Genomic DNA, 144,179 nt, shown 5'->3' with positions numbered 1-144,179 from the left:
AAATCCTCACCTTTCCTCAATAAACAATTGTAATGTTCCTACTTCATTCCCTAATTCCTGATCCAAGCAAACATGTTATTTTTGAACATCAAGCCCATCTCAGAAGCTATCTTTTTACTCTTCGAATTTTCTGTGTATTACAATGTTATGTGATAATATCACTCTTTATAGTCAGTGATGTTGGGAGCGTGTACAATGTGCTACAGACAATGTCACATGTTTTCCTAACCCTCAAGTTAGCCCTATAGTGTTGGCATTATAATTTCCATTTTACAAGGAGGGAACTGAGATTCACATGCAGAACACAAGGTTATACAATCAGATTTTACATCCAGAGTTTTCTAAATGCAAAAACTGTGTTTTTCATAACCACACTATACTACTTTATTAGTAAACTTGTTGAAAACAGTGTTTGCATCTTACTCATATTTGATTCCTAAAACATCGCATATGGTAGTCATCACGCATCCTTTTCTTCCTTCTTTGCCTTTTTTAAGCAATTTCTTTGCGAATTGGTTTAAACTGAATTCTGTCTCAGAGCATAATCTTTCATAAAGTTACACAATTGCTCCAAACAATGTAACCTGAAACTTTGTCTTTGTTCATTGTTGATGAGTGTTTGCTTGTTCTTCTGGTTAAGCTACTCTTTTATTCAATCTTTGCTTTAAACTGGCTTTCATGTTCTTGCTGCTGAACTGACAATCCCTCATTTCAGCTGTTTGACAGCTTGCACGCCCTGCCTGCCAGCATCAATATTTACTAATGGGCCCTTTCTCTTACAAAAGCTGTTTGCAATAAGGAAAGATAATGAAGAAATTACTTGACCCCAGACACACAGCTAGCGGTAATGATGGCCCATGTCATTGGGCCTTTCTGCCATCTGTGCCCAAGCAAGGGGGCAGGGCAGAGAAAGGATGGAGGTGCGGAAATGGAGGAGAACTCCAAGGAGAGAGAAGGTTGATGATTCAGAAGCAGGAAGGGAATAACCTTTTGTAAGCCTGCTTCCGTGGCCCAAGCATTTTATATGCATGATCCCATTTAATTCTCAAAACAATATGCTCAGATAACTGTGGCTGATCCTATTGACTTGGTCTTAAATGAAAAAAACTGAGGGCCAAAGAAGGTAAATAAATAGGTCAAAGGAAAAGAGCCAGAAAGAAAGGAAAACTATGTATCATACTCCATCAAGTCCCTGAAATTTGGAATCTTACAAGAGTGGATTTGAATCCAGTCTTCTGCCAGAGAATTGTTTTGTGACCTTGAACAAGCTATGTGTCCGTGTGTGTGTCCATGTGTGTGCATGTACACTTGCCTGTCAAATTCTCAACACTCATTTTTTCCCATGTGTAAAGTGAAAAATAATAAGAGGATCAATTTTGATACATCGCTCTGAAGATTAAATAAGATAATGAGCGTCAAGCTCTTAACCTAGTTGTGGACACAAAATGACTCTGTACTACACACATGACAGGCATTCTGCTTTGTTTTTTCTTATCAGTACTTCTGTTAAATGATACATCCCAAGCTCAAATGCAAGCCTTCTTCCTTCTGAATTCCATACTATTTCCATTCCTTGACAAAATCTCAACAAGTCAATAAGTTAAAGGAATCCAAAGGGGTGAAAATGAAGTACTTTGTCATTTTAATACACCCGGTGATGCTGATACACCTAGAGCTCCCTCTGGCCCAGATTTGTATTTCAAATTTTCAGAACCTACCAGAAATGGCAGCATAATGGTAACTTATTGTGAAGCTTAAGTAGATTCCTTTGCTGAGGAGCAAGAATTTGTGTGCCTTCAAAGTTCCTTCTAGCTGGACTAAGAATCAAATGGACATGAGACATGGGACATGTGGCTGGCTCGGTTGGTGGAGCATGTGAACTCAAGAGTTGTGAGCTCAAGTCCCAGGTTGGGTGTAGAGATTACTTAAAAATAAGATATTTTTAAAACATTGATGTAAGACAGATTAACAGAAGAAAATCAAATGTAATAGTGTATGTATGGGGAATCCACATAGGCATGGAAATTCCAAGGACAGTCAGGCAAAATGAGGTATTTATGTATCCTACACTAAGGAGAAGGGAGGGATGCAATTCACAGGGCAATATGAAGGGCAGGTGTTTGAAATTGGATGTTTGCCCTGTTATACAGATGGGTCACTAGATAAAATGTATCTCTACTAATAACCTTTATTCTGGGAAAGACCCCCAATTTAGATTCTTCTATGTAGTTAAGGGAGGGGCAGAAGCTTCTCTTGATCCCCTAGGGTCTTGATTGCCTTCAGGTCAGAATAATCTTCATGCCAAGGTGGCCCATCTTGGGGTTACCTGCTTTTAGCTCCTATACCTTTATAGTCATACCAAAGTTTTGTAGTAAAATTAACTCTATCCATACACAAAATATAATTGTCCAAGTGGCAGATGATAGCATATTTGAGGGACAGAAAGGAAGCTCTTTAGGTATACTAAATCCATAACTCTATGAATTTATGGATTCCTCTGTTTTTATAGACAACATATGAATGTTTTCCCTAAATTTTGTCCTTTGAAGATGAAAGAATGTAAGACAACAAAAAATATATGTAATCCTAAAATCCTGGGGATCTGGATTCCAGTTTTAATTTTGCCTCGTACTATACAGTCTTGATCAAATTGCTCAACATCTCTGGTGGTGGTTCCAAAGCTATGGAAATGGAGAAAATGAGCTCTCATATATATTTTTTTTATAGTCAGCTGTGATAATATGTATCAAGTGCTCTGTATAGCTATAATTTGTATATTTGATGAATATAAACTCTCTTTCCTTTCTACTTATTTATGAACATGACTAGATTTATTACTCAAACTTGGTCTTAGCACATAAAAGGTGGAAGTTTTATGATAAGTTTTTCATTTATTAGGCATGTTAATGTCACTGATCTCCGGAAAATTTGACAAAAGACCCAAACCATCACCCCCCCAACACACACACACACACACACACACACACACACACACACACACACACACTTTTTACAAAAATTCACATGGATACATGCTCATAAAATCAGGCCTGAACTTCTGTGGAGTCACACAACCCCTAGAGCCCACCTGGGTATGGACCCTGATGACTAGGACTTAGGACTCAGTCTCTCTCCACCTTCCTAGACCACACACCCACTGTGAGCCTAATATGGCAGTATTGTTCTGCAATAGGTGTGCCAGCCCCTTTTTCTGACATCAGCTTTATAAAGAATTGGTACTTTGTGAGTCTTTGAAAGAGAGTGGGTGTGATTTGGCTGAGAAGCTGGAAGAAAGCAAATAAGGTAGGAGAGCCTCAGTGGGTTGGTCATGAGAGGTCACAGCACAGTGGAAAGCTCTCTGCACCACTGTTGCTAATGGCAGAGTTCTGTGACCTCGCTAGTCGCTTACTGTGCCGAGTTCTGCCTCAAGAGCCAAGTGTGCTATTCTCAGTCCTCTACCGGCAACTTCCCCAGAAATACCACCTCCCAATCCTCCCTCCGTGTCATGTACTTTCATGGAGCACAGAGACTCTGAACCTGGGCACTGGCCCTTTCTTTGACTATGTGGGATTTCAGGATCTTTTTCATGACCTCTGCCCCACATGAGGTGGTTTCACAGATGAGATGGCATCTCCGAATTGCCGTAGAGGCTGGTTAAGAGTCATAGAGTCATTGGTGAAAAAAAAAGTTCATTTTCTTCTGAGTCTTCTCCCTACCATCCCCTAGGAATGATTTTCCACCCTCTTATGAATTGCTTCATGACTCCCACCAGACTTCATGACCTTTATTCTTTAACACAGCTGCCTCCTCAGATCTACAAGGAGTTTCTTGACCAAATGGACAGTCTTCTAAGACTGTATACATTTGTATACAAACCATGATGTTATAGGTCTGGGATATGGTTGCTACAAAATAAATGAAGAGTAAATAAAGGAAAGGATGCAAAACTAAATGAATAAACACATAATGTATACAAATATGACTTATACCATGCTTAGCTTATAGAAAACTAGGGATAAATGTCCCTTCCACAGAGAGGTCTACGTTGACCATATAATGTAGTATTTATAGGGTTTTTATGTTTTTGTGTTTATTCAGTTATTTAATATTTTTCCCTCTTACGAACTTCACACAGGGGGTCATTGCTGGAACAAGTGCAGTACTTGGAACAAATGTCAGTGCTTAATCTACATGAATGGAACAAAGTCAAACCTCCCTCCTTCCTTTCTTCTCTCCTTCCTTTTTTTCTCTACATTTTTTCTTTCTTTCTTTTTTTTTTTTGTGCTTCTTAGTCCTTTTATTTGGGTTCCCATACTTATTTTCACCTGTTCTCTCTCTTCTTCATTTTTTTTTCTTTTTATACTGCCTTTCTTCTTTCTGGCAAAAAAAAAAAATGCACTTAATGGTGATGATATTAATGGTAACCGCTTATTTGGGTGTGGTGTGCTATTTGCCAAACACCGTACTAAGCATTTTACTAAAATTAACTTTCTCAGAGGTTCCCCAAATCCTATGAAATAGGTATTGCTCGAAACCCCACTTTACAGAAGTGGAAGCTAGATATTGGAGGAGTTAACTTGCTTTCTCTGGTTATGGAGCCAGTAAGTGGCAGAGAAGGATGAGATGAGGGCATCTGACTCCAGGAGTCATGGTCTTTAACCACTAAGATGCACTGAATAGCCTCGGATTTAAGGATTGAAATAGGATCAGATAGGTTTTGTATTTTCTGTTACTCTTTCACCAGTTTTTTAAGGAAATTCACTTCAAATTACCAGCCTGAAAATGGATTTGACTGGATTGAAAGTCCGAACCTCTCTGGCCTCCCCTGCTGTCACAGACAACCTGACAGCCTCCATGGTTCTTGATCTGGGGAGTTATGGGAGAATCTTGAACCTGTCAGTATGCTTGACCAGGCCCTAGTCCTGTGGGTGAATGACAGCAGCACCGTTCCCATCTCTACTTGATTTTCTGTCTGGAAGCAGCCAATTCTCAGAGCTCTATGTAGAATATCTGCAAGTGAGGCCCCCACTATAATACTGGCAGTGTGGAAGAAAGTGGGCGTAGGGTCAGAAAGAGCATGGCTGAAAGTCAGCATACCTCAGTTACAACCCTTCTTCAAGATTCCCAGCTGCTAGGGAGCAGGTCACTTGACCTTTCCAGATCCCCATTTTCCTAATTGTTTCTAGGGAGATTTGGCTAATACATCATAAAAGGTCCCGTTCACCTATAAAATTCTCTGAAATTCACTTAGAAAAACACAGAAAGGAAGAAAAGCAAAATAGTGAATTATCAGCTCAGGCAGTTTCACTCCAAGGTGGACAACTGCATCTCTGAAGCTTGTTTTTTTTTAATATATAAAGAGAGATCATAAGCAGTGAGAGGGACAGAGGGGGAGGGAGAAGCAGGCTCCCACTGAGCCGGGAGCCCCAACACAGGGCAATTCCCAGGGCTCAATCCCTGGACTCTGGGATCATGACCTGAGCTGAAGGCAGTTGCTCAACCAACTGAGCTACCCAGGGACCCCCTCTGAAACTTCCTAAATCAGACCCCATGTAAGACTATCTCCTCCCCTTCTCCAAAGCATGTCCCTACTGAGTATTAGAATATGAAAAAGAGTGATAAGCTATGGCTTATTCAGGGCAGTAAAACAAATGAAAATCAGCTGTGAAGAAGGTGAGTGAGGTGCTGTGAGGTGGTAGAGATCTGTAGGGAGTGAACATTTAAGTAAGAACAATGAAGAGGGAAAAAAACGGGCCTGATGTGATCTGAGAGTGGGAGCCAGTCTTTATGTAGAAAGCTGGTAGTAAGTGCAGCAGAACTCACTCAAGTCTGAGGCTGCATGTGCTGTTGCAGGTGGCTTTTAGTAACAGCAAACTCTCCTCCAACTGATTCAAATGATGAAGGGGATTTATGAGCTCATAAGGTGGAAATCCAGAGTAGGAAGCTCTTCAGGTGGGTTTGATTCAGTGGCTCAGTGACTTCTGAAAGCAAGTTCTTCCGTCTTTCTGCTCTGCCTTCTTTTGTGACAGTTTCAGCTTCCTTATAAGACTGGCTTCACTCACAGGGTGGAAATTATTAAGCTGTTTCTCATCCCACATTGCCCGGGAAGAGCTAGCAGGATGGCTTTGGGTAGCTCTCCCAGAAGATCAAGGGGACTCTTTCTCAAAAGTCCTTAGAAAATCTCTTTTCATGACTTATTGATCCAGCTTCAGTCACATGTCCATTCCTTAATCAATGCTGTTGGCCACGGGCATGGAATTTCTCTGTTACCCAAACAAGTCACTCTAGAGATAGGCTAGGTAAATTGTGAATAGCACAAAAGCTGGAGTGCTTAATCTTCTGTAAGCTCATGGCTTCTCAAAAATGGAGAGAAAACTTGGGTATAGGGAGGCAGCTGCAATGCCCACACTGTGAAAAGGAAAGCATAAGAAGAGAGGACAACACATTCTATCTTGAGACTCAGCCCCAATTGATTGGTAGTGGTCTCTTGGAAAGGTGTGTTGAAGTCTTCCAGGACCTCATGAGAACATTCTGTATTTGACTATCTGATATAACAACTGAAAGAGGTAGTCTGCATGGCATGTTTTACCACTCTTGACTTAACAGGAGTCTGTTTAAGTATAACTTAAATTATATTTAAAAGAAGAAATACTCCTTGCCTGTTTTCTGAAATGTGGCTCATTCAGAATCAAAAAAAGACGAAGGTATTGCCAAGTAGCATTTAGTCCAATATCTTGCACCATGGACCCTGTCACTGCTAAAAGTTAGGTTCACTAAATGGGTTTTTCAAATTCTGAATACCTTTGCCTATAGACACACTGGAATGAGTGAAAATGAAATATATTTAACACAGCAAATGAGGTGAGACAGAACTAAATTTTACGCATAAAATCTTTATTACATCTAGAAAGTAACAATATTACAGAGGAAGCTGCTTAAAAATGAGCTACAGCCCACGATCAACACAGGTTTCTCTCCTGGTCATTGCTACCGAGATGACCAGATACCATCAGAGAATAGACAAAGGAGACATCCAAGGGGACGTTGCCCACCCAGCATTCTGGGCTTAGATCTAATGCCCAGAGTAAGACGATGCACTTGATCATAGGGACAGGCAGAATTTGCTAAGTCACTGTGTTCAAAATAGTACATCCAAGGAACATGTGTCTAGTACTAGCTGAATATATAATTTTCTATGAGGAAATCTAGAAGACACAGACATAATCTCTATTTACAATAAATGTACAGTCTACTTGAGATGTGGGTGGGGTGGGCTGTACCAGTCCTGGTCTAGCCAGGGAAGCAGAAATCACTTTGAAAGGAAATGTGGTACAGAAAACTTACTACTCTGGGCAGCCCTGGTGGCTCCGTCGTTTAGCGCTGCCTTCAGCCCACGGCATGATCCTGGAGACCTGGAATCGAGTCCCACATCAGGCTCCCGGCATGGAGCCTGGTCCTCCCTCTGCCTGTGTCTCTGCCTCTGTGTGTGTGTATGTGTGTGTGTGTGTGTGTGTGTGTGTGTGTGTCAAAAATAAATAAAATTAAAAAAAAAAGAAAATTTAGTATTCAGATGATGGAAGAGTTTAGAAGCCAAAAAGGGACAGCGAGGCAACCCAAGATTAGCAACAGCTGAAATCCACCACCATCCCTATAAGCTTTTGTGAGAAAGGAGAAAGGAAATCATGTTATCAGAACCCTGGGCCATGATCTCAGCAAGTCTTCCCAGAGGACAGAGAACAGAGGAAGAACTGGAGGAAAAGGGGAAACGCAGTCACTAATGTAGGCACCATGTGAGGTAGAGGTGGAGTTGAGGGCTACGGGGGGGGGGGGGGAGATATACCTTGCTCTCTCCCTTCTTCTCGCTCTCCTATCTTATTTCAATATTCCTGTTGGCTGAATGCATCTGTAGGTCAGTTCATTGGGAATCTGGAGTGTGCAGCCCACAGGGCTTTGTCCACAAGAGGACAAAAATAGATCTCAGGGAAAACAGGTCAGGACTGGCACAGGCAATGCCACAATAGCTACAGTTTATTACTTACTATGTGCCAAAGTGGGTGCTAAATGTTTTATATTCTCTGTTGTCTGATCGTACCAACACACCCCTGAAGTAAGTTCCATTATCATCCCCATTGTTTAAAATGAGGAAACCAGGTTGGAGCAATTAAGGAACTTTCTCAACTCAAATGGTTCCTGAGATGCCAAGGTAAGACTCAAACCCATGTTGATCTGTCTTTCCAGTCTGAGTTCTCTACCCAAAGTTGATAGGACATGAGTACCATGAAGCAGGATGTCATCTGAGTTATAAAGTGCCCACACCATTCTAGGCATCGGGCCTATCCAAGAAATAATCAGAAGCTTTGGCACTAGAGCTATTCCTTTAAAGACAAAAGCACAAAAATTGAAACTGGCCAAAAGAGATATGGGGATGGCAGATGGAAGGAGGTAGTTACTAGAGATTACTGATTCAGAAGGGGGGCAGGGTAAGAACTAATAATGACAGGACGATACACGGCATGTTTAAGGAGAGGGTGTGTGTATAATCCAGCTCGGCTGTTGTATGGAATAACACCCAAAATATGGCTTAGAACCTGAGGTTACAGGGCCTCTGAATTAGACCAGACATCCGTTTTACAAGAATTAGTTAATTAATTTGTAAGATTCATTTATTTATTTGAGAGAGAGAGAGAGAGCATGCGAGTGGGAGAAGGGGCAGAGGGAGAGAACCTCGAGGCAGACCCCTCGCCAAGCATGGAGTCCAATGTGGGGTTCAGTCCCATGATCCATGAGATCATGACCTGAGCTGAAACCAAGAGCCAGACCCATGGAGCCACCCTGGGGCCCCCAGAAGAAATAATTTAAATATACATTTTTCATAATAATCTTTTTCATTTCATAATTCATAAAACTCTTCTAAATCCGTGATTCCCAGCTAGCCTCTGAGGGAGCTCGGGTTATTTTTGCTCATTGTAAGTGATGGAATTGAGGCTCACAAAGGGTAAGCAACTGAAACAATGGTTTCATAGTATCATCGCATGTGGGTTGAGGCTGAGTGCTCATGCTGCTTGACTCCTAACCTCAGGTCTCCTTTCACACAATCATTGTGAATTTTTGAAGAAATTACATAGTTGATTTTAGACCACATCAACTACCTTTATGCAATTTAAAATAAAAAGAAACCTTATTATAAACACAAGAGAGGGATTCATGGATCCTTGAGGCAAAGACGCAATCAGAGCCTTGGCTTAATGGTGGGATTTAGATGGAGGTAACCACCTTAATTCTTTCTTGGTCTGTTTTGTCTTCTCCCAACCTAAAAGCTTCCTTTACTTTTCTGTTCTTCCCAGAAAGTGAAAGAAAGAGAAAAACGCCTACATCATAGAAAGAGGTTGGGCTTGCACGTCTAGTCACTCAGATACCCTCGCGCAATCTCTCTCTCCTCTGAACCCTCAGGAAGGAATTATGATTGGTCCATTTTGATCAGATGCTTCTGTTTAGTCAAGTCAGCAGTGAGACATACATGGGATAAGGTCACGATAGTCAGATGGTTGGCAGAGACTCTCACTCTACATTGAGAGCACAGGGTTCAGGACAACATCCTTCCAGACGGCATATATCACCAGACAACAACCAGTGTTGGTGTAAGAATTGCTGTGCTGCGTGTTGGAAGAAAAGACTATGCTTCCACTTATCCATAAGGCTTAAGGCCAGCACGGAAGGAAAGCAAGATGGTTGATGGCTCCATTTACTTGTGGAACAAACCCAAGCCTCCTCTGGGGCAAGGCCCTTCAAGTAGAGTAAATAGAGGAAGTGATGGAGGACTCCCCATTAGTTCACATCCTGACCTGGAGACTTAACCCTCCAGAGACTGTTGCTCAGGTAAGAGGAGGGCCACCACAGGAAGAGACTGACTACCCATTCAGGGTTTGCTATTTCATTCAGAGACCTGAGAGCGGGGCTCTCTGGGACATACTGCTCTACAATCACCTTAGGACCACCACTGTTTCAGTCATCAGGGAATGATGTTTTATAATAAAAATGTCGCTTATGTGTGTACAGTTCACACAACGCTCGCATTGTCCTTCTATCATTTGATTCTCACAGTGACTTTTTGTAACGAGAGGAGTGTACAAAAGGCTATTTGTTTCCCTGTTTGAACATGTCTATCTGCGGAGGTCTGTAGAGGCTTACGGCCTCACAAGGCAGTTTGGTAGTATTTTGATTGTGGTGTGCCAGACCTCTTTGTTCCCAGTCCAGGGTTCCTGCCCATTTTACTACAATTTTCACCTTACAAAATCTCTCTTCTACTTCCTTCTTTTCCTAAATTTCATTGACTGCCCCACTTTGGCTTCCCATTATTATTTTTTTGAGATTTTTTTTCCTTCTAGAATGTAAGATATATGTGTTATAATCAAATCTCTCCGTTTACTGTCATGTCCTCCTCTTCATTGCTCACTGTTCCCCACCACAGACATATTTGGGGATGTGGTATCCACATTACGACAGGTATTTACCTTTAATATGTGAGAAGAACCTCACCTGATAAAAATCACAAATTTCCAGTTTAAAGGGACAACTGAATAAAATATATACAAAAGAAAGACAACCCTGCCCACATCCCAACACTGGGTTATTTTGGGTCCTTATTAGAGTGTTATTTCCAAAACTCTTTGTTTTCCTTGTTTTCCTCTTTATCTCCAATTTTATCTCTTTCAGATTATTTTTTCTTACTTCAGATCTTAAGAAGTGGTACCCAATATTTTCCTTTTTAAAATTTGATGGTTTGGCATCAGAGGGAGACTTTAATTCACCCTGTCATGCAACTGGGGTTACTATTTCCCATCCTCAGGAAGGTGTTTTTTTCCCCCACAGCCCTCTTTAAACATGTATGGTTTTGGTATTTGCATATCATGATCTGTGGAAGCAGGACAAGGGTGGTGGCAATTTTCCAAAAAGTTATACTATTAGCCATGTGTTGGATACATGAAGTGGAAATAAAGGCTCTGCAGATATCTATCTTTATTAACCAGAATAAACATTGGGATTTTGAATACTAGAGCCAGAAGCAACTGCAAGGATCCCTTGGCATTGAACCATTGAGGGAACTGAGGGAAAGTACACCAACGAGTTGGCAGGAGCCAACTTGGAGAAGACTAAGTCCAGCATCGCAGGTTGACAGGGCATCCGGTAAACCTCACTATCTCCCTTTGGTGCCCAGGCCAGCCACCCCCTTTCACTGAAATGAAGTATTTAGGAGAACTCAGTGAAATCATCTTTGGAAATTTCCAGCTGGGTTGCACCCTCGTAATACCAGGGTTAAAAGCACAGGGTGGGTGTAAAGAGCATTTCCAAAGGGCAGGCATCGGGGGTGGTAAAATTGGGGGTGGAGAGGAGAGAGATGGAAAGAAAAGGTTTTTGTGACAAGGCTCACTGGGAGCCGAACTCATCCAGTGGGGGGAGTTTGTTTGATGTATATTTAATTGTGGATATCTATTTAAACTGAGAGTGGTGAATTCATGGGGTGGGTTGCTTCTCTTGGGAGGTGGTTCAACCTTTTCCTCCTCTTTCCTCCAGCAGGAACCAAGAGGAAGGGAGGGTGTGGGGCTGGGTAGATGAGGTTGAATGCTGGTGTGAAGTCAGCCAAGATATAAATCTTGTTGCTGAGTAAACCCTGGCCTTTCCCAGGCATCAATCTGGGAGAGGTGGCCTGAATAAGGAGGGTTGTGCAGTGCAAGGAGCATCTGTCTAGAGCGATAATTTGAGGCAGAGAGTATATAATCCAAGAAGGCCGTTCTCAACCTATAATGAGAGAAGACTGGAGCAATCTACTAAAATATTAATTAACAAGCCAGCACACACCGATAGAGCCTGACCGTGTGCCAGGCACTGTACCTGGCACTGGGCTTCAATGATCTCCGTTTGTCTTAACATCAACCTTGTCATGAGAGTAGTGTTATCTCTGTGATAAAGATGAATGAGACCAGCGAAGTCATTACATTGCCAAGGTCACAGAGCTGGTAAGAGGAGAAATGGGATTGTAGGCCAAGCAAATCTAGTCCAAAGCCTGTGCTGGATAATAGGAAGAGGTAACTGTATAGCGAGCGCTCTTGCATAACAGAAACACTTTGAGTCCTCAGAGCCAGGTTTCCAGTGCATTCTGACTCCTGAATCTGTGCTTCTAACCACTGTGCTGTGTGGTTTCTTTCTGAACCCTTGGCCAGCCCAGAGTGCCCGAGAAGATAAACCAGCAAATGGGAATCAGACGGGGTTGGGTAAATAGCAAAGTCTGGTGAGAAGAGAAGGATCAAACAAAATGGTTAGGAGAGAACAGAACAGTGTTGAGAAGCCAAGCTGGCAAGCTGAGATCATAAAACGTGTGGTTATGACAAAGAATTCACTTTAACAGGCTTGTTTTTCCATTTTCTCCCCCCAGCTGATCTGATGACAATCTCATTCCAACTAAATTCTCTTGTGTCGTACATCTCTGCTTTTCCATCTCATTTTCTCTCACCTATTTTATTTCCATTCCATTAAACACTGCTTCCTCTTCCTTCCTGACCACTCCATTTTCTGCCTGGCCTCGAGATGCTCCCCAAGCACCACACTCCCTCAGACAACTGTCTTCTTCCTCTACTGGGTGACTAATAGCTTTTGCTGATGTGCTGGTCATCCACGGGGCAGGGCAGCCTCTACCGCACACAGGACCTGGGGAGGGGATCCAGCCTCCGTGGCCTAGAGGGCAGAGAGGCGAAGGAGGAGGAAAAAGGAGAGACCAGGGATGTAACAGGGAGATGATGACAGAAATGAGGATGGAAATAATGAAAATATAAAAGACAGAAGAGGTTTTCATCCAGGAAGTGAAGGAAGGGATAAAGGACCAAAAAAGAAGAAGAATGTTAGAATAACAATAAATCAGAAGGGAGAAAACATAAAGACAAGAGAAGGCAGAGGAGAGAGGGCGAATATGAGTAAAGAGTGAAGGCAGGGGGCTGGGGCTGGGGCTGGGGTGTGAAGGTAGGCCGAGGAGGAAGAGCAAAGTCATCAGGCAGGTGCGGGAAGCAGCGGGGGACAGAGAGAGCCCTGGGAAAGGAAGGGAGAGAAGAGGGAAACGAGCCCAGCAGGAAGAAGGTAGACATAAGCAAAATGAGACTGACAGAGATTCTTATGTAAAAAGGAAAGAGTACTTCGGGCCAGCCTGTCTCGTGCCTCGTCTCCACAAACACGCGATTCTATTTAACACATGAGCACATTAAAATAGCTAAAGAACAAGTGACGCCAGGCAGCTGTGTGTGTAGGGCATATTGTTTGGTCAGTGATGTCTCCCAGGAGACCCCCCAAGGCTTCCTCTGAGCTTTGGGGATCGCACATCGTCATCCTAATAGCGGATGTTAACTGAAAGCGTCGGGAGCGCTTGCTGTGGGCTTAGCTCCTTGCGTGCACTGTCACATGCGAGTCTCACAACAAGCCTGGCAGTTACTGTTGTTCTCCTTGGTTCTTAGGTGAGGACACAGGGGCCCAGAGGCTTAGGGTGACTCCAGGGCTGCACAGCTTTACGCACCAGACCCGGCATCGAACATCAGAGCCCACATTCTTAACCACCACGTTCCAGAAAAGGATGTAGGGCTTGAAACTGGGGAACTTCAAACAACGTGGCCTGAGCCCCGTTTGTGTTCTTGGCACCATCCTGGTGGCCGGGGGATAATCAGAGATGAGTAAGACATAGTGTCCACTCCCAAGGAGGGGGTGGGGTAGCAGAGGGGAGAAGGTATATAAATGCACAGTTCCTACTGGGTGGGGATCATGCTTTCCTAGAGGTGAGAACTTAGTTTTATGGGGACAGAGATGTGGAAATGTCCCTTCATCGACAAACAGGGTTTGAAGAAAGGACAGATGTAGCCTGCAAATGTTTTCTTTTTTTTTAAATTTTTTATGATAGTCACAGAGAGAGAGAGAGAGAGAGAGAGAGAGGCAGAGACACAGGCAGAGGGAGAAGCAGGCTCCATGCACCGGGAGCCCGATGTGGGATTCGATCCCAGGTCGCCAGGATTGCACCCTGGGCCAAAGGCAGGCGCTAAACCGCTGCGCCACCCAGGGATCCCATGTAAAAAAGACAGGTAACGAATGCTTTATGCTTCACGAGCTGCAGGTCTCTGACAACTCAACTCTGCCTTGATAGCCCCAAACTAGCCCTCGACAACGTGTAAATGAATAAGCAAGGATGGATGTTCCAGAAAGACTTATTCATGGCAATGAAATTTGAGTCTCGTTTAATTTTCGTGTGTCACAAACTATTATTATCTTTAGGAATTGTTTTCAATCATTTGAAAATATACATAAAAACACATTCTTTGCTCATGTGTGGTAGCTCATTGAGGGCTGTGGACAACCAGCTTCTGCTCTACGTAAAAATGAGGGAGAGCCTTCCCAGTAGAGAGAGGCTTGGACTCAAGCCACGTGGCATGAAAGGCCTTGGGGTTTCCTTGGTATTTCTGTTGTCCGCCTCCGTTGTCTGTCTACACTGCAAGGTGTAAAATGAGGCATGATGGAAGCAGGGTAGAAATGCATGTTGGGGCTGGTGTATGAGAATTCCTTGTAACGAGCTTAGACTTTATGACAACAGGGAGTCCTTGAAGTAAGTTTTGAGCAGGATTATACTACATCCTTGTTTAATCGGAGGTATAAACAACAAATGGGAGAGATTGGAGGTTCTAGCAAAGTCTGGGGCACGTGCTGGTAAAAGCCTCAACTAAAGCAGGGGCAGCAGATGTAGAAGCAGGGGCAGTTCGGAATATTGTTAGAAGGCGGAGTTGACTGCCGTTGGTGGCTGAATAGTTGAGAAAGAAATGCAGGAAGACTCGGAGATGCCCACCAGGGATGTCTCACTTCACAGTTGGGCTTTCAATGTGAGTCAAGAGGTAAGTGTCATAAGGACACTAGGGTATTTGATAGAACCAGACAAAAACATGTGTGTGTGTGTCTTTCTGATTACAACATGTTTTTTTTTTTAATTATAATATGTTTATTCTAGTTAAGACCAGGTTAGATAGTGTACTACGTCAGCCACACATTTTCAGTCACTGCCAAGCACCTGTTGTGCACCTGTTCCAATCCTTTGGACCTCACCACTCATTCTAGCCATGTCGGTGGAGAATGGCCTGGTGCAGGCGTGACCTAGCAGTATCTTGCCTCAGACATTCATCAGGTACCTCTAGCTTTTTGCTCCAGGGCTTCTCTGACTACACATCAAGAGACTCCTACGTGAAATGTTCTGTATGCAAACCTGCAGCCCGAAGGCCAGCAGGGGTTGGGAGCAGATACACAGATGCCTTCTCTTCCTCTGCTGCAGGTAGATTGTTCTGAGATGAATGCATTAGCCTCCTCCGAAGTCCTGGTGGGATCAAGCACCTGCTGTCTGCATGTTGGTCAACTCAGTGGGTCCTTGTAATCCCTGTTCCTCCTTCTTTGACTCACTTCACTGACTTTCACTCTCGCTCCTGAGTCAACTCCCTAAAAAAAATGCCTATCTAAAAACATTTTTTTTTTCCCGAAGTCTCTTTTTCTTATGAAAACTCAGGAGAAGGAAGTTGATTAAAACAGAAGCTTATTTATTGCTGATTAAAGCAGAACCTTATTTTAGGGAACAATATAGATGTTCCCTGTTTGGCCGTAGGTCCCAAGTGGCAATTCAGATAAGTGGGTTCTTTCCATTGTGTGGCTCTGACATCTTTTAGGATCTCAGAGTCCTCTCTGAGGGAAACGGTAGTTATAAAAGGCACAGCTGCTTCTTTACCTTGTCATGTGACACGCATCCTATCCTTTTGTATTCCATAGGCAAGCATGGAGTCACATGGCCTTGCCCAGACATGTGGGGGCTGGGAATGTAGTTCCTGCTCAGGAGGCTTTTCTTAGCAAACTCTACACTGTAGAAGGGAAGCATGTGTCGTGAACAGCTAGCCCTTTCCACCTCAGAGTTCAATGTATAAAATTTATAAAAAGGTAAAAAAATAAGTTGGAATCCCTATAATGCCACCATCTAGAGATAGCCGCCGTTTCATTTTGAAGTATTTCAGTTGGCCTTCTTCCCATACAGCTAACCATATTTTAGAAATATATATATTTATAGAAATTTAGAATACTATAGTAATTATAGGTTTATATCCTGCTCCATCCACTATTAATTAATATTATTTTAGCATCAATGTTATGATATTTGATTAAAGTTTTCTCACCTCATTTATATTTTTCTTGAGATGTCAGAGAGCCTGAATTAGAATTAAGTGATCATGTGTAAAGTGAAGGCAAATCTCAACAGCCACAGTTGCGGTACATAGTCTGGGGTAAGGAAAGAACTGGATGCAAATAAACATATTCTTTTGTGTTAAGATTCAACATATGAATTGGTGGGTTGCTGAAATGAGGCCATTAAAGACTTGACATGCCCTAATCTAGCCAGTTAATTTTTTTTTTTTTTAGATTTTTTTCTTTGAGAGCTTAGTGAAAATAATAAAACCATTTGTCGATACTGGATGTTATAGAAATGAAAAATTGATTTTTAACGAATAAATATGACGATTGTTATTGCTACTAGCACCAAGTCTATAATGTAGTCCCACAGAGCATAGGAAAAGGGAATGGGAGTCAAGGGTACTGTCCCCATTAAATACGATGGAGCCATCTGAAGTCAAGTATTCAGGCAGTCATGGGATTTAGGAGGATAAAGGGGTTGTTCCCCATGCCTAGGGATAGGATACAGAGAATATATCACTAACTAGCAATGATCAATTCTCTAAAGGTGAATAAACTATCTTCCTTGGGGAATTCATTTCTTCTTCCTTCTTACACTCTTACTACCTATGCTGTTCATTTATTATTTTTTTAGGGAGAGAGATTGGGGGAGAGAACCTGAGAGTGGGCATGAGGGGACAGTAGAGGCAGAGGGAAAAGGAGAGGGAGAATCTTAAGCAGGCTCCATACCCACCTTGGAGCCCAATGTAGGGCTCAGTCTCACAACCCTAAGATCATAACCTGAGCCAAAATCAAGTGTCAGACACTTAACCAACTGAGCCACCCAGGCGCCCTTACCTATGCTGCTTAAACATTAATATCCATCCTACTGAATTACACGTCAAATTCATGCAGAGCTAACCCAACTCTGGGGAGGGGAGATGCATGTTATCTCTTGTGTTTATCCCAAAGCTGTGACGCAAGTAAATATTCCCAATCTCCGTGCTATGGACATGTGGCCCCAGAGAGATTTTCTACTTTTATTCCATGAGAGAGCAGTACAAAAAGTCGTGGGAGTTACAAGGAGGAACCTATAACTTCTCTTCGGGATCAAAGAATATAGACGTACGATGACTAGCTTCCTGGAGGAAACGAAACCTACTCTACAGAGTCTCAAGGCCCAAATTGTGTTTAATACCTAAAAAAATAACCTATCCTAAGAATTTGCTTGAGAGTCAAACTGACTGAGTTGAATCCCAAGTGTGATGCTTTCTAAGAAAGTAACCTTGGCAAAGTCCCTTACGTTTTCTGCATGTCCTTTATAAAATAGGACTAATAACATGCAGTCACCATGGAGTTTTTGTGAGAAATGCACGCCCTAAAACATGTGAAGCATTTGGCACTATGTCAGGCCCATGGCAAGTATTATCCAGCTTTGCCAAACACTTAGGAGACGCTGAATGGCATTCAAAAAATTGTCTACAATTCCAAAACACCTGGGAAGTTTAACATTTACTTTAATACATTTGAAGACTTGGAAACATTTTCTAAAATGTACATAGAAAAATAACATTTTCACAAAGACCTAAGTGAATTTTAGAAAAGAAGAACAAAGAGGGAGAGGATTTTTCCTATCAGACAGGAAGACAAAACCACAGTAATAAAAAGGGATGGATTTATCAAACTGAGCAGTAAAGGGAAAGAATTTAAAGATTCTTGATAAAGAGTATAATGACCTTAAAACCTAACCCATTTGTATGTAGCAACTTAGTATATGATGGAGATAGTACTAGTGACCAGGGGGCAAAGGACAAAAATTGTTTAATAGTGATGCTGGGGAAACAGGATCACTGCATGGAGACAAAAAATGTTAAGCCTCTGCCTTATACAAGGTAGATCAGAGACCTATAAAAAAGAACACAAAAATACTATGTAGCCAATAGGTCACAATATTGGAGAATTATGACCTTGTGGTAGAGACATTCTTGTTATATATGACCTCAAAGGTATAAACTATAAGGTTTGAGAAAAGGTATGGAGTTTTATGTAAAACTTACAGATTTTCATTCAAAATTGATACTGCAGACAAGGCTAACAGATGAACCTATTTTGGAATATTGCAGTGACAAATATGGCAATATTTTTATCTTGTTCTGATATAAGGGAAAGTGCCTTTTTTATCATTTACTATGATTTGAACTATAGCAATTTTTTCTTTAGTATTTTGTTTTTGTTTTTGTTTTTTCTTTAGTATTCTTTATCAGGGGACATCTTGGTGGCTCAGTGGTTGAGCTTCTGCCTTCGGCTCAAGGCGTTACCCCAGGGTCCTGGGATCAAGTCCCACATCGGGCTCCCTGCATGGAGCCTGCTTCTCCCTCTGCCTGTGTCTCTGCCTCTCTCTGTGTCTCTCATGAATAAATAAATAAATAAAGTCTTTAAGAAAAGCTATTCTTTATCAAGTGGAAGAGTTTCTCCTGTATTCTTAGTTTTCTGAGAGTTTTTATCATGACGAAGTATTGGGTTTTGTCAAATGCTTTTCCTCATCAATGGATGTAATCATGTGCTTTTGCTTTTTTTGACTTGCTAATTAGTAAGTTCCACTACTTGGTTTTGGGACCAGCCTTGCACACCTGGTATAAATACTATTTGGTGGTCTTTTTTAGTTCTTTAACTACATTGCTAAGTCAGGTTTGGTAATGTTTTACTGAGGAATTTTTTATCAATGTTCATGAGCAAGACAGGTGGCCTGTAGTTTCCTTGTAATGTCTGTATCTGGTTTTCTTATTAGGGTAATGGAAACCTCATAAAATGGGTTAGGAAATGTTCCCTCTGTGTCTGGTTTCTGGAAGAGATTGTGGAGACTTGCTAGCACTGTTTTGTTAAATGTTTAGTAGAATTCACCTGTAAAACCAGCTTGGACCGGTGATTTTTTTGGAGGTTTATTAATTTTTTTATTCATTTTAAAACATATGTAGTTATATTCAGATTATTTTTGAGAGGATTTTGGTACTTTGAGTCCTTTGAAGGTTTTTCCAATTTTATCTAGGTTATCAAAATAGTGGGCATATAATTTTTCATCCTTTTATCATCTTTTTAATGTCCAAGGTATCAGTAGTGATGACCCTACCTACATTTCTAATATTTTAAATTTGTGTCTCCTTTTTCTCAGGGCTATCCTGGCCAGATGTGTATCAATTTTATTGATTTTTTTAAAAATAAGTAGTTTTTGGTTGCATTGATTTTTTTCTATTGTTTTCCTGTTTCTAAATTCATAGATTTTTGCTCTGATTTTTATCAATTGCTTTATAATGCTTACTTTAAGCTTAATTTACTTTTACTTCTCTATCTTCCTGAGGTAGAATCTTCTGTTAATTGATTTTAGGTGTTCCTTCTTTTTCTAAAATATATATTTGGCGCTATAAATGTTATTTTTAACACTGCTTTCACTGCATCTCACAAATTTTAATCAGTTATATTTCCATTTTTATTTAGTTCAAAATATGCTTTAAAATTTCTCTTGTGACCTCATCTTTGACTGTTGTGCTATTTAGAAGGATGCTGTTTAATCTCAAAATACGTGGGAATTCCTCATTTATGTTTTAGTTATAAATTTCTTGTTTGATTCTGTTGCAGTATGAGAGCATGCTTTGTATGATTTATATTCTAATTTTTTAATGTGTGTTTTATGGCCAGAATGCGAGCTATCTTGGTGAGTGTTCCTTCTGAGCTTGAAAAGAACATGTATTCTGCTGTTGTTAATGGAATATTCTATAAATGTCAGTATATAAGTTGATTGGTAGTGCCATCCAGGTCAACTATATCCTTACCAATTTTCTACTACTTTATCTACCAACTATTAAAGAAAGCAATATTGAAATTTTCAATTATAGTAGTGCATGTATGGCTTAGGCTTCTTAAAACTGTATGTATGTATGTATGTATGTATGTATGTATGAGAATGGGGTGGGGAGGGACAGAGGGAGAGCCGAAATCTCAAGCAGACTCCTAGCTGAGTGCAGAGCCTGATGTGAGGCTTGATCTCACCACTCTGAGATCATGACCTGAGCCAACATGGAGTCAGATACTTCATCATCTGAGCCACCTACATGCCTCTCTTACTCTTTTTAATTCTATCAGTTTTGCCTCATGTATTTTGACCCTTATTTGTACTCGGCTCTACCGTGAGGTACACACACGTTGAAGATGGTTATTTCTTCTTAGGGATAAATCAACCTCTTTATCATTATGTAATAATCCCCCTTTTATCCATGGTCATTTTCATTGTTTTGAAATACACACAAATCGGTATTTTCATTAATCAGATGATCAGAATGTTTTGAAATGATGCCATAGGGCTCTGGTATCTTACTCCTGAATCCGACCTCTGTTCCTTGTATGCTGTTGCCCTCTGCTCTGCTGCTGAGCTGAGTTTCTCCTGGACTTTGTGAGCTCCTCTTTCTTTCTCTAGTAACCAGAGCCAGCCACTGGCTGTGCTTCATTTCCTACAGAAACTCAGCTGCTTGGGTACTTATCAGGAGCAGCTGTTAGACAATCTGGAGGGGAAGCCAACCAAGCTTTACTTGGTGGAAGGCTGCTGACGAGGGAGAAAGAAGAGGCATTGAAGGCATCAGAGGCTTCAGGTGGAGGGGCCCAAGGGGAAATCAGAGAAGAGTCATGACCAGAAGTCTTGCTGCCTGGTGCTTTCATCTTGGATAGGGGCTGTACGGGCTGTAGGGTGCAGTGGCAGTGAGGGTCAGTGACTTGGCAGCAGATGCCAGCCACTGGAGTCACCCCTGTGAAGGCTACTTCCCTCTAGGAAGAGACAAGCCACTTTCTCCCGAGCTGGGCCACATTCCCACTCACTGAATCTACCATTTTTTTTCGCACTGAGAATGACCTCTGGGTCCCAGGAGTGAGATGAAATAAGAATTTAAAGTCGTTGAAGCAATCCCTGGGATGTACAGTGTGAGAAACAGCAAACTTGGCTGAAAGCAGCAGTGATCTGGGAGATGGGCAGTCTGTTCTCCTGGCCTTGAACCTTGGCCCGACCTTGACCGTAACCTTGGGCAAATAACAGACTCTCTCTTGGCCTTTGTTTCTTTATGGAGTTGGATTTGATGAAATGTGTTTTTATAACAGAAGTTAAAGAGCAAAGAAAAGAAAACTGTGGGGGATTAGTTGACTGTAACTTAGTATTAATCCGCAGCATGGCGTGACTTTAATGACAGTAACTTGATGTTCAGCTACTTCAGGTGGAAGATGTCTGTTCTCTTTTGTTCTGTATTCAGGTCACATGGCCTGAAATACAAAGAATAATTCTGAATCACACTTTTAGAGGGTATATTCAGAGAACAGAATCTGGGAGAGTGAATGAGAAAACTAAAAATCAGGGAGATAGGCAATCTGGGACAAAGGAGACCAGGGAAGAAGATTAGATTTATTTTATTATAATGGTTAGAACATGGCTACAACTTAGTAAAAAACTTGTTTTGTGCTAAGTACTGTCCTAGGGATTTTGAACGTACTATTTCATTGATTTTTACCACTTGGTCTGAGGAAATCTGTGTGTGTGTGTGTGTGTGTGTGTGTGTGTGTCCCTGTAGTAAAACTGAGGAAATTGAGATTTAATGAGTTACATAGCTGTTTTTAACATCACATAGCTAGAGAGTAGAGGATGCCTTGGTTTTAACCCACATGTGTCAGACCAAAATCTTAGTCCCTAATGCACAACCACCACAGGATAGGATAGTCTTCAAGTGCTTACATCGTGCTCAGAGGTGCTGTGTTTGTATGTAGCAGCAGAACCAGGACCTATGAACGAAAATCACATGAAGACAGACTTGACCTGATGTAATTATGAACTTCTTAACAAAGGAAGCTTCAAGACAATTGCATGGGCTGCCTCACAAGAGTGAGTGTCCCCTGGTTTGATCAGAGGCTTTGAAACTGAGTCAAAGCAAATATTTGTCTGAAATATCTTTAGAGTTATCCATGCACCATGCAGAGTGGCCTATATGATCACCAAGATCTTTTTCAACTATGAATTTATGACTGCTGACTGCCAAGTTCTGGGTATTTTAACAATTGATGCTCTAAGTGTCCACAAAGCATGCAGTATTCCTCCTGATGATTAAGATTGGTTGGTACCAATACCCCTCACACTCTAAGAAAAACATGATAAATACAATAAATAAATAAAATTTTCTTTTTACTGAATTCCTTACATAGTTTCAGGTGCTAAGTACTTTACATGCTTTAATCGCCACTACTTCTTGGGAAGTCTGTCTTATAATCATTTTGTAAAGCTGAGGAGGAACTGGCACTCACAGAGGCTATGTAGTTTCCTCCAGTTCCCAAAGAGTAGGTAGCAGAAGAGGAATTGGAATCCAAGTCTGTCTGCTGTGAAAGCCTTGCTCCCTCCTGTTCTGGTATACCAGTTCCCTCCAAATAGTAAAATTTCCCTAGTACTGCTGAGAAATGTGAAGCTTAGATTAAAAGGGATTTCTGGCCGACTAACAGTTTCCTAGGTGCCTTTGTACTTTTATTACACCTAAAACACCTCATTTACTATTCACAAAGGTCTTCTTAAATAGTTATATTACTCTTATTTTATAAATGCAAAACTGAGAAGCAAAGTGATTGAATACGTTTCTCTTTGATCATTCACGCAATAATAACTAGCTATGTTAGTTAATGTGTTAACACTCCTGAGTGCCTTTGCAACGAGCCACTCTGGGTTGGTCCATTGGACTAGCCATGTCCACAACAATAAGGCTAAATGGCTTATTTGGAACCTCAATGCTTGGCAAATATGAACCTAGAATCCATTTTTTTTTTCAAGCTGAGTTAATTCTCTGTCTCTCTACAACAACAATGTTGATCGTAAAAAGTCGATAAGCTTACGTGGCTCTGTTTATTACGACAAACAGTTTAAATTCCATTTTCTCATTAACTCCTACTGTTTATACAAACTAGTAGTATTTGCTGTGTGTTACACAAGTTGCTCACCTACAGCAGCTTTGGGCAAATCTATCTAAGGGTGAAAAGAACCTGTGCCTGGGCTGATACACGAAACAGGCCCAGACAAGTTCCCATCCCACCAACAGAGAAAGTGATCACAAAAGTTGCCTGTCTTAAAACAGAGGATCATAGAGGAAGAGAGGAAAAAATAAAACAAGATGAAATCAGAAACGGAGACAAACCATAAGAGACTCTTAATCATAGGAAACAAACTGAGGGTCCCTGGAGGGGGTGGGGATGGGGTAACTGGGTGATGGACATTAAAAAGGACACATGATGTAATGAGCACTGGGTGCTATATAAGACATGAATCACTGACCTCTACTTTTGAAACTAATAATACATTATATGTTAATTAATTGAATTTAAATAAAATTTAAAAAAATCAAAAAACATGGTCAAAATAAAATCTTCAAAAGAAAAAAAAAGTTGACTATCTTCTGTTGAGTTCAGATTCAGCTCTTTAACTCAGCAAAAGAAAACAAGGGAATTAATTTATTTCTGGAGCACATTTTGAAAGGGGAGCAGTATTTATCTCTCTGGATTTTTTTTAAGCATTGAAAGATTTCTTAGACATATCAGGGTGATAGGATCAATCAGTTGGACTCCCATGGTTTGCACATCTCTTGGGGAAAAGGCATTTCTCTCAGGAACTAGAATAGAATGCAGAGTGAGGTCAGCTATCCAGTGAGCTGTCATTACAGGGAGTTAGCTGCATCCTTCTGGGCCAGAGACTGGGCCAGCTGTTTTCCTTATCACAATGTTTTGAGGATACAGAGGCTTAGGACATCTGGGGGATTTTCATATTCTGCAGTGTTTCCCAAAAAGTGAGTTTGTACCCTTGGCGTCATCTAAATGTTTGTATGTACTTGTGATGATTGAAAAGGTTCTCAAAATAATTGTAGGTGGGACACAAAGCCAGTAAGAAAAAGTGAATCACATGGTCAGAAAATTATTTTCATTTTAATTTTATTCTAATCCTTCAGATTAAATCAAGAGGGAACTCTTAGTCTGGGGCTAATAAAGTCTTCGACGCCTAATTTCACCCTCCTTTTTTAAAAAAGAAAAAAAAAAACATGCCTCATACTGGGAAATTAGGACCAGCAAGAATATCCAGGTAGGATTTAATCACTTGTAATTATTTATTTACAATTAAATCCAAGTGATTGTAAAGCGATAGTCAATCTTCATTCTGTGCGGAAGTTGTATTTTTCAAAATCACCTGTTCACTAAAAGTTATTTGTAATTGCAGTATCAATGCTTGCAGCTATTTTGCAGACATGTACAGTGTAGTGAAAAGATTGAGTCACCCCACACATACACTCCCAGCTGAGGCTAAGCAAGGTGACACGGTGCCTTCCTGTTTCAGATCTCGGGCTGGATACGTGTCCGTGACGTGGTCTGTTTGATGCCACATTTTTCACATTTTTGTGGAGATTTTTTGTTAGTGGTTTTATGGTTTAAAATGGCCCCCAAGCATCTTGTTGAAGTGCAAGCGAGTGCAAGTACAAGGATGTACCTTAACGAGAAATCACGTTAGATGAGGCTTCATTCAGGCATGAGTTACAGTGTTGCTGGCTGTGAACAGAATTTTAATGAATTAACAATATACATTAAATCAATGATATGTGTTAAATCAATAATACATATTAATTAAGTTGTCTAATAAAGAAACACATTTGAAAAGGTCACCTATTGATTGGTTGATGAAAATGCTGTGACCAGAGGCTTGCAGGAACCTAGCCCTGTATTTCCTGTAGGTGCAACAGTTCAGTATTTGTGGAGACTTTATAGAACATAACTACCATGAATAATGAGAATTGACTGTACTTTTAGTTTCAACTCTTGATTTGAACCTTCCTTTTGTGATGGTGCCGCGTAAAGTACCCTTTAAAATAAATACAAGTAAAAATGTAAGTTGTTTTAAATTAAAAAAAAAAGCCATGCAGATAAAGATAAACAGTACAGGTTGTTTGCTATTATAGCCAAATTTTGAAATCAGTAAGGTAAAGTCTGAAGTTCTGAGGTCACTGCTTTGCAAAAAACATTTGATCAAATATCAAGCCTCAGTATCCTCACCTGTAAAATGACTATCCCTTCTCACGCAGTGAGGTGCTCCTGAAGAAATAAATGCAGTAGCACCTTGAGGCCTATGAACCACCTTACCGGTACGAGTGAGGAATCGCCACAAGCTTTGTTATTGCCGCTTGCTAACAAATTGCGAGGATTACCAGCTACTCTGAGCATCTCTGCTACTGCAGTTCCATCTGTCAGGAAGAAAAAAACCCCACACATTTGAATAAAAAGCCCCCCACCCTCATTACCCACTAATAATGAAAAAATAATGACCTTTTTTTTCCCATGTTGGTGACTATTTTCCCTGTCAACTCTGATGTGCTTCTAATGTGGGCAGACAGATTATTTATGACCAGGGAAATTAAATATTATTTCATTTCTCCTAATACAATCTGTGGCGTCTCCCAGCTCCCAATTCCTTCCCATTAAGGTTATTGTCTTTTCTGCTCCAATTGGCCGCGTGCTGTTGGGTTGTAACAGCAGTGGCAGGATGCTCGGAGCATAATGGAGGTGGGAGAAATGGTGTAATTTGCAAGGCTGCCTTTCCCGTCTCTTCTAAATGAAGACATTTGGTCCCTGCGAGTCAAAACCCATTTTGATGAGTCTAGATGCATTTGGACTAATGGAAGAGGACAGCTACGGCTGTAATGGGTTTCCTGAACTGGGTTTTCTTACTAGGAATCACAGAATTTCAGAGTAGGGAGGGTCATTGAAGGCCATCTGGTTGAAGTCTCTAATTCTGCATATGGGGGAAACTGAGTTATAGGGAAAGGGCCTCATTTAAGGAAGTCCCTGGTGAGAGAGCACTTTCTCCACTGCCAAGTCCCATCCCAATAATCATCCTGGTTTTTGACTCGCATTCTTTTCAGAAGCCGGTGCCTTTCCTAAACACTCAGAGATACACATGATGTAAGGTCCAGAGAGGGGGATGTCTCCCAAACATGGAGTGTCCTTCACGACCCTGTCCCTTTGCTTATTCTGCTCCTGCAGGCAGCTGAGGTCACAGTGCTTCTCAAGAAATGGGCTGGGTTTTGTTGGGCTCATATGGCTTTTCAACTTCTCCTTTTGTGCAATTCTGCTTTCCACCTCCCCCCCTTTCTGTGGGTGGTGACTGCTAATTCTCCCTGCATGGGAGACCCCACCTCAGGGTCTGCTCAACCTGTGGCACAGAGGAGGAGAGAAGTGAGTTTCTTCCTTCCCTATTCTAAAACGTATTTCACACCTCCAATGCCCCCAAACTGATAAAGGTATAATATGTAAGATATAGTCCCTGCCAGCTCAGAGATCCTTGCTTGGTACCAGCAATGCCAAGTTAACAGTTGTGTTAAGCCACTACTTCATCAAGACCACTGATGCCTCCTGACCAGACTCTCCCAATATGGCTCTTGCTTCTATCACCTTCCCACTTCGCTCCTGGGGATCCACCCAAGAAAAACCCCAAATGTGATGCTGTCATTCCTTGGCTTAAAGTCTCTCAGTAAAGCACCATTGCAGTTTAAATTAAGCCACACTTTTTATTTAGGGCTCTCCTCCTTTCCCAATACTGTTTCTCGCTGATTTATTAGGCCGTAGTAACACTGGCCTGTTTTCAGTTTCTCAAAACCATGTGTTTCCCCACCTCAAAGTCTCCATACTTGCTTATTCTTTAATCCAGAATGTTCTTCCCCCAGAAGAAGCCTTCTCTGAGTGGCTGACACATTTTCATCCTCGACAACTTGTTTTGTTAGTCATCCCAAGGCCTCCACATACAGTTCTGTAGACTCTCTGCTACAGATCCTAGGGGAGTACTGTTCACATTGCTAGTCGTCATTGGTTTGTATATTTATTATAATTTGTTGGTCAATAAAGAACCTTGAGCAAAGGATGAATTCTTCCCACTTGCACAAAGGCCCCAAGTAGGCATGACAAGGGGGGAAGGGGTTCATCTCCTTCGCCACCTGCTTTGACCACCAGCTGAAATTTATTCCCAGGTCGTATATATTGTCATTCTAAGCATATATTCACTTGCTTGCTTATTGTTTGTCTACTCCCTTAGATTATAAGTTACCAGATGATTAGAAATGTGATTTTTTCTTCACCCACGAACATACCATCTGCCTCACACGGCGCTTGATATATAAAAAGTGCTCAATAAATATTTACGGAAAACTTATTATTGTTGAGTAAGTTAGGGAAAGTGAATGGGATGGGTGACAATTTGAGCTGAGCTGTGAAGCAAGCATTGGATTTAAGTACTGCTCCGTGACAGAGAGGCATTTTTGTCAGTGGTGGGGAACAACTCCTTATCTGTGAGACGGAACAAAAAAACACGTACCTTAAAGTCATATGCTCACAGATGGAAAATGCTAGCACAATGCTCAACATGGCGATACCAAAGAACATTTCTGTTAGCATCATCATTACTCTTTTACTATGGTTAATGTATAACAGAGACATTACTCTCATCCATTGATTAAAAAGTACAGTCTTGTAAAAAATACAAAATCAAGGTTTATAATTAGCTTGTATGGTTTGGAGAATTCTCTGGGGGAATTTGGATTTTATAACGTTTGAAGTACCTTCCAGCCTTGTAATTTACATTGAAATAGTGAAAAAATAGACTTCACAGAAAATTAAGCTCATCATTTAGCCCGAGATGCTGAGACAGTGATTGAACAGAGTACCCGTGTCTCCCTTTCTTGTGGAGTTTTGCTCTGCCCGCCGTTGCCATGATCTGCTCAACGAATGCCCTTGGAAGGCCACAGTAAGTGGGAGAAAGCTTACATCACCAACGTTAGCAGCTCTCTCTAAACTAATATACCAAAGGAAGAGCATTCAACACCAAGTTTTCAGCAATCCCCCTTTATATCTCCAGACCTAGGAAGTCATTGGTACCTCAGACACACTTTGAAACATCCTCTGCTTTAAGAAGAAAAACATTACCAGCTTCAAAATTCCTAAGTTCATGATGAGGACTCAAAGTTGAGGTCACTTGCTATTTTCTTCTAAGTAGCTGATCACCCTCCCATTTCTCACTTTTTTTTTTTCAGATAAGTGTTTTTTTTTTTCATATCGAATATATCCTGTTACTACATTGTATTTTCCAAAAAGAAAAAAGAGAACAGCCAACTGAGATCTTAACAACTTCCATCTTTCCACAAGAAAATAAAGTACTATTGGCAAAGCTTTGGGTTGCTAAATGATTTGGGTATTAGAGCAAATGTGGGTGGCATAATGAAAAACAAACAAAAATCTAAAAGTTATTAAATCACCCTCCCTTGTGTTAGATTGTGTTTAGCTATTTATTTTCCTATGATTAGACTAAGTCTCATTTTAAATGCTTAAAACATTACAATTGTACCTTTTCACTAAGGCCAAATTCTGTAGCATGGTTGGATAAGCTTTTGCTTATAGGCAAGGTAGCTTTCTATCTTTGTTTCCTGGCAGTTCTTCAGGACCCTAACAAGAAATCATCCTACCTGGAAGCACAGTGCTATCTGTAACAACACTGGTTCTGCTAGGTCATAAGTGCCAATTAGGATGCTATTCTCGTTATGGCCCAAATCATCCTTCTCTTCTTCCAGAGACCACATAAAGTGAGCCTAATTCACCTAGTAAATGAGTCAGAGAAGCGTAGATAAAATCGGTCTATTTTTTACTTCAAAATCCTAAGAGCTCAATGAAGCATCCTGCCCTTTTTTTTTTTTTTCTTTAATGGTACAAAGCACAAGGAATCCTAACAGGGACTTTACTCTGTTGGGTCTCTAGAAACAACACCGAGGTCCATGTATATCTTAGAGCTTGTGGTGCACCCTCTCATATGCACATCTCTTACCATGTCAGTGTGGTACCTACTACTTCCTCCTCTGCTAAGCTTATCAGTAATATGTCACCAATGTGGGAACAACAACAGTGGCCGCTGTAGCTCTAGCTACTGTCTATTCAGTGGTTACTATGTTCCAGGCAGTGTTCTCATAACATTACTTGGTTTAACTAGTTTAAACTTCACAGGAACTCCATGAGGTAGATGTTATTGCCATTCCCACTTTATACATAAGTAAATCGAGGCAACAGGATGCTCACTAACTGACGGCTACCGTCATAGGGTAGAATGGAGATATGAAGGCAGGTTTTCTGGTTGGCTCCAAAGCCTTTATTCCTGACCATGACATTGTCTGACTTGCCCAAGGTAAGAGAACAGATAACAGAGACCCTTTGAAACAAATCAATGCCTGATTTTCACATCAAAGAAATACAAAGATTTTAATTCTACTGATGTTATAATTTGACATCCCATCCATCATCGACTTTAGTTTTGTGGCTACCGAAGAGAAAGATTTCTTTGTTTTGTTTCGTCGTGGTTTTGTTTTCTGTATTTCTTAATTCGTAGAAAGTCCCTAGATTTTAGTCCATGTTTTGAGCTAAGAACTTAGGGATTTGTGCTCTTCATTATTTTTCTTTATGGTTTTAAAGTGCTATTAGGAGTAGATGCCTCACCCTGCTGCTCCTGTCCTTCATACTATTTTATGGTCATGATGGTGCAGTTCTCAAAGCTTTGATGTTAATGGGTACTTCATTCAGGGCACACATAGATGATGCTTTAATTAGCTGTACCACTGTTTCCTGCCATCGGCATCCAAATTCCCTTCCCTGAATTCTAACAGAATTACTACTGCCTTCAGCTCTAACTCAGTCAGGTAATCTATCACAAATTCCCTCTTTCTTCTTGGGGACCATTGCCTGTAACCCACTCGCTGGTACTAATCTCTGTATCAGTCATGGTTTTTGGTTGCAAACAACGGAATGAATACTTTGGTGATAAAAGCAATTTATTGCAAGGATATTGGGTAGCTTACAAAATCAACCGTAGACTCATCAATCAGACTCCTAAAACATGCAAAAACTAAGAGAGGCTAAGCATAAGGAAATGCATCTGTGGTCTGCACACACTGGAAACTAACTCAGTGCTGCAGCTGCTAGAGGGACTCTGGATGTTGCCATTTGCCACTGGACCCTTACCACCACTGCTATTACAAGACTCTTGATGCTGCTGCCCGCATGAATAATTCTTTACCATCATTGCATCTCTGCACCTCTGCATCTCTGCATCAAACCCTCAGGAGTCAAAGTCATGGATGGGGCCCTCTGAGTGGCCAGTTCTAGACCATGTGCTTGTACCCATACTCTAGCTTCCAACAATACTTACCCAGTAGGGGAAGCTTCCTATATTTTCCAAAGTCAGAGCAATGTTTAAATATGGGAGACTTAAATAAATGGGAAATTTCAGTGGCAGAAAGTAAGTAATAATTAGTTTTCAAAAACTTGTCCACATGTTTTAATCAAGTCCTTTATCATAAAGAAAAATGAGAGTTGAGCAAAGAGAGAGGCTCTTTCAGGAGATGAAGTAGATGAAGATAATAAGGTAACCATCCCACAAAACTTCACACAATAACCTCTCATAATCCATCACAAACCATAGTCCTATCCAAGATAGAACTTTTTTTTTTCCTTCATGACTAAAACACTTATTAAGGGCCTATTATCTAAGCAATGCTGTATTAGACACTATGGATACAGTACATATGCTCAAGTAATTTATTTACTAGATAGTTCATTGACTTTGGTGACTCAAAGGAATGAAATCAGTGAATGCTTTTAGTTGTATGTACATGGAATTAAAACTCACTATGTCTTTTTCTACTATGATGCTGAAGAGAAATGTATTCATCTGTTTGTATGAATACCAGTAGGAAAGGCCTTGAGCAAGAATGGCAGGCAGAAAAAAAAAAAAGTGATTGGAAGATTGGTATCACTTGTAAGGGTAGAGATTTGGGTTTCAGCCTGTAGATCTGTTATTAAACCACTGTGTGTCCTCTGGCATAGCAGTGAGCCTCTGTTTCAGTTTCTTGACATGTTAAATGGGGTAACACGTGAGTCTACTTGTCTCACTTGTTTTGTCAAGATAAGGAGGGACATTCTACATGGGTTGGGCTTAATTTTGATTCTTCATAATAGACAAAGAAACATACTTTTAAGGACATCGAGTGATAGATATTGATTGACAAAGTATTTTACAATCACACTTCATTCTCTACTCCAGTCCATCAGAAAACATCTTGATATCACACAAGCTTCAGCCCATTTCTTTCAAGTGGTTTCTTCATTTTACTAATATTTATTATTATTATTATTATTAAAAACCCTAATTTTAAAGTCATTCTTACTATCCACATATGCATTTCTTGGAAGTATAAAGTGTTGAGTCCCAAAGGGTTCTCTGTTGCAATTGGATAATGACTTAAAAGTTGAGAAGTTTTCTTCTGATTTTATTAACTCTTTTTAAGACAATGAACAGTAAATTCTGATTAGAGCTCATTTTAATTTTCTTTGCTAAGGAAGAACATAGATTTCCCATTCCTCATATTCCCACAGATGAGAAAAAATTTCCCTTTCATTTCCACAGTTTGGAAATGTTTCTGATTTCTCGGGGCTTTTCCTCTCCCATTAACAAGAGGGAATTAAATTCCCTGATTGGTAGATTCAAGAGGAGGAGTTCAGCATGACCAGTTCAGGACCTTTTCAGGTCTCTCTTAGAGTGTCACGACAGAGCCTTCTTTGTTCTTTATGTCTAACTTATAGGAGATTGGGTGATAGAACAGACCTAGAACTTCTAAGGGGCTGGCATACTTTTAGAGAGTAAATTCCCAGAAAACCCAATTGTGGTTCCAAATGAGGTTACCTATTCTAAAAAAAAAAAAAAAAAACAAACAAACAAACAAAAAAAAAAACAAAAAAACTTTATTTCTAATAATGGACACTGATGTCTATTTCTCAATGGGGCCACACTCAGGAAAATCATGGGATGTTATTATGGGATCCTTGAAAAGACCAGCTTATACTTTCTGTAGCACTATTTTCATTAAGTCCCTTTCTACATTCTGACAGCCACATTGTCAGCATACACTAAGCATAATTTCTAGAAAGACAGTTCTCACAGGAACATGGTAAGCATTACATATTCTTTAAAAAAAATGCATGCAACTTTTTAAAGGGCAAGACACTTTCTGCTTTCTTCTTAGTAAGTACACTTTGCTCATCCCATCTCATTTTTCTCCTTCTTTTTTTGGTCGTCCAAAGAGAGGAAATAAACTCTAATTGTACAAGTATCAGTGAGCTCTTTTAAGGGAGACATTAGTTAAAGTTACCCCGGGTCCTTATGTTTAGGTTTGTTTGAGGAGTAAATTGGTCATAGTAAAGCACCAGATTGTGTTGATAGGGATCCCCAGGACAATTCCCCTTCTGTGGTCTGGAGCATCCAATCAAATAATACCTTGAAATGAGATTTTCTTCTCCCTGTGGTCATTAGAGCATTCCCTAAAATAGATTTAGCCCATAGACACTAGGTATTATATGCATATGATGTGATTTTGCTATCATGTCATAGTTTGGATTCAAGCATACACTATGCTTGAATAATAAGAGGGAAATTGGCTTTAGTGGTGTTACTTAAGAAGATTGATGGGTTACTTGTACATGGGCAGACTAGCCCTCTAATGCCAGGTTGTTATTTTGAAGAGCCCAAACTACAACAAATTAACGTCATTTGTTCATTTATCATCCATTCATTCAATTACAAAATTATTAACAGTTGACTAGGTTCAGGCATTTTTCTAAGTACTGGCAATACACAAGTCAACAAAACAGACAGGATTCTTAAATTCTGGTTAGGAGAGACTGGCAACAAACAAAATTCATAGGTAAATAATATCGTACTTTAAAAGCAATAAGTTCCAGAGGGGGAGAAAATAAAACAAGAAAGACATATGTGGATTATGAAAGGCAAAAAAAAAGGGGGGGGTTAAATTTTTAAACAGTGGTCAGGCAAGGCCACATTGAAAATAAAACTTCTGAACAAAGCCTTCAGAAGGAGGGAGCCGTGCACATATACAGGAAAAGGCATCACAAGAAGCAGGAACCACAGCCTCAATGGTTTTGCCAGAAACCTGTCTGGAATGTTTCAGGTGTCTGTGAGACACTGCTGTGATTGGAACTGAGCGAGTAGGGAGAAGGCTAATAAGAAATAAAGTCAGGGAAAGAATGAGAGGCCAGAGTATGTGTGACTCTAGGGCTGACAAAGGCTGAGATGGGAAGTCACTGCAGGAGTCTGCACTTCACTCTGGTTAATGTGAGACAGTAGAAAGAGTGAGTGGTTCCATCGAGGATAGAAGTAGGGAGATCACTTAGGAGGATAATATAGTAATGCAAATGTGTTGGCTTGGACCAGATTGCTACCAGTGAATATATTCAGTCTGGATATATTTGGGAGATGAAGACAACAGAGTTCACTGAAAGAGTAAAATAGGAGCATGTTTGGACAAGAAGACCAGGACCTTGGTTTAGATATGACAAATTGGAGATATCTAATATTCAGGTGACCACTGAAAGCTAGATTTCAGGAAAAAGTTAAAGGTTATCTACATGCATTTGAGATTATCCAGCCTGCAGGGAGTTTTGAAACCAAAGTACTGGATGTGATCACAACATAAGAGAGTTTGGATAGAGAGGAGTAGAGAGCCATCGATCTTGCCCTAGGGTACTGGAAGACAAGGAAGCACTCGCAAATGAAACTAAGAAGAAAAAGCCCGTAGTACAGGAGAAAAACCAGAGGAATGCACTCACCTGGGATGAAAGTAGAGTGGTTGAGAGAAATCGATGTTATACAGTGCTCATAGATCAAGCAGGATGGGGACTGAGACTGGCCATTGGATTTAGGGATGTGGAAGTGGTTGGTGACTTGGATGAGAGCAGTTTTGCTAGAGTTGGTAGTAAAAGTCTTATCAGCAGGACACAAAAGAAAATAGTGGTGGATCCCTCGGAGACCATGACTGCAGCGGTCCCTCCGCCCCCATTCTGGGGAGCCTAATATCTCTGGCACAGTGGACAATAGTGCTACTTACCAGCAATTCTGATGAAATCTCCCTTCAGGCACTCAAGAGGATCACCTCTCCTGTCTGTCTTTGAAATTAGGAATGTCTCACTTGTCTTTCTTTGGCAAATGGATTGTCAGCAGAAGTGACCTGTATCACTTCCAAGTAGAAGCATAAATATCCATCTCTTTCTTCTTCTTTGGGCTGCCAGCAATGTTCAGTCAGGTTGGAACTTCAGTCAACCTTGGTCTAGTATGAAGAGAGATCCTCCACAAAGGTGTGATACTCACACAGCGTGAGTGAAGAATAAACGTTGTGGTTCCAAACCACTGAACTTTTAGGATAAATAGTTCCTGCAGCCTCATCTAACTTAATCTGACTAATAAAACAGCATGAGCCCCTGCTCTGTCTCTGTTGTGGCTGCCAGAGCCCTAGTATTTGTACTGAGTGACGGACCAGAACCTGCTCAACACTCATTGGGACTCACAAGATCCCTGAAAGAGGATAGTATCTGCTTCCCTCGTTAACAGTAGCAAACTTGGAATGGTAAGAAGGAGCCCTTGTTCTAACCCTAGACATGGGGCCCTCTTTCTCCTCAACAAAGTGGTGGGAGGTAGCAAAAAAAAAAAAAAAAAAAAAAAAAAGAAAAAGAAAAAAAGGTGTGCTTTAATTTAACATACCTGTGGGAAGGATACGATGTGTGCATTCAGTGCAAGAGTCCACTGGATTAGAAAGAAAGCACCTGATCTCACTTCACTTCTGCAATTAGGAAGTTAGTTTTATGCAGAAAAACCCCATCCACAAACAATAAGTGTTTGGTAATTATTAACCTTTATTTTTGTTGCAATGATTATTCTATTGTCCTTACGGTTATTGCTTTTATTATCATATCTAAATGGTCATGATGACATTTGATGTCAAAGTAAAATTTTACTTTGCACCAAAATTTTATTTTCAACCATTTTCTGTATACCAGGGCATAAATAAAAGAGAAAAACTGAATTCATTCAACATTTGTTAGCTGTCTGCTGCATATTGGACTTGTACTTAGAAGACTGATGTTGGCCAAGCCATGTTCAGGTTTATTCTTCTATTTCGGCTCCTTGGGGCATGAAGTCATTCATATACGAAAAGAAAGCTCTCCATCAACCCCATTTATCTTGAGGGAGTAACAGCAGAGAAGACCATATTTTCCCATGTCAGCACACTGATGGTGATTTTTCCATAAGTTGATGGTCCCCTAACCTCCAATCTGCAAGTTAGAAAATTGGACTCAATTGGATTCGGTGATTTGTAAAAGCCAAAACATTAAAGGACAGAAACAGAGATAAAGAGACAGCTACAGAGAAACAAAGAATTGAGTAAAAAAGAAAAAAAAAAACTATGTTTTTAAATACTTTTTTTTTAATATATAAGTTTATTTCCCATGAAGTATTTCTCCACTATCCAAATGGATGTATGTTGCCTATAATATCGTCGAGTTTAAACAATGGCAATAATAGAAGGGAAGTGTAGCTGGTGGAAACCCAGAAGAGTGTGCCGGATGACTACCTTCACTCCTGTCCCTCTCTTGCTTCCATAAGCTGCACCCAGGGAGAACATTGAGCTCCACAAGCCATTGAGGACTGTGAGCTATTACATCATTATAATGCCATCTATATAATTCATTCACCATGTCAATGAAATGGTGATAAATGTTGGACTTACTCAAAAGGATCAAATGACATATTTCATCTCAACACTTTTTTAACAATTTTTATTTTTTAAATTTCCATTATAACCTCCATCCACTGATCACACTTATGATCATCAAAAAACTACTCAGTCCCCAAAATTGATGTGGCTTAGTGACACCTGGCAGAAACTGATAGCCAGCTTCTGGAGGGCATTGGAGGCTTGTCAATCTACTGGGGCAAAAGGGTGAGTGAAACCAACATTATGGGTCCTTAGTTTTTTCATTTATAAATTGGGAATAACAATCCTACTTTCCAAGGTATCTAAAGGACAGCTTAATTGAAAAAAAAAAAAAAACAACAACAACAGAATTTTATTTCTTGGATCCTGGGTGGCGCAGTGATTTCTAAAGTTAGGTGCCATTGGATACATGAGGCTGACCAAAGTTGTATTCTTTTCTTAATTCAACAAGCATATGTTGAAGAACTATATGCCGTAATTTCTGACCTCAGAGCATTTTCAGTCTAGTGCAAGAGACTGTCAAGATCATCATGACTGAACAGTTAGTATAAGAAGTCCTGTAACAGAGTTCAGAAAACCTGCTCTGAGAAAATCAAGAAAAGACAGCAAACTTGGTCTGAGTCTCTCCTTGAAGAATTATCTGAAGATATTGGTTTACATTCTGGATCCTAAAATATGTTTAGAAAATTTATTTTTCTTGGAAGAAAGAGTAGCTTGTTCAAAGTCCTGGATCATTGAGAGGGGTTGGCATAGCCATTGTATTAGTTTCCTATAGCTGCCATAACCAAAGTATCACAAACTGCTGGATTAAAACAGAAATGTGTTGTGTCATAATTCTGGAAGCTGGAAGTTCAAAATTAAGAGATTGTTAGACATCTGTGGGGAGGATCCTTTCCTTGCCTCATGCAGCTCCTGGTGGCCTCAGGCGTTCGTTGACTTGTGGCAGCATCCCTCCAGTCTTTGCCTCTGTCTTCACAGCCGACTTCTCCCCATGTGTCTGTCTTCACGCGGCATTCTCTTCTGCATGTGTATCTATGTCCAGATGTTCCCCTTATATCGACACCAGTCCCATTGGGCTAGGGCAGCATGTTAAAGACCTCATCTTAACTTGATTGCATCTACAAAAAGCCTATGTCCAAATAAGGTCATATTTGTAGGTCCTAGGGGTTAGGACATCAGTGTCCCTTCTTTTGGAGAGGAACATAAGGCATTATATTCATGGAAAGTTAAGTGTGGTATACAGGGAACATGCAGAGGAAGGAGAGGGGAGGTTCCAGTCCTCCCAGGACATGCAGCCCTAACCCAATGGATACTTTGGTTATGGCAACTATAGGAAACTAATACCACTTTGTTGGTGTTCTTCATGGAAGAACACAAAATGCCACGTGCAGGAGTGCTCTGGCATATTTCAGCAGGAGAGTGAATAAAGCAGCTTTCTCTTGATAAAGATAATCCTTAAAGCAGTGAAAACATGTACCAAATGGACAGTGGCAGCCTTGTGAGAAGGCCATAGCAGTTGTCCAGATGAATAGGAGGGAAGCACAAGAGAGGCCAGGGCTACAGGAAGTTTCTCAGATGAGATGACAATTTATCCTCAGTGCAAGAATCAAGAGAGGGAGGAATAGAGAAAGATCCCATGGTTTCTAGCTTTGGGCACTGGGTAGTTGGTGAAGCTATTAACCAAGAGATGACCCATATGAGACAAAGCTGATTGGGAGTTAGTAGAAAGATGAAACAGCTGAAAGGTTTATTGTATTACATGTTGAGTTGATTGGGGAAAATGGAATTGAAGCAAAATTTTGAGGACCACAAATGATGAGTACATCTTGCATTGGGCTAATTCTTACACATTTCAACATTTTAGAAGAGGTTGTAATCTTGACTCTTAATATGGAGGTCACCAGGGTAATCCGTTATCCAGGGTGGATGAGTTTTCTATTACCACATAATAAATGGCCACAAACCCTGGTAGCTTCTAACAACAGGCACTTATCTTCCAGGTTTGGTCAGTGAAGAACCCCTCTGTTCAGCGTCCACCAGGCTAAAATCAACTCAGGAACATGATCACATCTGAAGTTCAGGATCCTCTTTCATGTTTCCTGGATGTTAGCAGAATTCAGTTGCTTGAGGTTGTAGGACTGAGGCCCTCAGCTCTTAGAGGCTGCCCATGATTTCCTGTCATGGACCCTCTCCACAACAGGGCGGCACTGATTACATCTGAAAAATTTCTTCACCTTTGCCACATAATGTAACCTATCATGGGAATAATATCTCATCATAATTATAAACCACATCCCCGATAGGGAGGCAGAGAATTACACAGGTATTGTGTACAATGTGATAGAAATCTTGAGGGTCATCTTAGAACTCTGCCTACCCCATAAGTTAACACAACCACTGTTGGTAGAACAAGTGCTACTCTTTATATCTTCTGACCTCAATTTTGATGTTATTTTCCAATATGCCATTTTGTCCCAGTGGTGGCACACATCTGATTCTCTTTCATTATCCTCTGGGTAATGAAATGTCCCTACAGGGCCATGATTCTGGAGTCTTGAACTATCTTCTGCATTCTTATGCAAAATTGATGGACATTCTTAACACTGACTGTGGTTTTGTCACACACTTACCATCAGAAATAAAGATTCATTTTGTATCCATCAGAATAAACAGAAAAAGAAAGTTGGCACACAATTTAGAAATGTTTAATGAATTGAAATTTTCTAGGTATTCCAGATTCCTTTCAGATTCCAAAGTCAGTCCCACAACTGTAGCAATTAATAACAGTGATGATGATGATTATTTGTAATTTGTACTCACACATTTTCTCTTACTAGCCTCAAAACAATTCTTGAAGTCTATTCAATAAACACTAATTTATCCTCAACTATTTGTAGTGTGGTAGGCTCTGTGTATATAAAAACCAGTAAATTGTGGTCTTTTTCCTTACCTAGCTCAAGGTATAATTAAGTGAAATATATAGATAGTGTTATTTAATTTAAGAAGAGAAACAAGGCTCAGAGAAGGGATTGGCTGAGTAGAAACCACACAATGCATAAATAGAAGAGAGTGTTCTAACCTTATAGCGAACTGTCTTCCTACTGCTTCATATCATTGTATATTTTAGTGATATAACATTCAAGTAAATTCATGTACATTTATTTATGCTTTAGAATAACACTTTAAGGTGAAGATACATAATAAAAATGCACTAGATTTCTTGATGGATGCTGCCTGAAACTCATCACACCCCATCAGGGAAGCATCCAAGATTAGCCAATGTGCTGTATGGCTGTCTTTACTATTTCAAAATTTCCAGAGCAATATCTGAAAATGAGACAAGAGTAACCTTCTCTCTGGTGCCATGGATTGGATTGTTCCCAAAGGTCAGAAAAAATTTCCCAGGGAATCGCTGCTGGAAAGAGGACAAGCTTACCTAATTGCTTTGCTGATTCAGAAGGGGAAAAAAAATCCTCTGAAATCAGTGTAAGAGAAGTGATTTGAGGCCAGGGCAATCAAAGTAGGAATCCAGACTCTTCAAGGAGGCCTCCCAAAGAATGACAATACTACATAAGCAGATGTCCCCAAAATGGCTAAATAGTTTTGAAAATTGCTTACCTAGTATTTAGAGGAGAAAACAACATTTAAAAATGAATGAAACAGCTTTGTGTCACAAACAACTGTATTATTCTAGATAAGCTGCTCCTTGGTATTCTTTATTTAGAACTACTTTAAAAACTCCCATTGAACCTCATTGTATTTTTATATCTGGCTTCTGATTGGCTTGGGCTTCCATCACCTGGCTCCACATCACAGTAAGCAGGAGGGGGGCGGGGGAAGGCTGAAGTTCTCTATTCTGCACACAGCATTTGAGAAAGTTTCTTCTTTCCCATTTTCATCAAGTTATTCAAATTCATTAATGATTAGGCAAAGGGAATAGATTGCTGGCTAATTAAATTTGCAGATGGTATTCAGTAGTGAGGGTATGTGAGGATAAGGGGATAATGTAAGAGGCCTCAAAAGCCTTGTGTTCTGTGCATGAGAAAATGGAAGGGCATGAGTCATTGTGTGCAATTACCACTGGCAGGCAGAAAAAAGGCAGAAGGGAGGCTCCTGGAAGAGAGCACTGCTGGATAGCAGAGAGAGGACATTGTGGGAGGAGCAAGAGATGGACTCTAATAGCTGTGAGATATCAATGAACAGTTACTCCTGTCTTGGCTAGCTCCTGGATTCATTTATTTGAGACCTCCTGTGTGTATAATTCTAGAGAGAAACTTCCAAAACCTCATCCCCAAATGGGGTTTTGATATTTGGCAGACCACTGAGTCCACATCATATCTCTGGCCACAACATGGCTCTGAGTTAGCCAGTGGGGTTTCATTCATTCTCCAAGTAAAATAAGCTTATTGGCAATGGTATGTGGCCATGTGCCAGAAAGCGTGTAAAGCCAGACAATGTGTACAGCATATATTTCTCAATGATTAGCTTTGCTCATGGCAAATAAGATAAACTTACATCTAAACAAACACAGACACGTATAAACAGTGTCTATGATGGAGAAACTGCATGTTTTTTGAGCTATAACTTAAGAGTTGAAAGAGATTTCTTCCTTAGAGTGCGCCATCTTGACTTACATCTACAGATGTTCTACAGGGACATATATACTCTTCCTTGATGTTATAGGTACTTAGGTGAAAAAACTTAAGAAATGTGATGTATTCCAAGTATGTGCATAGCATGATTAATTTATTTTAAAAATCCCTTAATTTATTAGACATTATTGGAGAGTGTGTTCTGTATTAGACCCTTTTATTGGGATGGAGAGAGGTACAGTGATGTACAAAACAAGTCTCTACTCTTGGGAACTCGTATTCAAAGTCTCTATTATAATTATGAAGTCCTTCCCATATGATAATCTAACGTATTCTTATGCAAAGTATTGTTAATTGATATTCATTTTTTTACTTTAAACCATTTATGGGACATTTTCTGTACGCTAAGCACTGTATTAGGCAGGACAGCTACAGAAATGGGTATTTCAGACCTGCCCTCTATCCTAAAACAACATGAATTTTAATAAGAAAGACTACCAATTAAGCAATCCGTTTTAATTCTATGTGACGAGTTCCTTGCAAGTGACGTAGAATTTGGTACAGGATGACTTGGCAAGGGTGCTTCATCTGCACTGATTTTCTTAATAGTCCTCTCAGAGGAAATCTGTTTAAGCCCAAATTGGGCAGGTGTATGGGAATTGGTCAGATGGACAGAGTGGAAAACTGTGTATTTCAGGTAGAGGGGGAGCAAGAGAGAGGCTGAGAGGTGAGAGGGAACATCCCTTTACTGTTGGGTATGGAGGACATTGGTAATGGCTAGAATGTGCCATGAGGAGCAGAATGTGAACAGTCGAGGCAGTGGACACAGATCTGATCATGGAGGTCCTCACCGACCATGCCAATGGTTTTGTCTATTATCCTAAGGATGATGGAAGGATCCTGAAAGTTCTTAAGTGAGGGCAAGACATGACCAAAAATTATGGTTTTTAAGTGGTTACTCTGGCTTCAGTGTCAAGGATGGCCTTAAAAGGGACAGAGTAGAGGCCGGGAGATGACTTAGGATGTCATAATAAAATCTAAGCAAAAGAAGACACTGCTTAGGCTGGACTCCTGTGGAGGCAGCAAAGATGGACTAAGGTGGTATTTAGGAGGAGAGTCCAGAGGATTCGTTGAGTGGTTAGAGATGGGCCAAAGACAAAGAGGTGAAAGGTGACCCAGGTTTGGGATGGGTAATATTCGCATGTGGTTGCCACAGCAGTTTGGGGAAAAGAAGGGCGCTCTTGATTTTGAGTAGCTGGAATATGGACTATTCACATGCAGATACCACAGGAACCTTGAAAGCAGGAATGGTGTAGACCTTGATCTTTTCAGAGTCTTGTTGACTTCGGACTATAACTTCTATGGTTGGCGAAGCAATACCCTACATTTTGTGCTTATTAGACTAGATTTCCTCCTAGAAATTGATGCTGGGACTCTTCCCATCATGCCAGAGTAGAGACAGACTCCACTCTGTCTTCTCATTATTTTGAGGATAAACCCAACCCTGTCCTGAGATCTGTCTAAAGTAATTTGGAGAAAGTCTTGCAGCCACTAGTGGATGGGCGAGTGGAAACCTGAAGCTACCAGTCTGGTAGGCTTCCCTTTTTCTGGCTCCGCACCTCCACCCCCGGATCATGAAAGCCCACCAGTCCTCAGTGTCTGTGGTGAGTCTCTATACCTGACTCTACTTTCAACTGGTAAAAGTATTCATATCTTTTCCCCCTGGGTCATGATGCAGGTCCCCATGTGGGAACTCTGTCTCCCTGCTAAGGGAAGCCAAAGGTCCATGTGAACGTGAGTCCCATTTCTCCCCAACCAGCCATCACTGTCACAGACTGACCACTCCGGCGGTGCTGCCAGCTATGAGTGGACAGGTTGACTGACAGAAAGCACAGATCTGCCGCTCACACAATCTAGGCAGGCCAGGGATGGAGAAGAGGTGTGCTGGGCCTGTCTGGCATCGACAGCTCCTGCCACACCAACATTTCAATCAGCACCATGTTAAACTAGCCCTTGTGTCACTCAGAAATAGTCTAGCACCAGCTCCAGGGGTGGCTTCCAGGGAGCCAACGGAGTCCCTGGGCTGCTTCAGAGAAAGGGGTTACCAGGTCCCTCGGCAGCATCTGCCACACCTCCTTCTCTTGCCAGATAATTAGGATACAGTCCAGTTGGGTGACTTTATCCTACCCAAGGAAGTGACAGCTAATACTGGGCTGGCAGAGGAGAGCGCTCCGTAGTTCATAATGACTGTCCAAATCGGCAGGAGCTGTCTGGTGCATCCAAGAAAAGTCGAGTTTTGTTTATTCTTTCTTTGGGGAGGAGGGGTAATAGCAAGGCTGGATATGCTTTGAAATGTGAATCTAACTACGCTGGCACGTACATATACCTACTCATATGGATATAACAGACTTGCACAAGTACCTAGACGAAAATTATGTGTCCGTACGTGGGCTAATTTATGCACACATCACCAGCATGTCCACAAACATGTATGTCAGTAAAAATATATGCTAATGGTATGCTCAGAAACGTACATGCCAACTTGCATTCAGGTGCACGCAAATGGAAAACACACATGCGTACACAGATGTAGTGCTGCATATGTGGGTGCACACACACGCGGGGGCATTGATACACAAAAGTCCATGAACGGTGACCGCAGACTGACGGACTCAGACACAGGCAAACACCGATGAGAATATATGTGAAAGGACACATGTACAAATGCATGCACTTGCACACACACCCACCCACACACGCTCTTTGTCAGGGATGAATTTAAAGAGAAACGGGGAAAGGATGAGGAACATTTATGTATTGCAGTTTCTACTTGCCATCACTCAAATCACTTTCAAGAGTGTAAAACAGAAGAGGGGAAAAAAAATCAATTCCTGATAGGAGAGGTTCAAGGAGCTGTGAAATCAATTATATTTTATTTTCAAATATCATTCAGAGAAGTTTACACTCTTTCAGAAAAGTCTGGTCTTGCCGGGGGGCAAAGAACCAGCTGGAAATGGTAATGTGAAAGGCACTGCCAAGTTCAAGGCAAAGGCCAGTGCTGAGGTCAGAAATGACGCTTTCATCTTCTCTGGCAGGAGAAGGGGGTTGGGAAGGTTTCAAGTGCCCCGACTCAAATAATGGCCACAAGGGCTATCTGCTGTGACACTGGTCACCTCATTGATTGCGGAGTTTGACTTGGTCAATTCGCATTAAAAAATAAATGTATGTGAGATCTGAAAGAAGCCTTAGAAAGCTTCTTAAAAAAAAAAAGAAAGAAAGAAAAGAAAAGAAAAGAAAAATACAAAGAGACAGGAAGGCAGGAGGAGAGGCGTGACTTGTCCAACATCATCCAGGAAGAGGGTGCCGAGCCTGGGACTGAGCCCAGCCAGCTGGTCTCCCAGCCCCAAACTTCCTGCTTCTCCCATTAGACATCTGCCTTCAGAGCACCCTCCCCACCAGGCACAACTTTGATTTCTCAAAGACCTTTATAAACATGTAGCAATTAAATCATGCAATATCGGGGGTATTTAATTATAGACACCAGGCGGAGGGCTGGTGATGTCACCAGGGCCAGGCCCGGGTGGTGTATGTTGAAGACCAGCACAGCTCAGCCAGATTTCCATATAAAGAGCCTCCCTGCCCCGTGGGGTGGCCTTTATTGCCAATATATGCTTCGAGGTGCACGGGGCCCTTGGTGACCAAGGCTGGGCTCTAGACTACAGAGCGGGATGCTGCGGGAAAACTCAAAGCCAAAAACCCAGTTACACTCTGAAACGCAGAAACCTTAATCAGCTCAGCAAATCAGCTCAGCAGGAAGTGAAGGGATCACGGGGGAAGGAACACAGAGGGTGACATTGAGAAAGTCAGATGCTACCAGTCTTGCTGGAAAAGGAGAAAAAAAAGTGGGAAATAAAATCTAAACCTGGGTTGGGAGGGGTTTTAAATGAGTGGACCTGTCTGAAAATGCATTGTGACCTGATTGGGCAACCGTAAGGTAGGTTACTGTCGGTCATCCTAGTAAAGGAAAACATGCCCTGCTGCTGCCCTGCTGCTCCTCCCCCCTCCTCCTCGTCCTCTTCCTCTTCCCCCTCCTCCTCCTCTTCCTTCTTGTTCCTCTTCCTCTTCCTCCCTTCCTCCTTTCTCTTCCTCTTAGTGAATGTCTTCACCGCTCCTTGAATTGAACATGAGTCATCCTTAAAGATTGGCCAAGGGAGCTGGCCTGAGCCATGTGGCTGCAAGAGACCTCAGACATGATTCCTGGTACTTTGCACCCTGGTTCTGGGGCATATTAACGGATGTTACCCTGTGCTGTATAATAGTAGGTTTTGTGATAATATTACAAATAATATTTTCCTCTTGTAGATTCCCCAAGCACAGAAGCATCTTCAGGGTTCTGAGGGGTCTTTTGGGAAAGAAACCTGCTCAATTGTGTTGAACGTGTTTCTAAAATATTTTCTAAATGTTTTTGTCTTTTGCCACTCGCCCCAACCCTCAACTTTTTTTTTTTTAATGTTGCAAACCTATTAATATCCTAAAGAGGGATTTTCCACAGAACGTAATTTTGGGATGCATTCATCCGGTTCAGTGCCCTCATTTTAAAAAGGAAACATCTGATGAGGGAAATGAGTTAGCTATGATCATGTAGCAAATTAATGATAGAGCTACACTTCTCATAGACTTTCAATTCTCAGAATCCATATTTAATACGAGTTAGTACCTGGTTATACTCTTGTCTTAATGTGGTTTTCTTTATTTATTAATTTATGTATATTTCTACATGAAGTAATAGGTGTAAAACCAATCAATATAATCTCTGGAACGTTTCATTCATTCAGTAAATGTTAAATCTGAATATGTCCATTTGTGTGGTTTTCCCAACCGGATCATGAACTCCTGGGAGGGGCCGTGTCTCCTGCATTTCCATACATCCCCGTGGCTTATGGAGTCTTTCTGGATACACTAAGGCATTCAATAACTGCTTTCTCATTTAGTGATTGAAAATCAGAGGCAGCCCCAGTTTTATGCCCATTGGAGGAAAGGAGAAAGCCTGACATTAAAGCAATAAAATGAGCCATTTCCCCTACAGAGTTAGTCTAACATTAATAAAAGCTTCATGTTGCACTATTATCCTTCCCTCTTATTATTTTCGTGTATTTCATGCTGGATATAAATGTCAGAACACTTTATCTATCTGCATTTTCATGCGATTTATTGCCACTGAAGGAACACATGCTGTGGCTTGTGGCAAGGGAAACTTGTTCTCGGTGGCCTTCCCTCTCCATCCTTGCTCCAGATCCCTCAGGGACCACCGAGTGTGGGAACTGGGGCAGGAGCACTGGGTCTGTTGTCATAAACCAGGCTTCAGAACCTGCGTCTCCTGTTTGACAATTCTGAGGTTATGGGCAACTTGCTTCCACTGCCTTGACTGCTGGGAAGTAGAGATGGTCCTTATTAAAGTATCTGTTGTTCCACCCACCACATCTAACACTCTGTATGTTCAGATTATTTTTTTTTTGATTTTTTTTTTTGTATGTTCAGATTAAACCAGAATTCTTTTAAGCTGGCGCACGTCAAAATCCAAGGGAAGGCTTGTGAAAACACAGATTGTCGAACTCCAGCCCCAGAGATCCTGATCCCAGAGGCCTAGGGAGGGACCCTGATTTCTAACAAGTTCCCTGGTAAAGTTGATGGTGCTACTCTGGGGCTCACGTTTCTCCAACCCCCATCTATGCTGCTTGGGGTGTTCCCATTCCTGGATTGGTCGGGTTGTGATATTTTAACTTGCTTTAAGTTGTTTGTCTAAGAACAGAACCTAGGATGGAGTATGGGTTCAACAGTGCACGGGGACATGATCCTGGGGATCACTGTAAAGGAGTCATTCTGTGAGAACCCACCTAGGGTGAATCGGCCGTTGACCTCCTTTGCGTGCCACAGGGAGTTGGTGCTGCGGACCTTCTGCAGGGCTGAGAACTTACCCTCTGGGGAGTGAGGAGGCCAGGTTTTAGTTTACATCCTCACTTGTTTCAGGTTGTTAACCTAGGACTTCAGCTCCTCGGCATTTCCAGCCTGTGTGTATTCCAGAGGCAAGCTTCAGGCTCAGCGATACAGTTTCTCGAGGAAGAATCAGGGCATAGATGCGATTTACCCAATAAATGGCAGGCAGTCTGGGTGTGGGCAGAGGACACAAGGTGGAGTACCTGCCCTGTGCACTGCCCATGAGCATGTGATACGGATCTGGCCAATGAAACATGAGGAATATCTGCTGGGGGACTCTCGTCAAGGTTGCACTCTTAAGAAGAAAACCATAGAAGAGAAATAAATATTTTTCCTCTGGATGTTGTCACATCTGAATAGGACATTGAAATTATTATCTCCATATCATGACCAGGAGAAGTGGCCTTAGGGTCAAGGCACAGCTGAGAAGAGCACAGTGGGGAGATCGAAGCATCCTGTATCTTTGATGACATTATTGGGATGTTGACATCATGGCTGGAGCCACCCGACGACTGGATTTATTTTGTGAGATACAACAAATGGTGTTGCTATTAAGACTGTTGGGGGCAGCCCAGATGATCGCTCAGCAGTTTAGTGTTGCCTTCGGCTCAGGGCGTGATCCTGGAGACCCAGGATCGAGTCCCACATCGGGCTCCCTGCATGGAGCCTGCTTCTCCTTCTGCCTGTGTCTCTGCCTCTCTCTCTCTCTCTCTCTCTCTCTCTGTCTCTCATGAATAAATAAATAAAATCTTAAAAAAAAAAAGACCGTTGGGATTGAGGTTTTGTGTTACCAGTTGCTGAAACACTTCATATGAAGCTTCCCTGAAATGCAAAATTGAAATGTGCTTAACACTCCTGAGTGTGGGCCCAGGTCTACAAGCTTTGCGGGGGAGCAGAATTTCAGGCCCCACTCAGACCCACTGAATCCGGATCGGCCATCAGCCAGGCCCTCAGGTAATCTGCGCACAAATTCAAGGATCAGAAGTCCTGCCTTACAGATTAGAAGAGCTGATGTACAGGAATCACACCGCGCATGTTGAATTTGATTATTATTTTGTATTGACTTCTTGATGCCTCCTTTTGGTCCTAGTATTCCTCATTCCTTATTCAAAAATAAGATTAAATCAGCCTATGGAAATGTACCCAAATGTGAAATTAATTGCTGGTTAATTAGTCTGGAAAGGTAATTTTTTGTTAAAATGTAAGAGTTAATTTTGGTGCATATTAATGAGCAATTAGAATTCCATTCTGAAAACAGGCAGCATTGTTAGTTGAGGGTGAGTAGAGAGAGATGTGGAATGAAAGGATCCATAAGTAAACCTGGTTATATATTAGGATTATTTGAAGGGCTTATATTTTTTCCAAGCCTGATATCTGGCAACTTGAATGAAAATCAACCAGCTAGCACAAGGGTGAGCTCATAAACAAATGCATCATCTGCTGGAAAGATAAGAAACAAATAAAACTCTCCAAATCAAGCAAATGGCAACCTCTGTTACCATGTTTAAAGGGCCTGGAATACGACTTCAGCCTGTGGTCAAATGAGTTTGGACAGCGTTGGGGGAAAAAATGGTAAAGAGGTTAACAGTTTTACTCTTTTACATTTTTTTTTTTTTTTTACAATAGGTCAATATTCAAGAGGCTAATTTTCCTATCCCAGAACTTCTTGCCGGAATTTCTCTAACAGCTTCCTGCGCTCATCCTCTCACCCCCACACAATACTGTTGCCACAGAGCAGCCAGTGTAATATTTTCAAAATGCTAATGAGATTGGGTCCTTCTCCTGCTCAAAATGCATCAGTGTACTTTATATTCATATTTTAATTTTTTTTCTTCTGACATCCCCAGCAAACTTTTTCTTTAGCTCTTCTGTGTTCTTCTCAGGTCGTGGCTGACAGCCTCCCTCATTACTTCATCATGTTGGGTATGCTGAAATATTTCTTATCTCTGCTTTCTCTTGTACTTAAATGTCATTTTCTCAGGCCGTTTCTTGCATTCCTCCCATCTCTCGGAACACCTTATAAATTTCTTCCAGAGCAAATTACAATTCACAGTAACCTTCTTATTTGAGTAATTAATTATTTAATGTTTGTCTCTCCCCCTAGAAGAAAATCTATAAGCGATTATATCCACTGTCCTATCCCTGTGCCTAGAATAGGGTCTCATGCGTAAGGGACAATCAGTAAATATTTAGTGACTGGATAAATAGTGAATCACTAACAGCAATCAATGCACAGGGGTTTTCAAATGCATTTGAACATGTGGACTTTTTTTTTTTCAGCCTAGAAGTAATATTCCATGGAATATATTTTGAGAAATGCTTTTCTAAAGTCAATTCCACTCCTCCTAAGTGTGAAAAGGGGAGTATAAGTTATAACTACATTTCAAGCTCTGACTAGCTGTGTGACCATGGGCAAAGTTATTTCAAGCTTGAGACTCACTTGTGGAATGATGAGCCTGGATGAGATAATCTCTACAATCCTTTACAGCTCCCAAATTCTGAAGTTCTAATCATACAGAGAGAGTACCACTTTCACTTTGGTCATGGCGTGAGCTCTCCAAGAGTAAGTCAAATCAGACTGACCTCATTTCACTCTAGAGTATTTATAGCCTAGGATGGTAGATCAGGGAAAGGAAGTCGATACAGCATATCTAGCTTTCCACGAGCCATTTCACAAAGTCTTCCCTGATGTCTTTGTAGAAAGGAGTGAGGAATGGGGGCTTGATGGAGGTATGATGGACTGGTTTTGTAACTGGTTGAAAGATGGTTCCCCAGGAGTGCTAATTAATGGATCAATGCCGACCTCGAGGACAGGGAATGGCGACAGCCTGCAGGCTCGGTCCTTTGTCCTGCCTTGTCCAACATTTCTATCAATGTCTTGGATGAAGAGTAAAGGCTCTTGATGATCATCAAATATGCAGGTGACATGATGGTAGGAATATGTTGGATGACAGAATTAGAATTCAAAGTGTCCTGAACAGCCAGGAGAAATGAGCCATATCTAAAATGGGGGATGTAGTAATTCAAACGGAAAGTCCAAGAGAAAGAAGCAATTGCAGAAATTTATAATAGCAAAGATGTGTATGTCAGCATGTATTTGTGTGCACATGCGTGTGCCTGGATAAATTTGGGGGGTTTTGTTGCTGGTGTAATCTGAATAATAAAATAGTGAAAGATGGCCACCTAACCTGAATGTTTGCTACAAATTGAAACTTTATATTTAGAAATCTAACAGGTATTTAGGAATCCTACTTGTAAAAATAGTTAGATAATTAATACTCCCTATTCAGTTGGAGCTCACAGTACTACTTCCGATTTTTAAGAAGACAGATTAAAATATGATCACAGAGAAGTGAACAAGATAGTGAGCAAAAGAATGGAAGGAATTGAGATTTTGTAGAAAAAAAACAACATAATTTTGGAGACCAGGACTTTGCCCCTTTCAGTGATCAAGATGATATGCCTCCCTGATGTAATTCCCTCAGTATCTGAAACTCTCTCATCATGCACCCATCACAGCACATTTTCATTGCCTGTGTAAGTCCTTCATGAGGCCGAAGGTTATATGAGGGCAGAATTCGGATCTGTTTGATCACCATCAAGTATCCTGTGACTAGTTCAGAATCTGGATTATAGACTCAATGAGATGATGAATAAATAAATAATTATTGCTCTTAAATATCTTTAATATTGTAAGGAAAGACTATGTTATTCATTATAATCCAATGGATTAGCAAAAGTGTAAATTACAGGTGGATATTTATTCCATGTAATAACCGTAGGTTTCCAAGCCTGTCAAAGACCATTGGGACAGACACTGAGTTTGCCATCACTGGTAGAAATCAAGTCAGATTTGGAATTTGGAGGACCATTTGGCTGAAGTCATGATAAACAGGACTCATTCAGATACTCTTGTTTGGCTCGGGTGACTTTCATATTTTTTAAAGCTTGATTTCGATTCAGAGGTTTGTTCTATAAAGTTTGTTCTGATCCAACAGGATGACAGTTTGTCTCCTGAATAGTGTCTGCCATTTTGTGCATCTTGGTCTTCACTCTCACTATTCAGCCAGTCAATAGCTCACCCAGATTCCGTGTGTAAAATCCTACTCATCCTGTATAAAACCTTCCACATCTGGTTTTTGCTTAAGACATTTAATGGATAAATTCACCAAAATGAATCGCTTCCTCCTCTACATTTCTGCAGAATCTTCATTCCTCTCTTACATCCTTACCGTGTTGTGCTTTATATTACAGAGTTAGTTGCCAATCTGACTTACTATCAGTTCAAAACACTGTAGAGGGGACATTTACGTGTGCAGGTGAACGCATATATCCATCAGGCTGGGAGCTTCCCTTTCGTGCCACACTTCTGCTAAAATGTCCTCACGAAAACCATAGATTGGTTATTCAGATCTTTTATTTATTTATTTATTTTTTTAATTTTTATTTATTTATGATAGTCAGAGAGAGAGAGAGAGAGAGAGAGGCAGAGACATAGGCAGAGGGAGAAGCAGACTCCATGCACCGGGAGCCCGACATGGGATTCGATCCAGGGTCTCCAGGATCGCGCCCTGGGCCAAAGGCAGGCGCTAAACCGCTGCGCCACCCAGGGATCCCTATTCAGATCTTTTAAATGTGCAACTACCTGCCAATGAACATGGGAACTCCTGGTATTTTTTTCACTCTGTACAAATACATGTAGAAAAAAGTGTCACAATTTTTCTTTGCTGCACAACTGGAGAGCCAAATGTACCCACCCTCAAGGTGTAGTTGAAATAGGGGTGAGGAAATGAAACACACAGACCAAAGGAAGAGAAAAGAGAAAGGGTGAAAGCAATTGAAAACACACAGTAGCACCATGGAGTGATGGAAAGACACCAGGATGATAATATCTGTAACTTCATTTTGGTCGACAAGTTCATTTACCAACATGTGGTTTCTTGTCTGGCAGAAAAAAAAAAAAAAAAAAAAAAAGCTTTTTAAGAAATCATGCTGTGATCCTTCCATATTTCTCTTTAAGCACCGAATAGTTTTACCCAACGATATTCAGATGCTTCAAGAGTAAATGAGCAAATGAGAAGCATATGGATTAAATTCCCCCTTGGAATGTGCTTCGGTTTTAGAAGAGGGCAAGGGTTGGTAGAGGAAGTCTCTGCCAGGCTTGTGCTCAACATCTGCAACGTTGGACACCCCCTAAGAGCCTTACTCGGGGTTCACATCCCCGTTCTCCCAACCCTGGCTCTTCCTTTATTTAACAGTGTTTGCTACTCATTACTTTGTCCACAGCACTGGGCTTCCTGCCACAGAGAGCCAGATGGGCTTCCTATCTTTAGAAACGATTATTGATAAAATATCAGTAATAGAAATCCTTATCTGCCGGAGTCCTAAACTCCTTGAAGGTATCACCGTATTTAATAGTTACAGTGACCTAATGAGAAAAGGAACACAGTGTTTTTGACCTTGTACCTTGGTATTCTCTTTTTCCCTCATGACATTCCTGTTTTGCAGATGAGGAAACTAAGGCAGAGTGAGGTTAAGGAATTTGTTCAACATAAAGAGCTAGCAAGTGTGTCAGCTGGGATCTGCACCCAGGCATCTGGCTCCAGCATTTTTAAACTGAATTTCTGCCCATCCCTGCTTCTCTATCCCACCGCCATAAACCGTTTACTCTTAGCTAGGGGTTAATACACTGCCTCATTTTGTTCTCAAGCCTACGCCGGGAAGCAGAAATCCCTCCAGTAATTTTATAGGTGATGCAACGGGGTCCCAGAGGCTATTAAATTCACACAACTAGTGAATGGCAGGATGTGGATTTGAACTCAGATTTCATCTAACACCTGCCTCTTGGAGCTATTCTGTGCTCCAAGAATGGCTCCTGCATGAAGTGCATCAGATTTGCCCAGAGTGGGATGGTGGAGCTGTGCTGGATAGAAAGAGATCCAGATTTCCAACCATCCTCCCAACCACTGAATCAGCCTTTCCAAGGTAGGGCTTCGGGATCTTCACTTTTAACAAGTGATCAGCTTGTTAAAGCGGAATCTTGACTCATAAAACCGAATGCCACATGCCGCCACGAACCTCTTGTGAGGAAGTGATGCCCACCAGCTAATTAGTGAATTTAAAAGGAGAAAGAAGATAGAAATGTACTGAGCGTGGACTAAGAAAGGAATGAAATAGCTTCAAAAATACGGATCATAAAATCAGGTGATTCCATAAATCGTCTGTCTCTAGAGTCCTTGGCAGGGCTGTGGTTGACAGGCAATTCTGGAAGCCTCTTGGAGCCTAGGGCATGGGAGCAGGAGGGTGGTGTGGATGGTAAGGGGTGAGGAGCATGGCTCTGGAGTCCATTCCTACCTCTCTTGTTTGTCCTTTGACTTCGGCTGAATTGTGAATTCATCCTGCATTGAAAATCCTCCCTGTAAGTTACTGCCCTCGTCGATTTTTATGCAAATTAGCCGAGCGGCACAGTTGATGCACAGTAGGTATTCAGTAGGCTCTTATTTATTGTTTCTGTCTGCCTATAATGCTTCACAAGTTACACTTTTGAGGCAGATTCATTTGCCAACGCTCTCCCTACTCAAGCCTGCGTTACACTAGCTATTACAAATGTCCAGTTTGTCAATTATTTCCTTTCCTGCAGACCATAAAACCGTCTGCTTAGGAAAGCATTATTAGCCTGTTAATGTGAAGTCATTGTTAGTGGTGGGCGATGACTTATCATCCACTTGCACTTTCATCAGAGAAAGATGAAGTCATGTAGGATTACACCCAAGAAATGACTGTCTAATGGGGGGGGGGGGGAAGCACCAGAGACTGTTATAGATTGGTAATAGGAATATTTGAGGCAAAAGTCCTTCAAGAATATAATTTAATTTCCAAGTTCCATTACTTTTCCTATTGAAATACTAGTTCAGAAATTACATATATATATTTTTTATTTATTTATTTAGTGGGAGCATAAAATTGTCAAGTTGTAAAGGACTTAGAGGTCATTTTTAACAACTCAGAGGCAATGCTTTTCCTTGGAGGAAAGAAAGCAGTCTGCTTATGTTATATAGTGTGATACAGGGCACATTTGTTACTGAACCCAGTGAGATAGAAAGCCGGGCACCACTTTGCACGTGAGAAACATAAGGTTTTAGGAAGACAAAAGTGCTTGCCAAGGTGGCTCAGGTCACCCAAGATGGGGCCTTGTCCCAAAATGCCAGGCTCCTTGTCTTTTTATTCCCTTCTCTAGGCCACAAGACTTCCTGATTCCAGTCAGGCAAAATATTACGGATGAGTTCCTTTCTCTATCTCTTTCAATCTCTCTTTTTAGAAACTTTTAATTAGTCTCTGACTCTCTGCCATTATTAGTATTTGTTATTAAGTATTAAGAGCCATCCCTGTTCCCCTCCCCTCCCCAGTGCCTCTCCCCAAGCTTCCTACTCTGAGGCTTCTGGTTTTAATTGTTATATTTTTTCACCAGTGATCAGTGGAGCTTCCCTAATGATCTCAACTCATTTGGAGGGTTTATAGCTCCAGCACAGAACTCCAATAAAAGAAAAAGAGAAGCTTCCGTGGAATCCCCTGAGGGCTTTGCTTCTGCCAAGAACAAAATCCTTTGCTGCTCATCCGCCCCCCCCCCACACACACACCCTAAGGAATGTCTTGTGTGGCAAGACTCCCATCTCCTCCTTGGGGAACTGTTCTTCTCCGCCCTCCTATCCCTGACTCCCACTCCTCCTCACTTTCCTAGGATACCACCTACACACAGATCCCTACACACAGTAGGCTGGCACCTGACACTATTTGTTGAAAGGTGCAATAAATAAGTGCATTAAATAAGGAGGTGGGAGGATGAAAGGAAGATTTATGGGCCATGTAGCTTTGCCAGGGAGTGTGGGAAGTTCTCAGGAGTCAAGTGCTCACAACCATGGGGAAGTAGTTTTATACACAAGGGCACAGGCACAGAGCACTATTAAAATACTCCCCATAACCAGACATATACTGGGACTCCTAACAGCTAACGCGACTGAGGTACTTTATATGTATTCATTCACTCTTTGAAGCCTTAACACACCCTATCCTGCACTTGCTCTTATTTGCGTTCAGTTTGCAGGGAGGGAATACATGGTCAAGCCAGGATTCTAACTGAGGTGGTCTAGCTCCAGAGTGTGGGTCCCTAACCTTTACTTCACGGTAATACTGTGGTCTTGGGACACATCTCCCAAGGACTAAGCATGATCATTATGTACTCAAAGAGTTCGTTCACTTGTTACTTAATTATGATAAACACAATGATGTGGGATAAAATACTATCTTTCTCATCTTTGATTTTCAGAAGAAATGAGAACGGGGGGCGGGTGTGTGGTTATGGCCCTTCCCAAATTCAGTACCATGCAAAGGATAGATATAGGCCTGGAACTCAAGTCCAGGAGTAGTGCAAGGTTTTATCCAGGAAATGACTGTAGAGGTTCGTTATGTCATTCCACCCCTGCAGTTCTGTGTGCTAATCATTTCATGAGATTTAGGCTGGTTGGCTTCTTTGAGCCCTGTTTTATACCATCTATAAAATAAGGATGAGAATGGCTACTATTTCACAGAATTTGGGCAAGAATGTTATTAGATATTTTATTTGGTAGAATATGGCCCACATTATGTATTTGGTTTTCCTCCCCCTGCTCATGGGAGATATTGTGGCCATGTAAGCCACTCAAAGAATCTGAATAGGGAGGTCCTCGGAACATATAGGGGAGGCTGGACCTTCTTATCTCACTGCTCCATGTTGCTCGTCCACCAAGGAGACAAACAAGGAAAATCATCATGTACGTCTATGAATTGAAGGACTTGGCCTCTACTGACTAACGACCATTCTATCTCGCTACTGGACGGAAAACAAAATGAAGTGCATATCAACATAGTGACCGCAGCCATTTAAATCTTTCAGACTCTTGGAAGGTCTAAATTGGGAACAACCTTGCTTTACATTCTTCACCTTACAGAGAAGGAAAAACAGATGCATGGAGGGGAGAAGAATGACCCTTGATCACATTGTTCAAAATGGCAGGACTGGTACTGAAACTCACGTCTGACTAAAACACTGCTGCAGATAGAGAGTACCCGGAGAATACGCCTTGGCGTGGTTTCTGTTGAGGGAACCCAAACGAGAAACTTCCAAGATTTGTAGCTTTAGTGAAATTGCTCACACTAGAAGCAGTGTCCGACGTCTACCCAGGGAGTCACACCAGCTGGCAGTGATGGAACCCTTCAGTTCCCTGTCTGAGTAATGAAGAACACCTAATAAACATGAGGAGAAAAGCCAAGGATTCTAATACTTAATTATCTGCCCAGTGATTGAAAGACTAATTTCATTTGCTTGTGCTTATTTGTGAAGGCTTCTATATATCCCAGCAAGGTAAGATCTTCAGAGTTCAGGGATTTAATGTCGATGAATTCATTAAGGTGCTTATTAATCTGCCCATTCTAGTAACTTAATAGTAGGTCAGTTGTCAACACCTCTCAGTTCCAGACATGGAACCAGAAAAACTGGGGAAACTATATTATGAATTTGTCACTTCAATCCAGACTTAATTTGATGTATTTATGGGCCATTGATTAGAATCTCAAAGGTGTTTCACTTTGTTTAATTATATTTTGTTTTATTTTAATTTTTTTTAAGATTTTATTTATTTATTCATGAGACAGAGAGAGAGAGAGAGAGAGAGAGGCAGAGACACAGGCAGAGGGAGAAGCAGGCTCCATGCAGGGAGCCGGATCCAGGACTCGATCCCGGGTCTCCAGGGTCACGCCCTGGGCCGAAGGCGGGCGCCAAACCGCTGAGCCACCCAGGGATCCCCTATTTTGTTTTATTTTAGAATTGCGGTCAATGATCTTACAGTTCTCACAGAAGTGTAAAAGGTCAAAGGCATATATTTTTGGCAATATGGCAAACTGGATGGCTAGTGAAACCTCAGTCAGCACATAAAATTTAATATACTGAATGAAAATAAATAAATACATGGAAACTCTTTTTTAAAAATTAAAAAAAAGATTTTATTTATTTGAGAGAGAGAGAGAGAGTGTGAGTGGGATGGGGAGAGGCAGAGGGAGAGGAGGGAGCAGACTTCCCGCTAAGCTGGGACCCTGATGCAGGACTCGATCCCAGGACCCTGGGATTAGGACTTGAGCTGAAGGAAGATACTTAGCTGATAGAACCACCCAGGTGCCTGATTTCTGGACAGTTTTAAATAACTGATCACTTTTCATGTCAAAAAATCTTTTTAATAAGTTTCACTACGTTAGTATCATGTAACTAAATTTTCAAGCCAACTTGAAATTAATAGATATCAATATTTAAAAAGGAGCAAGTAAAAAAAAACAAAAACAAAAAAGGAACAAGTAAATATAAATAAATGAATATGCATAGCTGTGTGCTTATGCACACACACATTACAAAAAAAATCACATTTACACATACCTTCCAAAATTTAAATAAACTGATGTCCTACATTACTCATGGATCAAGGAAGAAATTATATGGACACCATAAAATATTTAGATCTATGTAACAATGGAAAAGTTGTATTGTAGCTAGAGTGAGACCTAAAAGAACTTTACAGTTCCCAAATCCTTATATTTAAAGGCAAAAGGGTAAAAATTAATTTAAAGAATTAACAAAAGAACAGCAGGAAAACCTAAAAAAAAATGAGGATTTAATAATAAAGGCAAAGATGTATGTGTGTGTGTGTGTAGGGGAGAGAGAAGTGGGGAGAAAGAAAAAAAGGCATAGATAATAATGACAAAAGAAAACAGACAAAAGTATAGTTTTAACAATGGTTAATAGGACTAAGAGGCAATATGCATAATAAACAAACATTCAAATAAATGAAAAATCATTTACATGAATCAAATCCTCAAAAATATAGTTTAATGAACTCGTGTGGAATAAGAGGTAGAAAATAGGTGGAAAATCTGAATGATCTTAATAAACAATAATGATGTTGAAGCAATGTTTTAATCTGTCCTCACAAACAAAACAACTGGCTCAGTTAATTAAACAGGCAATTTCTTTTTTTTTTTAATATTTATTTATTTATTTATTTATTTATTTATTTATTTATGATAGACATAGAGAGGGAGAGAGAGAGAGAGGCAGAGACACAGGAGGAGGAGAAGCAGGCTCCATGCCAGGAGCCCGACGTGGGACTCGATCCCAGGACTCCAGGATTGCACCCTGGGCCAAAGGCAGGCGCCAAACCGCTAAGCCACCCAGGGATCCCCTAAACAGGCAATTTCTATAAAATATCTCAGAGAGCAATAATTCCAATCTTACAAAATGTCTTTCAGAGAATGAAATAAAGGGGAAAAGTCACTTCCTAATTTTTTTAAATAGTATAATCTTATAATCAAAACCACAGAGAAAGATAGGACGCCTGGGTGGCTCAGTGGTTGAGGGTCTGCCTTGGGCCCAGGGCATGACCTGGGGTCCTGGGGTCAAGTCCCACATCGGGCTCCCCCGCAGGGAGCCTGCTTCTCCCTCTGCCTGTGTCTCTGACTCTCTCGCTGTGTCTCTCATGAATAAATAAATAAAATCTTTATAAAAACCCAGAGAGAAAGAGTTTACAATAGGAACATGAGAGTATACAATAGTATATAATAAGTTACACGATGAGACCACTACCACTTATGAACATGCAAAACTTCTCAATAAAATATTTGCAAACTGTGTTCAATACTGAGTTTAAAAATACATCATGACTAATACAAGATTGTTCCAGGAATGATTAATTTTAGAAAATCTATACATTTATTCCATCGTTTTAACTGACCAAATAAGAAAAATAAATGTCAATAGATGCAATAAAAGCTTGCAATAAACGTTGGCAATCATTCTTAATGAAAATTCTTACTGAACTGTGAATAAAAGGGAACTTCCTTAACTGGATAAAGGAGAACTTAAGAAAATCTGCCAGAGAAACCAAACAGAAAGAGACCTATACAGATAAGGAAACCGACTACATAAAAAAGCCGGCAAAACAGATTAGTAGGAAAATTATAGTCTGTTCAACAATCAGTGCTGTGGTGAAAAGCGATTCTCCACATGGGTGAAAAATGAAAAGGGATGCACATCCTGCATCATAAACAAAAATCATTTCTGGATAATTTAGTGATAACTAAATCAAAACTTCAAAAAAATTGATAATAATTTTATACTTTCATGGAAGAAAAGTTTTCTTAAAAGCCCAAAGAATTAAAAGCACAAATAAAGCATAAATATGATTTCTTTAATAGTAGGGACATCTATTCATTGAAAGACCCCATAAAGGGATTGAAATGGCAAGCCACAGTGTAGGAGAAGACATTTGCAACCACACAAATGACAAAGGCTTATCTTGCAGAATGTATAAATATTTTTCAAAAATCAATATGGAAAAGACAAGCCACAGATTTTAAAAAGGGAAAAAGGCATGATCCTCCTTTTCACTACAAAGGAAATGTAGCTGGCTCATGGCATTTGAGATATTCTCCATCTCGGGAATAGGATGCGTGTGTAGTGAACTTTCTCATAGCCTCAAGATTAACAGAAATCTGAGAAGCCCATCAATATGAAATATGAGCAAGGATGCAGAGCCAAAGTTTTCATTCACCACTAGTGGGTGTGTGAATTCGCCTTTCAGTTTTGGAAAACAGTTTGGCTTTGCCTAGTAAAAGCAAACATATGCACACCCGAAAATCTAGCAATTTTACTAAAACTGAAAAAAAATCCTAGTGGCCAACTAACCAGAAATTAGTGGTTACTTGTGCTGGGGCTAAGATGGAAATTTCGACTGGGGAAGGAATCATGGAAGGCTTCAAAACCAATGGTAATATTCTATTACCTAAACTGTTGCGTGTACAAGGACTAATTCACTGCATTTGTTGTATTGTGTGTGTGTATAGATTATATATGTAAAATATATATACAGTTTTATATATTTATATATACATTTTATATATATTTATATAATATACAATACATACAATATATAATATACAATATTATACAGTTTTGTATGTAAAATACATTTTATGATATAGATTAAGTATATGTTTAAAGAAAAAAAATGTTCCAGGAGAGCCAAAAAAGTTATCAACAAATAATAGTTCAGAATTACGTCCCTTACCTGATAGGAGGAAATACCGTAAAGTAAGTGATAATAAACCAGTATATCAATAAACAGTTCAGTAAACCAGAATATACATGTTTTGTGTTTTATTTGAACTCAATAGAGAACGGATGTGGTAACTTAATTCATTGATAAACGATGGATTATTTAATAAGATACTAGCACAATTGGTTATCGATATAAAATTGGAAAAAAAAAACCTTTGATCATTATCTCAGACCAGATAAAATTAATTTTATATAATTTAAGAATAAAATGTAAAAAAGCTGCATCTTAGAATTGTGATTATATTGTTTGCACTTCCTGGGGTCAGCGAAAATCTTCTTAATGATGATGAATTCTGTGATCAAATGCCATAATTGTAGTTGAAGACAGGCAATTGAATTGAAAAAGCAATGCAACGGAAATTATAGGTGGCTAATATTTATTCAATAGAAAGATTTCTTTCAAACTAACAAAAAGTTCAAAGTAGCCAAGAAAGAAATGGCATATACACAAGTATCTCCCCTGAGACCAATGCAAATGGTTAAAAACATATGAAAAGATGCACAAATGCACTGAAGTCAGAGTAATGCAAATTAAAATGTAACAGTGAGACATCATTTCGTGCTCATTAGATGCCTGTGCAGCAAATAGTAGAAGTTGTTACAGTTTTTTGTGAAAACAGCATAGAAACTATGAAATTTAAAGATATACTTAACCTTTGACCCAGCATTCCTTATCTGGGGTCTTTCTCACAGAAATAAAAAACTCAGGATATAGAGATCTATGGATACATGTGTTTATTGCCACATTATTCATAGAGGAAGAAAGTAGTAAAAAATGACAAACAAATAGGGGAAATGGGGAAATAAATTATAGCACATTTATACCAAGAGACTATTTCACAGCTATCAAAAATAATGGATCAGAATTATGCTAACTGACAAAGAGAATCCCATAGGTATTATTGATTAGAAAACTTAGAAGTAGGAAATATGTGTAATAAGAAAACTATTGTGTAAGATACGGTTTCATTTTAGAAAGTAAAATCGGCAAAATCTCCTAGTTCTGCATTCATGCAGACCCCCGGATGCGTATTAGTTTATGTATTTCGATACACGGTGCTTAGGCATGGACGAAGTATGGGAAGATCCCTGCCGCGTTGTCATGTGTGCTGTTTTGTGAGAAGGAATGGAGTTGGGGGCAAGTAGAGACAGACAAAGGAGAAAGACCCTACCAAAACGCCTGATATCATCTTACTTAAGGAAAATAACATCTATGTGTGTATATATAAACTCACTACCCCAAATTAAAAAAAAAAACTGTACAAAATATAAATTTACATCAACTGACTTGTATATTTGTAATGGGTAATCAAGTGAAAAAAAATCAAATTGCCAACTAACACACATAACCGCGTTCTGGGTGTGAAGCAAAGTTCCACATATATTTTAAATGTGTATATGTAAAGGAAAAAGGTCTGTAAAGAGGTCTACCAGGCTTACTGAGTGTGGCAACGGTGACGTTGATGGTGCTAACAAGTAGAGATGGGTAGGAAGGAGGCAGTATTGGTCTTTACACAGCTTTTTTACAGAAAGCGTGCTATGTACCCATTTGCCTACCGCTGTGTAACAAAGCACCCCCAGACTAAACCATTCAAACCAAGCAACATTCAGTCTTTTCCTGATTTTTGTACATTTGTTGGGTGGCTTTTCTGATCTGGACTGGCTTAGCCGGGGCTGGCTCCATCAGGGTTGGCTCAGCAGGAGCCTCACTCACGTGTCCAGTGCTTGGCTGGGAGTCACTGATGTGATGGGCTCCGTTGGCCACATGCTCCTTCATCATTTATCAGCCTGGCTCAGGTAAGCACCTTAGCGGTCACAGAGTTCCCAAGAGCCAAAGGAAGGTGAGCTCCAGGATGAAAGCACTGTGTGAGCCTCCACTTGTGGCACGTAGGTCAGTGTCATGTTGCCCAAAGCAAGGGACAAGGTCCAAGGAAGAGTCGTGACAAAGGGCACAGATAGAAAAAAACAAACCCCAAACCAAGCTGTAGGCGTTTTTGCGACCAATCACAATGTATCACCAAACCTATTTTCATTATTATTTTATTCATTTCTCTTCTTTCTCATTGAAAGTGTCCTAATTCAGACGCTCATTATGTTTTGAGGATGGATCTCCTTAGAGGGATCTCCCATGGAATAGCTTTCTTCTCCTTTATGCCACCCAACATCACTCATTTTCTGTCCGTTGGAGGATGGTTAAGGAATCTTTCATTCCTTGTGTATGTGGGTTTGTCCTGGTTTATGCCTGTTGCCTTCTTTCTCCATCAGAGTCAGACTTTTTTTTTCCTGGATTTTCTTTTAATTTCTAACAGCATATTATTACTCATTTTTGCATTAAAACAAGCCAGTGCAGGTTTGGGGAACATCTACCTCTCCCTTACAGTTTCTGTGATGGTCTCCTCTGATCGCATCTGAGAGGCATGTACGATGGATTGGATTTTCACTTTAACAAATGCCTATACTTGGAGCAGGACCAGTAAGCCCCACCTCTCTTTGTCAGGTCGTTTCCAGGTGTCATATTACAAATCTCTTTTCAAGGATTTGAAGCAATGCCCTTAGGTTATAGTGTTAGGGATGGTAGAAATAGTACGAAGGCCCCTACTGATCATTTGGGATGCTAGCCACTTGTGCTGCACCCCACAAAACGTCCAGCATGCTCAAGGTGTGTGAAACTGCCCAGACCCCAGCCACCAGGGCCAGAGAGCCAGCTGGGAAGTTACAGCTTGCACGGTCAGGAAATAGTGACTAAGCGACTATTTGCCTGACTACGGTCACTACAGTGATTATTTTCAAGTATTTATGGATTAGTATCAGGTAATCGTTTTGTTTGCTTTAAAAAAAAATAAATCCTTTGGATGCCATGAACTTTAAAAAGTGAATAATCAATTAGAAATTAGTTCTGAATTCCAATTACTAAAGAAGGTTGATGATGAAAGTTATCCTCCAAAGTATTTGTCAACATCTACCACCTACCATGAAGAGTATGGCACTAGCACTGACCGTGGAAAAACAGAATGTTAAAGAAACATCAGCTTTGCTTCAAGTTAGCAGTTAATTTATGAAGATCATTTCCCCAAACAACTAATTAGCCCGGGAGACTACAGCAGAAAATATTTCCCTATCTGTCTGCAAAACATGACTTTTCATTTATGTAGATCAAATGCTTGTTCTATTTTCCCTCATTTTTATTTGAAGTTTTATCTTGCAAATATAAAAAGTGAAGTGATCGCTATTAACATGTTGGTTCCATTAATATAAGAAAACTTCACAGACGGGTAAATTTGCATTAAAAGCAAGCAAGTTGCATATTGGTATCACCAGATGCTATAAATAGAAAATTAATTAATTATAATAATGATTTGATTTTTAAAAAACTTCTTAAGATCAAAGTAAAGCTTTTGGAAGTTCATTTAGTCAAATATGAAATGTCTGACATTTTGGGGAACGGTATTATAAATTCAGGTGAAAGTACAACATTGAAAATAAAATTAGTTGTTTTTGTATTGAAAATGTGAATGCAAAGTTTGGTGGAGCACATCATGATAAAACCTGTGTTTTCACTAAACCCGTGGAGAAAAATGCATATGGAATTGCCGTCAGTGGCCTTTATCATCAATAATTATGTCCAATCAACCAGTTTAAGAAATTCATTAGGATAGCAATGCCTGTTTTCTTCTTGTTGCCCATCATAAATCAGATTTTAGAAATACTTAAGCTTTGGAAGAACTATTTTGTAAATCAGTGGGAGGTTTTTAAAATGATAGTGAACTATTTCATTTTTCACATAAGTCCTCTGGATTTTGGCCGCATATTGCTCAAAATCTGTAACAACACATTCAGTAATAAGAGTGCCAAAAAGTCTTCATATTTTTAACTTTCGAAAAACTGCATATATATTCTGGACTGGAATGCAATGACATTGAGAAGGTCCTTGATTTTCCAGCAATTCCATTTAGTGAAATATTAAAAAGAATCATGTATAGAGCAATATCTTTGACAAGTTTTGTCTTGTAAAAGTACTTATCACAGTAAGATTCTCTTAATGGAAAGAAAAAGACAATAGCAGTGAAAATATTTGGGCAGTAATATTTATTCATTTGAATACACAGCATATAAGAATATACTCCATTTAGCAGAATTTGCCCTTAGCTTAGAGTTATCTCACATCCACAGAGAGAATATTTTCTCAGCTAAAATTACAGAGATCAGAGTCCATAGATGATGTCAAAAACCTTAAATATGTTAACCATAACATGAAACTAAAAAGATTGCAAATAGTTTTATGGGAAAAAAAAATGGTAACACCACAACGAAAAGAGTACATTCTTCACCAGCGGTGGGGGGGACCCCAAAAAACAGCAATATAATATCAGAAAGAGATACAGCTAAGAAATGGGTTAAAACACATGAACATGTGCTGAGAATAATTATTCTGCTTATTCAATTTTAATGTTCAGATAATCAAATGTAAAAATATATTTTTAATATTTTGCTTTAATGTATAGATACATGATACTTCAAGTTACGAAGTATTTTATGTTATTGGAAATAGTTTAAATAGAAGTAAATTATGTGTACATTAATATAATAAAACTTGTCAAGCAATAAATTACATTGGTTTTTTAAACTCCATTTGATTTTTTTGATTAACAAGCTTTATTTTTTCAAGTAGATTCATAGCAGAATTGAGTGGAAAGTGTAGAGTGTTCAGATACCACCCTGCCCCCCACATGCACAATTTCCCCCATTATTTGCGTCCCACATCACAGTGGAGCATTTGTCATAAACGAGGAGCCCACATGGACACATCGTTATCAAGCAGAGTCCGCGTTTACATGAGAGTACACTGTTGGTGAACATTTTATGGGGTCTGGACAGCTGTATAATAACATGTACCCACAACTGCAGTAGTTGATGTTTGCGTCTGTGGCCTATATATCGCGGTGTTCTCACTAGTGCGGATGCCTGACCCAACATCGGCGGAGCTGACTCTGGTTGGTGGTCCTGAGGATGTGGGGTGCCGTGGCCATGTAAGGCGGTGGATGGGGTGGTTTGCTATGGTGGTAGATGCCGCGGATGGGTGGCGGGGGAGCTGGACGGTCGGTGTTAATTGGCATTTGTGGGGCTTCCTCGGGACTGGGGAGGGATGCTTTTGGTGCTGGCGGAGTGCGGTGGTTGTTGGTTGTGATGGGTTGTGGTGGTTGGCGGGGTGCGGTAGATTAGCGGCACATTATGGCTGTGGGTGGCCATGGGGGCCGGTACCTCCTAGCTTGGTCGTTGTGGGGGGGGGGGGGCGCATAAGACGACTCCAGCTGGTTGTTATGGGCTGGGGGTGGGTGGGGGGGCCTGGGGTTGTGCGGGTGTGGGTTTGCGCATGGGAGGGCTGGGTTGGGGGGGTGGCGCCGGTGGTCTGTTGGTGGTGGTGGGTGGGGTGTGGGGGTCGGGCGTTCCGGTTCTGCGGGGGGGATGGGGGGGGGTGGGCTGGGGTCTGTGGGGGTTTTGTGGGGGGGGGGGGGGAGTTGAGAGGTACTGGGTGCGGTTGCAGGGCTGTGGCATGGGTGGGGGGTTTACTGGGACGGGGCGATTGGTGGGGTAGGGGGGGGTGTGTGGGGGGAACAATTCTGCAGCCTGTCTTATTCTCTTGGTATTGTCTTTTGAAAGGCAAAATTTTCAGTTTTAAGAATATCTAGCCTATCCTGTTTTTCTTTCATAGATTGTGCCTCTAATGGATCTTAAAAGTCATCACTATACCCAAAGTCATCTGGGTTTTCTATGTTATTTTCTAGGAGTTTTGTTTTCAATCTATGACTCATTTTGAATTAATTTTATGAAGGGTATAAGATTTGTGTCTAGATTCATTTTTCGGTGTGTGGATGTACAATTGTTCCCACATCATTTGTGGAAAAGACTGTGTTCCATTGTGTTACCTGTTATTTTGTCAAAGATCACTCGGCTATATTTATATCTGCCTATTTCTAGGTTCTCTACTCTGTCCCCCTGACTTGTCTGTTCTTTGATAAGCACCACAGTTTTGATCACTATTGCTTTATAGTAGGTCTTGAAGTCAAATAGAGTCATTTATCCAACTTTGTTCTTCTCCTTCAATGCTGAGTTAGTCAAACATTTAGAATCAATATCCATAAAATTACTTGCTGGGATTTTTATTGAGATTGTGTTAAATCTATAAACCAAGTTGGGAACCAAGTTGGGAAGATATGATGATATCTTTTAAAAAAAGACATTTATTTATTTATCCATGAGAGACACAGAGGCAGAGACACAGGCAGAGGGAGAAGCAGGCTCCCTGCGGGGATCCTGATGCGGGACTCGATCTCAGGACCCCGGCATCATGACCTGAGCCAAAGGCAGATGGTAAACCACCAAGCCACCCAGGCACCCCAGAAAGATTTGATATCTTGACAATATTGAGTCTTCCTACTCATTAACTTGGAATATCTCTCCATTTATATAGTTGTTCTTTTCTATCTTTCAAAAGAGGTTTATACGTGTCCTCACAGAGATCTTGTATATATTTTGTTAGACTTATACTTAGTATTTCATTTTTGGGGGACTAATGTAAGTGGACATATGGGTTTTTTTCTTGAGTTTTGTTTTTATTTTATTGTGGTAAAAACACTTAACATGAGACCTGCCCTCTTTTTTTTTTAATTCAAGCATAATTAACACACAGTGTTATATTAGTTTCAGGTGTACAATATTGTGATTCAATAGTTCTATACACTTCTCAGTCCTCATCAACATAAATATCCTCCTAATCTTTATCTATTTTACACCCTCTATCCACCTCCCCCGTGACAATCATGTTAAGAGTCTGTTTTTGGTTTGTCACTTTTTGTTCTTTGTTTGTTTTGTTTCTTAAATTCCACATTTGAGTGAAATTATATGGGATTTGTCTTTCTCTGACTGCTGACTTATCTCACTTAGCCTCATTATAGCCTCTAGGTCCATCCATGTTATTGCAAATGGCAAAATTTCATTCTTTTTGTTTTTTTGGATGAGTAATATTCTATTGTGTGTATATATATATGTTCTATTATATATTATACATATATATACACACAGTAATATATAAATTATATATATTGAGTTGCATAAGTTCTTTATGTATTTTTGATATTAACATCTTATTGGATATATCACTTGCAAATATCTTCAGTAGGTTGCCATTTTGTTTTGTTGATGGTCTCCTTCACTATGCAAAAGCTTTTTATTTTGATGTGGTCCCAATTTTGTTTTTGTTTCCCTTGCCAGAAGAGACATATTCAGAAAAATGTTTCTGCGGCCAATGTCAAGGAAATTACTGCCTGTGATTTTAGGTCTCACACTTAGATCTTTAATCCATTTTGAGTTTATTTTTGTGTTATAGTGTAAGAGAGCAGTCCGGTTTCATTCTTTTACATGTAGCTGTACAGTTCTTTCAACACCTTTGTTGAAGAGACTGTCTTTCCCCCCATTGTAGAATATGCTTCCTTTGTTGTGGATTAATTGGCTGTAAAAATGTGTGTTTATTTCTGGGCTCTCTATTCTGTTCTATAGATCTGTGTGTATGTTTTTGTGCCCATACCATACTGTTTTGATTACTACCACTTTGTAGTATGTCTTGCAGTCTGGTATTGGGATATGTCCAGCTTTGTCTCCTTTTTCAAGATTGCTTTAATTATTTGGGGTTTCATACAATTTTTAATATTATTTATTCTAGTTCTCTGATAAATGTCAGTATTTCGATATGGATTACATTAAATCTATAGATTGCTTTGGATAGTAGGGAGAAAGAAGACACATTTAACTGTTCATTTTTATCTTGAATACCTTTTATTCCTCTTTCTTAACCCATTGCAATATCTAGGACTTCCAGTATGATGATGAAAAGCAATGGTGAGAGGAATGATAATGCCTTGTTTCTGTTTGTTGTGGGAAAGCTTCAAGTTTCTCAGCATGAAGTATGATGTTAGTTGTAGGTTGTTTTTTTTTTTTGTCATATTCTGTATCATGATAAGGAAGCACCTTCTATTCCTCATTTGCTGAGAGTTTTTAATCATGCATGCATGAGTGTTAGGTCTTATTAATTGCTTTTTCATCGTCAGTTGGTACGATCATGCTATTTTTCTTCTTTTTTTTTTTTTTTTTTTTTTTTGCTATTTTTCTTCTTTAGTCTATTCCATTGTTAAATGTTGAAGTACTCTTACATACCTGGGAAAATCTACCTGGTTATGGAGTATAATTCTTACACTGTTGCATTTCATTTGACTGTATTTTGTCGAGAACTTCACATGATTTTAATTATTTTAACCCCTCTTTATTTCTAAAAAGTTTCACAGTTTAGACATTGTTGTATTGTCATCCTAAACATAGTAAACAAGAATGGGCTTTGGAAATAGCAAACCTAAGTTTCTATCCCAATTTTGAACTTTGCTGTGTAACCTTAGGAAATTATATTTTTGCTCTTGAAGACTTATTTATTTCATTGTCAAATTTCTGCCATTTAATAATCACTTGTGTATTGCCTGTTAGCTGCCAGACACTGTTCTAAGGTGATGAAGATAAACAAAAATTAAGACAGACAAAAATCCGTCCTCATGAAACTAAAATTCTAGTGGGACTTAGAATAAACACACTACCAAAATAAAACACGGGTGTTATATAACATGAAATGTCAAAAAAAGTAATCAGTGAAAAGGTATAGAAAATTTGAGGCCAAGAATGACTTCAATTTTCAGTAGGGTGACTAGGGACAGAGTCAATTCTTTAGAGTGTAGTTTGAGTTAAAATACAAAGACATGAAGGAACAATGCATGTGTATGTCTATGAACAATCGAACATTCCCAAATGAGGAGCCAGGCAAAGGCTCTGAGGCAGGAACTTGTCCATTCTCTTTGAGGAAGAGCAAGAGAGCCATTGTGGCTCGAACTGAATGAGGGGAGTAGAACATGAAATCAGAAAGGAAGGAGAAGGATTTGATCTTGTAGTCTTGGAGGTTATGGTAAACATTTTACTTTTTACTTTGAGTGAGGTGAGCATAGGAGTGACATGACTGACCTATATTTTCACAGGATTGCTCTGGCCATTTTACTGAAAATAGTCTGAATAAAGGTTAAGTGTGGAACTGAGATACCACTTATTTTCTTAAAGTGAGATGGTGACTTGGGCCATTTTGCCTAGAGTGCAGATGATGAGAAGAGGATGGATTCTGGGTAACTTAGAAGCCTGCTCCAAAAGGATTTGCTGATCAATTTGATGTGAGTTAGAGGAAAAGAGGAGTCAGGAATAACTGCCAAGTTTTTGGTCTGAGCAAATCAAAGAATAAAATTAGTAGTACTATTGCACAGGGTTATGGATATTCAATGAGAAGAGGTGGTTAAAGGGCTTGATTTATACTTCTTCCTTTTCTCTAAACCCCTTAAGATATGTGTATTATTCGTGGTCATTTTTTACTATGTAGGGAATTTTAAAAGGTTCACCACTGGGTTTGATTTATTTTTATGCCCTTTGTCAAAGAAAGGGATGAAGAGCCAAGTAGGTAGAGTTTGATGAGAGCCGAAGCTAAGGAAAGAGCTTGTGTACAGATTTAGCAGTTGGATGCTGAGTGCCTACTTGAGTCTGGAATTGTGCTAGATATGTAGACACGTTATCTCATTTAATCCTACAAATATCTCCTCGAGGTTGGTATTATAATCTCTACTGCAGAGTAGGAAACTGGTATTTAAAGTGGTTACATAGTTATCCAATGTCACATAGAAGCAGAGCTATAATTTAAACAAAGTAGTGCTTTATCGCACCACCTGTCTTTGTGGAACTAAATCTTCGTCCAAATCTATTTATCTCTCATAGCCCATTTTAAGAAACACAGATTGATTGGCGTGAGGAGACACTTTTGTTCTACATTTCCATCTGGGTTACTTTACAATTTTTCTGCCGTAACAATGCTGAACCAAGTATATGGTTTTCCAAATTCGATGCCATCTCTGGTCCTTTACATTTGTTCTTTCATCTCTGTGGAATGCCTTCTCTTTTATGCATCAAGAAAATGTCTGCACTTCTTTCAAATTTTATCTTAAGGAATTTATTTTTCTGTAAACTAATGAGTTTACCCAGTGGAATTAAGATTGCGTATACCTAGTCTCCTATTTCCTTCTACCCAAGAGCAGCACTCGTGGTTGGCATATTACACTCTAGTGGAATACCTGTATCCTGCACAAGGATGTGAGCTTGCTGAGGGCAGGAGTTTTGTCTTATTTGTCTGGACCTGAGTCACTTCTAAGCACACAGACTCTCAGTGAGAGCATGTTGATGTATATATGGGAGAACTCAAAATTCACACGGTGTATATGAAGCGGCATCACAAAAACTTTTCTTGAACCTTAAGCCTGGGCATGAAAAATAATCTCATGTCCCGATGTTGTCTGGTCAACAAGTAGAGTCACTCTGAAATAGTTGAATCTACACTTTAAGATCGTCCTTGAAGGGGACATTGCACTTTCCCAGGGATTAGGAAACAGGAGAGAAAATGAGCGGGAAAAATCAGAGAGGGTGACAAAGCATGAGAGACTCCTAACTCTGGGAAACAAACAAGGGGTAGTAGAAGGGGAGGTGGGTGGGGGGATGGGGTGACTGGGTGATGGGCACTGAGGGGGGCACTTGACGGGATGAGCACTATATATAGGCAAATCGAACTCCAATAAAATAAAATAAAATATGTTAAGATAGATAGACCCTGATCTTCCTCTCTGCCCCTCTGCCCCTTTGGAAATTTCCCCTCTGCACCATGGGGTGGCATTATGAGAAATCTGGCCCTCTCTGCTGAGAACTCATTCAGTGCTGAGGCAGTCCTCAAAGGGGTACTGCTCTTTGCTGTTCTATCCCAGGGTTGCATCTGACAGTAAATACTTCTGATATTTCAAAACCCACTCACTGAGGTGACAGATTTGTTACGGGGAACTTCACTGTGAAGAGCTGCTAGTTGTTTTTGTTGTTGTTGTTGTTATTGTATTTTTTTTCTTTGACAAATGTGTAGAGTATATTAACTTTTCCTAGATCTAATTTATGGTGCAATAAAACCTACTATATGCTGGCCCTGTTAGGAGAGAAGTAAAGGATTCCTCTTGCTGGCTATTGATAAATCTTACCAAATTCTTACCATGAGCAGAAGTGATGATCAAATTTTACAGTGAGAGAAAGGACACCAAGTTCAGGACAATGAGAGATGAGAGACTACTCCCAAGATCTGATCCAAAGACTTGGCAGGTCCCATATTTCTCCAGTTGCAATTTATGCCTTCAGGTTGTCACTTCATCATTGGCTAATGTTTTGTTTGTCACATGCACACACAAACCTGCAGGTGACAGAGGCCCCAGTCTGAGGCCTGAAGGAAATGCACAGGTGGTAATTATGCCTCTGACTCTGCCTCTTTGTCCCTGTTGAACTTTGCATGTAGGAAATGCAGAATGGGGTATTTCAGCTTGGGGCTTTGAGGAAAGAAGACCTATATTGGGCAAGTTTGTATGTGGACTGATGAACCAAACACTTAATTTGCAAGGATATGTTAAAAGAAGGCTCCTAGCAACATGGGGGAAAAAATTCTCCCATAGAATCCAAAACAGATTTTTTCATCAGCACAAACACTAAACCCTCTCAGATGCTTAGTAAATGGTTTTGAATGAAATGAATTAGAAAATAATATCATTGTTAATGACAAAAATGATAGCTAACATTTATGAAGCAATTGAGCATTTATCAATTACCAGGAACCTCACATTTGTTAAGTACTTGCTTGCACTTAGACTAATGAAGGTCATTTTATGCCTTACCTTAATCAGCCCTCACAATAAGCCTATGTGGTAGTGTTTAATCTTCATTTTACAGAGGAACAGAAACTCAGAAAGGTGAAATTATTTTCTAAAAGCCACACAGTGGGTAAAAGGATGGGCAATCAGGTTACCCTGATTCCAAGTCAATTTCTGTCATTGACAGCTTGTTCCAATCTTGAAATGTTGTCAAGGAGTTAAATTGTCTAATACATGTTTTTAATTTTTAAAATAACTTTATTGTTTTGAAAAATAATATGTGGTTATTATTAATTGTCAAACCACTTAAATATAAAGAGAAAGAAATTAACATCATCTGAAAGTCACCATCCAGATATAACCAGTTAATGTTTGGGTGAGCATTTCATTAAACATTTCTCTATGGATATATACAGAAATAGGCACAAGATTTTATATAAATGGAATAATATCGAACATGCTGTTCTAAAACCTGTTTTATTTTTCACTCAGCAATATGTCATGGGCATCTTTCCATGTCAATAAATATAGATTTGCATCATCATTTTTAATTGCACCATAATTAGAAATCACAATATTTTAGAGAGGAAAAAAATGTTAGAGACACTACTCCAACATTCTGTCCAGTGTAGAAATACTCTATATGACTTCCCTGGCTAAAAATCATGCAGGTTTTTCTGCATATTGTCATACAAAGATGATAGTTCTGATAGTGGGAATATGGGAATTAAGCCAAACTTCCCCTCTCTGTATCTTTCCTGTGCTAAAATATATCTCTGTATTATTAAGCCCAGCTATCATCCCTGCTTTTTTTGTTCTCATTCATTTTCCTTTGTCTAAGCTAAACATCTCTAACTCTTTCTTCCTCATGAGTCAGAACTTCTAAACTTTTACTAACCTAGATACCCACCTTCTGACAACTCAGATGGGTTAATGAACTGAATACTGTTCTTCATTTGTGGTATGACCAGCATAAGGTATAGTGATGTTTTGCAGTCCAGTGATTTGGACACCTTGCTTTTCCCAAATGTAGTCTAACACTGGATGCTTTATAGAGATGAACAAGTGGATGGGATCCAGTTATGCAAAACTGGAGCTAGTTCTATGAATGTGCATGGACTCTGTTTCAGAAAGCCTTCAGAGAATGAATAATACATCATCTTTAAAAAAAAACTTTTTGACATGTAAAGACAGTAAGGTGAAATAAAAGACATTTAAATGTTCTCATGTATTGAAAAATCAGTGCTCTGAAATGGAGAAAAAAAAAAACTGAAGATGTTATGGAAACCACCATGAAAGTTCACCAAAAAACATTCAATACCACCTTACCCAATATTTTTATTATTTCACATGATTAACTGGAGGCTCAAATTTTTATAAAGTCTTACCCAATGGCATATGATAAGGAAGAGGGAAGACTGTGCCTCCTGGAACATGTATGCAAAATAATGCTACCAGAAAGTTAATATAATGATGAAAACTTTCACTAAGTACTTGATCAGATAGCTGTTAGGGAGGGAGATAGACCGAACTTGGGTGACTGAGTCACAACCAGGGGCCATATTCCCTTCTCAAAGCCAGTATGAAAACTTGCTGTTTAGTTTTAGTGTTATCTTAATGACAGCTCAGAATGGTTTGAGTAATTAAAATGTTAATTGGAAATTCACCATTCATCAGAGGACACTGCAATGAGTCAATTTCCTTTTGTCATTCTTTTTTTTCCTTCTAGTACTACTATGCTTCTACTAATCCTACTACTAACTGTTTTCTCTGGTGATGGCAGATGTTGAGGTTGTGAATTCATTGTGTGTCCTATATGTAGAGAATCTTCTATTCAAGCTGAATTTTTCTCCTCTCTTTTTGTTGATTGTCTACTTAAATTAACCTTCCCTAATGAGACGGAGATTTGTAGGCTATGTCTGTAATTTACTGGCTGTGAAATTAGTTAGTCTGGATAATTTATCCCATGGGTGACAAGGATGAGATCACAGAGTGAGCTACCAGGTGAGGATAGAGAGTGTAAAGACTGGCTCTTCTGTTTATTGCATCCACAGGCTGCATGTGGAAGGTATGAGGAGAATGCATATGACAAGCCCAGGCTCTAGGTAGCCCAAAGTTATCACCAGCCCACCTCCATGTCCAACATATCTTATTTGGAGCTTAGCTGGGTCAGTCCTGTTACTTAGAGTATGAAACCACCAGATGTCAGTATTGGTGCTCAGTAGCTGTAATAAAACTTCCTTCTTGGTCAAACCATAAAACCTAGCTTTGAGAAAGACCTAGATAAGCAATGGGAAAGTAGTGCATGTGAGTTATTAACCATTTCTTTTTGCTGAGTATGAGCTGGCTTACTCCAGAAGCACATCATCTTAACTCTGTCCTCTGGACCTCTGTATAAGATTTCTGGGATTGCATCATTACTGTATTAGCCATATTGTATTCTAAGAAGTTCTAAATAAATATCCCTTGAGATAATGTGAAGGAAGTAGTACAATTTGTTAAGTGAATAAATTAATAAAATGCTACTTTTAGTTACATATCTACTGTAGGGATTCTCAGAATTTATAGTATGTTCATGTCTTACAAGTTTTCAATATAGGATAGAGGTATGCATTGCTCTCAACATTAGTTAGTCATATTATGAAAGTATCCCAAGGATACTATTTGTAAACACTATGCTAGAATCTTGCAAGTGATGAGCTCAGGATACAAAATTGTTATATGACCAACTGACAAACTCAATACTGTCTTCAGTTTAATGAGAGAATTGTCCTATCCCCAGCCCATGCTCTGGCATAACATTTGTGTAACATCTGTATGCAACATTCAAAAAGATAAGATCATTAATAGAAATGGAAACTGGGTTGAAATGAAATAACCGGGGCAACTGAAGGGCAACTGAAGGACTAAGATGTTCATCCCTATCTTGCCTAACTTGGAACTCAGGAATGCTGCAAGGTCAACTAACAATCCACAGGTGTCTGGGGCAAAATATTGTGGTAGAGACATATGATAGACTGCCTAAGGCCCAGAAAGAAAAGCTGAAGGAGATTGTTTGGGAAATTAGGGTATTCAATAACATCTATATATATGGAGGAATTTAGGAAGCCACATGCTTACCAAGGGAAATGTGCACTCAAAAACCTGAGTAAACCCTAAGATGTCACCTTGGGCAGATTCCTAGGTTAAGTGGGAGCCACTGGCTAAGTGTGAGAATGCCCAGCATCATTAATCAGCAAAGACTGGGAGAGGTATTTGATCTTGTTTGGGTTTTGTTTGTTTATTGGGATTTTTTTGGTTTTTGATTTTAAACTTCTGGCTTTCAAGGAAATTTCTGTCAAATTATTAGCTGAACATAAGCAGCAGGAAAAGAGATTTCACTGACCGCACATGAAAAGGAATACAGTCTTTGTAATAATAGTTTGGAAAAGTCACTAAATAGTGAGTTGCTATAGCCTTTCACAGTGAAAGAAAGAAAGGAAGGAGGAAAGGAGGAAGGAAGGACTACTCAGGTTTCTAATTCATTCAGAGAGAAATCTGGGGGAACATGTGTGGGGATGGATAGTGAGGGTATTGGATACTGGAGGAAGGTATATAAAGTTAGATCAGGCTAAATTTATTGATAGATGCCCACTAAACATTTAATATTGCCATTTGAGAACTTAGAAAAAGTTCTCACAGTTGTTTGATCAGTTGCCTGAAACATGGACCAAAAAGGGGCCCACAATGAGTGAATTGATAATGCTGGATCTGCCTTGATTTAATGCAGAGGAAAGGAATAAAAGAGTGGAGTGTTACAGTGGATTTGTTATTTAAGACCTACTCACTCATGATGGTACAGAAGACCGACCTTTCATCTTGACTGTGAGAAGTAATTTTGTGAAATCTTACAGTGGGAAATAGCACTGATTTGGGAAGCCTAAACACAACAGATATAGTTGGGTTGCAGGATGGTGAGGGCAAGTGGCATCAACTCAACCACCAAACATGGATATAGTTATCTTGATGAACAGCAGAGTCAAGGCAGTAATAAGAGTAATTTGACTTGTTTAGACCTGTGGTGCTGGTTCACTTATCATGGTGTTTCTAGAAGTGAAATGGGTAGGAAGTCCACTAAATCTTTAGTTGATATGTCTAAACAGAAGAGTCAAGTGAACAAAAGTGCAATCTGAATCATAAAAGCAGAGTTATAGCACCTGAAATAATTCCTGGACTTGACCCCATTTATATGCTTGAGGCCCTTTATAGACCTAGAGTAACTTGTATCAAAAGGAGACTGGGTCTCCATGAGGAAGGCCCGTTGTACACTGCCAAAGATGTATACCATTGGTCTTTCTCCCAGCCTTCTTCCAAAGAAACTTATGGCCTTTTACCAGGGCAACTGTTTTAGGGGAAAGGAAATAATCAGAACTTTCAGGGACTACTGGATATTGGCTCTGAATTGAGATCAGTTCTAGGTCCACTGTTAAGGTCACTGTGGCCCAACAGTGAGAGTAGAAGTTTATGGAGGTCAGATGATTAGTGGAGTTCTAGCTCAGATACCTCTCACAGTGGGTCCATAGGGTCCCCAAGCCCATCCTGTGGTTATCTCTCCACTTCTGGAATGCATGATTGGAATAAACATTTTCAGAAGGTAGCAAGACTCCTGCATTGATTTCCTGATCTGTGGGGTGAGGGCTGTTATGATGGGAGAGTTTTTGTGCTAAGAAAGGCCAAGCAGAAACCTCTAGCACTTACTTTCTAGGAAAATAGTAAACCCAAAGCAATACTGCATTCTTAGAGGGGTTGCAGAGATTGCTGCTACAATCAAGGACTTAAATAATGTAAGGGTGGGTTTTTCCCACCACATTCCCATTCAACTCATCTATTTGGCCCGTGCATAATAAGACAGTTGGATTTTGGAAAATTACAGTAGACTATTATAAAATTAATCAGGTTGTGACTCCAGTTTCAGGTGCTGCAGATGTGGTTTCATTGTATGAACAAATTATCACATTCTCTAGAACCTGCTATGCAGCCGTTGATCTGTCAAATGCCTTCTTCTCCATATCTCTTAATGACCAGCAGAAGCAGTTTGCTTCCACCAGACATAGCCAGTAAAACTCCTTCATTAACTTAACTAAGCTTTCCATTCCTATGTCATAATTTACTTTGTAGGGAACTTGATTGCCTTTTCATTATACAACTATCATGCCGATCCATTACATTGATGGGATTATGTTGACTAGACATAGTGGGCAAGAAGTAGCAACTACTCTAGAGTTATTAGTAAGATATTTGCATGTCAGAGGGTGGCAAGTAAATTTGGCAAAAGCTCAGGAGTCTTCTACCCCAGTGAAATTTCTGGGGGTCTAGTGGTATGGGACATGACAAAATATTCTCTCTAAGGTGAAAGGTAAGCTGTTGCATATGGCCTCACATAGAACAGAAAAAAAAAAAAAGACACCCAATATCTAGCGGGCCCCTTCAAATTTGTAAGGAACACATCTCACATTTGGATGTGATACTCTGGTCCATTTACCATGTGAAAAAATTAGTTTTACATGCGGCCCAGAACAGGAGGCTTAGCAACAAGTCCAGGACACTGTGCAAACTTCTCTTCCAGTTAGGTCATTTGAACCAGCAAATCCAATGGTGTTTGAAGTGGCAGTGGCAGACAAGGATACTATTTGTCCATTTGACAGAGAGAGTCAGAACACAGGTAGGCAGAGCAGCAGACAGAGGCAGAGGGAGGAGTCTCCCCGCCAAGCAGAGAGCCTGATGCGGGGATCAATCCCAGGACTCTGGGATCATGATGTGAACCCAAGGCAGATGCTTAACCAACTGAGCCACCTAGGTGCCCCTAAGGATACTATTTGGAACCTTTGGCAGGACCATATAGGTTAATCGCAGTGCAGGCCCTTCAGGTTTTTGAGCAAAACCATGCAAATCTTTTGCAGAAAACTACATTTAACCCTCGAATAACAGGGAGTTTAGGGGTTCCAACCTTCCCCACACAATTCAAAATGTGTGTAGAAGTTTTGGCTTTCCAAACTTAACTACTAATTACCTGCTGTTGACTGGAAGCCTTACTGATAACATAATAATCATTTAACACATATTTTATATGTTGTATGTACTATATACTGTATTCTTAAAATAAATTAAATAAAATAATATTAAGAAAATTATAAAGAAAATATATTTATAGTACTGTACCATTGTTTATAAAAAGAAATCCATATATAAGTGAACTTGTGCAGTTCAAGCCTGTGTTGTTCAAGGATCGATTAAACTCGCTTTTTGAGAAACAGCTCTTGGCCTGAATACTGAACCTTACAAGAAACTAAATGTTTAAATGTGGGCCACCAAGTTATGATGCTACCCGAGCTGCCCATCACTTGATGGCTGTTATTTGACCCACCAAACCATAAACTTGGTGTGTACAGTAGCACTCAGTCATCAAATGGATGTGGTATATACTTGATTGGTTCAAGCAGTCCCTGAAGGCATTAGTTAAGTTACATGAAGAGGCCCAAATGGTCATAGTCCCTCTACTTTCTGCTATACTATTTTCTCCCATCCTGCACCTATGGCCTCAAGGGGAGTTCTCTACAATCAGTAAATAGAGAAAGAGAAGACTCAGGCCTACTTTTTATAAACTATCTATAAATCTATAAATCTTTATAGATTCTGATACAATAGGCAGGTATTTTCTGAAAGTAGACAGCTATAGCACTGTAGCCCCTCTCTAGGACGTTCCTGAAGGACAGTGGTAAAAGGAAATCCTCCCGCTGGTCAGATCTTTGAGCAATACACCTGATGTTTAATTTTCTTGAAAGGAGAAATGGCCAGATATGTGATTATATGTTAATTCATGGGTAGTGGCCAATCGTTGGGCTGGATGGTCAGGAATTTGGATGATTGGAATATTGGTGACAAGGAAATTTGAGGAAGAGATATCTGGATAGAACTCTCTGAATGCAAAATAGAATCAGGAAGATGTTTTTGTTTTATGTGAATGTTCACCAAAGGAGGAGGAGGATTTAGCAGAGGAGGATTTAATAATGACCCATTCTATGAATACTAGCCAGCTTCTATTCATGGCCATCTTTGTCATCCTCACCCAGTGGGCTCATGAAAAAGTGGCTGTGGTGACAGGAATGGAGGTTATGCTTGAACTCATCAACATGGACTTCCAGTCAACAGGGCCTTCCCTGCTATGGTGCCTGCTGAGTGTCCAGTCTGATAGCAGCAGAGACCACAACTGAGTCCCCAGCATTGAATCCTTCCCTAGGATGATCAGACAGCACCTGGTGGCAGGTTCATTACACTAGAGTCCTTCCATCATGGAAGGGTCAGTGTTTTGGCCTTGTTGGAATAGATACTTAGTTGGGATGTGGATTTGCCTTCCTAGCATGTGGACTTAGAGAATGTCTTATCCACCATCATGGTTTTCTGCAGAGCATCACTTCTAATAAAGGAACTCAGTTCACAGCAAATGAATGTGGCAATATGCTCATGCTTATGGAATTTACTGTTCTTGCCATCTTCCCCACTATCCTCATAGAAGGGTGGAATGGCCTTTTAAAGACTTAGTTACAATGTCAGTTAGATAGTAATACCTTGCAGAGCTGAGACAACATTCTCCAGAAGGCCATGTATACTCTGGATCAGTGTCCCATATCTGGTGCTATTACTCCTATAGCCTTCATCAAAATTAAAAACTTTTGCAAATCAATGATACAATCAAGATAATTAGGAGAATAAACAGAATAAGAAAAAGTTCCTGCAAATCTCTTAAGGGTCCAGTATCCAGAATATCTATATAAAGAACTCTTATAACTCAACAACAATAAATTATTCAATTTAAAAGTAGGCAAAGAACTTGGATATACATATCTCCAATGAAGATATACAAATGACCGATAAACACATGAAAAGATGATCAACATCACTAGTCATTAGGAAAATGCAAATTGAAAGTAAAGTGAGGTACTACCTTCCACCTACTGGAATGGCAACAACAATAATAGCATTGGTGCAAATACGGAGCAAATGGATTCCTTTTATGTTTCTGGGGGAATATAACTGGTACAGCCACTTTGGGAAAGAGTTTACTGGCTCCTCAAAAAGCTGAATATGTAATTGCCATATGACTTAGCAATTCCATTTCTAGGTATACATCAAAAGAATGGAAAACAGGAATGCAAATATTTACCTATATACCAGAGCTGACTGCGGCATTATTTTCAGTAGCCAAAAGATGGAAACGACTCAAGTGTCCATCAACAGATCAATGGATAAGCAAAATGTGGTTTATCTATATAAGGGAATTTTAAACAGCCATATAAAAAAATAAAAAAAATAAACAGCCATATAATTGAATGAAGTTCTGATACATGCTACAACATGGACGAACCTTGAAAATGTTATACTAAGTAAAAGAAGTAGAATCGAAAGAACACATTATTGTATGATTCCATTTATAAGAAATACCTAGAATAGGGAAATTCACAGACAGAAAGTTTATTAAAGGCTAGCAGGAGGGGAGGAATGAGAGTTATTGCTTGATAGATGTAGTTTTTCAGTTTGGATTGATGAAAAATTTTTGGAAATACATAGTAGTGATGGTTGCACAACATTGTGAATTGTACCCTTAAAGATGGTTAAAATGGTAAATTTATGGTACTTAAATGTGGGCCACCACGTATTTACCAAGATAAAATGTAAAATAATAATGGTAATAGTGATGGTAATAATAATAATAATAATAATAATAATATGTTAATATTAATCAAGTGTAACAAATGCACCACCTCAATACAAGATGCCAACAATAGGGGCTTAAAAACCAAAGGAGATTAATCCATCTTGAGGCTATAGACTGATAGCTTAGAGCAAGAAAAAATATCAGGGGAAACTGAGCCAAGGGGAAAGGGAATATAGGGGAGCTGTCTGTATTTACTGCTCATTTTCTCTGTAAGCTTAGAACTTCTCTAACAAATACAATCTTTTAATAAAATATTCAGTTAGATACAGTTATTTTTAAATCTTAGATATACTTATCCTGAGTCTCAGCCAAATGGAATCAAGTTTGGCTAAGTAATAATTTTATCCCCAATACTTAGCTGATGATATAGGGATCACTATGATATATCCAATGTGTATGTTAAAAAGATTAGATCTGATATGTTTCTCACTCTTGTTCTAGTCTCAGATCTATGTATTTGTTATGCCTCTTCCTATGTCAATTTACAAAGGTAAAACCAACTGATTATTTACTGTGCTTCATGCTTGAGATTTAGGTAAATTGTTCAGAAGCTAAATTTATCAGATTGCTTATGATAGAGTTTTAAAATAAAGAAAAGATCTCTATGTTCCCAAGCAGTGATCAGTATATTCCAGATTCACTTGATTTTCTGTCCCTGTAGCCCACTGTCCCACCCCTTTTCCCCATATATACATGCATGTCTTCTTAACAATACATATGTGGGGCACCTGGGTGGCTCACTGGTTGAGCGTCTGCCTTCAGCTCAGGGCGTGACCCTGGGGTCCTAGGATCGAGTCCCCCATCATCCTCCCTGCAGGGAGCCTGCTTCTCCCTCTTCCTGTGTCTCTGCCTCATTCTCTCTCTGTCTCTCTGTCTCTCGTGAATAATAAATTTAAAAAACAAAACAAAACATATGCTTATGTGCTGGAATGTAGCTGAGTGATTTGGCCTCAGAGTTGTTCTTGGAAAATAATTTTATTCATGTGTGATTATTATACTAATGAGGTATGTGGACCCAAAAGAAGGTTGGAGTATATATTGCATATCAGTTAATTGTTTGGGCGTAATTGTCCCTAATGACTGAAAAGACTAGTCTCTTTAATCATTCCCAAAGATATATGTGTGCATTTATTTTATGTATCGCACAGATATTAGATTATAAAATAATGGTCTTAGTCATTTCAAGGGTTATGGAACTATTTAAGATTCTAAAGCCCACGTATACATATACGTGCAAGTATGTATGTATAGGTATATGAACACACATACATAGAGAAAGTCATTATATATGTACGTATATGTGTATATTCAACATAGTCTTTGTGTGTGTGTGTGTGTGTGTGTGTGTGTGTGTGTTTGTACTTCAGCTATTTAAGCCATGAAAAGAGTTTGGTACATAGTAAGTATGTTATAAATGTTAGCTAATTTTATTAGATATTATATAATAATGTTCAGTTCAAGACCTTTAAATATCTTGACCAGTGTTCTATTCTAGTTTATTTCTTTCTTAAATATGATATACGGAAATAAATTGAAGTATCCAGGTGTGGTCTGAGGAGTCAGAATGGAGCAATTATATCACTTTCTCGTTCTAAATTATACACACTCACACATGCATACATTCTGTAGCTTTATATATGTATCTATGTATATATAACTATATCTTCCCTTCTATCACATATATACAAATACATATATGTTTATACACATATACATATATGCTTACATCAAATATATTATATATATATATGATGTGGCATGTAATAATTTATTTAAAAATCTGGGAAGTTTATAGTACTCAGATTAAGAACCTTTGATTAATAGAGAATGGGCCTATCCCTTGAAGGATGATGAAATTCTAGTCACTGAATATGTTCAAGTATCAATGTGATAACTAATTTGGTGAGGATACAAGAGAAGAAATCCACCATGTTGGACTCAGTGAAACTTCAACTTCCAGTAAGTATTACTGGAGTATCAAGACCTATTTCCAACACTCAAGTACATATCTAAACAAACAGCACAAATAGAAATTCTTCATTTATTCAGTGTAAATGTATACGGGTTAAACAAAGAGTTTGGGGATTTCTAGGAACTATAGATCCTCAAGGGTCATCCTTAATAGAGACAGTTGTAGGTAATATTTCTGTAAAGACATTCAGGTGCTAGATTGAAAATCGGAAAGAAATAGAACAGTGACCAAGATTGCTTACAATTCTGACACTATGATGCAGCATTTATGGAGTGTTAAAAAATCTTAAGCAAAATGCTATTGATGACACTATAAGAATCATACTTTATATGAGACAAAGACAAAAAGACATGGATTGTATATTATTGGGCCAAAAATACTTTTAAAATATATGCATAAAAAGTATTGTTGGCGATTATAGTGATGATGATCAAGATAATTGAAAATTTACTTTGTTTCATATAGTATGATTAATATTTTTGTATTTGATCTAATTTTTTTTATTCTAAATGTAGATTTTACTATTATTCTTTTTAGAAATTAGCAAAGAAATTATGGCTTTAGATATTTTAAATCATTTGGCCAAGATAGAGGGGACGAGTGGTAGAGAAGAGATTTAAACCTGGATAGTCTGCCCCAAAATGTGCATTCAAAAATACAATGTTGACCACATTTCAAAAATCCATATGATTTTTCAAAAAGAGACTTAGTGTGAACAGAGAACACTGTCAAATTAAATGGAATAGGTATTTTTAAGCCATAAATACGTGATAGTTTGATATAATAGTCTAACCTTTTCATTGACTTTCACTTTTATTATCTTGATGAATTATTACAAGCATTGTAAATGAGAAGGTATGATTATTTTCATTGTACAGATAGGGAAACTGAGGTGAAGAGGGATAAACTAACTGTTAATGCTCATTTTCAGTGGCAGAACCAAGACTTGAATTTGTGTGTAAGGTGTTTTTTAAATCCTGCCACAATATTTCTCATAAATGGTATTGTGAATGTGATTTGATAAGACTGTGATACATAGCTTACTATTATAGAGCCCTCTATAACTCCCTTCATTTCCACCGAGCTCTCTGACCTACATAATGTTCAGATTTCCCGTCTATAAAAATGTGGATAATGATACAGTAGCATTATCTTCGAGGGGTTGTTATAACCAATTGCATAATGCATAAACAATGCATTGCCATATATTGAGTATATATTAAGCATTTAATAAAGGTTAACTTTTATTGTTACCATTATTCTATTTTCAAAGATGAAATCAGAACCAAGCATATAGCATGTAAGCAGCTACTAAGAAAACCCACTTTAATGTTCCTTAGGCAAGGGTTGGGGAAAACAAAACAAAAACATAATACAATGAAAATTGATTTGGTTTGGGTACACGCTCCATGGGACACCAGCACGTAGAATCATAGTTATTGATTCCAAGGATCATGGACTTAGGGAGTCATATATATATTGGAATCCAAGACTCTCAAACTCATAACCCATTAAGTTACAACTTCACTCAATAGCTGTAAGAATCAACTCTTGAAATCACCAAGCTCCCACCGAATATAACTGGCAAAAGACCAATTTGTTTCTGCTTGAATTTTTTCTTGACCAGAATTCTTTATCTCCTGGGGCATCCAATTTCTTCTCTGGTTAGCTGTGAAAGCTAGAAAAGTCATGCATATATTAATCTAAAGAATATCCCCTTGAATCAACTCCACCCTGATCCTCGATGAATCTCCTGGGGCAATAGACAGAGGACAAATCCACCATTGGTGAAGGAATGCATAGGGAACAAGTACCTACCTCTTGCCTTGATTTTTAACTTATTAAAATGGAATGATGTTTTTCCTTCTCCTTGCCATCTCTTTCATCCTCCCTCACTGTTTCTTTCTCCTCCTATTCCTCCTTTAAGTCTTGAGTCCTTAGTTAGCATATGCTCACATTATTAGAACATAAGGGGAGATAGGGGCGGCTGAGTGGCTCAGTGGGTTAAGAGTCTGATACTTGGTTTTGGCTCAGGTCATGATCTCAGGGTCATGAGATTGAGACCCATGTTCAGCTCCGCACTCAGTGCATGGTCTGCTTATCCCTCTCCCTCTGCTCTTCCTCTTGCTCATGCTCTCTTCTCTCTCTCTCTCAAATAAATAAATAAATATTTTAAAAGTGAAAGATAAAATGAAAGATAAAAAATATCAATGTTTCCTTCACTTTGTATAGATGAGGATACTAAAGTCTAACGAGGGAAGTGATTTGTCCAAGGTTGAGCTCAGCATGAAAGTATATAATCTAACAGGCATACATGCAAACATGGTAGGTGTGGTATTCCGGAAACTATGTGTTGTTTTCATTTTTATTTCATATAATGAGACTACATTTACAGTTCATTCCCAGGGAATACAAGAATGATCTTTCATTTTGTCTTTGAAAAGGCATGTGTGACAGAAGTTCCTTTCTTTTTTTTTTTTTTCCCCTCCTTGTCATTTTGTCCAGATAGTTCCCACTTTCCATTCTGAATTCAGGGCATGATGCTGCCTTGTGCCTTTGGAAGGATAAAGCTAAAGAATGCAGTGAAGCAGCAAGGCAGTGAGAGAGACTCTAGGGCCGGTTGGAATGGTCTGTTCTTGAGGGACCGGCAGGAGGATGGGCAAAGGAAATAAGTGGGTCTCCTTAAAAGGAGAGATACTTATTAAAAATTCTGTCAGCAAGATACCTAAAGAGCTTCACTCTAGGGGAAAATGGAGAACTCACTTATGGAAGTCAATTCAACTTCATTACTGGCCCCGGTGGAGGCAGATGGAAGAATAAGGCAGAGGACGCACATGGATAAGATTTGTCAGAAAAATCTGGGCTGTAATGATTGAAGTCTTGAGAAATGAATTTTCTCTTGCCTGTTGCACTGAAGTATCTGAGCCACCTTGGGCAAGTTCTGCTACTTCTCTGTACCTAATTTTTCTCTGCGCATTAAATGACTAAGCAATGTCAGGGGCCACCATCCATTTTACCAACCCGTGATTCTAGATTTCTGAACATTAATGCACGTGAAAGAAACCCTGAAATCATAGAATTTGATCTCTAAGTTTTACAGCAAACTTTTGGAAAGTATTCCAGATATATTTGGGACATGCCACTCTCCCAATTACCTGAGTGCAGAGATGCATGATGCTGCCTTTAGTCACTGACTGACATTAATCTTGTCAGCTCCCTTTTCTACAAGAATGACTGCTTTAATGGGAAACTCCAGCCACTGTCAACATGCCAGGGGGTGTGAAGAAGTAAGGGTAGATGAATGGGAGGGTGTTATTAAAAAGGGAATGATGGATGAGGAAATCAAGCTCCCGTATGCTGAGAGGGGGATGGGCTTGACATGGAAGTTGGAGCATGGCTTGAAGTAGCCTGACCCATTGTCTCTGGAGAATATTTTAAAATGCTCAGCAGGAAATTGAGGCTGCTTTGTTATACTTACCTTCATGCACACCACCCCATGCAGTGAACGCCGCATAGTGCGGTGGTTAAGAGTGCTGGCTGTACACTCAGTCTGGCCTTGAATCTTGTCTTCACTACTTTCTAACTGTACTACTCAATTGTTTCATATAAAAATTGGAGATAATAATAGTGCCTATTCAATAGGATCATTGGGATAATTTGACAGGATAATGCCCGTAGAGTGATTCTCATAGGGCCTGGTTCGTACTAAGCTTCTATAAAGTTGATTGTTACTGCCACACTTTAATCCTGTATTATTTACATGTTTCACTGACACCGTTCCATTTAATCCTCACAAAATGCTCTGATGTAGTGTAGGAATCATCACCATGCTGCACACAAGGAAACCACAGTTCAGTGGTACTTGAAGTCAGGTAGGTTCTAAAGTTGGGGCAAAACAAAACGTCATCCGTCTCATAGGTCAGCAAATGAGCACACATGTTGAGCACCAATAACGTGCAATCATCTGTTTTATGCTTCAGTACAGACTCATAGCCATCAAGGCAGCTCGATGATATAGTCTTGCATATATGATGATAATTGAAGTTTAGAGAAAGCAAGTGATTTATTTAACAGTACATGGCCAGTGAGAGAAATAACCAAGGGTTTGAATCAGATTCTGGGACATCAAGTCCAGTTTTCTTTCCATCGTAGTCTGAGTTTTTCCCTAATCACATAATTAACCCATTCCATGGTTTCTGGTGACAATATAGATGAATTTAAAGGGTGCATTAGAACATGAGGACCTTATAGTTTCAATAATGCATTCAAAGCACAGCTAACATCTCAAGGAGTGAATATCAAAGTTAGTTTTCTCCAAAATTATTTGAAGGTAAAGAAGTGGTCATGGGGTGCCTGGGTGGCTCAGTTGGTTAAATGTCTCCCTTCAGCTCAGGTCATGCTCTCACAGTCTTGGGATCAAGTCCCACATCAGACTCCCTTCCTTAGCAGGGAGTCTGCTTCTCCCTCTCCCTCTGCCTCTCTCTCTCTCTCAAATAAATAATAAATTAAAAAAAAAAGAATTGATCAAACTAGTTGGTCTATAGAGACCCTATCAGACAAGACAGCTTAAGTATATGCTCATGACATGTACCATGAGCTTTGAAGACAGACACACAGAGCTGAGATCACATTCCATGGCATTTACCACTTTAGCATCTTGGAAAAAATTACCTTTTAAAGTTCAATTTTCTCTTCTGTGAAAGAGAAACAATACTAGCTCTCAGGGGCGCTGTGAGGATTAATCATGTAATTGGAGGTAACAGTGCTTGTTCCCTACATGGTAGCTTTAACAAAGGAAAGTGGGTTTTACATTGAGGATTTGAACCTACTCAAATTCCTATATATATGTTCTTAGATCTAGAAATGTCTCCTCTACAGATAGTTATGATCAACACTGAAAGCAATAAGGAAAAATTAATTCAATAAATATATGTTGCTCTTCTACCCCAAGTAACATAATTGGTTGGCATTTCCCTTACATTGTGTGTGGAAAATTTCCCATGAAGGTTTAATCTCAGACTTTTAATAATAGGAGTCTAACGTAGAAGGGCACAAGGTATATTACAAGGCACATGGTACACATGAAGTTGAAAACTAGTTTTTACCCCTATGTACTTTCAAAAGGTAAAGTGTCCACCTTGGACAGAAATTGTCCCGGGGGATGTATAATTTTGATGCAGCTTATGAAATAAGTTAACTAAGTTTTAGATTTCTCTTAACATCAATTATCACCCTCAATTAATTTTTGTTGAGTATTCAACTAAGTCATGGCAATATATGATCATAATAATTTCAGAGGCCCATTGGTATTGCAGTGGCCAATAGAATTTTTGTTGATGATGGCTTTCTGTACTGCCCCATACTGAATATAGTCTACATAACTGAAAAATTAATTTTAGCACCTTATTTAATTTTAATCGAGTTAAATTTCCATAGCTATATGTGACTAGTAGACATTGTTTTGAACAACACAGGTAGCAAGGAAAGGAAACTGTTCTCAGAGTCAAGTAACTTGGATTCTAGTCTTGCCCACTGTGTGTGTGTGTGTGTGTGTGTGTGTGTGTGTGTGTGTGTGTAATCTTCCTGCAGTGTCTGCTCTGTCTGGGGCTAAGTATTCCCATTCATAGAATAAAATTGTTTCACTAGTTTGAGAACTGTAGACACATGGTATCAAAGCCCCTGATGCCAGTTCCCATAGTCATGGAAGACATCACTAATTAAATCAACACACTTCCGCTGAACTAGATGTGGCATTAATATCATCATCCACATGATGTTCCAGCGAGCACTTATGTGAAAGACCTTGTGTGCATTTTCTGTGCTAAATAGCCTCCACAGTCTTCTCTAATTCCAAACTATATGGTTGGGCCCAAATTTCCTCGCATCTTCTGAGGAATAAAATCTAATGTAAAAAGGATATGGTTGTTGTTCTTGAAGAAAGGGTGAAAATAATAATGGTTCTATCATTTATTAATTTACCTAAATAGTTTTGAATCTATGTTTCTACCACGTGATAGAACTGTGTTAGAACCAGAACAACCATGTGCTGGTCTCAGCTCTTTTAGTCGTTCACTATGCAAAATTAGCAGCTAGAGTGTTGGGGCCTCAATTTCTCCATCTGTAAAATGTGGAGGATTAAGTGATCTAGCATATCCATTTCTCTAGTATGAATTAATGGCAGAAAAGTACTTAACTAAGGGAAAAAATACCATTAATATTCTGGTGGTGAAGTGTAGCTGGAGGTGTAGGTGTTTTTTTTTTTTTTTTTTTTTTTTTTTTTTTTTTTTGCCAAAGAGTATAGTAATTATTTATTTGGATTAAAACTATGGCTCCTTTATTTTCAAGAGAGTAGGGACAAGAAGGGTTATCTGTGATGACTTTTTAGGCATACGCACACACACATACACAGCCACATTCAAACACATATGCTCGTGCAGGTTTTACATTAGGACTGCAAATATAGGCATGAGATTAACGAAATGTGATATATGGAAGAGAGCTAGGAGGTCATCTGTTACAGGTTGGGTTTCCAAGAAGCAGATACCTAGACGAAGATTAGCATGGACGAGGTTAATTACAACATTGCTCTTATCAGCAACTGTTGAAGAGAAGGATTGAGATTGGGAAGAGGGAAAAGTCAACCTGCGGCTCAGTCTCAATGGAACACCTTAGCCAACACTGCAGGACGTGATGAAGGTAGTATGGTCTGCACATCCTTCCTGAACTGGAGCAAGAGAGCCAGGCCTTTATACTCACTCCTGAATCAACCAGTTATTGGATATAGGCAATCCCAGGAGGGAAGGACAGCCTTTGGGGAGGAAGCTGTCTTCAACTGAGGCAATTTCTAAGAGTAGCTGGAAGCAGAGGGTTGTCTTCTGTTTCTCCAGAAGCTGGAAGATTAACTGCTTTACTCCTCAGAGAGGAGGGATATGAACAGCTCTTTGCAACACCCATTCGCCAGTCTTGGTTTTTGAAGTATGACAGTGAAGGCTGAGCTGTGAATTGACCTATCTATCAATAAAAAGAATTCCAGGGTATATTAGGCCTAGAATCCAGAACTTCATGCTTCCAAATAAGTGCTAACCAATGTACGCACCCTTCTTCCCTTCACCCTCAGGGTATTTAAAGTCAGCATAATTCTGGTCATGTGTGCTGAGTCTTCAGAGTTGATTGTACACTTAGCAAGGTTAATTAATCACAAGTTTACACAATTAGGTGGACCCAGATGACAAGACTGAGCCGGCTGGGCCCTCTGCCCACTGTTTGTCACTTCATCTCTTACCTCTTATTGACTCTGTGGTTCATTTTCTTAAGCAATCATTCCAAATAGCTTCCCTACTCCACAACCACCAAGTCCTCTTATTCTATCCATTTCAACCACCCCAGTCTAAAAAAGTAAATAATAAATATTAGCTTCACACAAAAAGGCCAGCATCCTCCTCCAGAAGTTGTCTCATGCACTATGATTACCACTAGAAAAAGATTTAGAGCAGATTTTTCAAACCTTGCTGCTATTTGGGGCTGGATAATTCTTTTCTGTGTAGAGAGCTGTTCTTTGCATTGTAGGATGTTTATCGGCATCCCTGGCTGCTTTCAACTAGGAGTTAATGACACCTCTTCTGGTCATGACAAAGAAAAAAAAGTCTCCAGATATTACTAAATGTTTCCAGACGTTACTAAATCCCCCTGGTTAAGCACCATTCTTACAGAGGTCTTCAGACTTAATACTTCCTATTGCAAGGCAAGACCTGTCCCTCTGTTTCCAGAGCACTCTACTCCATCCCCTCCCTAGTCATTACCTCCTTCTGCCTCATGTATCTTAAAGAAAATATGTAAGAATATTTTTAAAATAATTAATTAATTAATTAATTAATTTATTTATTTATTTATTTTAGAGAGGGAGCAAAAAAGAATGGGGTGGAGGAACAGAGGCAGAGGGACAAGCAGACTCCTTGCTGAGCATAGGGCCCAATATGCTGGGGTTGGGTGCCACAGCCCTGAGATCATGACTCGAGCAGAAATCCAGAGTTACCTGCTTAACTGACTGAGCCACTCACATGCCCTAAGAATATGTTTTAGGGAAATATGTTAACATCCACTTGAAATTCCCTTTATTAACCTCCTTCATTTCATTTTCTTCTTCAGAATTTAATTTTATCTTGGATGTATATGTTTTTGTTCTGTACATATTTTTAATATTTTTGCTAATGTGTATGTAACAATGAATAGTATGTTTATATTTTTATAAGTGCTAACTAAATTATATATATTACACTGCAAAACGCTTGTTTTTCACAGCATTTTATACTGAGTTCCTTTTTCTGTCATGATGCATTCAGATCTCTTATTCTTCTAAACATACTAAACTCTATTAATTCACTTCCCTCTTTATAAGTATTTAATTTGTTTTCCTTATTTTCCTTTATAAGCAATGTTGCAGTATAGGTATAATATGAGTGTGCGTCTTTCTGATATAAGCAAAATAATTTCTATAAATGAGAATACCTAAGAATAGACCAGCTAGATGGGAAAAATGGTGCATTGTCACCTTTACTATCGAATTGCCTACCAAGGTAGACTCAACAGATTCACCCTTCCATTCAGTAGTGAATTAAAGTGACCAAATCCCCAAATGTTTGGCAACATAAGTTAATTTCAATTATAAATAAATTTTGCTGGAATGATGACTGCTTTTTTAATTGAGGGCTAACATGTATAGAGTATAGGCATAAAGATCATTGAGACTGATGTACAATTTAACAATTTTTTATATGAATGTTCACATGTATGACTAACTAGTATATTACTGCCATAGCATACTACCTCAAACTTAGTGACTTAAATAATACAAATGTATTATTTTATGATCAGAATTTCAACACCAGTCTCAGTAGAGTAGGATAAAGGTGTTGGCAGAACTTCATTCCTTTCCAGAGGCTTTAGTAGAGAATGTTTCCTTGATTTTTTCCAGATTCTAGAGGCTGTGGTATTCCTTGGATCATGGTCTTTATTTTCAAAACCAGTAACATTTCTTTTTTTTAAGTAATTTTATTTATTTATTCATGAGAGACACAGAGAGAGGTAGAGACACAGGCAGAGGGAGAAGCAGGGTCCCTGCAGGGAGTCCAGTGCAAACTCAATCCCAGGACCCCAGGGGCATGCCCTGAGGCAAAGGCAAATGCTCAACCGCTGAGCCCCCCATGTGTCCCAAAACCAGCAACATTTCATTTCTTTGGCATTATTTCCATTGTCCTATCTCTTTCTCTGACTGTTTTCTGCCTCCTCTTCCATTTATAAGGACCTTTGTAGGTACCTTGGGTCTTCCTGCATCATCCAAGATAAAGTCCCTGTTTTAAAGTCAGCTGATTAGTGAGTTTAAAAGTTAGTTCCAATTACATCTTGATTCCATCTGCAACTTTGCCATGTAACCTGACATATTCACAGGTTCTTGGGATTAGTACATGAATATTGTGGAAGCCATAATTCCACCTCTTGCAAGACGTACCCACTATTTTGACTTCTAGCTTCAAGTACTTCTGTCTTACATAGATCAATGGAACAGAATAGAGAACCCAGAAGTGGACCCTGACTTTATGGTCAACTAATATTCGATAAAGGAGGAAAGACTATCCACTGGAAGAAAGACAGTCTCTTCAATAGATGGTGCTGGGAAAATTGGACATCCACATGCAGAAGAATGAAACTAGACCACTCTCTTTCACCATAGACAAAGATAAACTCAAAATGGATGAAAGATCTAAATGTGAGGCAAGATTCCATCAAAATCCTAGAGAAGAACACAGGCAACACCCTTTTTGAACTTGGCCACAACAACTCCTTGCAAGATACATCCAGGAAGGCAAAAGAAACAAAAGCAAAAATGAACTATTGGGACTTCATCAAGTTAAGAAGCTTTTGCACAACAAAGGATACAGTCAGCAAAACTCAAAGACAACCTACAGAATGGGAGAAGATATTTGCAAATGACATATCAGATAAAGGGCTAGTTTCCAAGATCTATAAAGAACTTATTAAACTCAACAGCAAAGAAACAAACAATCCAATCATGAAATGGGCAAAAGACATGAAGAGAAATCTCAGAGGAAGACATAGACATGGCCAACACGCACATGAGAAAATGCTCTGCATCACTTGCCATCAGGGAAATACAGATCAAAACCACAATGAGATCCCACCTCACACCAGTGAGAATGGGGAAAATTAACAAGGCAGGAAACAACCAATGTTGGAGAGGATGCGGAGAAAAGGGAACCCTCCTGCACTGTTGGTGGGAATGTGACCTGGTGCAGCCACGCTGGAAAACTGTGTGGAGGTTCCTCAAAGAGTTAAAAATAGACCTGCCCTACGACCCAGCAATTGCACTGCTGGGGATTTACCCCAAAGATTCAGATGCAGTGAAACACGGGGACACCTGCACCCCGATGTTTATAGCAGCAATGGCCACAATAGCCAAGCTGTGGAAGGAGCATCGGTGTCCATCGAAAGATGAATGGATAAAAAAGATGTGGTTTATGTATACAATAGAATACTACTCCGCCATTAGAAACGACAAATACCCACCATTTGCTTCAACGTGGATGGAACTGGAGGGTATTATGCTGAGTGAAGTAAGTCAATCGGAGAAGGACAAACAGTGTATGTTCTCATTTATTTGGGGAATATGAATAATAGTGAAAGGGAATAGAAGGGAAGGGAGAAGAAATGTGTGGGAAATGTCAGAAAGGGAGACAAAATATGAAGACTCCTAACTCTGGGAAACGAACTAGGGGTGGGGGAAGGGGAGGAGGGCGGTGGGTGGGGGTGAATGGGTGACGGGCACTGAGGGGGGCACTTGACAGGATGAGCACTGGGTGTTATTCTGTATGTTGGTAAATTGAACACCAATAAAAAATAAATTTATTAAAATAATAAATAAATAAATAAATAAATAAATAAATAAATAAATAAAGTACTTCTGTCTTTATTGTGATTCGTTTTTTAAAGACATAAAATCTACATCATGTATTCTTTTGTCTGTCTTTTTTATTCAACATGTTTGGGATTTTATCTCTATTATCAATAGTTTGTTTTATTGTTCTGTAATATTTCTTTACATAAGTATATCAGACTTCATTTGTCCATTCTGCTGTCAATGGGCATTTGGTTTATTTAGACATTTTGTCTAAATGAATAAATATACAAACATTTTTGAACAAGGTTGTGTGAACACCTGGACTCATTTCTATAGGGAATGTGCCAAAGAGTGGGATCACTTAGTTTTGAGGTAGACATTTATGATTAACTTCAATGGGAACTACTATGTAGTTTCCCCAGATGGTTTTACCATTTTACACTCCTACCAGCAATGTAAGTGGGTACCAGTTATTCTTCAGCCCAGCCCATGCTTCATATTGCCCATCTTTTTCAAATAAGTTATTATGCCTGATAAGAGGTATCTTTCTGATCTAAAGAGGTATCTCATGATGGTTTAATCTGCATTTTTGTGATAGCTAATGATCATAAGTGACTTTTCATGTTTATTGTCCTTTCACGTATTTTCTTTTGTGTAGTGCTTGAGTCACTTGTTTATTTTTTAAATTGGATTTATAATTTCATAATTGATATATAAGAGTTTGAGAGTTTGTTATATAACCCTGAAATGAATCCTCCACCAGATACATATATCGGGGGTGCCTGGGGGGCTCAGTAGTTGAGCGTCTGCCTTCTGCCTAAGGCGTGATCCCAGGGGTCCTGGGATCAAGTCCCACTCAGGTTCCCTTCAGGGAGGGAGCCTGCTTCTCCCTCTGTCTATATCTCTGCCTCTCTCTGTGTCTCTCATGAAAAAACAAATATAATCTTTTTAAAAAGATATTATATATATATGTATCTCAAAAATAGTTACTTCTAGTCTGTAATTTGTCTTTTTTACTTCCTTAATGGTACTATCTAATAAACAGAAGATTTTAATCATAAGAAATTCCTTTTTCCTTTTAAAAAAATCAGTTTTATGGTCAGTGCTTTAAGACCTTTGTGCCTATGAAATAATGTTAATAAAAAAAATCTACATCTTTAGGGCAGCTGGGTGGCACAGTTGGTTAAAAGTCTGACTCTTGGTTTCATCCCAGGTTGTGATCTCACTGTCATGAGATTAAACCCCACATCAGGCTCTGTGCGCAGCATGGAGTCTGCTTGAGAGAGATACTCTCTCTTTCTGCCCCTTTCCCCCCAGCACTCTCTCTTTCTCTAAAATAAATAAATAAATAAATAAATAGACAAATAAATAAATAAATAAATAAATCTCATTTAAAAATCTACATCTTCTTCTAGAAGCTTATGCTTTTCACATTTAGGCCTATGATCTATATTAAATTAATTTTTATACATGATGTGAGGTAGAGGTCAAGGTTCATTATTTATAGATATCTAATTGTTTTCACACCACATTTGGAAAGACCACCTTTTCCAAATTGAATTGCAGTGTGCCACATTTTTTAAATCAAATGACCATATACTTGTGTAAAAATTATAATTTTTAAATTTTTACATTCTTTCTAGATAAGATAATTGATTAACTTATAAAATCAACTGTATTGGCTTCTCTCTTGTGTTGGAGCCTTGGTTCTAATCCTGGAGTGATTAATAATTCTAGTAAGATATTCCCCCCTTGATGGTGTGCATTCATACCCAATCCTTTTGTATTTATGGAGAATGGAGACCACAGAAACTTTGGGCTCTTTTCTGTCAATCTTTTTGTACACATTTTAATAGACTTATTTTGTACTTACTATTGTAAGTAAAAAAGAGGTGACAAGTACTATTTGTACTTGTCTTAGGAAATGGATTTCCTAATAGTAATTAAAAAGTGACAAATATATTCAAAGAGTATTCACTATGTGCAAACACATTGGTTTTTGGGGTGAACCAGGGCTCCCTCAACATGAACACATAATAGTCATCATTCCACTTACTTGTTTAAACAATCCTGCTAATATATTCCTCATTTTGTCAATATTTTCCTCATTTTAACGATGAATGACTAGTGAAGATAGGATTATTTCCTTAAGTTCATGTTGCATTAAATGTTAGTAAATTATGTGTTTTAGGCATCCATAGCATGTTAAGATTTTAGGTTTAAGCAGCCCTAAAGTCTATTCTGTTAAGTCACTGTGAGTCATCCACACCACTCCAGGTGCTCAAGAGGTCTTTCAAAAGTATACTTGGAACACCTGAGTGACATATTGCTATCTTCCCATATGAGGATACATAACTGGGGAATTAGGAGCTTGATCTCTGGTTACAGTATGTATGAATACTGAATCTGTTACAATTAGCTCATTAACTCATTAAGTAAGCATCTACAAAGTATTTTTTAATCTCAGCTTTCTTATTAGTTTTAGTGAAAAGATAATCTATTTCACAGGGTTATTTTGAGGATCAAATGAGATAATGCCAAACTCTCCCCTAGCAGAGATCTGGCATATACTCAGTCATAGGTATATACTAGTATTTATTTTGTCTCATCTTTGAAAATTTCTCATGTAGAAAAAAACCTGAATTAAACTTTTTGGGTTTCTATGCCTATGGGACATTTGGAGCACAGCAATGTCCTTCCTTGAATTTTTGAAGCAAACCACTTTTTCTCTCTCAGTCTTCTTGTACTAGCACTTAACTTCCACTTCTTTTATTTATTTTATTTCTTTTAATTTTTTTTATTGGAGTTCAATTTGCCAACATATAGCATAACACCCAGTGCTCATCCTGCCAAGTGCCCTCCTCAGTGCCCAGCACTCAGTCACCCCAACCGCCCCCCCCCTTGCCCACCTCCTCTTCCACTACCCCTTGTTCATTTCCCAGAGTTAGGTGTCTCTCATGTTTTGTCACCATCACTGATATTTTCACTCATTTTCTCTCCCTTCCTTTTCACTAATTTTTATATTCCCCAAATGATGAGACCACATAATGTTTGTCCTTTTCCGATTGACTTATTTCACTCAGCATAATACCTCTTCCTTTAACTTCACTTCAGGTGTTATACCTTAAAGATCATTAGCTATTTGTGTCAAAAACAATTTTTTCTATATATCCCTAAAAGTGACTAGCATAGGATAGTTAACCAAAATATGTTGAATGAATGAATGAATGAATGAATGAAGTCCCTATACCCTCTTGGACATTATCATTTATTATCATATTGTCTCTCCATTTAATTTTAAGGCCACCATACCTTCTTTATAGAATAATTAAGGTTTTTTTTTTCATTACAGATTGTGTAGCTAATATCTACCACACCACCCCTTTAAAGATCATATTGTATTTTTATACATGTTTTCAATGCATATATTATCTCAGGTAATCCTCGCAGACTTTCAATTATATTTGGGATCATTATTTCCACCTGAAAGGAAAAGAAATTGCTACTTAGAAATGTTAAGTAGTTTAAGTGGGATCTGAACCCAGGTATATTTGATTTTATAGTTCAGTTTCTTAAATACAGAGCACTATTAATTCTAAGATGAATTGCTAGTGAGCAAGTAATTCCAGTCACCTCTTTTATGATTATCATGGAGAAACGTTCAGTTCCTTTGACTGATTTTTCAGTTCTTTTCTGGTATTCCTTTTCTCTTTTCATTTCTCTAACCTGATATGTCCCTTTTCACTCCTGACAGGTTGTTATTAGAAACATTTCTGCATATTAGCTTGAATTAACTTACCTCCACCTCATAAACCAAGGTGTGAGTGACAGGTCCTTCCATACACCTGGACACCTGAGGTACATCTCATCTCCACCAGTGTATGGTGGGCCTGTCATACTCCATCTCGCTATACTCCCAGATCCTTCTTTTTTCCTTCTCTAGAGGCTGAGTATCAACTCAGCCAGCACTTTCAAGACTGTCTTTGCCCCACCTCTGAAAAAAATCATTGGCATAATCTCAAAGAGAACTCAAATGCATTATTACAATTTTTAGTTAGATAATGCTGAGATAAATCTTCAAACGAGGCAGACATCTGATGAGAAACAGTGACATGTGTTAGAAAGGGCACTGAGTCTGGAATTGGGAGACCTTGGTATGCATCCAAGCTCAGCCTTTCTGCCACTGTTGCTCCTGGGTAACAAGAGTGTCACTTCTCTGAGTCTCAGATTTCATATGTCTGAAATGAAATTACAGATTGGGGCAAATGATGTGGATGTATTCTATTGAAAAAATCATGCCAACAAGCATTTGTTGCCATGAGAGGTGAGGAAATACACTGTTGATGTTCTGAGTAGATTATCATTCAGTATATTCAGTAGGGTTCAAGATGATTCTCTTATTTAACTTAGATTCATTCATTAATTCAAAAATATTAATCAACTGATAAACTATAAAAATGAAAATTAATATATAAAATCAACCACTCATATGTAAAAGTAATAACAAGAAAAGATAGTACTTATAATTGTGATATAAGCATCGAGAAATATAAGAATAAATATAACAAAAAGGCAGAAACTCTAAAATAATACTAATAGCCAAAGAACAACCATGACCAAAAAAAAAAAAACAATGAAGAATATATATTTCATCTTTTTCTTGAATGAGAAGACACTATTTAAAAGCTGTGAAGTCTTCTTAAATTTTATTTTTTTATTTTTTATTTTTTTCTTAAATTTTAGAAACAGGAATTTCTACTATAGATTCCAAAGGAAATTGGGGAAGACCTTAATAAAATCATTCTAAAATTCATTTAGGAGATTAAATATGCAATCCTGAGTCTGTTATTTTTTAAAAGAATATTAGAATACTTAGATAGGAGTTATATCACATGAGTATTAAAAATATTTCAAGGGGGCCTGGGTGGTTCAGTTGGTTAAGCATCTGACTCGGTCTCAGCTCAGGTCTTGATTTCAGATTTGTGAGTTCAAGCCCTGTGTTGGGTTCCAACCTAAGCATTGGGACTACTTTAGAAAGAAAATTCAGAGCAACAATAAGAAAAATAATGTGTTTTTAGTAACACAATATGGACAGGCAGAAAGAGAAAGGAATTTAAAAATTATAAAACCAGACCCTAGCATGTACTGTGATTTTGGAAATACAGAAAGTATTCACATTATTGGTTTATAAATAAAAAGAAAGAAAGAAATGTGTTATTCAGTATATGGTGGTGCAGCTACGTTTCTATTTTAGAGGGAAAAATACCCGCAGAGGGGCATCATTAAGTCTTCTGTTGAATAGTAAGCCATGCCTGCAAAGGGTGAAACTCCAAATGTCTAGGCAAAGAATGAGTGGGTGCTGTTCAGTAATAAAATTCCTGGAGCTTACAAAGGCATAAGAGACATTCAAGTTCTAAACAACCAGAATAAATAATATGGATTGAATATGTGGTTATGTAATGAATAATTCAGACAGAAAACAAATTAGTAGTGTGGCTATAATAAGTCCTAGAGTAGAAAGTTATTCTGTCCTCAAGTCCAAAATTATTTTTAAGAAACGTCTCACTCAAAAAGATCAATCTATTCCACGAGCACCTTAACTTCTTGGAAGAACAAAGCCAAAAACTCTTTCAAAGAACCCTGCAAAATCCAGCACTTTGTGATGTAAGGTTTACAGTGCCCACCATGCAGTGAAAAGTACTATTGTGGTCAAGAGACAAGAAAATGTGACACATTAAACTGAAAGAAGATCAGCAAATAGAAACACCTCCAGAAATGAGTGAAGTGATTGAGTTAGCCCACCGGGATTTTAAAAGAGCTACTATAAATCTATTCAGTGAACTCCGTGACTTAAAGGACAATATGGACAAACTATTGAGGGAACTGGGAAATATAAAAAAAGAACTAAATGGGAATTCCAGGGAACAAAGTATAATTAAAACAAAACAAAATGCAATCCCTAATGGGATTAATAAAAGATTAAATACTGTGGGGAGGGGAAGACAAAATAAAATCAATGAACTTGAATTCAAGGAATAGAAGTCATCAAAACTTCAGCACAGAGAAGAGGAAAAAACACAGAAAAAAAAAATGCACAGGGCCAAAGTCATTGGAATCATGTTGGAATACCTCAAGCAGTCTAACACACAAGTCAAATTAGAGGAGAGAAAGCTGCAGAAAAAAAAAATATTTGAAGAACTAATGGATGAAGGTTTTCAGAATTTTAGGAAAACTATAAACTGGCGTATTCAAGGTGCTCAGAAAGCTTGGGGTTAGACACAAAGAAAACCACACCAAGGCAATCATAATCAAATTTCTTAAAGCCAACAATGAAGAGAAAATTCTTAAAATCAACCAGAGAAAAGACAGATTACAAACATAAGAATGCCCACAGACTTCTTGTCTGAAAATTTGCAATCTAGGCCATAATGAAATAACAGCTTCAAAGTGCTGAAAGAAAAATATATATGTTGATGAAGAATTCAATACCCAGTGAAGACATCTCTTAAAATGAAGGTGAAATGCTTTTTCAAACAAGGAAAACTGAGAGCATTTTATCATCAGCTAACCTTTTATGAAAGAAACATAAAAGATGTTTTGCAGGAAGAAGGAAAATGATATGACACAAACATGGGTTCGCACAAAAGAATGAAGCTTACCAGAAATAGCAAATAAATGTGTAAATATTAGAAACAAAAAAAAACCCTTAAATTCTATGTTCTGGTAATGACAGAGGGCTTTGTACAAGATTAAATGTGATAACAGTGATAAAAACTAGAAAAAAATAATAATTTCAGGACACTAGAAAGCAGTCAAAAACAGAAAGAAACTGGATAGAACTTGTCTCACAAAAAAAGGGGAAAAAAGTCTTAAAAACCAGAGAAGAAGTGAGACATTATATATAAGGGAACAATAATAATAATGAAGGCTGGCATTTAATCATACAAAAAAGAATGCCAAAACATAATGATATGCCATCTTAAAAATGCTGAGAGAAAAAAAAAATAAAACACTGTCAACCTAGCATGTTACATGTATAAAACATAGATATCTAAAATGAAGACATTTTCAGATAAACAACAAAATATTCTTACAGCAGATGCACATTACAAGTGCTGGAATTTTCCAGAGTTAATGCATATAATGCAATACGGAAATTTGGATATATAGGGGAAAATGAAGAGTACTAGAAATAGTAAATATAGTAAATATGGAATAGTAAATATGGAAGTCAATATAAAACTCCTTCTTATGGGCACCTGGGTGCCTCAGCAGTTGAGTGCCTGCCTTTGGCCCAGGGCATGATCCCGGGGTCCTGGGATCGAGTCCCACATCAGGCTCCCCGCATGGAGCCTGCTTCTCCCTCTGCCTGTGTCTCTGCCTCTCTCTGTGTCTCTCATGAATAAATAAATTTTAAAAATCTTTAAATATATATATAATTAATATATATAAATTATATATTATAATTATATAAATTAATATATATAATTGTTAGGGGTGCCTGGGTGGCTCAGTCAGTTAAGATCTAACTCTGGATTTTGGCTCAGGTCATGATGTCAGGGTTGTGAGGTTGAGCCTTTCATGGGACTCAGGGCTCAGCATGGAGCTGCCTTGGGATTCCCTCTTTTCCTCTCTCTCTGCCCCTCCCCCAGCATGCTCAATCTCTCTCAAATAAATAAAATCTTTAAGAAAAAAAATATAGTGGCTGCCACAGGTTTGGATGAGGCAAAAGTGGGGAGTTATCATTTTATGGGTTCAGAGTTTCAGTTTGGGAAGAGGAAACAAGTTCTAAAGTAGATGATGGTGATGGTTGCACAGCAATGTGAACCTGCGCCAAGCCACTGGACTGTAGACTTTAAAATTATAGGATAGGTAGATAGGAGGGAAGAGGATAATATATAATATAAAAGGAAAAAAATGGTACATTTAAACATGAGCATAGTAATTTGATTTTATATTCAATGTAAAAGAACTATACTCCCAAAAAAATGGGAGCAATTGTTAGACTGGACAATGCAAGAGAGAGTAATGCAACATTGAAAATCCTCAGCTAGGCTAAAGGTAAAAAAGACAGAAAAATGCAGCTTCTTAAATGAGGAATTCTAGAGGAAACATCAATACAAATCCTACAGAAATTTTTAAAAATGATAACAGGAAATATAAGTTGACAAGTCCATCTCTTTTTTTTAAGATTTTATTTATTCAGAGAGAGAGAGAGAGTGAAAGAAAGAGAGAGAGATGCAGAGACACAGGCAGAGGGAGAAGCAGGCTCCCTGCAGGGAGCCTGAGGTGGGACTCCATTCCTGGTCTCTAGGATCAGGCCCTGGGCTGAAGGTGGCGCTTAACCGCTGAGCTACTTAGGCTGCCCTGACAAGTCCATCAAGACTTCCATAACTAACATGAGAATTGAAAGTAAACATTTTTTTTACATGAATACCTTTTTTCTTTTTATTTATGTAAATGAAAAAAATTAATGATAACTAAAATGTATGCCATGAAGTTCCAAGTATAGATTATTTCTAACAATCATTGCGTGAGAAATTATACCAACATCAAATAAACTCTTCCCGAAAATAGAGAAGAATTGCTTTATGAGGTCACTCCAAACCTTATAGTAAAACCTGACATTAAAATAAAATTCATCCTAAATATAGATACTAAAATTCTTATCAAAATAACATCAAACCTGGGACTTCTGGTTTCCAGTCTCTCATGTAAGAAGCTTAGAAGTTGTTACTCCATCCTGACAACAAATAAAAAGCTGAGTAAACGGAAAAATCAACAATTTCTTCCATCTGTAAAAGAAACCAGGTCACCGTGCAATAGCTACCCCCAAACTGGAGAGACCAAAAGATGAATACAAAGAATCACAACTTACAGTAGCTGTCTCTGCAGAAACTGGTGCTGGAGTAGGAAAATCTGACCTTTAACACTACTGCTTTTCAACATCACTTTGGCCATTCTAGCCAATGCAGTGAGCCAGTAAAGGAAATACAAATCTACGGATTGGGAAAGGAGACACAAATCTATCTTTGTTCATAGGTGACCTGATCATCTATGTGGAAAATGCAAAAGATTCAACAACAACCAAAAAAACTACTGGAACTAATAAGTGATTATAGCAAGTTTCGGAATACAAGGTTAACATATAGAAGTCATTTTCTTTCCTACATAGTAGCAATTAACAAGTAGAATTTGAAACTAGAGACATAAAATATTTATATTACCACCCCAAAAGATTAAATACTTCAGTATAAATCCAACAAAAATATGTTCAACATCTACATGAGGAAAACTACAAGACTGATGAAACAAATCAAATAACTAAATAAATGGAGGGAGAGATAGTCCATGGTCATGGATTGGAAGATTCAATATTATCAAGGTGTCAGTTCTTCCCAACTTGATTGATAGATTCAACAAAATCCCAATAAGTTATTTTGTGGATAATATAAAACTAATTCTAAAATTTATATAGAGAGGTAAAAGACCCAGGATAAGCGATTCAGTATTGAAGGAGAAGATGGATGAATGATGCTATTTGATGTCAAGACTTACTAGAAAGCTGTAGTAATCCAGACAGTGTGGTATTTATGAAAGAAAAGACAAATCAGTGCGACAGAGTAAAGAGCCCAGAAATAGATGCACATAAATATAGTCGAGTGATCTTTGACAAAGGAACAGGTAATACAAAGGAACACAGATAGTCTTTTCCACAAATGACATTGGAACAGTTATATCTACATGCCATAACTTTAGACACAAACCTTACATGCTTCACAAAATTTATTCAAAATGGGTCAGTGATTGAAAACAAAAAGAAATTGTAAAAACGCTTAGAAATTACATAGGAGAAAACCTGGATGACTTTGGGTATAGTGATGACTTTTTAGATATAACACCAGAGACACAAACTATGTCAGTTATATACAAGGGAAACCCCAAAGGCTATCAGAGGATTTTTCAACAGAAATTTGGCAAGCCAAAAGCCAGAAATTTAGCAATTCGGTATTATATTCAAGGTGCTAAAAGGAAAAAAAATCTGCAGCCAAAGAGCACTCTGTACAACAAGGCTATCATTCAGAATAGAAGGAAAGATAAAGAATTTCCCAAACAAAAGCTAAAGGCTCAATCCCAGATCCTTGGAACAATGACCTGAGCCAAAGGCAGATGCTTAACTAACTGAGCCACGCAGGTGCTCCCTGACAGAACAGACTTTAAAACAAAGATAATACCAAAAGACAAAGAAGGACACTGTATAATAATAGAGGGGGCAATGCAACAAGAAGGAATGACAGTTGTAAATAATTATGCACCCTATATGGGAGCATCCAAATACATAAAACAAACATAAATGAACTAATTGTTAGTAATATGATAATAGTAAGGGACTTTTAAAGATCAAAAAGAAAATCCACAAGGAAACAGTGGTTTTGAATGACACGCTGCACCAGTTGGACTAACAGATATATTCAGAACATTTCACATTAAAACTTCTTTTAAAGTGCACATGGAACATTCTCCAGAATAGACCACATATTTGGGCCACAAGTCTCAACAAATTCAAAAAGTTCAAAGTCGTACCATGCATCTTTTCTGACCACAACACTATCAAAATAGAAATCAACCACAAGAACAAAAAAACAAAAAACACCCCCCCCCAAAAAAAAAACTGGAAAAAGCATACATACATGGAGGTAAATAACATATTACTAAACAATGAAAAGGTCAACCAAGAAATCAAGGAAGATATCAAAAATTACATGGAGAATAAAGAAAATGAAAATACAATAGTACAAAATCTCTGGGATGCAGCAAAAGTGGTTCTAAGAGGGAAGTTCATAGCAATACAGACTTAACTTGAAGAACAAGAAAAAATCTCAAATAGCCAAACTTACACCTAAAGGAACTAGAAAAAAGAACAAATGAAACTCAAAACCATCAGAAAGAAGAAAATAAATGTTAGAGCAGAAATAAATGATATAGAAACTAAAAGAATAATAGAACAGACCAATGAAACCAGGAGCTGCTTCTTTGAAAAGATCAACAAAATTGATAAACTTCTAAGAAAGACTCATTAAAAGAAGAGAGAGAGAGGATTCAAATGAGCAAAATTACAAATGAAAGAGGACAAATAACCAACACTACAGAATTATAAACAACTATTTGAGAATATTATGAAAAATCATATGCCAAATAATTGGACAACCTAGAAGAAATGGATAAATCCTAGAAACATAACCTACTGAAATGAAGCAGGAAGAAATAGAAAATTTGAACAGACTGATTATCAGCAATGAAATTGAAGCAGTAATCAAAAAACTCCCAAGAAACAAAAGTCTGAGATCCAATGGCTTCACAGGTGAATTCTACCAAACATTTATGGATGTACGCATGTATTTATAAAGATTTATTTATTGGAGAGAGAGAGCGAGCATAGAGGGGAAGGGTAGAAGGAAAGGGAGAGAGTCTCAAGCAGACTCTATGCTAAGTGTGAAGTCCTCTGTGAGCTCAGTCTCACGACCCAGAGATTATGATCTGAGGTCTCCACCTGAGCCAAAGCCAAGAGTAAGAGGCTTAACCAATTGCACCACCCAGGGACCCCAAATTCTACTAAATATTTAAGGGAGAGTCAATACATAATCTTCTCAAACTATTTTAAAAAAAATAGAATGGGAAGGAAAACTTCCAAATTCATTGTATGAGATCATTATTACCCTCATACCAGAGGTAGAAAAGGAGAAAGAAAGCAAGAGAGAGTCAGGAAGGGAGGAAGGAAGGAAGGAAGGAAGGAAGGAAGGAAGGAAGGAAGGAAGGAAGAGAAGAAGAAAGAAGAAGAAGAAGAAGAAGAGAAGAAGAAGAAGAAGAAAGAAGAAGAAGAAGAAGAAAGAAAGAAAGAAAAGAAAAAGAAAGAAAGAAAAAAAAAAAGAAAAGAAAGAAAAGAAAGAAAAGAAAGAAAAGAAAAGAAAGAAAGAGCTAGTGGGATTTATTCCCAGGATGTAAGGATGGTTCAATATTCACAAAACAGTCAGTATGATACACATTGATAAGAGAAAAGGTAAAAACCTATGATCACTTCAATAGATGCAGAAAAGTATTTGACATGGCACAACATCCATTTATGATATATAAAAGCCCTCTCCAGAGTAGGTGTAGACATATCTCACCATAATAACCACTTTATATGAAAGACCCACATTGAACATCATAGTGGGGAAAAACTGGAGCTTTTCTCAAGGTCAGGAATAAGACAATGATGTCCACTCTCACCATTTTTATTCAACATAGAACTGGAAGTCCTAGCCATAGCAATCAGACAAGAGAAAGGAATAAAAGGCGTCCATATTGGTAAGGAAGAAGTAAAAATATCACTAATTGCAGATGGCATGATACTATATACAGAAAACCCTGAATACTCCACCAAAAAACTAGTAGAACTGATAAATGAATTAAGTCAAGTCAGAATGTAAAATTAATGTACAGAAATCTGTTGCATTTCTATGCACTAATAATGAAGTGGGTAAAAGAGAAGTTAAGAAAAGAGTCCAATTTACAGTTACACCAGAAATAATAAAATATCTAGGAATAAACTTAATCAAAGAGGTTAAGGGCCTCTATTCTGAAAACTGTGTAAGATTGATTAAAGAAATTGAAGACAACACAAACAAATGAAAATACATTCCATGCATATGGATTGGAAGAACAAATATCGTTAAAATGTCTATACTATCTCAAAGCAATATACACATTTAATGCAATCCCTATCAAAAATGCCAAAAGCTAAAAAAAAATGCCAACAGCAATTTTCACAGAACTAGAACAATCGATCCTAAAATGTGCATGAAACCACAAAAGTCCCTGAATGGCCAAAGCAAACTTGAAACAGAAAAACAAAGCTAGAAGTATCATAATTCCGGACTTCAGGTGTATTATAAATATATTCCAGTTATATTACAAAGCTGTAAAAATCTAAACAGTGTGATGCTGGCACAAAAACAGAAAACTCAGAAGTAAACTCCCATTTTTTTTTTAAATTTATGATAGTCACACACACACAGAGAGAGAGAGGCAGAGACATAGGCAGAGGGAGAAGCAGGCTCCATGCATCGGGAGCCCGACGTGGGATTCGATCCCAGGTCTCCAGGATCGCTCCCTGGGCCAAAGGCAGGCACCAAACCGCTGCGCCACCCGGGGATCCCTAAACTCCCAATTGTACGGTCAATTCGTCTTCAACACAGGACACAAGAATATGCAACGGGAAAAAAGAGTCTCTTCAACAAATGGTATTGGGAAAACTGGACAGCTACATGCAAAAGAATGAAACTGAATCACTTTCTTACACCTTCACAAAAATTAACTAAGAAATCAATTAAGGACCTCAATGGGAGACTTGACAACATAAAAACCTTAGAAAGGAGCACAGGCAGCAAGCTCTCTGACACTGACTGAAACAACATGTTTCTAGATATGTCTCCTTAGGCAAAGGAAACAAAAGCAAAAAAAAAAAAAAAAAAAAAAACAAAAACAAAAAACTATTGGGATTACATCAAAATAAAAATCTGCTAAAAAATAAATTTAAAAAATAAAAATAAAAAGCTGCTGCACAGCAAAGGAAACAACAAACCTACTTAATGGGAGAGGATATTTACAAATGGCATATCTGATAAAGGGTTAATATCCAAATTCCATATAGAACTTATCAAGCTCAACACCCAAAACACAAATAATCTAGTTTAAAAAAGAGCAAAAGACGTGAATAGACATTTCTCCAAAGAAGAGATACAGTTGGCCAACAGACACATGAAAAAATGCTTGACATCACTCATCAGGGAGATGCAAATGAGAGCTACAGTGAGCTATCACCTCACACCTGTCAGAATGGCTGAAATCAATAGCACAAGAAACAACAGGTGTTGGCGACAAGGCAGTCAAAGGGGAGCCCTCGTGCCCTGTTGGTGGGAATGCAAACTGTGTAGCCACTGTGGAAGACAGAATGGAGGTTCTTCAAAAAGTCAAAAAGTAGAACTACCCTACAGTCCAGCAATTGCACTACTAGGTATTTACCCAAAGAATTCAAAAGCACCAATTCAAAGAGATATGTGTACCTCTCCGTTTACTGCATGGTTATTTATAATAGCCCAGTTATGGAAGTAGCCTAAATGCCCATCAACAGATAATGGATAAAGAAGATGTGGCTTACATATTCAATATAATGCTACTGAGCCATAAAGAAGAATGAAATCTTGCCATTTGCAACAACATGGATAATGCTGAGTGAAATAAGCCAGTCAGAGAAAGACAAATACCTCCGATTTCACTCATATGTGGAATTTAAGATCCAAAACAAACAAGCAAAGGAAAAAGACAAACCAAAAAAAAAAAAAAAAAAAACAGACTCTTAACTATAGAGAAGAAACAAATGGTTACTAGACGAGAGACTGGTTGGGGAATGGGTGAAATAGTTTAGGGGATTGATAGTACATTCGTCTTGATGAGCACTGAGTAATATATGGAATCGTCAAATCACAAATCACTATGTGATATCCCTAAAACTAATATAGCCAGTGCAATTAAAATTAAAAAAAAAGAAATGAAGCAAAGACTTTAACAGACACCTTAGCAAAAAGATATGTAGTTGGCAAATAAGCATATAAAAATACGCTCCACGTAACATGTCATTAGTGAAATACAAACTAGAACAACAACAAGATATCACAACACACCTATCAAATTGGCCAAAATCCAGAATACTGCAAACACCAAATTCGAGTAAGGATGTGGGACCATACAAGTCTCCTTAATTGCTGGTGGGAATGCAAAACAAGTATAGCCACTTTCGAAGACAGTTTGATAATGTCTCATAAAACAAAGTATACTCTTTCCCCAGCAATCGTGCTCCTTGGTACATGCCCAAAGGAGGTAAAAACTTTTGTTCGCGTAAGAAGTTACATACAGGTGTTCGTTTGGGTTTGTGTTGGGTTTATTTTTAATTTCCAAAACTTGGAAACAAGGGAGATACTCAGGTGAGTGGCACACGCAGACAATGGGATATTATTCAGTGCTAAAGAAAAATGAGCTATCAAGCCATGAAAAGGCAGGGAGGATCTTAAATGCATATTAGTAAGTGAAGCAAACCAATCTGAAAAGGGTATATACTGAATAATTCCAACTATATGGTATTCCCTAAGAGGCAAAACTATAAAGACAGCAAAGAGAGTGGTTGCCAGGTGTTAAAAGCGAGGGGAGGGTAAATAGGCAAACTACAGAGGATTTTTCTGGCTGTGAAACTACACTGTATGATACTATGATGATGGACACATGTCGTTATCCATTTGCCTAAACTCACAGAATGTTCCACACAAAGAGTGAACCATAATATAATGTAAGCTCTGGACCTTGAGTGACAATGATGTGACAATATAGGTTCATCAGCTGTAACACATATACCATTCTGGTCGGAGATTTTTATAATGGGGAGGCTAGCCATGTGTGGGAATAATGGGGATATGGGAAGTCTCTTCACCTTAGGCTCAGTTTTGCTGCGAACCTAAACTACTCTAAAAAAAAACAAAGTATTAAAAATATTATCAAACTTAACCTAATGATATAGAAAAAGGATAACACATTGCGACTAAGTAGAGTTTCTCTAAGAATGTAAGTTTGGTTCAATGTAGAAGAATGAATCAATGGGATTTGTCACATCAAAAGAAGAAAAGAGCAAAAGTACATATGTTTATCTCATGAGTGGCATGAAAAATCTTTTGGCAAAATTTAAGGAGAACCTACGATTTTGATAATTTTAACTAAAGGAGAAATAAAAAAAAGCAAACATTCAATTGGATTGTTAAAATCAATGAGCTAACATCATACTTAATGATCAAATATTATATATGCCCTCCCAAAGTTTGGGAGCATGTCAAAAATATGTTTTCACCACTTCTATTTAAATTTGCACTGAAGATCCTCTGCAGTGACTTAAGGCATGGAAAAGAAATAAAAGGCATAAAATTTAGAAAGAAAACATGAAAGTATTTTTGTTCACTGAGGATATGATATTAACATAGCAAATTTTAAGGAATTTATGAATAAGCTACCAGAACTAATATGTGAATTAGGCAATTTTGCAGAATGCAAGTCCAACATACAAAAGGATGCATTTCTAAATACTAGCAACAAATCACTGGGGAAGTGATTTTTAAAATATTGTTTATAATTAGCATCAAAATATAAAATAATTAGGAATAAATGTAATGAAAACTATAGAAGACCTCTACAGTGAAAATTGAAATATACTGTAGGGAGAAAGAATGAACAACCTAATAAATGAAGAGTTACATCATAGCAATCAATTTAAAGATATAATGTTCTTAGGATGTCCATTTTCCATAAGAAGATCTATAGACTCACTGCTTTACCAGTCACATTTCCAGTAGTGCTTCCTTGTAGAAACTGACAAAATCGTTCTAAAAAAATTAGAAAGAAACCTGAAAGGGCCAGCATGATCTTGAAAAACATATTTGGAGAACTAATTTTAAGATTTACTATAAATCTATAGTAATAAAGATAGTATTTTGTTAATGAGAGATACATGAATTGATAGAACAGAAGGGAGAGTCTAGACATAATATGCACATATTTGGCCAATTGACTTTTTAGGAGGATTAAGCATCCAAGTCATGTAGATAATTCAGTGGGAAAACATTTCTTAAAAAAAAAAAAATGGTACTGGAACAACAATATATCAATTTGGGGAAAAAATGAGCCTTGACTCCTACCACACACAAAATATTATTTTGAGATAAATTACAAACCTAAATATAAAATCTAAAACTATAAAACTTCTAGAGAATAAAAAGAGAGTAACTTCATGATCTGGGGCAGGCAAATATTTCCTGGACATCAAAAGCATTAATCACAAAAAGAGAAATTGGATTTCATTAAATTAAAAACTGTTTGGGTTTTAAAAGATACCATTTTTAAAAATAAAAGTGCAAAGCACACTCCAGGAGAAAATACTAATTTTAAAAAACTTACAAGTATAATATATAAATAACCCCTTTAGCTCAGCAGTAAGATATGAATAACCCAATAAAATGGGCACAAGACTTTATGAATTAAAAAATTAAGTAAAAATATGTCCAACCACACCACTGAAATACCATAATACACCTACTAAAATGGCTAAAGTTCAAATAACTAGTTTTGCCAAATGTAGATAATGATGTGGAATTACTGGACTTCCACCTATAGGTGGAATGTAAAATTGTTTCAGCCTCTCTGGGAAAGAAAAAAAAATTGCAGTTCCTTATAAAATTAAACATTGATCCCAGTGGTTCCACTACTTGACATTTTACCAAGATAGATGAAAATATGCATCTAAAAAACTATTTCTATTAGAATATTCATAGCATTATTCATAAAGCAAAACTCATAACAACCCAAAATGCCTATCAATGAGAAGCACAAATTCTGATATATTCATACAATGGGATAGTACAGAGCGATAAAATAGAGCAAACTATTGATGCATGCAAAAAATGGAAAGATCTCAAAAATATCATACTCAGTTAAAAAAGAAGATACCAAAATATACATGCTCCATGGTACCGTGTGTTACAAACTTGAAGAATATAGACAGACCTTTCTATGATGGTGGAAATGAAGTGTGCATATTGGGTGGGGGATTGTTGAATCTCTGTTTTTAAGTTTTTCTTTAAACTCCAGTTAGTTAACATACAGGGTTATATTAGTTTCAGGTGTACAATATAGTAATCCAATACTTCCATACAACACCAATGGTCATCACGACAAAAGTGCCCTCTACTTCACCAATCCCCCCCACCCCCCTCCTCTCTGGTCACCATCCGTCTGTTCTCTATAGTTAAGAGTCTGTTTCATAGTTTGCCTCTCTCTCTTTTTTTTTTCTCCTTTGCTCATCTGTTTCAAAAGGAACAGGAGGAAAGTTTCACTGTAGTGGTAACAAGGAACTATATTTTTGTCAAAATCTATTGAATTATATATTTGGGGCATGTGGGTGGCTCAGTGGTTGATGTCTGCCTTCGGCTCAGGTCATGATCCCAGGATCCTGGGATCGAGTCCTGCGTCAGGCCCCCTGCATGGAGCCTGCTTCGCCCTCTGCCTGTGTCTCTGCTTCTCTATGTGTGTCTCTCATGATTAAATAAGTAAAATCTTTAAAAAAATCTATTGAATTATATATTTGTTTATTTTATTCAAATTCACATCTATATAAAAAAGGACAAAAATTGTATTATTTAATGTTTTTTTTTAAGAACAAAAAGAGCCAAGATTATATTTCTCATATTTCTCACAAGTCTTCCTGCAACCTCTTTTAGAAAAGGTCTAATCTTGCCATATTTATCAGGTTAGGAAATGTCCACCCATGATAATCATTCTTGTTTCCCAAAGTTCTCATATTTCAGTAAGCCCAAAGATTATGAATTCAACCATAGCCATTGTACTTGATAAAATTCTGGATATAATTTTGAATACACCAGCTATATCAGTTTGGAGAACAATGATTGAGTCTGAAACCAGATGTAATATTTGATGATAATTAGAATTTATTTCTATTTTATTGTATATAATAATAGTATTCAGGTTTCACAGAACATGTTCCTTTTTAATAAATGCATTCTAAATCTTAGGGGTGAAATGGCATAATATTATATTTACTATACATTAACACATTTAAGCAAAAATCATACAAATTAAACATGAAGAAATATTAATCATCAAATCTGGATGGTGGTGATCTGGACATTGGTTATACTTTCTGATTTTTTATAGGTAGGGTGAGAAACAAAATAAAATTCAAAAATGAAAATATGTCTTTCCTCTAAGACTGTCTACTATTTTATGTCTTCTAGAGTTAATTTATATAAATGCTTCAGGAATCAATTTCTTTCAAAATTCAAAATAGCATAAATGAGGTTTTAAAATTCCCATTATTATGTATCATACTGGGTTTCCCTCTTTACTGCCCCCTCTGGGAGGCTCAGATGTAAGCAACCATTATGTATCGTTTCCGTGCTTTTTCCTTAGCCCACTGTTTTTCATGGGGACAAATATTGGAATCATTCTGGAATTTCTATATTATTCTTTCCTACAATGATTCTGTTGTAATTCTCAGCAAAGGAATGTACTTCCCTGGACAGAGGAACATGTATCTTTAGAAAATTACTTCCCAGGTGACTCTAGTATGCGAGCTCCATTTCCTCCCTGGCTTCTGGTCAAGAAGTTGGCAAGATTTGTATAAATTTTCTGGGCCTGTATCCTTTATTTACTGGCTCATATTTATTTCCTTTTGAAATTTGATTCCATTAAGTATAGGTTTCTATTGCAAGCTGCCCCACTTCTCCGTAGAAGTGAGTGATATAATGAAGGGACACGTGAATTAATGATTCAATGAGTCAATCAATGAATGAGTGAGCAAGGCTATGGATTCTCCTCTTTCTTGTTGGGCTGTAAGGAAGTGTGATCCCTCCTGTCTATGCAAAATGAAGACTTTTGACCAGCACAACTAACGGGTCCTTATACTTGAAAAAAAAGAACCACTTTTCTAAATTAGCTTAATTTTATACCACATAGAGCCAACAGGATGAGACTCAGAAAACCATTTTTTCTAGATAATTTAATACTTCTGTCCTGGTTTTCTTTTTCATTAGTTTCTCGTGTTTCTGATGAACCTTTGTTCCGGTTTCTGCTACAGTGAGAGCTCCTGTCCTCACCAGGGTTTCTGAGCTCCTCTGAGGGGTGCATAGATTCTTTTTTCTGCCTGCAGGTGTTTAATGGCAGTGAAGATGTATCATCAGGCCAGTGCCGGGCAGTCTGTCATTTGTAATCAGCGTTAGGACCGGAAAGCTTCAGCTTGACCACTGCCATGTGCTCCGCTGCACTGACCACCCCCTTCAAAGCCAGTGATGGGGAGCAGTGCCATTTCTCCCAACAACTAAAATATGCACGGGTTCCTTTTAGGGCGTTTGAATGTGCACCAGCAATGCAGATATTGGCAGATGAGTAAGGAGTTTCATGTACTTGATCTTCTCTGTAGCAGAATGGATGAGTTTACTTTTTGCATTTTTTCCTTCCCAATAAACCTTCAGGCAGGGGCACTTGGGACATGGTGGCAGTCTGAGAATTTCAGACTGTGGAGTGCAAAGAGCAAACATGATGTGGTGGTGTCACAAGGTAGACTTATTCTGCGAGGTGGAGAGAGCGGTATCTCACTTAATAAGACTCCCTGATGGATTAATTTGGACCAAGATCATTCCATTAGATAAAGATGGTCCGAGATTTTGCCCAGATCCTCCCAAAGGAGGCAGGGAAGAGTGGCTACTGAAAGCATGTGTTTTGAATTCTGATGATCTTAGATGTAAGTCGTAGTTTTGTCCTCAGTACCTTTCCAAAAGCAGTTTTCCGTCTTTCAATTCCAGGTTGTAAGAGCCTCATAAATAAGAACCCGATAAATAATAAGAGTGGCAGTAGTAATAATCAATGATATATAATCCTGTTTTAATAATTAGTAATAAGTAATAACAGTGGTAATGATTCTAGTATTAATACATTTACTGAGTTCAATCTTGGTTATGTTGAAGATACAAAATGCATTGCACATTCTCCCTGTATCCATAGGACTACAATCGCACTAGAGAGAGAAGGCATGTGGCATCTGCCTTCTAAAGCAGTCGGGGATTATACGAGATCCTGTGCGTGAAGCACCCACGATCCATAACCACGACAGGTTTTAGCCAATGTTGACTTCAAGAAGGCATTCAAATACTGGGGCTTGGGAATCAGAGGGTGAACAAGAACTTCCCACTTAGACAATTAAGGGGGTAAGTGGGCTGTGCTAGGCTCATGGTGGAAGATGGGAGGCACTAGACGTTGTATTTAGAGATGCAGACTGAAGGGAGTTAGTGCCGCCGTCACAGGCCTCAGGAGCGTGCAGGAATTTTCACGGCAGAGATGAGGGCTTTAAAGGATAGAACCCCCCGCCCCCCAGGCTTAAGAACACCATTATTTTGTACTTAAAGAGGTATTTAAAGTTCACGAGGATTTTTCACATTTTCTTTTAGAAAATATTTATTTATTTATTTATTTATTTATTTATTTATTTATTTATTTAATCTATCTATCTATCTATCTATTTATTTTTACTTATTTTTTTGAGAGAGAGACAGAGAACACGGGGTGGGGAGGGGAGGAGAGCAAGGGAGAGAGCATCCTCAAGAGCTGAGCACTGAGCACTGAGCCCTACAAGGTGCTGGGGTCCCAGGACCCTGAGATCATGACCTGAGCGGAAACCAGGCATCAGACACGGAATCGACTGAGCCACCCAGGCGCCCCTACGCTTATTTTCTAACCAAATACTCACAAATTGAACAAATTTACTGTCCCCGTTTTCAGACGAAGAAACTAAGACCTGTGACTCTGCATGCTTCACCCAAGTTTACCCGACTCAAAGCGCCGGAGGCAGGCTTTTGCCTTCCTGGGCAGGCCTGGTCCAGTGTGTCTCCGTGCGACAGGCCTGCTTCCCTCAAGCATGCTAACTAGAAATGACAGGCAGCATTGATATTAATCTTTTAGTGATGGCAGGATACCAGCACATGATGGTATCTCCAAAATGAAGTATTAGCTGAGCCATAGGCTTTTTCTGTTTAAAGGGCTGCCTGGAACCACAGGCAATGCGGAGCATGAAAACAGCAAATCGAAAACAAATTCCGTAGCTCTGACACGAGTTTGCAAAAGCATCTATACATGGGGAGTGAGGAATAAGTTTTCTACTGTCTGTTAGCAACGATGAGCTTGAACACCGAGCGGTGGATCCTCCATTTCACTTTGAAATCAGCTTTCATTTGCATCGAGAGCCAGCCTTCACACCTTTCATGCTTTGAACTAACCTGCGGACACACATTCGTGGGTAATTTCTGCATTCTGTCCTTATGGGAACCTCAGTTTGTCCTTTATGAACAATAACATCAGCTTATATGTTCTTTAAAGACCCTTCCTTCTGTACTTCTGGTTACATTCTAGGTCCTGTTCATTACAAAATAATTAAATTTTCTAACCTGGGATACTATTTTTTAATGACTGAGTTGAGATCTCTTTGCCTTTTGAAAAATTAGTTCAAAATACCAAGCCACATACCACGGAAATCGAAAGTCCTTGCCAGGTTGTCGGCAAATTCCTAAGGAAGACGGAGTATGTGCTTTGTTCTCATGGCCATTAGGATCGCCTGATTAGGTTCATGACCTACCTTGCCACCCCTGCATTTGCAGATTCTGGTCCATCCTGCGTTGCCACAAACCAAAAATAATACAGCCGTTTTCTTTTTTCAAACTCAAAACCAAAGCCACTGCCCCAAAGTAGTGCTCTTTTTTTCAATGATTCTATTCCTGATAATCTTGCATCAAGATGTTAAATGTCCTGAGAGTCTCACTTTCAGGTGGGCCTCACCCCTAGGAAGGTTGCCAGGCATTTGGAAAAAAATAAAAAAAAAAAAAGGTCCCAAACCTTAGAGAAGTTCTGTAGCAAATTTTAAAGATATTAACATTTCTCTTCACTGCAGATCCATTTGGTACTTAACAAGAAGCATGGGACCCTGACAGCTGGTTGTTGAGCAGATAAAACTTTCCGTGAACATTTTCTGTGTCATTAAGTGTTCTCCCACAATGTCACTTTTAATGGCTACAGAGCATTTGAAACATATGCATGCCCTACGATTTATTTAACTGATCTTTGATTGTTGGACAACTGGGTTGGGTTTCAAAACTCATGTATTTTAGGGTTTTTATCATTTTTTAAAAGCATTTGTCAATTTGGTAGGAGGAAAAAAAAATGCCACTTCAGAGTTGTTGTATTTATATGCATTTCTTTTTGTCGACCTGTAAATAAATGTAAACCCTTTTCTCATTAGTTGATTATTTAAATTCCATCCTTCTATCCCATCAGACGACCTTGATAGCTTTGATTTCGAAACATGGACCAAAGCTCTTTCCTTCTCTCTTGCTTCACTGCTCCAACCTTGATCTGAACCGTTGAAATCACCTCCTACCCAGGCTACCTGCGTCTGCGCTTGTCTTCCCGCAAGCCATTCTCTTCTCAAAAGACAAATCAGATCATGCAGACTCCTGTGTAATACAGCTGAATGGCTTCCCATTCCACTTAGAGCACAATTCAAACCCTGTACCACAGCCTTCAGGTTCTAAGCGACCTGGACCCTCCCTAACTCTCTCATCTCTGACCTCCTCTTTATTGCTCTACCCCTTCATCCCTTTCCTTCCACCACACCAGCTGTCGTTCTGTTAAAGAAAAAATAATAACAATAATGTCAAGCTCATCCTTGATTTAATGCCTTTTTCCTTGCTTTCCTCTCCATCTGGATTGTGCTTTCCACCCCCACTCCCAGAGCTTCATGAGGCTGGCTCTGTTTTATCTTTTGGATTTCTACCCAAGCTTTGTCTTCTCACAGAGAAGTTTCTCTGGCCACCTAATCGAAATTAGCCCTTTTCACCTCTTGGGATCTGGGTCAGCATGGGCAAAGCTGCTAAAACATACAAGCTTCTTCGTGCTTTCTTAGGTTGGTGAGCAAAAGAGGAGAGGTAATAATTAGAGATTGGGCTAGGCAACTGGTCAGAGGCCAGATAATACAGGGTCTTACAGACCAGCTAAATGATCGCTTGTATTTTACTATCTGGGTGTCTAGGTAGTGTTCTTCGTACAGTTTCATTCAACCATCATTTGTTCTTTAATAAATCATTTATTTAAAGATTTGCTATCACGTAACCACTGACGAATACTAGGGATTGCAAAATTATCTTTGACTTTCAGGGGCTTTCAGTTACAATTCAGAACCTAAAATTCGTGATATCGCCAAGCACGTATAAGAATCCTGAACCATGTGTTCTCCCGACCCCCAGTAGACTGTCATCCATTAAGGAGACATCTCCTAAATGAAACAGTCAAGATACATCATATTCGTACGCCCGTAAGTCTTCTAACCTAAGGAGTTCTGCTCTTCTCACATGTTAACAACTCCCCCAGCGATCTTTTAGCTAAAGCCTGTAAATGAATATGCTAAAGCCTTTGGCTAAAGACCTAGATAAACATCTCAACTGAAGATCCCATAGACACAAACTTCATCTTTCTCACCAAAAGGCTTCTTCCACCTGTGGCCAGTGGTGGAAAGAGGTGAGGAATTACTGAGGGGAGAGCTGTCAGGTTTCATCTTTCTCCTTCTGATAGGGAAGAGGCCTTGCACATCAATGAACATGCCGTCTTATTGACTGTATTTCTACTCTGGGTGTCCCGGAGATGGAAGGTGTCAGTTTCCATCTCTTTGATTCATCACTGCAGCATGTTTGAGAGGAGATCCGGGGGCCTCGTCACATTTCTTTCCCATCTCTTTTAATTATATTCAACAAAGGAAGACAAGTCTTATCTCCCCATAAGCAAGGTGCTTTCACCATTATGAAACTGTTTGCTTGCTCTTCTGGTTTGGGGCAAAGCTCAGTTCTGTCACTTTTGACCCATCAAGGTTAAGTAGAATTTTTCTTTCTTTCTCTCTCTCTCTCTCTCTCTTTTTTGTTTGTTTCTAACAGACATTGGAATGATATAACTTGGGAAATCCATACATATGGCTCAGTAGCTAGCTTCTGGCTACCTTGAATACCCTCTAAAGCTAATATTAATTGATTCTTTTATGGAATACAGTCATTACTTAAGCATGTATGCTAGAGTAGATATTATCAACATTTTTTATGTCATAAAGATCCTTGACAGTCTACTTAAGCCTATGGAATCTTTCTGTAGCAGATTAAAGGTGGCTGTAGTCTTTTGACACTTCTCTCAAAATGACTAGGGGTTTGCCTTTCTTTAAATCCTATTGACCTTAGTGGTTTATGAGTAATTGAGAGAAAGGAGGTGAGGTGACACTGCATGACATGAAAAGCAAGGTCAAAGTCTTGTTTCTTCTGTTTTAGCTTTATGGACTACTCTCTTACTGAATACTGCCTCTAGATGCTTCCCTTCCAGGACTCAGCCATTAAGATGTAAGAAGCCCATGGTACCAGGTGAGGTATATGCGTAGGCCACCCCATTTGAACTTCCAACCATCTTGGGTACCTAGCCCAGCTAAGGCTGCTGATGACTGCAACCCAGCCAACAGTGAACTGTAACCACATGAAGGATCACATATGACATCTGTTTACCTGGGCCTTTCTCAAATTTCTGATCCACAAAATCAATAGAAAATAAAATGGTCATTGTATGTGGATAAATTTTAGAGTAATTTGTTACCCAGTTGTAGCTAACCAGAACAGATTTTCAGAATAATCTTTTTAAATGCATGAAACAAAGCTTATAAAATTATAAAGAAAACTAATACCAAAATGTTATACTTTTTAAAAAATTTTGATTTTGAATCATTCAACTTATTTATTGTTGAGCCTTTAGGAAGAGCTAGTAGTAGATGTATAGCTATTCTAATTTTGAATCAATGGTGAGTAAAAAATGACAGTATAAATTATCTGCTACAATTTTATGAATTTGCATGTCATCCTTGGGCAGGGGCCATGCCAATCTTCTCTGTATCATTCCGATTTTAGTAGAAGTGCTGCAGAAGTGAGCACTATCTGCTGCAATTTTAATAAAATATAGAAATATGTGGGTACCTGAGTGGCTCAGTCAGTTGAGTGTCCGACACTTGATCTCAGCTCAGGTCTTGATCCTTAGGGCTGTGAGGTCAAGCCCTGTGTTGGGCTCCACATTGGATGTGGAGTCTACTTTATATGTAATTTCTTTCTTTCTTTCTTTCTTTCTTTCTTTCTTTCTTTCTTTCTTTCTATTTTTTTTTTTTTTTTTTTTAGAGAAAGGGAGCACACACGGGGTGGGGAGGGTCAGAGGGAGAGAGAGAATCTTAAGCAGGACCTTACCCATTGAAGAACCCAATGTGAGGCTCGATCTCAGGACCCTGAGATCATGACCTGAGCTGAAATCAAGAGCCAGATGCTCAACCAACTGAACTACCCAGGCCCCCCTATATGTAATTGCTAATAGTGAAAAATTTGCAAGTATTACTAAATCTACTATTGTTTCCTGTCATATTGAAGGACTTACTAATTTCTGTTAGATGTTAGTGAAAATAAATATTTTTCTGTACAAATTTACTGATCCTTTGGGATATCTTTGATGTGAGATTAAGAAACCCTGCTTTAGATTTTTCTCCTTCAGGTGCTTTTTTATACTCTACTTTCCAACTGGAATAAACTTCCTCCTCTGAATATTCAAAATTCAATCCATTATTTAAGAGCTCAAACATTTAAGAACTGAAATGTTACCTCCTCCACCAAGTCTTTGCTAACTCCACACCACCTCCAGTTCTAATCATTCCTCTGAGCTTCTAAATGATATTTGATCATTTAGGTCTATTTATATACAAGCTATATGTTCCCTAATAGAGCCAAATTTCTTTTTTAAAAAAGTATAAATGTCTTGTGAATATGTCTCTGAAACAAGCTGATTCTGTCTTTCAGAAACTAGCAAAAAATATTATGCTTAATAGGTCCACAATAAAGTTATATCAGATTGATCAGTAAATCCTAAAACTGGCTCATCACTAGAGTCACCTAAGATAATTTTTTAGCGAGCACTGTTTTTCATGCTCCAGGCCAATCTTTTGAATCATAGTCACTGGGGATGGGCCCAGGGCTCAGTATTTTAGTAAGCATACCCCCCACTCCTCCAAGTAATTCTTGTATGTGCAGCATGACACCAACCTGACTTTCAAAACCACTGGACAAAATAATAATATAGTAATAATAATAATGATTGTAATGATAATAATAATTGTAATAATAATAAATGGATCAAATAAGATCCCCTTGTCTGAGCCACCCTTCCAGATTGACACTCAACTGACTTGCTCTACCTTACCCACACTTGCTGCCTGAACACATCTTGGGCAAAGTTCTGGCCGAAGCGAGAACTCTTCAGTGTTTTAATGAGCATTAGGATCACTTCCCAGCTCACACTGATTTTTCTCATCTGTGAGAATCAGAGACATGAGGGGCCATGTCTGTGTTAGGTGACCCTCTCCTCTGCCCACAAATAATTCATCCAGTTACCTGAGTCAAGTTGACCAATCAGGAGCATTTCCTTGAAGAATCTGACTTTGAGATAAAGGGAGACAGTCTTTTCCTGGTAGTGAGAAAATGTGAGGTTTAGGAGCTCTTGCTGAGTAGAAAAGGAGATATGCAAAAGAAAATATAAAGCAGATGTACAGAAAGAACAGAATAAACCTCCTGGTGGTGATTCAGTTCCTAGTTCTAATTGTCCTTGAGGTCATCTACTCTCCACCCTCTCCCTGGACACTTGGCATATTCTCCACCATTCCGGTAAATATCCTTTTCATCCTGAGCTAGTTCAAGTTGGTTCCTACCTCTGGGGACCAAGAGTATCCTGATACTGAAATCGTCCCTTTCCCCACACCTCAATTCAAAGGGAAAGCTCCTTAAAATACCCCTGCCTCTTCTTTGCTTGGTGGCCCAGTCTGTTCTAACAGCTTGAGCCCACACTGAAATCTAGCCTTCCTGATCTCCTCTACATTGATCATCTGTATCACACAAACTGGCAGCCTTATTATCCTGTTCGGTCTTGCAGTGACTCATTGTTTTCAAATTCAAAATGATATTTTTAAGGCATTATTTCGCTATACCATTTTATACCTGGGAAGAACATCCGCGATTTCTAATCCAACCCCCTCAGTCGTACAGAAGGAGAAAATGACACTAAGAGAGAAGTGACTTCTCTAAAGTCACATAACATTTCTCAAAGTAAGTTCTGCTTGGGCACAACATCGATGAATATACAGTTCTCAAGATGAAGCCAGTTTACAGAGAGGTACATTATTTGCATTTTAAACAAATGGTGTTGCTCATAAGCATAGCAAAGTTTCTGAGAAATCCTGCAGAAAAAGAAAAGCTATTTAAATGGCTTGAACCCAATTTTCTGCAAATTTAAGTATAAAAATCTAGACTTACCAAACGCTTACTGATTTGCTGTTGTCTTTAGGTTGTACTTTGGTAACCTCTTCCTATTGACTTTCCTTCTTGTCCCAACCTAACAACATCTCAAGGAGAAATTTTATCATTCTCTCCTGCCACAGTTGGATGAGTAAGACTATTACCTTTCTTCAATTCTTTTTCTTAATCTAGAAGATTTAAACTGTTTCATTTTCAAGCCTATAACTTTCTTTTTTATTGAGATATAATTGACATATAATGTTATATTAGTTTCAGGCATGTACTCTTTATGATTTGACATATATATGTATAAAAAATATATAATATATGCATAGTAAATTTTGATATATAGAGTAAAACAATCACCCCACTAAGTCTACCTAACATCCATCACCACACATATTTCCATTTTTTTCTAATGATGAGAACTTTTAAGATATACTCTCTTAGCAACTTTCAAATATGCAAAAATGTATTGTTAATTATAGTCACTGTGCTGTATATTACATCCCCAGGATTTATTTATTTTATAACTAGAAGTCTGTGCCTTTTCACCACCTTCACTCATTCCCTCCCTACACCCTGCCTTTGGCAACCACCAATCTATCCCTTGTATCTATGGGTTAGTTTCTTTTTTTTTGTTTTTGTTTTTAGATTCCACATGTAACTGTGACTATATGTTTATGGGTTTTGTTTTCCCTGAATTAATTCACTTAGCATAATCCCGTCAAGTTCCATCCATGTTGTCACAAATAGTAGACTCTCCTTTTTTTATTGCTGAGTAATATTCCATTGTATGTATATGTGTGTGTGCGTAAACACACACATATATTTGCACCACATTTAACTTTCTATTCTACAGAAACATATTATGATATCTAATCTGTATTTAAAATATAGCCACTCCAACTCCATAATCAAATTCTGAGAGAAACAATCTGTCTTTCTCTCTCTGGTCTAAGCAGTAAGGAGGATAAACCTTTGGCTTCCGGATTAGAGATTTGGCTCACAGCTCAGTGAAAGCAGAATTCGTGCATGGAGTCTTACAACTGACAGGAATCTTTGAAATAATGTAAGCATCTTTATCTCACAGAAGCAGAGATTGAGATTCAGGATAGGGAGGTGACTTTCTCAAGGTCACATAGAGATTATTTCTTGGAGTTGAGATTCAAAGATGGGCTTTCAGCTTCGCCTTCCTGTATCCTTTCAACTAAGTTCCATCACCTTCACCAATCTCTGAGGGTGAATTATTTGGGCTCTCTCTCTTCCTTTCCTTTTCCCCATTTCCTCTTTCCTCTTCCCTCTCCCCTTTCTTCTCTTCTTCCCTTCTCCTCCTCTTCCTCCCCTTCCTTCTTCTCACTCCTCTTCCTTCTCCTTCTGTTGCTTTTATGTGGCAAAAATCGCCGTTAAATATTGAATATTTGAAATTCTTCTGTTATTGAGAAAATCTCCATACAATTAAAAAGCAATGGAGTATTGGTTCTCAAATATTTTTGTCTCCCAGACCTCCCTGGGATCATAGGAATGCAATAGGTCTTCTAGGCAGAAAGTGTGCCTATATGCACATGCCAGGAGACCTCTGCACACTTTCAGGGGTTCATTTAGAGCACCATAAATCTCATCCATGCAGTATACACCAGTATCTCCTTTCTTGTGCATACTGACTACTTGAGATTCTTGTAAAAATGAACATATAATAATTCAGTAGACCTGAGGGGAGGCCTGAGGATCTATCTGTATCACTAAAAGCCCCAGATGATGCCAAAATCCACAGGCTATACTTTTAGTCATAAGAGTATAGACCCAAATCACCATTTGCCTTGATTAGCCTCTGTAGTATACAGAAACTATCCATTTACATTCATTTTCCCTTTAAAAAAAAAGAAGAATTAATAATAGTTACAGCAACTTTGCAAGGTAAAAAGACAGAATATTCATAAATTTAAACAATTTTTATCCACCTACCCAAGTCATCTCCACCCAAAAAGGAATATAAAGATAAGAGTGGTCAAGGTAATGACTGAAAATGGTGAATCTAGTAAGTCATGGAGCTAGATTTTCGGACTCTCAAGTCATATACTTTCAATCATACTACATGGTCACATGATTAGAAAATCTCTCTCTAACACACGTGTACACACACAGGCATACATGGATAAAGTAAAATAAAGTCAATCATGCAAAGCTTTGGTAAGAGCTTTACAATGATAAGGAAATAAAAAGGCAAATTTCCTGAACACTGATTTTTCCTAATTTTGTATTCTCACTGGTAGAAGTTGAGCCTGTAGATTTGTAGAGCTTGGTTCTGCCACAGATTTGGTATATTTTCTTTGACAAGTTACTTAGCAGAGACTCAGATTCTATTTTTGTTAAATAATTGAGTTATACTTATTGAGACAGAAAATTCAGATTTTCTTTTTTCAGAATGCCTGTGTGTCCTGGGATCATAGATGACATGGGGACTAATTGGAAAACATTATCACTCATTACGGTTCAAATCCTTGATAATTCCCTCTCCTTCTTCCTCCTCTTCTGTTTTGTTTTTGTTCTTGTTTTTGTTTTCTGTCACTTGCCTGTGGGAACATAGGATCTGAGCCCCCTCGATGTGCTTGCTCTTACTTGTGGAGACATGAAGTCACACCAAATAAAGCACTTAAATAGTTCAGAAGCGTGAAGGGAGTTGATTTAAGGTCTATGAAATCCTATACACTCTCATTCTTCCTTACAATCAGGATAATCTCCAGTCTGGGATGGGAAGGCGCCATCACAATCTTTAAAAGGGACAGCTTTGGTTTTTCCAAGACCTTATCAATTTGGCAAGATTGATAAAAAGTGTGCATTAGTTTGGGTTTATTATAGGACAAATGTGGTTTTGGGTGTTGATAATGTTTACTTTGAAAATAATCTAGCGAAGTTTTGTCTTGCTTGAAGCGTAAACCACTAAGGTAAACAAAATTATAATGATGAAAAAATGAACCTTACCACTATCATTGCCTGTAAGGACATCACTCTTATGATCTTTATAGAAAATAATGATAGCTGATACATATCGACCATTTACTCCGGCTGATTCACTAGGCTTAAAGCACACTGTGCAATCTTATATAACACGCCATGGTAGCCCCGTAGGATAGGTACTAGCATGAATATAATTTTTAGACTAGGAAATTGAGAATTAAGATGAGTAAGAGGTAGTGAATGGTAAAGTAAGAAAATCAAATATAAGCTGTAAGGCTACAAATACTATAACCTTGCATATTCTGTCTCAATTGTACTTAATCATATATCACATTAGAGTACATGTATTCAGTCATTTTATAATTCAGTTGATGCATAATTGGCTCGGCTGGATTTTCTGTTTGTGCCACATACAGATAGAATCTTTATGGGCACTTAAGAGTCAAGAAATTCAATCCAGGTGTGACAGATTGTTTGCAAAAAGACAGTAATTATTTCTTTCCACATCCCTTTGCTAGGCGATTTTGCAGCATTTTCTATCAAGAAGTGGTCTCTTTGCACTTCCCTTGAATTTGAGTCAGCTTTGTGACTTTATGTGGGCATTTAATGTCACAGAAATGATATTGCACCAGTTCTGAACCTACGCATCAAAAGACCTTGCATACATACCTTCACTCTCCGTTAGTCCTCTACCCCGTGAACAACCTGGGCTAGCCTGTGGGATAAGAATCATGTGACTCAGTCACCCCTGTAACTCCAGCCAATAGTCAGCCACTGTCAAACATGTGCATGAGGCCCTAGACCAGTCCCTCTCTAGCCAAGCTTCCAGTGGACCATAGCCACATGAGCAAGCCCTGCTGAAGTCAGTCAAGCTTCCCTCAATCAATGGAACAGACCAATCAATGCATACACTCATGAACAATATTAAAAGATGGTTGATTAAGTCATTAATTTTCTTAGATAGCTTATTTTTTTTGTATATTTTTTATTGGAGTTTGATTTGCCAACATATAGTATAACACCCAGTGCTCATCCCTTATTATGCAACGATAGATAAGTTAGACATCAGAAAGCAGTAGCAAGGGGCACCTGGGTAGCTCACTTGATTACGTGTCTAACTTCAGCTCCGGTCCTGATCCCAAGGTCCTGGGATCTAGCCCCACGTCGGGCTCCCTGCTCAGCGAGGAGCCTGCTTCTGCCTCTCCCTGCATTTGAGTATTAGTATATATGAAATAACACGAGTGGGGGAATTAAACTGCCAGTATTTGCAGGTTGGAGATACTCGGTCTTTGTGTTAACCCTGATAATAGGCTGCAGCTGTTTTATCTTTCAGTCGGTACAAAGCTCTTTGCTCTACCTACTGCCCCTCCCCCAGTCTTCTGTGCTCGCTCTCTCTCTCAAGTAAATAAATAAATTTTTTTTAAAGAAAGCAATAGCAAAAATACATATTTTCTCCATGGTGCCTGTTAACTATAGCTTTTTTGCATCCTTCCTTCCTTCGTTCATTCAGTAATCATCTGATAAATGCCTACTCTGAATCTGTATGTGAAATAAGCCAAGCCAGAAGTATTAATTAGGGGCTTTAAAATATGGTCTATTATAATAAGGCATCTGTTTACTGTAGAATCAGCTAGAGAGAGCAGGACACAGTGGTGCTTTCTTTAGAATAAAGCACTTTTGTCATCTGGCATTAAAAAGCACTTGCTGAGTTTATCAAATCTTAGCTGTTCTGACCAAAACCCTGCTCCCCAACTCAATACCTGGGTTTCTTCATCTTTTGTCTGGCTGTAATTTGGTTCATTTTGCTGCATCCCTTGCACATTTCCCAGTGCCTATTTCTGTCCTCTTAGACTTAGATCAATACAGCTAACTTTTTTTTTTACTTCTCTTTCATTTGACCCACTTATTTCTGTCCCAGTTCTTAATTCAGAATCTCCCTGTGACCTGTCTTGTGACTACTCAAATGCCTCAGTTTACCCCCAAAGTTCCAACATGATGAATGGCACCCACCTCTCACCACTTTGCCAGAATACTTTCCTCACAATGTCTTTGAGGCATAAAATACTAAAAATGATGATGGGGAAGAACTTGGCAGATATAAAAGAGCTATAAATATACATGCTAACTCATAAATCAATACCAATAATAAATTGTGTTCAAGTGCTATTTAATTCTTGGTGATCATCAATAAAGATATAAAAAGTTCATCCCCGACACCCTCTCTGTGGTTACCCTCTGAGCACCTGTATGCGGTTGTCTGCACCATTCCTCATCATTCTGTTTACTGTCTCCCTGATGATCTGCTTTAGTTTGATTCATCTCCTTCTGGAAGCACTTCACTATGGGCTATCATTTTCGGGGGAGCATCAAGGAGAGGCTGCTTTTCCTCCTATGTCCAGTTAGGGAACTTGTCCACCAAGAGCCTGCAACAGTGACGCTTGACGGGAGAGCATCTCCTTGTTATCTGGTCTCGGTTAATCCTGCACTCCCAGGAGCTGGCAGTCGGTTCTGGTTGGAGTTTAGCAGGAAGCAGCCCACCCCGTGACACCTGCCCAGCACCCTTCTCACCCCCGCGCCAGTGTCCCTCTTCTCTGCAACACCACCGTCTCAGTTCATAATTAGACTCTGCAACCTCCGGGCCCCTTCCGCAGAGTGATGAGCTACTAAAAATACAGCCCTGCAGGAATACGTTCAACTTCTATTTCTGTTATTTTTTTTAACACCAGTTTCAGATGAACAAAGCAGTTAAACAAAGGGGGAGAGAGAAGGTGCTGGGACTGCGGAGACGGAACACCGTCGCACACTTTGTTCATTTAATTACACAAAAGTCATCATTTCGCAGGAGCCCAAGGATGCTGCTCAGGAAGAGCGTTCACAGATCTCTCTTCTTTTGATATTTTCCACTTAAAGCCTCTTCCAATGACCCTGAACATAAATATCTTTATTGTAATCCTGAAACCCCCTACATCTCTTGTGCTGCCGGTGAACCAGGCACCACTGCTTTTATGGTGTTGGGAAGGCTGGACATAATTGGACCGTTCTGCTAATGAGACCTACTTCCATCACTCCGCGGTCTCTCTTGGCACAGAAGACAGACCTCTTAAAGCAGAAGTGAGGGTGGCGCAGGAGGAGGGCTGTGTGGAGGACTCCCAGCTATACTCAGGGTTCTCAGTCTTAAGAAGTAGATAAACAAAGCCAGAGCACATGTGTGAGGGGAAAAAACAAAACTCTTGCTTGTGTGAAAATCTGAAATCTGGAACTTTCTCCTCCTCACCCACAAGCTTGATATTTAGCAACTGCTATTTTAAAATCTGCCTTGTGACAATGCATAAATGCCTCCTTTTCTTTGGTAATATTAGGTCCCATTTATCTATTGTGTGTTGTATATCAGCTGTACTGATAAAAAGTCATACTGGATAGTCATTTAATTTGCATAAAATAATTATGAGGAGGTCTACTTTCCCCTCCTGTTTACATAAAAACACATTGGCAAGGCCTGCATTGGTTCAAGAACATAGTAAAGGTCATACAACCAGTATATGGATGAGCTGGTATTTGAACCTACGAGGCCTAAGTTAAAAGCTTGAACCTTCAGCCGCATGGTGCTCACTAGAAGAACTGGACATAGGAAGGCAAAGTCAATTTTATAACTAATTCACTGAATGAACATTTATGTAACTCCTGACATATGCAAGGCCCGGTGCTAGGCAGTGAGGTAGTTTAACAGGTGAATCTCATCTTTCGAATTGCTGACAGTCTGAAGTCAGAAATATATTTACACCAAGTATCTGCTGTATGGAAAAACATCTTAGTAATAGTTAGATTTACGGTGCTTGAAAGCACTTTATACTACATCTCTAGTGTCTACACTGTCTATGTTGGTGCTTGGTATATAGTTGGTCGTATTCAATAAACAGTTTAATGAACAAAGGGATAAATGAAGGAATAAGCATGTAACTAACCTAATGACTGAGTACATGAATATAATTTTCAAGTAGAAACCCAAGAGAATCTTAGGCATATGCCCAGTGGATGAGAGAAGCTTCTAAAAATCAAGAAATTGAGCAACAGCCTGGCTAGTTCAGAAATAGGAAATAATTGTGAGATCCGAATGATCTGCTAGGGAGATTGAATTGTTAAACTCTAGAAGATAAACTGGAAGCCACTGGATATTTTTTAAAAGATTTTTATATTTATTTTATTTTTTTTAAGATTTTATTTATTCATGATAGACATAGAGACAGAGACAGACACAGGCAGAGGGAGAAGCAGGCTTCATGCCAGGAGTCTGATGCGGGACTCGATCCCGGGACTCCAGGATCGTGCCCTGGGCCAAAAGCAGTCACCAAACTGCTGAGCCACCCAGGGATCCCCCCCTATATTTATTTTAAAGAGAGGAGCGTCTTTCCTCCTTTATCGAATATTAGTTGACTCGGTGTCCATCGAGAGATAATGGATAAAGAAGATGTGGTCTATGTATACAATGGAATATTCCTCTGCCATTAGAAATGACAAATACCCACCATTTGCTTCAATGAGGATGGATCTGGAGGGTATTATACTGAGTGAAATAAGTCAATTGGAGAAGGACAAACATTATATGTTCTCATTTATTTGGGGAATATAAATAATAGTGAAAGAGAATAGAAGGGAAGGGAGAAGAAATGGGTAGGAAATATCAGAAAGGGAGACAGAACATGAAGACTCCTAACTCTGGGAAGCAAACTAGGGGTGGTGGAAGGGGGGGAGAGCAGGGGTGGGGGTGGATGGGTGACGGGCACTGAGAGGGGCACTTGACGGGATGAGCACTGGGTGTTATTCTGTATGTTGGCAAATTGAACACCAATAAAAAATAAATTTGTTATTAAAAAAATAAAAAAATAAAGAGAGGAGCATGCATGCATGTGTCAGGAGATGGACAGAGATATAATCTTCAAGCAGACCACTGAGCACAGAGCTTGAGCTCATAACCCTGAACTGATGACCTGAGCCAAAACCAAGAGTTGGACTCTTAACCTACTGAGACATCCAGGTGCTCCAAGGAAGTCACTGGATATTTTTAACCAGGGAGGAGAAATGATTAGATAGGCATTTTTGAAAGACCGGTGTGGCAAAAGAGAATGAATTATAGAGGGCGTTAAGAAATGGTAGCAAGGAAATCAATCTATATTTGTAAAATTTTAGTTGAATTGTATTTCACGGAATTAAACTGATAGAAAAAAAAACTGTAAAAAAGATATTTGCTGGGACATAGATTTTAATATCCTAATCAACTCTTTTTGTCTAATATTTAATGTGCTTAACATGGCTACCTAAAGCAATTAAAGCAACTTGTGTTATGGATCAATTATATACATAAATGCAACTTTGTGATCTTGGTTATGTTAGCCTAATTTTTTCCCGATCTATAAAATGGGTATATTGATTTCAGTGTGGCCCAGCCATGAGCTTTAAAGTACAATAATATTTATGAAAAAATTTTATAAGCCATAGAAGTGAGGGTCCTAATTTTTATCATTATGATCACTACGATCATCTAAGCAGAGAACCTAGATGCAGAGTTGCATTATGATCACTACGATCAGTACAAAGCCCAGTGTGGATAATGAATGTTGAGGAACTATGAGCATCAGTGCTGTTGCCCCAGATTTCCGTGTCAGCAGCCTGCTGCAGAATGGTGATCATCATAGCATAATCTTCAAATCTGAAAGAAATGAGCTCAGATTTATTGAGTATCCTTGAGGCTAAACAGTGTGCAGCACACAGTGAGTGCTAAATAAATGATCTTCACCGAGGTTGTTATCTGAAATCGCCTCTATAGCCAAAAAAAAATAAAATAAAATAAAATAAAATAAAATAAAATAAAATAAAATAATAAAATAAAATAAAATAAATAAAATAAAATAAAATAAAATAAAATAAAATAAAATAAAATAAAATAAAATAAATTGCCTCTATCTTCCTATGCAAGTAGTCCTCCACCTTCCAACCTTGATTTCCCCTTCTTTGTTCCACTTCCAACTTCTGCTCTGCCATTTACCCACAAACATGAACAAAGATGGAGGAACGCTTTTAAACATCTTTTTCATGTTGGTAAAATGCCAAAATAGGGGCTTAATTTAAAAACCTATAAATACATATTTTAGACTTATGTGTGTAAGTATATATACACACATATATATGACAAAAAATAAGCTAACACAGAAAATTCAGTGCTACAAATTGTTGGCTGAGTCTCTCGTCAGATTTCATATATCTCTGATAATTTCTCCATCTGAAATGAAAGAATTTATTTATTTCTGTCCACTCTCTGGCACAGCCTACTGAATTCCATCATCCACCTAGTCACAAATTGATTAGGTTATACCAAACCACTGCAATTCATTTATGTGAGCCTTTATTTATTTATTTATTTTTATCTCTCAGCCCCTAGTGACACATAAAGATACATCAGCCTGTTCGCATCCTCGCTGGCACTCACTCTCTCCCTAGCTCTCTTTGGGTTGCAAGAATGATTGTATCTGTTCATAAGCCTATAAAACGGATATTTGATTTGATTTAGATGGAGACTCACTGAGCTAATTTCATTATGATTAACTATCTACTGTGAGTTTTATACTTTTTGTGGTTCTGAACCACTGATGTAATCTGATTTGTCAGTGAACAGTCTCTGGTCATATCAGCAGGTCATTTTTTGGTGAGAAAGAAGGTAAACTAAGGCTCAGTCTAGGCAGAGATGGGTTCATTAACACAATTATATGCCTACTCTGCAAACAACAGTACTAGGCACTGGAGAAAGCGAGAGGAAAAAAATATAATGGCTTTTTTCATCAAAAAGCTCTCCACTCTAAAGGAAAGACGGATGATTGCAATGTTGCAATGAAAGGTAGTATGTGTAATAATAATAATAATATGAATAAGTTTTCACAGAGAAGAAATTCATTCATTCATTCATTCACTAAATATTTCATGAGTGTAACTATGTCATATAAAATGAGTTTTTCTCAGATATGAGATCTGGAAATACTTTGAAGACAGAGTCACACCTGAGCACTGCTTTGAAGGGTGAAGAAAACTTTACTAGTTAGACCTGGTGGTAGATAATTGGCAATTATTCCTTTCCCTGTATCCAAGACTCTTTGAAATTAGACTCTATATCTTTTCTCATGAAGTAGTAATGTCTGCTTTTTTCCCACCTTTTCCCTCTCTCCATGGATCTAAAGTGGTTCCCTTGAAATTCACTTTGGCCAAGAGAATATAGAAGAAGCACTGTTGTGCCAGTTCTTAGTTTCAACCTCAAAATACTTTGCAAACTTCTATTTTCTCTTTGGAATTCTGAGACCACCATACAAATTAAGTGTAGACTAGCTTACTGGATGATAGTAGATGATAATGGTTTAGCCATTTTAATCACTTGAGATCATAGCTAGCCAAGTCTAGAAGCAGGGAACCTAGATGCAGAGTTGCATTAGTGATTCTAGCCAAGACCAGAAGAGCCATCCAAGTTGGTTTATTCCAAATTTCTAATACATAGAATCATGAAGCAAATAAATGTTGGTTCAAACCACGAAATTTTGGAAGGTTTTGTTATGCTACAAAAACTAAATATTTAAGCACCACTTTCCAGAGGGTAGGGATAACATATGCAAGAGCACTGAGGCAGGAATCGATCAAGAGAACTTAAAAGATCTATAAGAGGTTCAATGTCCTCATTAATGTCATTCTAGCTACAAATGATGAAAATTCAATTCAAGCTAGTTTGAACCAATAAAGGAATTTATTGGCTCTAATGCCTGATGATTGCAAGGGGTGGATCTAACTTCAGAAATAATTGGATCTAGGTGTCCAAATGGTGCCATCAAGACCCTATTCATCTACATTCAATGCCACCTTTAAGTTTGTTAGTTAAATTATTAGATGGGTTCTTTTCCTGTAGTGCAGAGATCCATGGGGAAGCTGCAGGCCTCCATTGTGTCCCCAGTTAGCGGACTCCAGGATGACCCTCTCACTCTCAGAGCTCTGATTTTCTGTGCAGGAAATTCACCAGACCATTAGGGAGAAGGAATAGTTTCCAAAATGAAAAGAGGTATCCTACCACCAGAGAAAAAAGGTTGGAAGAATGACTAGTAGAGATTAAAAACAACAACCTCCCTCTGTCAGTTAATTTTCCTATTTCAACCAATAGAATGCCCATCGTCCGCTGATTTATATGACAAATGAGCTATAACCAGTTTGTTGTATCACGTAACTTAATAAATGAGGTGTGTTGTTGACCTCAGCATAGCTTGAATTATGGTGTCATGATGCCTTCTGGGATTTGGCACCATTTCTCCACATGGTTCCAGAGTTTTTCCTCCTCTTTTGCCTTTAACCTGGCTTTCCTCACGATAGCAAGATTGACCATGGCACCTCCGAGCCTCACATCTACAAATTATATAGAGTCCAGAGACAGAGAAAGAATCCATTTTGTCTTCCAGTTTTCCAGGTGAAGTCCTAAGATTCACCCTGTAATGATAGTCTTGGGTCTTATGTCCAACTATAAAGCAATAACTATGGCCTAGAACCATGGGGAACCAATCATGGAAGCTAGGACTAATGAGGAAGGGAGAAATGGAAGCTGACAAGGCAGATAAAAATGCTTATTATTTCCACTTACAATCAGAATTGATGCGGACTAAAACCCTGGAGAAAGGTGATAGGAGATGAAACTCAGGAGCAGGCAAGGTTGGCACATAAAGGCCTTTGAAGTTCATGCTTTATAGTCTCTGGGGTCAGTCTATACATTCCTAGAATTCCTCCGAAATGCCAACACCAGGTGAGCACGGATTATAGCTCATCGTCTGTCAAAATTCATTCATTTCTTCATCCATTCATCTAGTCAGCATATCTGCTGTGGGCATCTATTACAGCCAATAGACTCTGACAACTACTGATGGCACATAGATGTATTAGATAGTGCCCTGTCCCCGGGAGCTCACAGTCCTGTAGGGAGGCAAGTACTTAAGAAAATGTTTGCCATATATTAGCAAAAGTGTGCAGAGAGAGCTTGCTTTATTTGGTAGGTGTTCATCTTCCTGGAAGGATGAGAGTCAACAGGACTGTAACATAAATCCTATAGTGAATAAGCCAAAAAGAGTCAGAAACGACATCTATGATTTATTGGTGAAGTCAAGATTCACCTCTTGGTTTGATTTGCATCATTTTATTGAATTTTCAAAACTCCTCAGAAAGTTGACTTTATTATTGTAACTGGTGAGGAAACCGGAGCTCAGAGAATTAACATGCCCAAAAACACTAAGGCAAAAATAAGAAATTCACTTGATCCTTACTGAATCTAAATGATGTGATTCTAATCACTACCTTACACAACATATTATGTTGGGATCTCAGATGTTCTCAGATATTCCAGTTGTACATAGTCACCTTGTCTTTAAAAATAAGGCAATAATAATTCAAATATATATGCCATAGTTGTAGCTATTCTAAAGGTCTCCCCACTATTTGTGCATGTTTGAGTTTCCTGGGCTCTTGCTTTATCTTGACCTCCTTTGACTGTGAACTCTGCTTCTACTGAAATAGTTTAGGGAATATTTTCTCATCTGGTACTGTGATCTCTCCCTGTTCGCAATGGATCAACTTAGATATGGAAGCTAATTTTTCCCCCTCTTTGATTTCTAAAAAGAGGAATGAAACAAAAACCTCAAGACAAGCTTGTATATGGGTAGATAACTTTATTGAAGAATCAAATAATAAAGGGAATCTCTATTGCAGTGCACACACACACACACATACACACACACACAAGAACTTAAAAATTGAATTATCCTGTTTCTGAAAATCCACTAGTTTCTTCTGCTTATCGGTGTTTATCATCATAGCATATTTATTGGTTTCCCTTTGTCTCATTTCCTCTCTGTATCCCTTTCCATTTTTACTATCACATCATGTTTCTGTCCAGATTAGTTTACCTACTTCTTGGTTTCCTAGACTCCTAAAACCCTATATCTTCAAGACAGCATCAACCACTCCAGGGAGCTTTCCAGTGTATTTTCCTAAACAAAGACAAATTTCACTTTAAGAGGATTTCTAATGCTGCTCTAAAAAATATTGATGGGGTGCCTGGTGGCTCAGTTAAGTATCCAACTCTTGGTTTCTGCCCTTATCATGATCTCAGGGTCATGAGTTTGAGTCCTGCATCAGGCTTCACACTCAGTGTGGAGTCTGCTTGAGTTTCTTTCACTCTCCATCTTCCCCTGCCCCCACTTCTCTCCCCACCCATGCTCTTTCTAATATAAAATAAGTAAAATCTTAAAAAAATGAAAATATTGTTACACTCCTGTGATCCTGTCCCCAAGGCCCAGATTAAGTAGCATGCTCCAGACATATGGAGGTAGGATGGGAAGTGGTACCCTGGCACAGTGAGACAGGTTTTAAGTCTAGAATTCATAAAATCGGTGAGTGGAACATTTCCTCTGAGCCTTGTAATAGTGTATCCTAGATATATGTTAATAGATCAAAATTGTCTATCTGATATTATCTGGTGGTGATCTCTTGCAGGGGGTAGGGACAAGTTCCTGTCTGATTGAGTCTATATATAATATAGAATATGGTGCAATTATCGGATGCTTGATAACTTTTATCAGATCGAAGTGAATTTAACCAAGTAAGATAAACCTGCAAAATCAAATGAGATGATTGATTTTTTGTCTCTTATTTTTTGGTTAATTTATTATGCTCCCCCTCCAAATTTATCAGAGAATTTTCAATTCTTGCTTATCTATGTTTTGCAAAAGACACAAACCAGCAAAAAAAGGTTTTATGTTTTCTCTAGCAAACATAATAGAAGTGGGCATGTCAGAATTAAAGTCGTGGTACCATCAATTAAGTTCTTCTTCTTCACCTAGTCTTTCCAGTTCTGAAGGGACAGCATCCATGCAGTTTTAATATGGGAGACTTTTTCTTTTAAAGGTGTTTGTGAATTAGAAACAAAACAACAAAAACAATAATCACAGTAAAATACTACTTCACATGTATTAGAGTGACTGTTATAAAAAAAAAAGAAAGAAAAGCAAAAAACAAAACAAAAACCCAGAAGATAACAAGTATTGGTAAGGATGTAGAGAAATAAGATGCCTCAGGCATTGTTGGTGGGAATGAAGAATCATACAACCTCTGTAGAGTATGGTGGTTCCTCATAAAGTTAAACATAGAATTGCCTTATGATCCAGCAATACCACTTCTGTGAAAGAACGAAAACAAGGACTTGAACAGATATTTGCACACCTGTGTTCATAAGAACACAGGTTATTTGCAATAGCCAAAAGGTAGATACAACTGGGATGCCCATTGGTGTATGAATAAAGACACAAAATATAGTATATGCATATAGAGGAATATCATTCACCCTTAAAAAATTAATTACATTCTGGGGGCACCTGGTTAACTGAGTCAGTTAAGCACCTGCCTTTGGGTTAGGTCATGACCCCAGGGTCCTGGAATCGAGCCCCACGTTGGGCTCCCTGCTCAGCAGGAAGCCTGTCTCTCCCTCTCCCTTTGCCACTCCTTCTTGTTCTCTGACTCCCAAATAAATAAATAAATAAATAAATAAATAAATAAATAAATAAATAAAATATTTTTAAAAATTATATTCTGAAAAAAAATGTGCTCATTGAATTCAGACACAATAATTCCATTTCTATGAGGTCCCTAAAATAGTCAAATTCATGAAGAAAGAATGTATAACAGTGGTTACCAGGAGCTGAGGGCAGGAGAGAACGTGAAGTTACTGTTGAAAGGGTATAGCTTCCATTTGGGTGAAAGAGAAGTTCTTGAGATGGATGGTAGTGATGGTTATACAACAATGTCAGTGCACTTAGTGCCACTGAGTTGTACACTCTGGTTAAAATGGTAAATTTTATGTTATAATTAATAATAATAAGGCAATGATAATTATAATTAATAACAGCACAACATAATAACATTATGTTAATAATAAGGCAATAAATAATCATCATTAGAGCTGTTTTTTTAGTCACTTCTATAAGTAAAGAATTGCATCAAATGCCCGATGATTTTGACATCAAAATGTCACACATACCACAATCCTACAAGGTGAGTATACCAGGCATGGTTCAGTCAGACCAATTTGAAACCATGCTAGTTACTTAAACAGATAGAATTTATTTATTTTTAAAAGATTTTTACTTATTTATTCATGAGAGACACAAGGAGAGGTAGAGATACAGGCAGAGGGAGAAGCAGGCCCCCTCCAGGGAGCCTGATGTGGGACTCGATCCCAGGACCTCTGGGATCACAACCTAAGCAGAAGACAGACGCTCAACCACTGAGCCACCCAAGTGTCCCAAACAGATAGAATTTAATATGAAAGACTGTTTGCTGGAGGACTGAAGAGAGAAAGGGGGATGGGAAGTTAAGTAAGATTGAGGTATCTCTCCCGGGGCAAGGGCAAAAGGAAAGAAGTTAGAATTCTTAAAACTAAACAGCTTGGCATAGGGGCTCCACAAAGCTGGGAATCAGACCGCTGAAGAGGAGTCACAGACAGGCAGGGGCTGGTATCTCCAGACATGTGGTGCGGCTGTTTCTCAGGGTGTTGGAAAACTGCAAACCAGACCCAGCTTCTGCTATAGGAACATGTTGTAGCCAGAGTGAATAAGGGGTGCTGAGCAAGACTGGCAGGAGTAAGAACTACGTGGGATGGACTGAGTCTTCTCTTCCACCTCTTGTCTTGATGCCTCTCCCAGCATCTCCTCCTCCAGATGGCAAAGAAAATATTTTCCACAGTAAAGAATGGTAAGTTAGAGCTGAGAGACTGCAGCTTAATAACTCATAGAGTTTGTATAATTATCCTTATTTTGCAAAGGATAAAACCATGATTTGTAGAGGCTGGATGGGTCAGACAGGTGACACAGTTGGTGGAAGAGCCAAGTATGTGAACTCAGCTTTTCTTCAGTAAAGAGTGTATCTTTCCCAATGTACCATCTCATTTTATTGGTTAGTTTGCTCATTGGTTATTCAAAGAGAAATTCTATTTCTGAAAGTTTCCCCAGTGTCAAGCCCCGAGCTCCATGCTAGCAAGGCAAAGATTAATAAAGTATGGATGAGAGACTCCTAACTCTGGGAAACAAAGGGTTGTGGAAGGGGAGGTGGACGGGGGGATGGGGTTACTGGGTGATGGCACTGAGGGGGGCACTTGATGGGATGAGCACTGGGTGTTATACTGTATGTTGGCAAATTGAATTTATTTTTTTTAATTTTTATTTATTTATGATAGTCACACACAGAGAGAGAAAGAGAGAGGCAGAGACACAGGCAGAGGGAGAAGCAGGCTCCATGCACCGGGAGCCCGACATGGGATTCGATCCCGGGTCTCCAGGATCGCGCCCTGAGCCAAAGGCAGGCGCTAAACCGCTGTGCCACCCAGGGATCCCCGGCAAATTGAATTTAAATAAAATATTTTTTTTTAAGAAACAAGTATGGATGAGTCCCAGCTTACAGTCAATTCAGGGATTCAGAGAGTGGCCAGAGGACCCTAGCCAGGTGGCAGATGTTAAAACAGAGGTAGATGGTATACATTGGAGGACACGGGAGCATTTTACGTAGGAGGATAAGGTAGGTGTCCAGGAAAGCATCCTGAGTTGGTGACCCTGGAGCACGTATTGCGGCAATGAAGGAAACAACGGGCATTTCCTTAGTAAGGATGGTAGCGTGACGAAATCTCGTTAAGTGATCCCAGCCCCTACACTCCTCCAAGATGAAGCCTATTAACTGAGCAGAGTGCAGGCCCCAGTCTGTGAAGCTTCCCTACAAGCCTGGATGCTTCTCCATTTTCCACAAGCCACAAGCCAAAGAGAGGTTGACCTTTCTACAGAAATGGACAGGGATTAGAGGTCAGGGATTTTGTGTAAGTGGGCCATCTTTGAAGTCCTTAAGTTTCAACAGATAAAAAGAGATGCTCAGAGGCCTATCTTCTGGGCCCTGCCTTTGATTCTCAGACAAGAATATAAGAAATAAGATCATTGTGTCAGAACACAAATTCTTATTTCCAGGAACTTCCAAAGAGACTGATTTCCCCCTGTATTTTAAGGCAGAGCGAGGAAACCTATCTTCTTACTAGCCTCTGCTTATTTATAGCATTGATTGACAATGACTCACAGAACTCTCTCTGCTTCATTTTTTTTTCTTTCTCACTGTAATGTTAAGAGGAAGTGCTATTTACTTAGTACTGACTGTGTAGGATTCTATGCTAAGGGCTTTGCACATAGTAGCTCAACTAATTCTCACAAAAACTTAATAAGGAAGAAAATAAGGCTCAGAGAAGACAAGTAACCTGACCAAAGTCACACAGCTAAGAGAACGCAGATCTAATACCGGTGCACAGACCTAACAAGTGAGGGCGATAGCCTTTCACAGATAGGAGTTCCTTCCCCGTATCCAGAAATAATTATACGTGGAATAGTCAGTCAAAGGTAAACTGGAATAGTTTGCCACCAAAATAATGTCATTTGAGAAATAAAAATATTCAGACACGAATATATTTTTCATCAGTGTTTGCCTGTGCTTGAATTCCCAACTATTTTAAGCAATTCAATCAGCACATATTTTGTGTCTATTGTGTATATGGCATTGCTGTTGGCATTAGAGATACCAAAAAAAATCGGTTAAAAACAGCCCCTATTATCCCGAAACTCAATCTAACTAGCCAGTTATTTTGATCCTCAGAGCCAACCAGAGGAATGGACACACTTGAACCCCACACTTGTCCGAGAAACACGATCCTTTTCATAGACTAAAAGGAGGGAGCTTCCTTAAGAGCATGAAAGGATCTTCAAAAATTCCCTTCCTCCTCCTCCTGGGCTTAGTTCTTGTCTGTCTTTCCAACCTGATATAACAGGAGGCCAGGTACAGGTGTGGCTTCTGTTGGGGAGACCTTTAGCTCTGGACTGGTAAGGGCATTGGCAGGACCAGTGTGTAGGACTGGGTGTGGCCTGTCGGGGAGAGGAAAAGAGGCTCCTGACGTCTTCATGGCGTACTAGCTATCTTACCAGCAAGGAGGCGGAAACCACTTAACCCGGATTAAAGAATAAGGATTTGCTAGTGTACCCTCTATACCGTCTCTAGGATCTCCACCCTAGATGACTGGTGTGCTGCTGGGCCCCAGGTATAGGCAACGCAGGGAAACCTTCCTGTTCTTTTCAAGCTCCCATTTTCCATGTGAGTTTGAGATGCAGAGAAATTAAGAGACTATTCAAAGATCACAGTCAGCTCAGGATGAAACCCCATGTTCCCCACCTCCAAAAGCAACGTTCCTTCCTGCCTTTTCAATACTCTAATACGAAGGACCACCCCTTAGATTCCCCCCCTTGACACAGAAGGTGCATTTATATAAACATTAAAAAGTGGTATCTGCAGAGTCCACACCAATCCATCTCTCAAATCTTGCTTTTCATGGCGTTATTATGGGAGCACACTTCGTGAAGCGCTCTCTGTAGATGCTATTACCCCGCACGGCAGCTTTGGAAAGTGGGCTGAAGAAGCTGTGAGTTTGTGCAACAGCACATGTTAACATGAGTTATAATATGTCAGGGGCCCCGTGTTAACGATCAGAGAACCTATTCAGCTCCTTTAAGGTTAATCAACTCAGCATTTGTGCCAGGTGTAATGTCTAATTAAAATGATGAACGGGTGGAGAATGCCTCCAGGCAGAGGGAGGAGATGGCACAAAGAGGGAGCACCCGTGCCATATTGGTTTGGAAAATCAATAAGAGGAGCTCATTTTATCCCAGTGTTATCTGCGCACTTGCCATTCAGTGGCTCATTTGAAAAAGTGCCAACTGGCTGATGAGTAGGCTCAGCAGTGCTGTGATTTTCAGCACTTAAGGATGCTCTGGTTAGAGGAGGCTCAGGGTGGCCCGGGATGTCTCTGGAGGGACCAGAGAGAGGGAAGTGTGCTCAAGCTGACCCAGGAAGCCGTATCGTGGCTTCCACTTTGAATGAGCGAATCCGAGAGGTGGGAGGAAGCTAGTGAAAGGAGCCACCAGAAGAAGACTAGGGAAATGCGAGTTGGAGTCTCAGTTCTGCTAGTAAAAAGATTCTTCACCTCCGGGAAGTATTTTCAGCCCTCATTTTCATCATCTGCAAATGTACGTAATCATGACATTAGCTGCCTCTTCTAACTGTGTAAGTTTGTTGTGAGCATGGGAATAATTTTCGACTGTGACAATTACGTAATAATATATTCTTTAAAATATAAATAGGTACCTGTACCTCCTTGTATGACTCTGTTTGTATGTGTTAATTTATTTCATAAATATTTATTGAACATCTACTATGTGCTGAACCCTCTTCTAAGCACCAAGGAAGCAGCGAGAAATAGACCCTGTGACTGTTTCAAGGAAGTTGAATGTCTAATGGCAGAGAAAGTATCTCACAGATACTTGATGATGGTCTGGTTATGTTTAGTCAGATTTTGTCACTCCTTTCCCAACTCTAGGAAAACTGGAGGGTCAGGTGTAGGAAGAAAGTAGTGGGGGGTCACTCAGTTTTTGCAAGGTACTTTTAATTTATTAAGATCAAATGTCGGAGACCATCATTGTGTTCTTAGAATGTGATTCATAAGTAAACCTTGGAAAAATATGGAATTGTTTATCACTCACCTTGAAGTCCTGGGTGGACATGATCTTTTATTTCTGTTCACAGCTCACTGAAAGTACTTTTTTAAAAGCCCATCAATAATTTGAGAATGGCAGATATAAAGGGATTATATGATTTTTTTTTTTATTTTCTGGGATTGGTTCTCTAATCTCAACTTAAAAATTTCTTCACGGGACGTCATTAAATCATGAGATTGCTCGCACCACAGCTAGAGACCCACGGGGGCTTATAGTTTATTGATTTCCTTGTCTAGCATTTAATACTTTCATCATGGGACTTTCATTAGACACTTAATATTTATCCATTGTTTCCTATAGATTATGAGAGATAAAAATTAACCAAGAAGACACCTTCATTTGGCTTATGGAGTTCGAGGAACAAAACTATTCTAAGTGTCGTGTGGCAAATTGTTATCTGTTTGTAGTCTGGGATAAAAGATACCTGACATTATGGCACCGGGGAAGTGACTCAGAAGAAGTGAATATTTACAAACGTATAGTTCTCAAAAGAAATCGCTTAAAGTGTCCCTGAAAATTAGTGGATCTTAGACTCCAAATGCTAGAGTAAGATTCTAATCTCTTTCCTTTAACCTAAACTTTGTTCAAGATTCCGTGACACTGCAGTTATTGGCAGCTATTATGAAGAAAAAGAATAGATAAGTGGCTCATTGTAAGAAAACATGTCATTAGTCTTTAGAAGGGAAAAAAGGAGAAATCTAAGGAAAATGGTATGGATACAGGTCAGAACTTGCATTCTTATGAAGAACAGATAAAACTATGCAACAAGAGACACTAAGTTAATTTAAATTTTAAGAAAATGTGTGTGTGTGTGTGTGTGTGTGTGTGTGTGTGTGTAGGTTTATGTAGGAAAAGAAGGAGAACCTAGCATGACTACACATTGGAGTAGTGAGCAGTATGTAACTAAAGAATACATGACTTTCTCTTTCCATGTGTTACACCTGATATTTTTTTTTACACTGATTAAAGAACTTGTGTAAGAATGATTCTAGTAAAAGTACCTAATTAGTAAGGCTTTGGACATAAGGTGGGGGGGGTGAAATTTATTGCTGGTGGGAGGAATCTAAGGTAAAAGTTGACTAAGAATTCTTGAACACTTGATTGAATACCTCACTCTGTCCTTGATGTTAAAACGCTTATTCAAGAAAGTATATTATCTAGTTGGGCTTTAAGAGGTGAGAAGTGTAAAAATAAACAGAGAAGGAAAAGGAGGGAAAGGAGGAAGATACAACCACTACCAGTATTACAACAAGTAAAAACACTGAGACATGACAATAAGCCTTATCAAGTGCCCACTATGTCTCAGACACCATAAATGGTATCCCAGTTGACTCTCTAAACCCCTTTATGATGTGGGTGGTCCCCCTTGTATAGACGAGGATTACACATCACCTCAGCTCCAGCACAGTCTCAACGGCAGTAACTACCACGACGTTTAGAATTGTGAGTTGGAATTTGGGAGGCTACCGCGGCATGTTCTGTTGACCTCTGAACTTCCTTTGAGAGCGAAGATAACTCATTTAAAACCATTTGCCTCTTGGAATATCTTTGATTCTGTTTTATTCTATAGAACACAATGGGTATTAGGACGGTGATTCTCAGACCTGATTCTATAAGCACTTGAGAGATCTTAAGTGATCCATCTTAATTTTACCATAAAATTGTCTTATGTTTTTCTTTTTAAATACACACCACCTCTCACTTGAAGAAAATGAAAGTGTTGCAAGCATACAGAGATGAAATGTGTCCTATTATCAAATAGCAAACTTCATTGCATGAATGATGTAGAGAAGAGAGAACCAGTATCTTGGCATCAGATAAACTTGATGGCTTTTTACCATATCACCTATAAACCATGTGATTTAGGGTCTTTGTAACATTGCTTTGAGACTTCTGTATTTTAACTATTAAATTAGAATAAATCATAGCTGACCTGATGTGCCATAGATTTTCTGAAAGAATCAAATGAAGCAAAAACATATACAGAATATCTCTGTTAGCTGGAAAACTTGAGTTTTGGGGGGACTGGCTTTCCTCAGTGCCCTGGAAGAGTCCAAGAAAAATTACAAGGTACAGTCACTACCTTCAATTTCCTATCAGCCAAGATTAATAAAAATAACAATAAATTAGAAGGAGTCTGTAATAACTTGTGAATTTTGAGAGGGCAGAGAAAGCAATGATTAACTCCAACAGACGTATATATATATCAGAGGTGGCTTCAGATGAAATACATCATTTTGATGTGGCCAAGGCTGAAGACTAAGGAGGAGCCCAGTACAGATTTGTGAGTCGTTTATGGCTTGAGGAAGAATAAAAACAAGACTTGAAGAGTGTGGACGCTCACAGAATTAGCAACTGTGAAGATTTGATCTTGATACCTGGCATAAGTATGGTTTGACTGAAAAAGTGCCTGGTATTTTACAAATCTGAGATTAAATTAAAATTAATCTAATTTCAGGCACTACCTTTTCATGCTGGGGTCACCCTGGCCCTTGGACCTACTAAGAAGGACATGGTGTTTAGAAGTTATCAAGGTGGGCGTTCTCTGTATCTTCGGACTCTATTTTCAAAATTGGAGACAATAGTACCTTTTCTGATTGTGTGTCTGAGGCAAAGTCGGTGGCAGTGAATAGAGAAGCAGTGTCATTCCTTCTAATTGTATATTTCCTTTTGTTAAAGCTTCAAAGCAAATGACATGAAAAATCCTCTTTAATGGTGATGAGCAGATTTTTCCATTTGTAGATGATGACCACATGCATCGATAGCAAGACCATTCTTTATTTATGCTCAGCCGAGTTCTGCAAATAGAGAAATCGGCTAATTATCTACCAATTTTCATTCTTTATCTCCATAGAATTTTAATGAACAGGAATTGCCATTTACTCATTCATATTTGTGAAGAGGGAACAATCTTCGCCTTTGGTGATTTCTCTCACTGTAGTTCTTGACACCTATAGTATTCAGAGAAATAAAATTCTGGCTCGTCATCTTCCCATCACTCACCAGTCTTTTCTGCTGCCCTCCTGACCACTATCTTCTGCATCAGGCTTTTTGTTCTGAATTTTGAGGACAAGGTAGAGATATTTTGAAAATTTCCTTTGTGTTGTCTACATAGACCTGCCTTTCTGCGAAGATATGGCTTGGGTTTAATTGGTTTGTATTCCACACAAAGCAATCAAATCAAATCAACAAATACCCATTGAGGGTAACTATTACAAGGCAATAAGCTTGACAAAATGCCCCTTTACTAATTTCTGGCCCGAATTCCATAGACCCTAGAAATATTTGGCACAGAGGTGCAACTTCTCCGCTGCTAAATGATCATCATCATTAGTAGTAACAAGAGTTTATTATTGCACC

General features: G+C 38.9%; 1 non-coding gene across 1 annotated transcript; it reads right to left on the bottom strand.

Moving 5' to 3' along the window:
- Positions 1 to 118,674: 118,674 nt before the first annotated feature.
- LOC129495346 (U6 spliceosomal RNA) lies at positions 118,675 to 118,782 on the bottom strand. The gene has a single exon (XR_008661505.1). It is a non-coding gene; the product is annotated as a U6 spliceosomal RNA (small nuclear RNA).
- Between the last annotated feature and the right edge of the window lie 25,397 nt (positions 118,783 to 144,179).

The sequence above is a fragment of the Nyctereutes procyonoides genome, unplaced genomic scaffold (assembly GCF_905146905.1).
Source record: "Nyctereutes procyonoides isolate TBG_1078 unplaced genomic scaffold, NYPRO_anot_genome, whole genome shotgun sequence".
NCBI lineage: Eukaryota > Metazoa > Chordata > Mammalia > Carnivora > Canidae > Nyctereutes > Nyctereutes procyonoides.
This window is presented reverse-complemented; position numbering and strand designations above follow the sequence as displayed.